At 37.2% G+C, this 138,870-nt stretch overlaps 1 long non-coding RNA gene across 1 annotated transcript; it reads right to left on the bottom strand.

Annotated features, from left to right (window-relative positions):
* Positions 1–17,248: 17,248 nt before the first annotated feature.
* LOC148223582 (uncharacterized) lies at positions 17,249–86,717 on the bottom strand. Its single transcript, XR_015803800.1, has 4 exons — positions 86,651–86,717; positions 23,802–23,826; positions 21,589–21,659; positions 17,249–18,060 (listed from the first exon to the last, which is right to left on the bottom strand). It is a non-coding gene; the product is annotated as an uncharacterized LOC148223582 (long non-coding RNA).
* Between the last annotated feature and the right edge of the window lie 52,153 nt (positions 86,718–138,870).

The following is a 138,870-nucleotide window of genomic DNA, read 5'->3' as shown; positions in this document are numbered from 1 at the left end:
AATCATAAATTGACTGTGCATCTAGCAGGGCCACCATTTTGTATGGGATACTAAACAGGATTTGATATATCTATATTTTGTGTGTGTCACACAGAAAAGACAAAACCAAGTTGGCCAAAGACTAATTATATGGCCTGTCCTATAAGAAAAAACACCCATTACAGAGATTTTGCCCACTATTATGACCTGTATCCTCTGTCATAGTCTGCACTGAGATTATATGACTACAACCTGAAGGATAAAGAAAACAATGGATGGATAGTGGGTCTGGAATATGTACCCTGAAATTCCTACGATTTTATCTGATTTTAGCCTTGGATCTTTAAACTAAATCTCTTAGAAAATTATGCTTCCATATACTTTAATGAAGAAGTGTGATACTAAAGCCAACCTGCAGCTATAGAAAAACCTTTATCTCTCCACCTGACACACATAGAATAGGAATCTAGATGCTTAAAAACGCTTTTGAATTCTCAAAACATTCCATCTGTTAAGTATTTTCAGCTTGTGATGGAAACTAGACTTTTTATTCTGGGAAGCTTAATAAGTAACTCACCCTTAAGAATCAGAGAAGATATCAATAAAATGTATTAACACTTTTTCATTACTAATGTATTATGTACTTGTCTTATAGATTTCATTACTGAATTATGACTGAGATCATAGATTTGTATCAGACCAGCATGGGAAGGTTCTCCTGCTCTGGTAGAGCTGTCAGTATCTTTGACAGTGAGGAATGAATAAGCTCTCTAGGGCAGGCTGTGCTCTCTTGCTCTGTGTTTGCATTCTGCACTGCATTCCCGAAACTCAGCTGAGGACCAAAGGTTCTTTAGTGCACCCCTGGCACAAGCAATGCAGATAATCCCATTATCTTCTACCTCACAGTCTTTTTTGTGTTTCTGTCCTCATGGAGAAGTATTTAACATAAGGTAGAATTTATCTTGCCTAATTTTAGCTCTCTAAATGTCAGGAATCAAGTATAAGCTGATTGCTCAAGGCAACCTGTAGTCAGAGGAGAAAGACAGGCTTCTCCACACAGCAATTCTTCCTACCCTGCTGTAGGAATCTGAGTGAATTGCCATGCTCTGATAATTTCCATCTCTTTCCCTCGTTTGAAATAGGACACCAAAGGCCTAAGATTAAAGTGACTGCTCAAAAAAATCTATGTATTCCCCCAAAACTCTGGTCTTAAACCTTCTAAAATGGTAAAGGAACTGTATTCCTGTATTTTTATCTTCCATACCTACTAGTTTTAGAAATACATTAAATTTCTTAACTTAGATTTCTCTTTCCCTTTGTATGGCTTATGTGTTTGATAATGTAACTCCATCACTATTCTCCATCACTGGAACAGCTGAATAAGAGTTTTTTTTTTCTTTAAATAAAAATCCAAACTCCATTAGGATATTTATTATTGCAAGGCCACATTATTCTAAGTAGCATAATGTTTACATTTTGAATATTATGGCTGGGAATATTATCATAAGTAATTCTACTCTGGTGTCAATGACAATTTATTGTTGGGAGCATTTTCAGTCATAATGACAGAAGAGCAGTAAAATGTTAGAGGACATCATTGATCTTCAAGAGCTAAACCAATACTTTCCAAAAAATTTGGGAGTGCTATGGCCAGCTTTCCTCTAAACTCTGGTAGTTACAGAAGACATAGTGATCTGCTTAATTCAAAAGTGAATCTCTTTGTTTTGAGGGAAGTAATGGATCACAGTAACTGTATGATGATAAGGTCTGTAATAATAGTATAATAATAAAGGCTAGAAGGGGTAAATAAATAAATGCTTTCACACTGGAGTGGGAAACACTGTGATTTTTCTTCTGATTTATGAACTCTAGTGAAAGGCCTGGTCCCATGGAGCTGAGTAAAGAGCCCCCAAGGGTTGTTTTACCTCTCATTGTGTTATTGATGTCATCAGATCTGACCTTGATATTTGACACTTTAAGAAAATTACAGAAAGGTCTTGCACAGACGCTAGTTTCAGTTTGACACCTCACTGTCACCTTGGAGATCTTAAAAATTACATTAGGTGCTTGAGTTTAAATTACAAGAAAAACTGGAATTCCTTGATCCAAACTTCTTGATAAAGGTGTATAGTGGATGAAGACACATACAGTAAAAAAGAAAATATTACATATAAAAGAAGGACACATATTGATTTATATTGTTTAAGGTCAAGAAAAACAGCAACATTTTGAATATATATTAAGTCATTGCATATATTCACAGAATAATACTTGAAACCTGAACAGCATTTGAAGGCTTTAAATTCCTTTTATTTTTAAACTTTCCCCTTTTCAGTGGTAATTTGGGATATGAGTTGCTTCTGTCCTCAACTTTTTTATTTACAGTAGCACAAAAATACTTTTTTTTAAAGTGTGTATTATTCACTCATAATAGTCACTCATATGTTTTTAAAATGTTATGAATAAAACCGGACGTGTAAAGCTCTTGCCAAATTTGCAAACATGGGTAAAGCACAACTCTGAAAAGATATTTATTCTGTTTAATTATTGTGGAAACTGAATCTGGCTCTTGTTTAAGCAATTTTTAAGTATAAGAGTTATTTATAATACCAGAATCTACCTTTTCTCCTTTGATTCTATCTTTCTTGACAGAACATATCTATAGTTTTGAAAGAACAAGACTAAGAACAGGTTCTCTCTCTCAGAGAATATGTGTAAAATTTATATTTCCACTTGGAGTGCTCAGCAATGCTAGCTTGGATCATCACCAGTAAAAGAAAAAGTCTCCATCAATTCTCATGTTTGTTTCAATGTAAATGATGCATTACAAGATTTCATTCAAGAGTATTTGGGAAATGCTTTGAGTTCCCCAGTGGAAGCTATTCTGACCACGTAAATCACTCTTAAGATAGACTAGAAAGCCAGTTATATCAAACTAAAATGCTCCATGATTCTATATTGATTCTCTCAACCTTATCTAAGGAATTAAGTATTTAAGACAAATTGTCTGCTGCTCTGCTTGTTTTCTCACCTGTCTGAATGGTGAGTCAGCTACTGAATTTCCACCTGCCTGTGGAGTCATGTTGCTGGCTTCTCAGGGATTTAGGAAGATGGGATGTCTAGCTAATGAAAAAGATGAAAATGAGATGGTTTTCTGTTTGTTGTTGTTTTTCTTCTTAAATGGATTTTTAAAAATCGTGATTCCTCTTTCACCCAGAACAGAAACTTTAAACCTTTTATTTCCATTCAGGGATATTATTACTTAAAATGAAATGCATCAGATTTCTGGTGGGCTATGGGTAATACTGTATTTTTTATCTTTCTCAGATCCTGATTGTGCAGGATGAATTCATACTATTTTCCAAACTATTCTTCTAGTGGAAATCACATTTTTCAAGACAGGTCCATATTTAACTCCTTTTAAGTTCCCATACATGCAAAATAGATCTATGGCTTAGATGTCCTTGCTTTTCCTGCATCCTCCAAAATTTGAAAACACCTCAGAACTTTGAAAGCCAGCAATAAATCAGCATTAAAGCTAACAGAATGAGTTTTCCAATTTAGGTTCAGTTGTTCCTATACTTTAGCTGGAATGCTGTTTAAATCACTGCAACAGTAATTAACTAAAAAGTGGATTTTAAAATATGATCTTGCACAAGAAAGTGAAAAAGTGGAGAGGATAACTTCTAAAGAAATGGACATCTTTTACAGACTAAGTATTTATGTAATAACAGTAGTAAATAAGACTGTATAAGGAAGACTGTGCAAACAAATGTATGAGAAAAGAGCAGAAAGATAAATATTTCACAGAAAAATGTCACTCACAGCAATACAAATGGTAGTTAACCTACATTTAAAAGCAGATAGGTTCAGAAAAGGAGAATGAATTTGAATATGACACCACTTTTCAAATGCTAACCATAATTATTGACTCTTTTTAACTCATCTATTTTTTTCCTGTGGATGCCTATATTAAAAGCCTATTCTGGGTGCTCCTTATAAAAAAAACCTGAAAATACTGATGACACTAACCCTAAATTGAGGTTGGATGTATCTATATTTGAATGCTAAAAGAAGGAATTCTAAAATAAGGAATTTTTCAAGTGAAAATTGATTGCTTTAGAAAATGCACAGGTAGCAAAATTACACAACATCATTCTATTAGAGTGTCATAATTTCTAGGATACATTTCATGGGGAACACAAAATAATCATGTCAGCACATAAAGACATTATGGTAGAGGTGTAGCTGTACAATGGTGTCAGAAGAAAAGAAAATATGCTGATTCTCTGGCTGTCTTTCCTAAGGAGATTAAGAAGTCAGCTTGCCCGAAACAGTACACAGCTGGCTTTCATTCTCACGTTCTTAAACGTGAGCTAGATATCATCAGGCTATTTTCCTGAACTTTGAAGTTTACTTAACATTCACAAATACAACATACGAAATCCAAACTGGAAGCTCAGATCATGTTAGGAAACATTCTATAATTTTAAAATGTTTTTGACCGTCTCCTAGTCGAAGCTACTTCAGACCCCATCTGAAAACTGATACAAACTTCTGTGCATCTACATCTTCACAAACTGTCCTAAATTTAAAGAGAATGGTTCAAGCAATTTCTTTTCTGAGAAGTATTTTATGGGACAGACCACCAGAGGGAAGTACTGAACACTCTTAAGAGACACAGCATTTGAGCAAGTTTTCATTCTTGAATGAAATGCCATATGGCTGGGGGGTTGGATTTGCATCTCTGAGGAAGCTGTGACAAGTGACAACGTTTATTTTTTGCCTTAATCTTTCTATGGCTTCAATTCTTAAAGCAGACTTTTCTCCTGAAGAATTTTAGATTTCCAATCCCAAGAAGGAGATTAAATGTTGCTTGTGAACACCTCTGCTGCTGTTCACATTTCCTGGACTCCGTGCAACATATTTCTAGATCAACAATAAAATAACCTCTTGGTCTCGATAGGCTAACATTTTGAGGAAATCATCAATATTTTACACACGCCTTCCACAAAAGTAATTTTTCATTTATTGCCGAAAGAATAAAGAGATTGCACAGATAGGTGAATCAGGAGGATTCAGCAATGACATGAATTCAGCATAATGCAGCATAGAGGGGTCCATGTGTGGGTCCATCTGTCAGAGGAGGGGAAGATCATCTTTGGTCATAGGCTTGCCAAGCTGGTGAAGAGAGCTTTAAACTAAAGTTGCTGAGGGAAGGGAACCTTAATCCATCTCACCCTTGCCAGTTTGATGCCAGTGACAGCAAGAGATGCCCAGAACCTGGAAAGGGATTGCAGGTCATCAGGAGAGCACTTAAAGAGAAGCACAAATAAATTCCTGCCACTCCAGACAGCAAATTGACTTCATGAGAGTTCAACTTAATTGCCCCTATCAAACACATATGAAATGTGCAATAAACAAGAAGAATCAGAGATTACACAAACCATCAGGGCTATAATCTTATTATCACAGAGTTGGGGTGGAGTGGTTCCCATGGCTGGAGAGAATGCCATGTAATAAAACCCTGTAGGGAAGAGGGGCCCAAGGAGGCTGTTTAATATTCAAGAACCTCCTCCTCCAAGCTGAGGAGGTCAGACTGGATGGGGATTTGAGCAACCTGGTCTAGTGAAATGTGTCCCTACCCATGGCAGGGAGGGGTTATAACAAGATGATCATCAAGGTCTCATCCAACCCAAAATGTTCTATGCCTCCATGATTTTGTACATCCAAAGGTTGGAAAGAAACACTTTTGTACCTCCAGCAATTTAAAAACTTGTGCTTTGTGTGGTAGTGCAACTTAATCAGAAAACCTTTCAAGGGCACAACAACTTTTTTCATCCTGAAAACTTAGCAGAAACAATAAAATTTAGTCTCATATGACAGCAGATGGCACTATAAAACTGTTGGCATGTACATGTATGACTGCATATATGTATACATACACAATCAAAAAACATATTTCTTTCCAAATAATGAAGCCTTAGGAAAGTCTAGGATCTAAGACTGATGTTATTTTTTCTCAAAAAATATTTGAAACACAAAATCTCTCTATGCAATATTTTAGAAGCATGGTCACATTGGAAGATCTCCAGCAGAAGGGAAACAAAATCTATTTCTAATATTTTACTTTGTTTTTACTGTCTTTCCATGTAAAAAAGTAATCTTCCTTGAAAATAAGGGTATATTTATCTGTAGAAGAAAAAAAAATTATACCTAAATGCAGGGTTTTTTTCAAATACCACAATAGAATATCTGCTCAATATCTACCATGGATTACAAAAAGCATTTAACTTGTTAAGACTGTATTAAGAAGAGGAAAGAGAGGAAATATGGAATTCATTGCAGTCTTCTTTGCATATGTAAGAAATATGATAATAGCATTGTATGAATTCTGTCATCTCATTTTGAAGTTTTGTTTTCTCTTAGATAGAAGAAGAATGAAAAATAATTAGTAGATTTAATAAATTATTAAAGCTGGAGAAATCTGAGAGAAGAACAATAATTATTCAAGCAAGAAGCAACAGTGGTGGTAAGAGAACAATACCACTTGAGCATAGATTGTAACTGGATGCCAAATTGCACTACTATTTTTGAACATAGTAGGTGGTTTTGCTTGAATAAGTGTTAAAGCCAAATATACATGCTATGCATATGTTTGAACAACCAAAATTCTTGAGAGTTTGGAGTACAGATTGTAACTGGAGGATCAGACCTAACTTCCTTTGTAATATAAACAGTCTTGGAAGAGAACTGGCCAGCTCCTATAGTAGTTGTGCTAATGCCAAAAAATAAAGTAACTTCAATGGTGACAAGGAGGAAAGTTTTTTTGGTTGTTCCGGTTTTCAGGAATCTCTGACTAACCAAAGAGGCTCTAGCAGCCTGTCTGGAAGTACTGAAGACCAAATTCACCAAGATAAAACTCCTAAATTTTTCTGCAGTCCCAAACAATGACTCTATATCCATGAGTTTAGTTGCTCTCTAATCCCAGAGTTGCCCACCTGACAGATTTGTATCTCTTCCTCAGTACTGACTAACATAAAAATCTTGATGCATAAGGCACGGCAGGCCCTGGTACTTCTCCCTCTGTATTTCTAGAAGGAAATGGCTTGGCAAGTTTTCTCCTAGCACCTTTAAACACTCCTCAATAAAGACAGCAAAAACACAAGTTTAATTTTTGCTGCTGTCTCATCTTTTATCACTATGTAATTGCTGGAATACCCATACCAAAATGAGAAACTTGGTTTTTGGAGGACTAAAGCACACTAAGAAAATATTTTAATGATCTATGTAGCCTCCTATAAGAGTGTCTGGGTTTATCTGGAAAGACATTTGGGGAGAAATAGAAAAATTCTGGAGAATTTTATGATGAAAACAAGTTGTAGAGTAACAACAAAATGAGGATTAATCAGATTGAAACATCAGAAAAAAAATTAAACAGAAAAATTTGTCTTTGGTTCATAGCTTAATGGCTAAGACACTGGCAATAAGATAGCTGAATCCTAATCCTTTTCCAGTCTTTACACAGTGATTTTTCCTTAAAACTTTATAAAACCTCTGATCAGGACAAGAAATCTATATAATTGCCTCTATGGTAAAACACAGAAAAAGCAGTCCTGCTTTATGTTGCATCTTGCTTTTGTTGTACAACAATAAATCTTGCATTCTTTTTCACAAGTAAGAGTGCTTCAACAGAAAGAGCTGAAAATGTTCCCTCTTTCTCCCATAGAGCATTAAAGTGTCTATAATGGTTGAGAAACAATAGAAAATATCCAGGTGTGTATCCTGTTGGGCAGACAAGAGCCTGAAACAAGATTTTTCCTGCTTCTAGGTGAGAGCTCAGGTTGTATTCTCAGGGGAAATTGTTTATCTAGCTGTCAACTCAGGAAAGTCAACTTTATAATTTTTTTCAGAAGTCTGTGGTGTGCTGGATACAGTCTATGGTGTCTTGTGAAATAGCCACTGAGTTACCCAGGGACACAGGAGGTGGAACATGTCCGGGCAGTCAGGGGCATGGCCCAACTCTCTGGTGAAATCCGAGCTGGGCAGGACTTGATTTCAGCTTTGGACAGAGGCACCAAACGTCATGTTTTACTGCAGTGCACTCTTTCAGGTTTTTCACTAACGTGAGGCCTTGGATGTAGACTGCTGGGGACTGAGGGTCTGATCCAAATCTTTGGTGGTTGAAAGACATTGACAGCAATGAGTTTTTGATACAACTCAAGCCACTGCAATGCTTTTCTAGAAGCATTCCACAGAACATGAAGCATTTGGAAACTGGCTGAGGAAGCCAGAATGGAGAAAATCATGCTTGTGTTCCTCTCCTGCAATTATTCCCAAGTCCTATTTTCAATCTGCATGCTGCTTATTTTCAGCAATTCCCCCTAGTGTGCGATTCATCTGGCTTGGCAGCTGCTCTGTGTGCAGTACATTTCAAGAAGGAAGGGGACAGAAGCACAGGCATGTTTCCAAGAAAACAGATAAACTGCTTTGGTGTCACTGACGTGGAAAGTGGGTTAGTCACACTCTCAGACTGGTCTTCCTGATTGGTTTTGCTTGTCCAGAGCAACACATGGCTGCACTAGCCCACCACCTGGAGTATAATTCAGTGGGTCTTCCCTGAGAGTAGAGCAATGAACTTAGATTTTGAAGTTTACTATTTAAATGATGCAAAGTATTCCACTGTTTTAAGGCAGCATGTAAAGCTGATTTAAGGATTACTGTTGTTGTGTCGCTTCTCTTTTTTTAGATACATTAAGTATTTATCTATACATCTAAACCTTTATCCAGACAGAGAATAGGTAGGCAGATTAGATGATAGAGAACTAACAATTTTCACTCTTTCAAGCACAAAAATAAATATTATTCAACTGACAGTTTCCAGTTAACCTTTCCATACCACAAGCTTGCTAAATTCCTCTTAAATCAAATTTTTTTAGGATTCAGATTTGACTACAAAATCTAACACAATATAATGAAAACAAAAGATAGAAGATTTATAAGATGATGATATGAAATGTGTATAGCTGTGGGTTGCGAAGAAAAGGAGGAACATGAATTATAATATTTGGCGGAACTGAAAATAAAAGGAAGCATTTTCTTTTTCCTTGTTAATATTCAGACATGTGCTTAGCATTTATCTGACAGAAGCTAGTAATTTCTTTGTCCAGAGAAACACAAGAAAAATAAAAAATCCCAGTGTAATAAAATTTGGTAAGGTTTACAGTAATACATGCTTACTAAACTGAGGTGTCTATAATGATTCTATTTAATTACTCATTCTCTCTTCCTCCCACTACTGATTGAGTTGATTGGTACAAGCTTAAACTGAGAAAGTAATGACTCAAGGAATCACAGTACTAGGTCTTGAAGGCATTTCATTTGTGCTTTTTTTATATTGTTGCAACTGCCTCAATTTCAGTGAAGATACTTCTGATTTACTGGTGCAACAAAGCTGATATTTCAGTCCAGGAATCTTTCTATGCAGAAGGCGCACATTCCATTTTCAAATAAATAATAAATACTCCTGGTTGAAGAAATGTTGTTGTCATCATAAAAAAACAAGCCCTGCTTAAGAATGCAAGATTGTCTAGTAAATTTGAGGAAGATCAGCAGACATAAGAAAAGGAAACACCAAGGCAACTCTAAAACAAAGGGAGAAAACTAATTTGTGAATTTATTTTTTCTCTCTCTCTCTAAGAGGTCATTCACCCAGAATGAGCACACATTCAGCTGTACTGGAAGCTGAGACAGGTAGGTCACTGACTGTGGGATATGAGTTATTGCACTGTAAAAAATTAATGGGTGCCATAGCCACTTTGAGCTATGCACAATTATACAACTGTTGGAAATCAGTGGATATACTGAATAAATGTAAAAGGCTCAGTAGCCATATTCACACAGTCCTACACAAATGCTTTAATCTGTCCCCTCAAAGCCAACTTTGTGAAGACCCTGTGTTGTCTAACCATGGAATGAATGTCATGGAGTGTGCCACATGATAAACCCAGGAAGCACCACCGGATTTTCTTCTGATGGGAATGATCCGTGGGACACAAACTGAGGCCTTTGGTGACAACATCCTTTCATCTGCCACTACAACCAAAGCCCAGCACCCTGGCTTGCCCCTACCCCCAAGCCGTGCTGCAGGGTGCTGCTCTGTGTGTTGGTGACAGGTAAAGGCTCTCCCAGCCTCTCCTCCATCAGCCCCACCAACCTGCAGCCTCAGGGGGGTGCAGCCCACCCAGGCATATCTCAGTAGCAGCAGAACACTTCCTTCCCTATGCAGGTAGAAAAGAGTGTATCCTACACCAACATTTTAGAAAGACGACTCTTAACTACAGTCTCTGGTGGTTTTTTTATTATTTCTGTCTCAAGAACAGAATATTGCCACGCAGACACATTGTACCATATCAAGTGTCTTCACTTACTTTGACAGCATTGCTCGGCTTATAGAGGCATCTACCTGCCATGAGCAACCTATTTATTTAGAAATTTGGTAGAAACTTTCCACCCTTCAAGTGTATTCATCCAGCAATGCTCAGGGATCTAAGAATGTGTCCCTGGCCTCTTCAAAAGAGCACCATTTGTATCAAGTAAGAAGAAAAACACTTGTGAAGCTATTTTGAGAGAGTCTGATTACAAGAGCAAGGAGGAAAGGTGGGTGAATCCCTTAACTGGGCTGTAGAACACGTTTGAACCACCAGTTACCTAAGGAGAGGCAACAGAAATAATGCATTCCTGAAATTGTAGGATCCACCTGACCCTGGATTTCACATTAACATTTTTCCTTCTTATTTTGGCCCTGAGAAAATATTCTTTCTCAGAATGGCCTCAAGCATTGCACATGTACCTTGAGCACAGAGATTGTGCTGGATGTGCAGCTGCTCATCTCTGATTAGATGAGCATCTAACCATGTGGCCATGAGGCTAACCTGTGCCATGGACTCAAGGGACCACAGCACTTCAGAAAATAATGACTGTTAAGCAGTGATTTCCTCTATAATGCACTCAAAAAGCAAAGCCTTAAACTCGCATGACATATTCTTATCTTGGCAAGTCTATGACAGAGGATCAAGAAATAGAAACTACAATAAGACTACAAAGGTCCCTGTACAGGGATGCATGAGCCCCAGACAGGACGAATGGGCCCAGCTGAAATGTAGACATGTGTATGTGACAGAAAAACTTGAGAAAAACCACAAAGGCATTCGTATTACTAGGCTTTTAGGAATCGACATTGTCCCAAAAGTCTTGTTGACTGTGATGAATGCAACCATAAAAATTTATCAATGTGAAGGGAAGGGCTGGAAATGAAAAGATTAGCCAAAAGATCACATTTTCTGGGATCAACCTGAAAGTGCATTTGTGATACATTTCACATTGGCTGTAAGCACTTCTTGTTGATCAGCTCGACTCAGTATTGACATAGCAACAGGCAGAGGCTCAAATTTATCCATTGTTTGGCAAAGAAGGTGTGAGAAAAGATAAAGGGCAACAAATTCAAGACAAGGGAGAAGATGAGAGGGAGTTAAAATGTCCCATTTGATTAATACTTATCTTAAAGCGTTTGTTTATACACTAATAAACATATAAAAAACCACAGTACCTAAAGAATGAGAACCACCCAAGTCATGACCTCTGCTCTTGAATGAAGGCTGTAAACTAATGCAAAGCCTTTTTAAAGCATTGTTAAAGAGATGTTGGAGAGACAGAGCTACTAGGATTAGTGGATTATAAATGTAGCTATGCTCTGACCTTAAACTACAATCATGTATTTAATACTGGTATTACTTATGGAAGTGAAAAGATGGTGCTATCTGTGACCACATTCATAGTTTTACCAGCTACTGATTTCTTAGAAATACTTCTTCTGCATAGGATGAACTAATTCTGAAGGGAAAATATTGGTAAGATTTTACGGCAGCCAAGAGACACTACTTACTGCAAAAGTCATTAACTAAAGGTCATAACTGCATTCCCTTTAAATGCCTGATTTTGATATATTTTTTAATTCTGCTTACCTTCTAGAAGAACCTGTGGCTATGCAGTTTCAATAATAAGACATTATGCTTGTCTGACTACCCCTGTACTTATTTGCATTTCAAATTATAGCAACTTTCCCTTCAAAACACTGGAATTTCTCTGTAACTATGCATGTTTTCAACAACAGAATCTAGGCAGGGAAACACAAAAGATGTCTAAAGTCTCCACGATTTTTTTCTCAATCATGGCCATAATCCTAATCCTGAACACAAAAAAAAAATGTAAAACATGAATAGAAAAATAAAGAGAGAACAATGTAATTTATCTTGTATAATGGAGATACTAGACCTGCATAAACACAGTTAGGAGTGGGTTTGATTTGTTTCTAAGAGAATACTACTTCTTATGTTCCTGAAGGAAAGGCAAATCCCCTCTTTTACCTAAAGAAGCAAAGAATTTTCTGAAGATAATGGTTATTTTTAAGAGTAGTTAATTGTTTGTAGCTCTCTTAAAATTTTCTACAAATTCATATTTGAGAGGCTTTGTTAAGCTAGGAAAAAAAAGTTAATGCATACTACCAGGAAATTTGTTTGAAGATTATTTTCAAATGGCTGTTTGAACTTGTCATATATTTATAATTAAAGAGCACACAACCCAATTTTCTTTCCTTCTAACAGGTAATCTTTGTTTCTTTCTACTAAAGTCACTGTGAAAGTCTCTAAAGGCTTTATTCTCTGCTATTGTTAAACCATAACAATATCAGCAATGTCATGCCAGAAAGATTCATTAACAACCTTTTCAGTGAAATTCACATCTCTGCTGATTAAAACTAAAAGAGAGAGAACAAGGGATATCAATAGAAATATTCACACAACCTTTTTTCCCCAAGTATGTATATGTATGTGGGTGCTAAAAGCAAATATTCAAACTTGTTTTCATCAATGCAAAGGAAAATCACACATTTGTCTGTCCTAGACAAACTGACTATTTTTGGAAACTCTGGGAAAAGAAGTATGCAGAAACAAATATGAATTTTTGTTATAGAAAAGCCAAGCACTTTTTGCTGTTCCCACCTTCCCTAAATCTGTTTTATTAACATGTAAGAAAATAATTAGTCTTCTTTTTCCCCATATAATTTTTCAGATTTCTTCTATGTACTACAAAGAAAGCAAAAAATCTCAGACTCCTTCCTTTCAGTCCATTTGTAGCCTGCCAGTAAAAATGTTCATTAGATAAAAGTTATTACACTCTAATATTACAGTATGTTATCACAGTGTTTTACTTTCTTAATAATTCTAAATAAAATGGAATTGATCTTTTTCACCTATCCTTTCTTTCAGACATGTGGTGTGGATGCTGTTTTACTGGTGTGTGTGAAACCCTAACCTGATTTTCACAACCATAGGCTCTGCTGCTTTTCTCAGATTCTAAAGGCAGAAACACGAGGTTTATTATCCCATGGGGATTTAGATGGGAGACAAATCTTTCCTGGGGCACAAATATAGTCATAAAGGGACCCATCTTGAGTCAGCACACCTGGTTTACCTCACCTGCTCTGAAAGATTGGCACTGATTAAGAATTTTAGAATTGGTTTGCAATATCTATTAAAACAAATCAGTAAGACCAGATGACACTCACCTAAGGAGTCCAAAGAAGCCCAGATATAAAATTGTTGAATTACACGTGTTACAATTGCTTTCTCACTCTTATGCCATCTACTGTCAAAGTGAAGGGAACAATGACAACACAATTTTAAAATGAAAATAATAAGACGACTTCAAATAAATAGGATGGCAAGGAATATGACTTTCAGTACAAGTCTATTAGTGTAAATTATATTAATAATTAAAAAATAAACATAATATAATTGAGGAGATTTAACCTCTGAGAGCAAATTTATGCCTCTCAGATTTGAAAGGTGTAAGATCGTCCAAAGAGTCTGCAATCATGTGAAAAGAAGGTTTCCCAAATAACCCATCTTGGATTTTCAAAAACTGTTACAAGGTTTTTCAAAGAAACTCAACTCACATGTGGAAAAGTAATAAGTTGTCTTGTGGATCAGTGCTTGATGGAAATGTAAGTAACAAATTGCAGCAATAAAGGCTCATTTTCCAAAAAGAAAAAGAGAGATGATTCTTAGGGGAGTCCCATACGGAACTGTCTTAGGGACCAAACATTCTCTTAAACAGTTCACAAAAGAGACTGAAATATTACACAAAAATATGCAAATGACACAAAAGCAAAATTAAAATTTTCCATAGTGTTCTGAATAAAAAAAAAAAAGAACCGAATGTTGAACAGCAGATTAATAAAATGGAAAATAAGATTCATTGCCAGTAAAAACATCTTCAACTATACATACAAATGATGAACCGAATGAACTTCTACCACCAAAGGAAGACATCTGTATGTCACAGGTTTTGAAATTTTCATAGCAATGTTTAATCAAAAGGAAAATTGAGTGCCAGGAATTTGTAGAAAGAGAATAGAAAATGAAACAGAACACTGCTATATTGATGTACAAATTCATGATGCAAACACCTTTAATTATCATGCCTTGTTCAGGTCATTCCACCTCAAAAAAATACATTACAATAAGACAAGAAATGCTACAAAAGGCTTCAGGAAAGGTCAAAGAAATTTGAGAGGCTTCTTTCTACACAAGCAGAGCTTAAGCTACTAGAATTTAACCAAAAACCCCAAAGAAACACATGACAGAAACATGGAAAAGAAGGTTAACATTGAATAATTTGTCATTGTTTCTCATAATACTGGAACTGGAGTGAACTAAATGAAATCCTGAGGCATCAAGTTAAAAACAAAGAGTGGAAGTATTTTTTTTATTTCAAAATAAAAACATATATAAGAAAGGTTCACAGATGGGTAATAAATACTCTGATGAATAGGCAGCCTCTGAAAAACTCCTGAGACAGTCTGTACCATGAAGAAAATATCCTATTGAATTTTCCTGCCTTATCCTCTTTTCTAAAATAGCCACTTTGTTCATTTTTACAGAGAAGGGACAGTGGGTTAATTTCTCTATGCTGGCTCTTCTGAAGCTGTCAGCACCCTCAGGTCATGCATAAGAACAGGAGCAATCTCCCAGACTTGTTATAAGCATGGTGAAAGAAATCTGGTTGAGTTTTCCCTTGCAATCCATGCTGCATTCAAGGTTCATCCAGACCTATAAATTCTCCCTAACAATGGTTAATAGGAATAAAACCACCATATTAGGAGTCAAGAGCATCTGGCAGTATTCCCAGTGCCACAGGTCTCACTTTATGACTACTGGACTACAGAATAGATATACAAATACTAACGCTGCAGAAAGCTGTCAGCCTTTCAAAGGGTATTGCCAAAAGCTAACTTAAGTTCAAGTCTGGTTTTATTGGCAATTTCTTTAACTTCAGAAATTCCTTTAGAAAGTAACACTATGTATAGTTCTTTCTAATCTTATTTTTTAAGTAACTGTGTTGAATTCAAGGATTTGTTGAAAAGAAAAACTCTGCTATTGTAAGGAGGTTTTCACTGTCAAGGGATAGGGTCAGCTCTAGCCATTAATCCACATTTCAAAACTCTCACTATCAAGAAGTAGGAGTCCTGAAGACAGAATTAGGTTTGTAAAAAAAAAACATTGCTAGGAATTTTGCAGATTTATCTTGCAACACATCAATATAAAATATAAAAAGAATAAGGTACTATCTTTGAAGATTTGGAGAATTTTACGTCACCTTATCTGAGAGGTTTTATACCATAGTCAAAAAATCATGCAGGGAGTAAAAAAAAAAAAACTCCACTGTGCAACAAGACCAAGATACAAGCAAAGGCAGTGATTCAGGAATGATAACTATAGATACTTAATGGTAACAGTAAAAAATGCCGTCTCTTCATACAGCATCTGAGTACTGACCTAAATGCTATTGGCAATGCTAGGCGCTAATGCACCTGCTAATGCACCTGCACTGCATCTCCACTAATGAATGACATGAACTGGGAAGGCAGACAGTATGTCTACAGCTGCTGTCTTTACCAGTCAGTCAGAAATAATTCCCACAGCTCCTCTGAGCCCTGGAAATGCTGCAGCAGAAAATTCCACCCACGGCTGCAAAAGCACTATTGCATTGGAAAACTAGACAAAAATTGTTTGAAATACTTGTTTGGAAAAAAAAAAAAAATCTCATTTTTACTACTTTCAGTTATTGCAGACACTCAATTTGAGCTTTGCAGACTTAAATGGGGTTATCACTCAGGGCTGACTTTTAGAAATGCTGAACTTCCACATCTATCAATGGAAGTTGGACACTACCAAGAACCAGACACTTATCCAGTTCAGAGTCATCATTTCGGTTACTCTGATAAAATCTGGTTCCAGTTAAGCCAACAAGTGTCAATTTTGACTCAGTAGGACCAGCATTCTTCATAACAGAAGAAAACTCCTTCAGTCCCCTTGTAGATTATTTATCAACTGGCACTACTTTACCTTTTCATTCCTTTGTTCATTCTCACACATTTAGAGGAAAACACATATATTTCCACACATGAGCTTTCATGTAGGTGTCTGCAGTAGACTTCTAGTTTACACTGGTAGATACTTCCCTGGACATCAAGGCCAGGATTTTTCATACCTAACTCTAGCTGTCTCAGAATAGTTGTCTAATTCTAACCATGTAAGTAAGAAGAAAACTTCCAGAATATAACTTGTAACAGTTATATTTAAGGTTTATATACCAGTCCTCTAAAAGCTGCTTTAAATGTCATTTCATACAACTGACCATTATCTCTGAGTCACCGCAGTAGACCTTGAAAATTACTTAAAAATAAATTACATACTGTACAATTTTTATAACCAAAATAACCCGCAAGGTTGATTTCAATGAATCAAATCATAGCAGGTTTCTTCCTGCTAAATAAAAACAGCCAAAGCTTTTTGAAGCTGGAAACAGGTATCAGAACTTAAATGGCCAAAAATCTATTGGAAAGGCTCCTTTGACAATGTTTGGAGACCTCCTAAAAGCATATCATAGGAAGTTTACAGTAAGTCCCTTAGAAGGTGGGTACCATTGATTATTGCTACAGTAGCAATTTGTCCTTTTTTTGATTAGACAAAGACAAAATTTTGCAATTTTGTCCTTACATTTTTGGTTCCAATGTTAAATAATATTAAGTTTTGCTATCTCCATTTAAACACTGATTTCACATGGCATATAAATAAAATTAAGAATATAATTTATTAGTAGAAAAGATGCAAACAAGTAAGAGCACAAAAACACTGCAATTATGAAAAAAAATCAAAATATCCTATTTACTTTTCGTTCTATTTATTTGTTAATATCAATCATTAAAGTCATTCATGGCTGGGACAAATAATAATTGAAAAATCCAGAAATTTCAAATTTCTAGTAAAACAAGACTAAAAGTTTGAAAGACATCACGTACTAAAAATTCTGTGAAATATTTGTGATTCAATACAGTGGAAAATGGTAAAATGGTAGGGAAATTAAACAATAAATTTGGCTGCATTGCTTTTCTACTGAAGGCAAACAAATTCTATGTCTTGGAGACAACAGGCTGTCAGTAGCTGTAGATCAGGTACATTTTCATTCAAATGCAAATTTAAGAGAAAAGAATACTTTGCTAATCTCTATGCAGATGGTCAAGCCTAGCTCTAGCAAAGTTCTCATTGTAAGTTTAAATGTCTTCCATGACAAAAGTGAACAATTGATTTTGAGAAGGAAATAGTTTTGAGCATGGATTAACTAAAAGAAATATGGATAAAACCCAGATCCATTAAACTCGAAGGCAATCAGACATCTGTCTTCACAAGTTGCACCTTCAGTTCCCCTTCCTCTCACCCAATGCACAGGTTACCCATAGATATAGTCACAGAATTCAAAGTCAGTGCTCCCCAGATGATTAAGCCCTTGACTGTTGGCATCAACAGGAACATCACGATCATTACACAGCTGACCACCTAAGCAGATAAATGTGTACCATCCTTCTCCATCAGTCCCTCACGCAGGGGTTGTTTCCAAGCCCATCTACAGTCGTAGGCTCTGCTCAGCAACAGCATTGGAAGCTTTCGTCACATCACTTGCCTGAAAAGCAGAAAAATCTGCTCAATAACCTGTGGGTTTAGCTGTAGTAAAAAGATTTCTGAACCAGCCCCAGATTATGGATAGAGCCTTATTCTTTACTCCTAGAGGGACTATTAAAGTGAAATGCATACACAACCCTGAAATGAAGAATGGGAGGCTTCTGTCTATGAAAGACATTTTCACATACCACATGCATTTCTATGGCTTGGGGTTTGAACTTTCTCACAGAAACATATAGGTACTCTGAGGAGGGGCGGGGGATAGACTTAAGAGCAAGGATAAGGCACAGTGCTCTCTGTGACTTCTGTGCTAGACAGCAGCCCTGAGCACAACTATTACACTGGTCTAGAAGCAGCCACTGTGCAGTATTTGCCACTAACCTACCTGAAGTGTCTCTGAAGCAAGGGGAGCACTGTGAAGAAAGAAGTGCAGAGCATTTCTGACCAGATGGCTGCACGTCCATAAATTTCACCTGTACCCACAAGAGCAGAGCATGACTGACACCTCTGGTCATGCAGCTGACAGTGGGAAGCACCCATGCTGACCGTATCACAAGAAGTCTTGAAATACCAGACATGTTCTGCAAAATCCCTGTGATCAGGATTTATGTTAGAAAGAGGATTCTGTTGGAAATTTAGGTCTACAGTAATCCCATTTTTTAAATGTGTATAAATGACTTACATACTTAAAGTCCACCTTGGTCCTATTAAAAAACTTCTGTATTTGGCTCTGGCCAAATCTTGCTGCTGCATGTGGATGTGTTGGCTCAGCAGTGTTAACAGGAGTAGAAGGCAATAAAAGTTTATTTTTGTTTTAAACAGTGTAAGCCAATCTGCCCTAGAACATGCACAGAGAGTTGTTACATTATTTAACAAGGTGCCACTTTTACTTGGTCACTTTTTTAATAATAACTACATTATGCTGCTAGATGTGCCAAGTAACATAAGTTTTCTTTCCTCCAACTAAAGATCACACTGTGAGGACTTTCTTTGCCAGAACATGGGATTATTTATATCTAGTAAGAACTATGAACTAGTTAGTGTTGCCAAGCACTTACTCTTTTGCTGCAGATGGTTATGCTAGGGCAGAATTACTCTTTTTTAAAGTTACTTCTATACTTTAAAATATACATTAACGAGAGAATACAAATTAGAAATAAACCACAAATGTAGTTCCAATGCTATGGTCGTCCAGTTCAGAAGGGAGCTATAAGGGCTTATTCAGACTTGCTTGAATGCTTCCATGATAAAATGCTCATTTCCTTAAAGGCAAAACCAAACTCATGAAGATTAGTAATTAAGGGATTGGCACTCTAAACCTGAAAGCTCTAAGTCCCATACTAAATGACTAACAGCCTATTCAGTACCTATTCCTCACTCAGCTATATGGGGAAAATTACATTCCTGTTTCATCCAGCATAGAGAAACAAAATATTATCATTGACAAATTTGCTTCTATTGCAAGTGAGAAGCAGCACAAGCATCCAACACATGCCTTTACACATTTTGTCCGAAGTGGCAAATCTGTTTAGTTGGGAAGGGAGCAAACTGGGTTGAAGAACAACTTGGAATGTGACAGTAGGAAGATACACTACCAGCGTTACAGCATTCAAAAGCACTCTTCAAAGGGCAGAGGAAACTTGCATGGCTAAGGAATGCCAGCATCTGTAGCCAACAGCATGTAAGACGAGCAATATATCCAGCTGCTTTCAACTCCCCAGCTCAAACGAGCAAAATCTCATTCATAACAGAGGCAGCCTGAGGCATGAATCTGGGGCAAGGTGTAACCTCAGACCTCTGCTTCTGCACGCAGTGAGGAGTTTTCTCCTCTCTATTCTCAGGTTGAAGCTCTGCTTAGCTCGGCGTCATGGGGGAAAGAGTGATTGCAGGAACCACGTGCTTTTTTGTCATACCATAGACAATGATAAAAAGGAAGCACACTGAATGTAAAACAGTGTAAATACTTAGGCATGTTTGTGTGATTCTCCCTTTAAGTTGTTGACTGGTTTAGTGCTCTGGCTGTTTCTATAACAGCAAAAAGAGTCTATGGGAAATGCAGCTGAATTAACGGAGCTTATCTTGTGGCATTGAAAATGTCTTTTATAAAGGGCCTTTTAACTTCTGCTTTGAATTATGAGAATTGATAGGCATTTCTGAAGGAGAACAACTGGGACTCGAACTGGACATTAGAAAACACCTGTCCTAGGAGCATAAGGTACCAATCACAGAGGTTGTAGGATCACCATCCCTGGAAGTTTGTTGAAAACTTTTGGGGACTTTCAAGGTTCAGCTAGGCAAAGTGAAGGCTGATCTGATCTAGTTGTGGTGATAGCCCTTCTGTGATTAAGCTGTGACTTATTTTTCTGAAGACTTTAATAACCTAATAGCAAATAAATATAATATTTAAGTATTTTTCAGAGACTCTGAAGCATGACTAAGTCTCACCAATTAAGTGGTTGATAAGGGCTGATTTCTCTGCAAGTGAAAGAGTAGCAGCAACTGTTTCCTAATGTTCTTGGCTGTTTCTGGTAAGAGTGCTCAGCACACTGAGTACAGCCTGTAGATGCTATCAAACTGAATTTTGAAAAATAAAAAATATCTTGTCTCCCTGTGTGTTTCTTTGAATCTGTTAGTAATTGTACCCTTTCTTTGTCTGCTTTTTGTACCTTCTCCTTCTTAATTGACATTTTGCAAGCAATACAGTATCATTTCCAATTTGAATCCTTGATGTCTCGGTTTGAAAGACAGGTATGGTCTAAGGAAAGGCAGGAGCCCCTTTTCTGCAATGCAGAGTGCAATCCCCCTCCCTTTTAATTATTTTAGGTCCAATTCAGACACCTTCAGGCAGGAGATATGGGGATGAGAATAACAGTTCTTTACTGGTATTTAACAAAGCAGAAAAAAAACAACAACAGCTATAAAAATTGGCAACAGAAACAGTCTAGCTTCGCTCCAGTCCCTTCTGGCCGCAGGCCGTCTCCCTGTGCTGTTACCGGTGCTGTGGGGGCAGGGCAGGTCCCGCGCAGTTGAAGAGGGCTGGGTGATGGCGGCCGCGGCCCAGGGGAGAGAGGGGATGGGGAAAGTGACTCCCCCCTCACGGTGTCGGTCGTGGTGCTCAGCAGAGTGTCCGGAGGTAGTAGGGTGAGCTGGGAGAGCCGCGGAGCGATGTCCAAAGGCAGGGAGCGTGGATCTCAGCGCTGGGATGACAGGGGAAGATGCCAGAGCAGAGCCCAGGTGGTCTTCCCACTCCAGGAGCCAAGCGAGAGGGCGTCCCCCGCTCCAGACCCCCCGTCCCACCTCTCCTTTTCCGGTTCCCCCCCCCTCCCCCTCCAGCCACCCCCCTACGAGAGAACATTATCTGTCATTTTAAGGTGTAGCCACAATTAATTAGCATAACAATGGGAGAAATTCCACAGAAAGAAAAGCAAAGCATTCAACCCCCAACACTTGATCAGCTCCGTTTGTCTATTGAGATCACATTCAAGCTGCTAACACTCACCCTTACTCACACTTCACTATCCATACCTACCTTTTATTTTCTCCCTTTGTCTTAAAATGCTCTTCACTATCCCGAAGGCATACCTTTTCTTCTTGATATTCCTATCAGTTAACAACAAAAAAGAATGTTCAGTATTTTTTTAGGCTTCTGTTTTCTTTGAGTGCATATTAATTTAATCCCTGTTTTTTTGCTTGGTTGTTTTTTTTCCCTTCTCATTATGTAGTTACATTCTTCAGAGGAGGAGCTATTTTGAAATCAATGCACTTTTTTTTTTTTTCTATTTGTAACTCAGAATTAGCACAGAAGAGGTCAGGACAGAAATAACCCTTAGATTACTCCTTCTTTGTCAGCTATTCTCACTGAAGCATATGCCATTGTCAACTAATACTTTTTCACTATAGGAAAACTTTTCACTATACTCATGTTCCTATATCATCTCTCATAAAATATGTTCAGATAAATCTGACCATCACTTTTATGTTTTCCTTAACAGTTATTTAGTCCATCATGTTTGATAGAAATGGAATTGTTTCAGATTTTAAGTATTTTGGGAAATACATTGTATTGTTATGTTTTAATCAAATGCGGCTCACACTTTTGACACTCTGAAAAATTTTAAAAATTATTTCAGCTTTAATAGGACTTGTTCTTCAATCTCATCTATTCCTGGATTTGAAGGAAGAGAAGCGTGCTGTACACTTAGGCTGCTGGGGTGCCATGCTTGACAAACATAAGCTTTTAAGAACAAAATCCACCTCAGTTTAAGCAGCATTCCTAAACCTGCCAACTGTTTACTTGAATCAAAACCAAATTGTTCAACCAGTCTTCTTTTAGCCAGAAGCTATTAGCTTTCTAAAGACCACCATGGCACTGAAAATTATAAACTCTCTGATCAGCTGTCAGATGCCAGCTGCCAGCTCATTGCATGCTAGAAGATAACTAGAAACTCTATATCTAGTTTAAGGCAGTTTCAAGCCTTCAGAAAGCTGGGTAGCTCCAGCAGGGTTTTCTTCCTCTAAACTCACCTCCTTCACAGGAGACATTTTCCTGGGACTTCATAGCTAGACAGTCTTGAACTGTAGAAAACATTTCTTTTATATGGCAAATCAGTTTAATCTAGATGCAGTTTCTTTGCTGCTAGAATCAGCTATCCACTGACCATTAATTCCATTTTATTAACAGGGAGCTGTTTGGACTCTGACTTATAACACTGTGCTTTAATGTTTCTTCAAGCATAAGGTTTTCCCTTGATCAAAGATAAAGCTTAAGTCAGTGTAGTGTCAGGAGAACATAAGCATCTTTTCCCATTTTCGTTTTACAATACAAATCAAGGAACCCAAATGATTTCTACATCCTTCTCAAACTCTAAATGGAAAAATATATTCAGGGACAGATGGAATTCTCTATCCACACGGACTTTTTGTCTCATCTCAGCTGCAAGCTGTTCAAGCCACTTTCCAGTAAGACCATTAGACCTCTCAGCTGGCACAGCTTTCACTTATCTTGTACATTCTCTAGTCCTGTTCCAATGTCTCTGGTCTATTATTTAATTTGGCAGACAAACACACTCAACTGTCCCAAATATATTTTCTGGCCCCTGTGTTTTATTAGCTGCCAAAATGTCAGTATAACCCACAGCAAAGGAAGTAAGAAGGACTTTTTGTATTAATCTATCTTATTGATTAATCCGCTGGGGAAAGTTTGCTTGTTTCTTTCTTAAAAAGTGAATTGTGACTCATTGACATGGTCAGTGTCCTAATATAACACCCATTTCTTGTTTCAAAAAGCTGATCTAAGAGATTGTGACATACTGCTCTATAGCATCTTTAGGAAGTGGTGGGTCCAGGAAACAAGAGGCATTTCTGGAACACAGAGGCAAGGACTTTATCAAAAACTCCCAGAATGGCATATTACAGTATTCTTGTAATCTTAGTTGTGCTAAGAGATCTGACTACATATTTTCTTGCAGCTGTACAATGACCAAATAACTCCTTCTGCATTTCCCACCAGTCTTCCTTGTAAAGTTGATCCAATATGACAGTATCTCAGTAAAGGGAAGAATTTAGTTGAAAAGATTTCACTGAAAAGCATTCTCAAACAACACTTTTTCCATCAGCCCAAATGATGTGCAATACTAAACTTTTCATCCAAAATTCTTTTTTGCTTCATAAATATAAGGAGGTACATAATGTAAATACTGATTTTCTTTAGAAATTATTAAGGATTTTAAATGCTATACTCACAGCTGTTTTCTCACCCCTTGTGGATCTACAAAATAACAACAAGTTACATTAACAACAACGAACAATAACAACAGCATACATTCATTCATGCATGACATTTTGCACCTGTGGAGACACTTTCTACAGAAATTTTAGTATATCTATTTTGTCTTGAATTTTTAACATTTGGGTTTATTTAAAAAGAAAAAAACATAAAGGCAGACTGTTTCACCTACAATGCTTATTGAATTCATTTTGTTTGCATACAGCAGACTTTTCTGGAAAACAAATGCACTAAAAACACATCAATTTAAATATTGCAGGCTGTTATTCTAGGAGAGCTAGAAGTCTCTATCAGCTTCTCTCAGTATGTTGCCTGAATATGGAATAATATATTTATGAGACAAACATCTTTTGACTCTGAACTGTGGGTTGCTGCTATCCAGCATATTGCTCCATATATATTTTAATATTAGACAGGAGAAGAAAGTATTGTGACATTTGGTAAAATCAAAACACTAGTGAATCTCACTTAGGAAGAGAGGCTCCGTGCTTCTGCCAAGGCAATATCAAAATCTGTTGTGCTATTTCTAAGGATAATAGTCAGAGCACCTGCATGGTGAAAGAAAGGAATGTTTCACATGGCTTAATGGAAGAAATAAATTATGATCAACAAAGTAGCAAAAAAAGCACATTGGTTTTCAAAAGGCGGGTAATGCTAACTTCTTAACTACCTGCGGTTCTTGTTCCAAACCATAATTAGAAAGTCTTATCAGAAGCTCTGTAAATTAGCACTGAAACTAATTTGGTCACATGGCTTATAATGCCTAGTGACTAGTTTAGACTGGTAAGGTAGGTTGGCAGCCAGCAATGTGTCCTCACTATGCTGAGGCACTGCAAGCTCCATTCTTCCCACTCTCACATATGAAGATGAAATCAATTTTCACTGGTTTAATTGCCATTTAATTGTGAAGATTTTTCCCTACAAACTCATTTGCCACTAGATGCCACTAAAGGTCAAACAGGCTGCACAGAAGGCTGGGCATTGACAGAACTGTACTGATAGTGTCTTGCCTTGATGTCTTGAAGATGCACATCTTTTGAGGGAGAGGAAAGAAGTCACACTTCTATTGTATGTGGCTATGAAATGGATGGAGCTGGCCACATACGCTTAATCATAAATGTCATAATGTCTGGAAATTATTTAGGGATTTATTGAATCCCTCCAAGCTATAGGAAAATAAATTAATTCAAACATATCAGGGAATTCCTGTGGATTCACAGTTTCTGAAGGAAATTGTGCCACTGGGATGGAAAGAAGTATAAAAAAGGTGTAAACGAAATCGCAATTAACTTCTCTGAAGCTCGTTTTAGACCTCAAAGGAGTAAAAATATAGGTAAAAGATGGATATGTAGAAATTCCCAGCATAATAAAGTCAAGGGCACTTAAAAGGAAAATGCCTTAAAGTCCATACTGCTGCTGAGAAAAAAATCTCTATTGTTTTTGAGGAGAGGAAGTGTCGACAGGTGGGGAGAATGTAGCATACTTTGTATGCTGTGTTTTCTGTTCCCCAAAGATCCTTCTTCCTCTTTCTACTTTATGGACAATCCTTTACACTGTAGTCAAATTGGACTGTACCTATCTGTCCAAACCATCATGCAGAGAGTGATAGCAAACTGCATTTTCCAAGGAGAGCTCTGAAGTCCTTTATGGTAAGGAGGTAAAATCCTGTCATTGCTATTTCCTTTGAACAAGACATGATGTTCTTAAGAAACACATGGTTTGGTGTTTCTAATATGGTTTACATGACAATAAGAGCTTTGGCTGGGTATGGGCATTTGGTTGCTTCCCAGAGAAGGTTAGAGATGCCCCCAAAGAAAGGAATCTGTGGCCAGCGTTTTCTTCTGTGTGTCAGGACTTCAGTTTTCTTTGACCTATGCATGGGGTAGTCTTCTCAGAAATGTTTTTTGCTGGAATTTAGGATTTAGGAATTGTTTCTGTAGCTCTATGTAACTCAAGGATAAGACAAGCAATGTTAACACCATCACTAATATGTCGCATGTTCAAACTTGTAAATAATTTTCGGATAGTTGCATGAAAATACAATAGACAGTGGAAGTCTGAAAAATGTTTATCAAATTTTTAATTGTACCAACAATTTGAAAAAACTTGTTCTCTATGAATTTTTCACAGCCTGACTGTATAGTGTAAACCTCTGTGTTTGCTAATGAGTCTATGCATGGAGAGTGAAGCACTACAAAGCATCATTCAATATTAGCTACTACCCTTCTGATTGGCTTATATTTCATTATTTAAAAAATACTGTGATTTGTGTCAATCATTGTGGCTTATAGTGGTTGGCCTTGGCAAATTATTTAAATATGGCATAAACAAGCAAATTCATTTTAGCAATGTGGAAGGAAAGTTCTATAGGGACACACTTTGTTATTTGTGCCAGAGACAAATATGCAGATTATTTCTTCAATTTCTTTCATAGGAGTGCTAAAATGTGTCCTACAAAAAAGCATTTAGGACTTGTTTGTCTAAGTCTCTGTACAAGTCAGAAGAGCAACCAGTCGAGTATAATACCAGCAGTTGTGACTTAAATGAGAAGATGGGAATAGAGCTCTCATGGATGCACTCAAATCATCACTTACATGACAGCACATGTAGAAAGGAGAGGAAACAAGTGCCAAACATCCAAATAATGGCACTATTCACACAAGCCAAAGAGGAGGAAAGATTCAGCACATCCAGAACTAGAGAGTGAACTGTGGCAGGGAATGTCTGCAAGGAATAAGTCAATAAGAAGCTGCCTTCCTTACCGTTATGTAAAGGCAAGAGATATTGATAATTCAGAATTGAACTGTATTTGCTGAAAAATCATTTCACTCAACAGTGTTGGCCAGTGGGGAACTGGAAAGGGAAATTATTTGGAAAAATAAAACTAAAAACTAAAAACCAAAATCTAGTTCCTTTGATTAAGGGTCTTTTTATTTATTTATTTGTTTGTTTATTTATTTTGTGTTGTTTCCTTCACTGTTTTTAAGATTTTGCTCTCAAGGTCGGGCAAGTTTATAAAGTACAGAAACCTCTCAAAAGTCATTTTAATTTGGGAAAAAAATGAGGAAAGAAACGATCTTTAGCTTCCGTCCAACCGGGATTAAAGATGCAAAGTGTCCGTATGTACAGCTCAATCTTTCATTACAGTGCTTTGGCACATTATATTTTATGTAATAAGGATTATTTGGAGCTTTTATGGCATTTGGCTTTGTTTCATGTAGCAGAGATATCAAGATTGCACCTGTTTATGTCATTCAACAAATTATTTGGCTTTGGTAAAGAGAAGAGTAATCATAACTAAACAAATTTCATATTCAGCATGTGAAAAACATATTTTTATCTTATTTAGGGAAAAACGGGTAAATACTGCAGTTGCTTCTCATCACGGCTGTCCTGTTAGGACACATGGGTGTGGCAATCCACGGCTGAGAAATGCCTTCTGGCTTGTCTTGGCACTGTGAATCCAAACACTATCTCCTGTCTGCCACTTCCAGTGTGCACTGCAGCCACGTGTGGTCCTTCAGCTGAAGAACTTGTGGTGTTTTGTGCCTTTTCAGTCACTGCTCCAATTGCCACCAGTCAGTCAACTAAAATTGGCTCAAAGAATTCCAACTTAAGGAAGTGTGAGACCAATAACTTGCCACAGACTTTAAACATCAGATCAGGCAAATAAGGGTTCTCAAACAACCTCTGAATTATACAAATGCTTTTCACATTGATCCTTTCAAACACAAAGAAATGCATTTCCTCTGTGTAAAATAGTATCAATGAGATGTTTGTGTCTGTGGCTGGATTAAGGGACCATGTGTTTTCTTTCCTTCCCAGCTTAATGAGATCATACTTTCATTGCAGACAGTTTGGTAGATATCTATTTTTAGATGCATTTCTACAATTGCATGTATGACAATTACAAGCAAAATAGAACCTAAGGTATTGCTACCTTCAAAGCACCTCAACAATTGTCTCAGGTTAGCAGAGGTAAAAGATGTAATAGAAAAATAGGAAAGAAAATACTATTTTACGTCTCTGAAAAGAAATAGCAATTCATCTTCACATTTACATTTTAGATTCTGTGATTTTAGAAGTCATTAGTTTATATTGTTTAAAAGTTGTCTTAACTTTAACTCTCATTTGAAAAGTCCAGAGGTGTGCAATTGGAATGAACTTCAAGCTAAAGAATAAAACTATACAGAAGGATCAGAATTACGTTATTTTTGCTTATAATAGAAATGACTGAGTTGTGGGAGGAAAGATGGGCCAATGGTCTTCATATATTTTAAATGTAACTGTCAGAGAAAAAGAACAAACTGCACTGTTTGTTCTCTGAGAGAAGAACTAGGGGAAATAATCAAAAACTATAGCAAAGAAGATCTATACTAGACATTATAAAAGAGATGTGTAACTGTCTAGTGGTTATTTACTGGAATAGTTTGCTCTGGGACAATGAAATTACTATGACTCTCAGGTTTCAGGAAGCAGTAAGATGGTAATCTTTCAGGAGTGGTTCAGAAATGGCTGCTCTTGTCTTTGTTTTTGACTTGCAATGTCTGGCCTTACTTTCTATAGCTCCAGAGCTGGCCCAGTGAGAAGCTGCAGAAGCTGGCATGGTGTGCCTGCCAGCACAGAGTATCCTATGTAGGAAAGCCACCATTAAGTATATCTGACAAGTACTGCTGGCTCAGTGTATCTGTCAGCTTCCATATGTACTATGGCAAGGATTTAATATTTAATTCATTTGAAGAATTATGCACAAGAGTCAGAGAGAGAGAAGAAAAAACTCCAAGAGGACAGAGGACACATTTATGAAATTTTGGAATCCTACCAATATTTTTTCAGATTGGGAAAGTTTTGATGGCTGATTCTCTGAAGTAATACAATGTCCACTATAAGATACAATCAGCAACATAGATACAGTCAGTCTGTACTGCTTGCATGTGCTTTCATGTGCTTTCATGTGTATTTGGTCTAAACTGGAAACCAGAGTTTTGTTCTGGATATAGATGGATATAGATATTCACTTTAAATGTTTTTGTGCACTAATTTATATACATATATGACAAAATACAAAATTTACTGGTCATTATTAGTACAAAACCACCCATATAACTAACTATATGTATAGTTATGAATATATAAGATCTCTATGTATATATACACAAAAATGTAATGAAATCTTGCAGCTTTGTCTTTCGTGTTACTGTTATTTACAAATGTTGGTCAATGGATCAAGCCTCAGAGCTTGACATACTTTCATGAGACTTTTTGGACCACTCACTGCAGTATACTTTCTGGATTTTCTAAACATTAAGGTCTATACAAGGGTCTGTTCTGTTTTGTTTTTTTCCACTCTGGGCTCTTTTTCAGTGCCCCAAAAATCAGTTTTACCTTCAATTTAAACATTGGAGTATATTTCTCTTTTGTCCATCTTACCACACTGTCAGGGGGACAAGGCAGCTGGATTTTGTTCTAGTACATTTTACATTGAAGACCTCACTTCTGGGACAACCAATAGTCACTGTACATTTAGGTCAGTATCTTCATATCATTTTAACCAAAAGGAAAACTTACAGAATCTTTTTTTTAATAGATTTCGTATTGGGTTGAAAGAAATAGTTTGGAAACATTGAAGCCAACTGTTCCTGCCATTTCCAGAACATTTCATTTTCAGCTACTTGTGATGAAATGAAACACAAAAAGCAGAAAATTAATTATGGGAAGAAAGGAGGACTAATGCTTTTGAGCAATAACTCACTGTTTAGAATAGAGGGGGTGGGGGACAAGTATTCAATTCACTTTTTTCTTCAAATCCCACCTTGCAACGCCTGATAGGACTATGTCATGGGTTGTTTCAGAGGAAAATGTGCTCGAGTTCTTCTATTCATGCTATTCCAATGTGGATAAAATGCTAAAGCATTCATGGAGAACCATACTGGCACCTCTCAGGAGTCATTGTGTGAGCAAGAGATGTGATGTCTCTTGGTGGGTGAGACAGAGGCACAAGAAAGAAAGCAAGAGGCAACACACAGGGTACTGGACCTTGATGAAGGGATACCCACACCTGTGGGTCTGCCTCTTTCCTTGGAGTGGGGCTTGGAGGGGGGCAAGAGGCAGTTCTGGTGGTAGTCCCAGAGCTGATCACCAGCTTTTTCTGTTTATCCAGTATACATGCTGTTTAAGTAGGTGATACAATACTATTGTGCCACCTTCCACATATGCCTTTGGTGCCAGTGGTTGTCTGCAAAATTTCTGAGATCCTTCTAGGGCAGCTCCTGGCATTCTCTTCCAGAAAGGAGCATGGTATCTGCAGGCCAGCAGTGAATCCTAACTGCCTACAAGGACAGTATGAGCAGCCAAGGTGATTTTGTCTGCCCAAATCTGAACACCTGTGATTCAAATATATCTATCTGAGCCATTCATTCTAGGTTTCCATTATAACCAAAAGATATAAATAGGCATACATAGAGCACAGTTCACCTTATTTATTTCATGCTTGAGCGTGTATAAAATAATGAGATTAATTCAGTCTATCTAAAGTTACTTCTCCTGTTGACTATAAAGGGAATTCAAGTGCCTAGTGTAGTACATAAATCTTCTTTATAAAAAGCTGGAGAGATGGCTTTTATTTTACTCCAAATTCAGACTAGTCTATGAGGTTCTAGCAGCACTGATAATAACGACCAACTACTATTTAAAGACCACTCACTGAGACTTTCTCTCTCCTAACCATAGGCTCTGAAGAGTGGACACTGAAAGGCTGAGAACAAAGTCTCAGATTTTTGTGCTAGCATGGTTACCTTTTACAGTGTGATTCAAATTCTGGAGGGCTTGTTTCCATCTGCTGTACTTAACCAACCATGTAGTCCCTAAAAATAATGGTTTTATAGAGCTAGATCAGGGAAGATGGTGGATGATTTTTCAAACTTAATTCTCCCCTGACACTGATGTCAACATGAAAGCTGATATGATCTGCTCATAAAACACTTTTTTCAGGATGTAGATGTTGTATTCAAGCACTCACTCTCTACTATGAGCCTAATATTGCAAAATGTCATAAATGTAGTGTAGTGTAGGTAAAAGCCCAGACAGGGATGGGTAAATGTTTACCTGTACATAACTCTGACCCTGGCTCTACTACTCACCCTGTAGCTATGCATATTCGGCAAAGTGAATGAGGCACACCTCAGGGTAACACCCACACTTCAGTGATTTACCTGAGAAAACAAGTGAGTTTGGGTTGAGAGCAGAGTGAGGCACAGAAATGTTGTGAGAGGCCAATCCAGAGAATGAGAAGGAGCTGACTGGAAAAGGGACCTCTTTGAATCTGGGTTCCAAAGAGCAAGTTGGTAATGGCTAAGTAAGACTGGTAAAGATGTCAATCTTAATAGAAAAAGACCTCAGATGTACCTTTTTATAAAAGGTAGAAACTATCACAATATTTTGTATTTAAATGATCTTGTTGCAGATTCCCAGTGAATTTTGTTTTATCTACAGACAATCTGGGTTTTCTTCTTTTTTCCTAAATTGATTCTTTATAGGATTTGTGTGGGTTTTCTCTTGTTTCCATGGTATTTATTATCCAGCCATTTGCTTTCTATTCTGGGTTGAACACAGAATGAAAAGCTTGAGTTGCTGGGGCTAGATTACTCCTTGCTGTAAATCAGGACAGTAGTATTAACTTCAATGAAGTCATTGCTTATTTATATCATCTGACCTTTGAAATTTTGTGATGTAGAACATTATGAAGAAATCTTGGAAAAGAAGTCCATTTGTTTGTTACCTTTGTGTTTGTTTGTATTGACTTTCAGAATAAATGGATAGAATAAGGCAGTAAATGCACTGCCAGAATTCAGTCACATAATGCATTACAAAAGAGAAGGCAAAATAAGGACAAGCTGGACAGCTCCAGGCTCACTGAACAAATGGTAAATGCAAGAACTTGATGGTGTTTTTGCTTTCACAGAATATAAAGACCTTTTCTCTTTTCAAGGGAAGATGTAGGTCCTGAAGCTTAGGTGCTACAGCACTTAGCACGGGCAGTGTCTTGCATCTTCATTGATCCCTACAACCTGTGAATTCCAACATTCATGGATTTGCACTGCCACAGACTGAATCAGTAGTGATCTTTCTGTTTGGTTGATTTTTTTAAAACCTTCCTGCTCAAAAACTACTCTCTGAGTAATTTCTTCTGTGAGACATGCTCAAATGGACAACTTACCAGTGTGCTTATTTACCACTATGTGAACTGCTTCCCATTTGTGATGTTATAACATCCCTATGGCAACTGCAGCACTTGCTTACTTTGGAAAGTCATTTTAGGAAAGGATTGAATTTATTTTTAGCTTCTTTTAGTGAAATCTAGCAGCTGGAAATGAAGTGAGCCAGCACCATGTTACTAGCCAGAGCTATGCAGAAGAAAGAACTACTGGTTTTAATAATATTATTTTCATAATTACTTAATGATTTCTTTACTCTACAAAATACCTGAGTCCTCTCTCTTCCCTTTCTCTATCAATGTATATTTTGTCAAAGGACTGGCTAAAATTGAAATTGAAATTTAAGATATGGTTACACCACCATAATTATTTTTATTGTGACATGTATTATTGACTTTGATTTCAAAAGGCTTGATCATAACAACAGTTCAAAATCATAATTGAAATTTTGAAACAATAATTAATTGAGGAAAAGTGTGAGGAAAAGTGTAAGGAAAATGGTCCTTTTAAAACAAATGTCTTCAACTAGGGTCTGTGTCACAGATTTGTATGTTTAGGAACAGCAATAACGAAGAAGCAAAAATCAATTCAGATGTCACTTGTCCTTTCCTGCTTGCGGGCAGAAAAAAACCCCACAAAAACAAAAAAAAACCCAAACAAACAAAAACAAAAAAAAAAAAAAAACCCAAGCCAAAAAAAACCAAAAACAAACAAACAAAAAAACAACAACAACAAAAAAAAAACAAACCCCAAAAAAACCCCCAAAAACAACAACAACAAGAAAACAGAAACAAAAAAAAACCCAAAAAAACCCCAAAAAAACCTATATTCCCTCTTCAATGTATATTGTGATAAAGGGAGAAGCATTTAAGAAAGTTAATCAGAAACTTCACATGCCATCAAAAGCAGCAGGCATTAAACTTAGAAGATCATTCTTTCTTAATGGTAGGAGTCCCCATTCAGTCTTGCTATAATCTGATTGTACCATTTCTAAAATTATAAGCTTGCAAATCACATTTTCTAGTTACTTTTTTCTCCTGACACCTGTATTAAGTAACCTATCACGCATGTTTATGATTTACTGCTCTTTCTCATGTGTTGTGACGGTATTTAATCCATCCTGCTTCAAAGGGAAGCTGGAAAATGCTACATAAATTAAACTTGGAAGAGAAATTAATGGTCTTGCTTATCTATCTTCATAGGCAAAAGGGCAGATACTGAAAAAACCTGAGACACTGTGGCAGGTAATGTTGTAGTGCTCCAAATTTAAGAGCACGCTCCTAGTTACTGAATTCATAATGCCAGGCTAGGAGCTGAAGATGTTGTGTAACAATCAGACAGAGGTTAGGCTCCTGCATCACATATCACAAATAGTCTAAGCCCTGAGATGTTTTCACCAGAGCACAAGAAGGAATTAATGAAGAGAACGTGTCTGAAATTCTTTTCCATTGATGAAAAAAAAGTATTTCATGTGGCAGCAAGTTCTAAAAGTTTGATTCCTGCTGTGTAAAGAAGCATTCTTCTACCTATTTTAAGCTCACCTTGTACTGGTGCCATTGAATACTCTCTGGTTCCAGTAGTGCGAGATTTGGGAAATAACAATTCTGCCCACTGCCCACCTTGCCCACTGCCTCCAGGAATTTTAAACCTCAGTCTGTCATCCCTCAGACTTCTCCACTCAGAAGGAGATCCCATCCCTTTAGTCTCTTCTCAGAAGTTGGCAGTTCCATCTCCTATCATCATGCCTTGTCGCTGGCCTTTGGTTTCCAGGTCATCTCCTGGACCTCTCAGTCTTGATTTTTTTGACCCCTCAAAGGAGTACCTTCAAGAGGAAAGTCCCCATAACTTCCTGGCTGTGGTACTGGTTTGGAAATAGCAGACTAGGAGTAGCTCCTAGGAGCCTCTGACTTCTTCATGGAAGTTCTCATTTGAAAGCCACATAGAAGCAATGGCAATTCACTTTTTATTTTTCTCAAGACAATCCCAGGACACCTGCTCTGTGCATTTCAAATCACTTTCATGAGGACCTGAGCTAGCTTAGCATTGCCAGGACTGTTATTAAGCCATTTCAAACAGCACATGGAATCTTTTGTGATATTTTAGATTTTAGCTAGGCTCAAACACTCAAATATCCTTCTTTGAGCCTTTCTCCTGAATTTTAAGACTAAAATGCTTTTTAAGCAACATGATACTTTCTTGAATGCTTGCCAGCATGCTCAGGGCCTTGCTTATTGTGCATGAAATAACCATAATGATTCGATATACTTGAATCCTAAGAATAAATATACTTTTTTTTTTTTCCTCCAAGCCCCCTCTATGTATAGATTTAGTGTGTTTCATAATGCTCTCAGCTCTTTTTTGGCAGCTGTGTTTCAGAACATTTTTGGCATGAACACTTACTTCTTGGCAGTAATACAGGATTTTATTACACTATATATATTATTTCATTTCAATTGTTCTGGTTTACTATATAAATGTGTCCCTTCCAGTTTTCTTTCAGTGGAGTAAGTCAAAATGCTTAGCTTCTGGCATTAACAGGCAGGGAATTTCCATGCACATACTTGTCTGGCATTCAAAGGTCTACAGATTTATCTACTCCAAGTGCTTTTACTCATAAAATGTGAGAAACATAGCCATGAGAACAGTTATTTTTTCTCAAATAAATTAGTTCCATAAGCTTTCTCTCTTTGATTTTTTCAATGTATTTGGGACCATATATTATTGGGGAAAAATAAGTCCTATTTCCTCTCTTCTATGGATGGGCAATGGATTTAGATAATCAAAAAGATGCTCCATAGTGTCAGGTTTGCTAATAGGAGAGGGAAGTAGATCAGTAAATATTAGAAAATGAAGAAACCACTAATTCACATATATAAATACATTGTCACTAAGTGTGTTTCATGTTAATATGCCGTCTTGTCCAATATTTATATTAGATAGTATGTCCAATGTATATATTGTCCATCAATATAGACACAGGACATATATAGTGTGTTTCTGGATGCTGTATATAATATCTGTGAAGTAACAGATTGCAGTAAGTCAAAACTAGTACCTCTCCTTAATAAAACAGTGAGAGTAACATTTTTTGACAAACGCATATTTTATATGTTATTTTATATATTATATAAAAAAATATATAAATATATATAAATATATATAATCTATATAATATATAATATATAATATATAATATATAATATATAATATATAATATATAATGTATAATAATATAGGATAATAAATATATATATATATATATATATATATATAAATATATATATTATATATTTTACTATTTTATAAGTTACCCATCTTCCTTTTAGATTCTGTCTGCTTACATATTCTATTAGTTTATATACCGTTTACTTAATAATTGCTGCAACATTTTCCATTAATTACAGTTTGGCTGACTGTATAATTTTTCCCAGCTCATCCTTAAAAAGAAAAAGATGGATCTGTTTTCTCTATCTTTTGAACTCTCAGTCATGCCTTCTCAAGATCTTAAAAATACCCATCTTCAACCCTGGAATTAAAGTCCAGTTCCTAAAATATAACTTGGAATTATGCTTAATATTATCTCCTTAAGAGATTGTCAGCATTCCTCTCTATGGTTTTTTCTTGGACTTTCTCTGAGGAGAATGTTATTTCTCTGAGGAGAATGATAGTTTATTGAAAACTATCTCAAATCTTCTGGGTTTGTTACACCTTTTTTCTTATTTTTCTTTCTACCACTGTGACTTTGGATCACCATTTCCCAAGTTGAATTCAGTCATTATCAGTTACTCTGTAGTGTGGAAAATAAATCTCTTCTGTTGCATGCTTTATCAAATCCACAACACATTCCATGAATCTACTGAATAGCTTCAAAATTCCTCTCAGCAAAAGTTCATTTAGCGCCCTTGTAAAACCACTCAGTTCCCCAGTTCAGAGAATTTTGTTTCTTCTTTATCAGAAGTTATATCCCCCTTGACTCACTTGGCTGTCCTGGGGTGACTCAATGGCTCACTATAACCCTTAGTCTGATATACTTCCATCTTTTGCTCTCATGCCTCAGACGTCTTTGGGTTCAACAGCATTCTGGAATTTAGAATAGGTATGTCAGCACTCCTTCCGTTTTTAAGTTTCTGACGTCTCACATTAATATAAATATTGATTTTATTGTTTTAAGCTTCTATCGTTCAATATTTTATATTCATATTATCTATTAAAGAAGACGTAGAATAATACATATTTAACATTTATTATTGTATTAAATTTGCTAGTACTAATATCACGACTTGTGTATCATGAACTATATATTTGTATTATATCATGAAATGTGCATTATACCAAATAAGTCATATTGTTGATCAAATAGTAAGGCTTACAGATCTATCTCTTTGTACACCACATTTCTTGTCTTTAGACATCTAAAATAATCAGCAAACTGATTTTTCTATTGTTTGGTGGTTTCAGTTATTTAGTTTTTGCCGTGTCTGGAACAAGTAGGCGCCATTCTTTTTTTTCTCAAGAAACATGGTAGGCTTTTATAAACCTCCTCTTACATTCATAATGGACATATTTCATTCCCAGTTGGCAACTATGCATTAAAACCTGAATTAAAACCACCCTTATTATGAGACAGACACACATTTTAACTATCCTAGTCATCAGTCCAATAGCAAAGGTGAAAAGCCAAAGATAATACAACAAGAAGGCATTTTCAATAATGTAATTTTAAAAAAAAAAATAATCAACTATATTGTCAGAAGCAGAGTTTTACTCTTGAGAAATGAGACATTAATTTATTTAAATTACACATTAATTAAGTAATTTAGAAATTGAAAATATTAGTTTATGCAGACCTCTGTGGAATATGTCTGAAAAATCATGGGGGGAAATGTTAGGGATTTAAATTACAATAGAATATGTATTGAAAAGATTAATTTTAACCATCAAAAAATTCCTGTGTAATAAAATCTATTTGTGTAAACCCCTCTGATAATCAAGAGAGAAAAATAATCACCTCTACAGACTATGTCTTCCCATCCTAAGACATGATTTAGTCTCTCAGACTGCCTTTCTTTCTTAACTTCAGAAGGAAAAAAGTAGGATGAATAGCTCAGGCTGAATCCTAGCTTCTAGACAGCTAAAATTATGTAAGATTACTCTGGCCTAGTTAAGAACAACTTGGAACAAAGGAAATTAAAAGCCTCTAGTGTCCTTCAACAGGAGAAATAATAACTAGGGAGAGAAATTGGAGGTTATACGAAGCAAACGTGATAAACAAAACAGTATAATAAAAATGCTACTTTCCATAGGAGAAAAGAGTAGATTCTGTGCTAGATGAGAAAATTCAGGTCAAAAATCAAGAGCCAAGAAGTGGCAAGAGCAAGGCAGTTTGTACATGTGTGAAATGAAGGATACAGTAAGAAAAGTTGAGGTATCAACATTGGCTAAATCAGTGGCAGGTTGGAGGCAGTAACAGGTTTCTGTGCAAAAATGAGAAACAGGATAGGGACAGGAGTTTGTCTACAAGGGAATCAAGACCTGGTTTAGTTTTAGAGAAGGGACAGAAAGGATGGTAGAAGAAGTAAGGAAGAGAGATAAGAAAGCAGTAGTGAGGAACTACGGAAGAATTGTAAAAGCTTGGGAAAATGAAACCTAAGGGAGGATTAATACCAGAAATTATCAAGTGGCATGCAGTGATTAGAGGCTTTGTATAGATGGACAATGCCATGCACATACAGAGGGACTGAAAAATACTATGAGAAAAGTCTGTGGGATAGACAGAAGCCATTTGGACCTTGGGTAACTGAGAAACATCATCTTAGGGAAAAAAAAGATGTCCATGTTTCAGTATCAAGAGGAGACTCGTAGTTAAAGCCATCAGAAAAGAGCTGCCAGCCTTTTCAGAAAAACAAAATTGCTTATTTTTCAGCTGAAAACGAAGGTGTTGTAGCAAAGATATTTTGTTGTTCAAGACTTCCACAGTCGTCACAAAATAACTGCAAATGATATCATGTTTTGATTATAAAATGCAATTCAGAGTGATTTACTATTGAAAAACAATAATAAAGAGATGGTTGTCAAAACAAACACTCTTTTCTGATCCTATAATTTTTACTCATTATTCTTACAGTACAGTATTAATTAATTAACAATATTTCCCTTCCTTTCCTCTCTTCTGCTAAAAAATTGTAAGATAACTGTGACATAACAGTGATATTTTTCCCTCAATTATCTTTTATTAAATGTTTTAAGATGTGCTACTGCAATTAGGGAAAACTTATCGGAAGCTAAATAACATGAACCTCGGTAATATAAACACTATTGTTACCTCTGGAAAAGATAGAATACAGCAAATGGAATGCAATATGTTTGGTTTCCAATAAGGTGAAGGAGTTTTCTAACGTAAGTGCCAAAGTAGAAGTTAAGCCCTTTTTCTTTCTATTGATGAGGCTACAGGGTTAATCTGTTGAATATTCTGTATAGAGAAGACTTTTCAAAGATACAAATTAGATTTCAGAAGTTTTTATTGATCTTAGTAGAAAGTGAGAAGACAAGCTCTTTACTTTGAGAAATCTTCCCATCTCTGTATTTATATGTCTATATGCAAATGCATGTATTCTAGTGTGTGGATGCATGCATGTATGTATGAATGTGTGTGTGTGTGTATACATATATATTTATATATATATATGCTACCTTCAAATGGCTATGGGAAAATCAATATCTCCATCAATCTGGAAAATTATTGCTAGAATTAGAGTGGAATAGAAGATTCACCATTTCCTTTTAACCTTGAGTTGAAGTAATATAGATCTAAAAGCAAGAACAAGGACATTTTAAGCCATAAACTTCAAAGATTTAATTAATACTAATAAAAGTAATAGGTAAATTACTGCCATCTATCATGAGCAGAAGATCAAGTTTGCACCCTAGATCATATCCATTTGGAAAGCAACTTGGGACAGAATCAGTTTAGGTTACAAGAAATTTAGCCAGACAACTACTTGCATAACTAATTTGGCAGGCTTTGTGTTTGTAATTTTGTACATATTGAGATTGGATTTTCAGTACCTCTTGGCAATATGCCATTGAAGTCTCTATATAATAACTCTTAATACCTGGGCAGGAAATGGAGACAGATATTAACATTTTTCTAGCTAGTACAATGTTGTTTCAGGGTAAAGTTTTCAAAAATCTGTCAGGGTAATTACTCCTGTTCAGAGAGATAGGACGTGAAGATATCTCCTCTCAACTTCAGCATGTAAAAGTTCTTAGTTAACATTTATATCTAGTCTAAAATAACATCTCTTTCTCTGCTTAGCTTGTGGCTCTTTTAACTATTTGGAGGTAGAATGATGTGATTTCACGATTATTGTACTTTAAGAAGTCAATTTAACTAAGAGTACAAACCTTTTGCACAGACACATGTTACTTATACTACTTCTGAGTATTTAATAAAGAGCAAATAAAAAACACTGGATGCAGGAATTAGGAAATTGAGGTTCAGATTGTGTAACAGAAGTAACTTCAGGTCCCTTAGCCAGTGATGTCTTCAAAATGTACTGAGAGTATGGTCCTAAAAGGAAAATGTTTCTATTGTCTGCTGTCCTACTTTTTACGCAGCATAATTGAACAAAATAGTCTAAAATGAAAACCAACTATTCCTAGAGAGCAGAGGGGAAGCGTATCAAACTGTCATCAGGAAAAGACTTTAATGGCTTTAAAAGAACTTTTAATATCACAAGTGGCGATACAGTTGCCATTTAATGTTCCACACCCAACCTCCGTCCAGTGGACTCTCAGGTGTTGGTTGAGATGAATGATGATGTCAAGTTCCTGAAAAATTTGCCATTTCCTAGTTTTTATTGCTATAGCTTAAAAAATAAAGAAAAGTTCAAACTGGGTGAACTCAGTGACTTATTTACCTGAAAAGAATTATATTTTTATGGGATTTGTACGTGTTTTCATAGACACATTTTTAAGCTGCTCTCTTCGGATTTGTTACATATTGTATTTTAGAAAGCCTTGAATAATTTGTTACCATCATACACCAAAGACATTAATCTAAACTGCTTGTGCTATGTTAAATAAACATTTGATAAAATCACTCAGACATTAATAAATTGACCTTCAATGGTCTGTGGTGGGATAAGAGTGAAAATTACACGTTACAAAAATACCTATTTTTCAATAGTGATGAAGGATCTCACTCAATTAATTTTTAGTTGTTTGGAATATTCCTGTCCAAATGGCATGAACAATTTTAGGTAAAGACAAATATACAGGCTTTCAGATGATAAAGTCTGATGAAAATTTTGTTGAGAAAAACAAAAACTTGATATGATCGAAGTGGCATTGTGTAATCCCTGCTTTAAATGTAACCACTTAGCATTGACAGATTTGTGAATTGTAATAGCTGGGGTTAAAATCTACAAAGTAATATCTAGGTTTCTGTTCTTAACAGAGCAATATATATGGACATATCAATACCTGAAAGCCATAAATTTGTTCCATGTTTATCAATCCTATTTCAAGCAATTACATGTGCAAAAAAATCAGAGAATGCAAAAAAGGAATTATTAAGACTGGTAGTTCCTCTGACTTTGAATAACTCAGGTCTCAGGCACAGTCACGAGCTTTTGTTTGTTCACAATAGTATAATGAAATAAATGAACCTGATGCTCATGCTTACAAGGCATTTTATGTTCTAAAAGACGAATATTCCAAAGCAATATTTTAAAACCAAAATTGCCAGTGTAGAAGATGGAAATCCCTGAGGAACATAGTATTGACAAGTAAAAAGACCATTCCTATAATACACATTTTTCTTTAAGCCAAAAACACAGACTCATCAAGATAAGAGAGAAAGAAAACTGCATTGTGAAAACTCAAAGAGCGAGAAATGAGAAAAGACAAGAGAAAGAGATTGCCTGTGTCAGGATTTTACACACCTCAACAGGCTCTGAAGTCTCCTCCAGTGCCAAGGAGGTTGGCTGCCCGTGCCCTGCGGTGGTGCCTCCAAGCAGCCCTGCACACACAGGGATCTCAGCTGGGCTGTGGCTGTTCCCACCACTGCCCCATTCCTGCCCTGCTCACCTTGTGCAGGTGCTGTAGGGCTGCACCCTTGCTGGTGGCAGGGTGGCATTGCCTGCCCTGCCAGCCCCCAGCCCTAGAACTGCCTCCTTCTGCCCAGCTGTTCCCTGACAGCCAGGAATGTGCTAGGAGAGGGTGGGGGGGGAAAGTAACTATTTTAACAACTGCTATTCTTAAAGAATGGCTTAAAATGCAGATGCATTAGTCTGTCTGTCTATCTATAAATAAAGCCTAATATCTGCCACATCGCTCAGAATTGCCTGCAGGGTAAGCACAGTATGCCACAATAAGAAAGTCATTCAACACTTCTGGCAGCAGTTTTTATTTGAAATCTCAGTATTCATTAGAATACATTTCCACATACACTAACATATCAGCACAATCCTGCTCTTTTCACAAAAGAATTACTTCTTTCTCTTCAATCTTATTTCTTTGAAATTCATATTCAGATCTTCTGCTAACATTCTTATTTCCTATGTTATTATATGCTTAATATACTGTAATGGCAGATATGCAAAAATGTATCAATCAGTCATCATACTGTACATATAATTCTTTTAAATTTCCTTTAAAAATAAGTTGTTTGCCTTCAGAAACACATAAAGCACTTTCCATCAATTTATAGATTAAATTGTTGAAATGAGTTATTACAACTGCATTTGTTATAATAAGGCTCTCTGTGGGAAACTAATTCAGATATAGAATTGTGAATTCTAATTTAATTTGTGGAGAAAAAAAATGTATTACTGGGTGAATAAAGTGAGATGAAAAACCTGGTAGCAACTGCCATTTTACAAACCCATAAACTGCACAACTGTGGAAGTTTCAAGATCCTTCTACTTCGGGAAAAAAAAACCTAATGCAAAGGCTACCTTACAACATCATCCTCTAAAAGTAAGAAAGTCAAGTAACTTTTTCAGTTAGTGTTTGAAAACATAAAGCTAATCAAGCTCTTAAAATATTTATCTACGTATGAATGAGTCACAAAATAATACGTTTAACAAGAAGTGTGATTCCAAGCCAGGAACTTGTTTTCATCTCTGTTGCTGACTTTGCTACATTACTTTTCAGTTGAAGTTTCAGTTCTGCTATTTAGTAAGGAGCATTTCTCTGTATCTAGAGAAAAAACCAAAATCTTTCAGTCATTAAACTATCACTTCAGTTGTTCTGATCAGGTAAAAAATTCTATTGAAAACACAAACACTTTAAAAACCTACTATATTACTATAATTTCAAACTCTTAAGCACAAAAGACCATGCTTGGTGAGACATAAGCACTACTGCTAATGAATTTGTAGTCTAGTGATATCTGTGAATTACCTGGTATCTCAACCTACTTTTTGTTCCTCTTATAATTCCTTTTGTACTTGAATTTTATCAAACTACCAAAAGTTGTTTTTTCAGGTAATTAATTCCCAAACCTATCTTTCAAACCTTCAGATATATCTGTGCTTCTTGATTTTTTTTTAAAGTTTGATATAGTATGACTAGTTCTTTCAAAACTGTTGTTCATTCAAACCCACTTTTTTACCTTTCATCCCTTATTCTTTCAATGCATTCTTCAACAAATAATTATTTAAAGCTTTTTTGCTCTTTTCGTCTTTCTTTTCAATGGAGAAATGTGGGCATCCACTTTTATTCTGTCATTTTCTCTGAATGTTTTACTCACAATAGTTATTTGTAGATAATAATCAAGTTTTAAATTTGTTTCTCTGACCAAGATCCCCCTGGAGGCACAAATTCCATTACATAGTCTTGCCAAAAATTAGGAAGTTTTTAATGCTTGCAAAATTACATATAATAACAACAAGTTTTTCAACACTCTCGCATATATTGCTCTTTGCTTTCTGAAAAACATTCACCACAAACACCCTTTCATTTTGAGGTGACAGAATTCAAACAGTTTTTCCACTGTCCCCGGTTTGGGTTCTATTTCTGTTAATTATCTCATTTCCCATCATATGACTCACCTACTTAGACTCTGAAGTGCAGATTTGTTTTTCTGCTAAACACACTCGTTTCTCTTGTTGCCATTTTCACTAACTTTCCTCTTTGTCACCATGTTTCATATATGCTGGGTAGTGACACAGAAGGCCTACGTGCTTCTAAAAAAACAGACTTTCTATTCCTTATTTACAAGGATGTTCTAACTACTGCTAGTGGATCTCTGAGCACCTGGAGCCTTCCTTCAGGTGCTTCATCCAAGCTTTTTTCTGCAAGTTGCTTACAAACCGCTACAAACTGTTTCAACTAACCCAAAGCGAGTCTTTGGAGTTTACTTGGCTCCACCAAAGGTTAATACAAGATGGACAACATAGTTTCCCCTGCAGAAATGGTATAGCCTGAGAAGGAAACAGACAGCTGCTCTTACAACTGTAATACAGCTTCCTACCTGTGTTTTATCATCTAGGAGTATGTGGTAAGATAGTTCACCACCCGAGCTTCAGTTAAAGGCTGCCAAAAGCACTCATTATTGTCATCCTTAATTGAATCTGATATCAGGAAGGAGACAAATTTGGCTAAATCTTCCATGCATCATGAGACTTCTTAGGGCACTTTCCTGGTTTAATTCTTTGGTACCTAATCAGATATAAGTTCATATGGCAATTTTACTTTCATTGAGACACATATTTCTCTACCCAACCAGATTTGAATGATGTACTCATGAATTCTTTATGAAAGTTCCACCTCTTCATCAAATTAGTCTGAAATCAGTTAACAGACTCAAAAGTTATTAGAAGTTCAGGAACACACGTGGCTGACAAACTTGCTATGATGGCATAGAACAAATAGGAAATTCTTCTTAAAGAAACAAAAATTTAAAAGAGAAGAACATCTATGCCTTTATCAAAATTCCAGAGCAAAGTGAATAAGTAAATTTTCATTATCAATATCAAATAATTATCCTTCTTGCCACTGTAATCGGAAAAAAAAATTAACATTAGTCATAACTTAAAGTAGTTGGAATTTTGAGGAAAATTTAATACTAAGATAAGTATTAGAGAGCAAAAGATTAATATTACAGTGATAAGAGCAAATTATACAAATGAAAAATGTAGTTGTCTCATTTCTGCACAGAATACAATGGGAAACTGTAGAAACTGCCCATAGTTTCTTTGGTTCTGTTATACAATTCATGTCTCTGGGGCCACACTAGAGAATTGTCTACTTGGCGTTTTGACTGTATTTATGTATTCCATGTACTACTCAGTAAATGCTGGTGTGGGATTTCTTATTGAATAATTCCATAATAAGCTTTGGAAACGTTACCCCTTGGGTAATGGCAGTAGCTTAGGACAACTATTCATATTGAAGACAACTGCTTAATTAAAAGTGGATTTTTCTCCTGTAAAGATGATGCCTGGCAACCACAAGTTTCTGTATATTAGCATAAGACACTTACTGTTTAATATAATATATCAAGTGTAATGAAGGTACATCCTGTAATTGAAGAAATGAGCCACAGGTAGAGTGAGAATTAGCCTGTACGAATAGTGAGAGGCAGTGAAATGAAAAACATATTTCTTACTGCTTTTATTAAATTGAAAAGTCAGACATTGGCACTTTGAATGTTTGTACAATTCCTTATAAAGATCAGCTAGCAATATCTAATTTTCATTATTTAAATTTTGCACAATTTTCTTGGTGCCACAATTTTATTTTGTAGTATAGAAATAACTCATTACATCTTCCATGATTTTCTAATATATGTTCTCCCACGTCCTGTACTGTTTCTGAGGCCTTCATTTCTTTAAGGCATTTTCTAAGATGTCTGCTCTTAGAAAGGAGGAGCAAAAACATAATTCCAGTTTTATAAAAAAATTTTTAAAAGCATTCCTGACCGAAAAAAATACTTTGAAAGTATGCTATGAGCACACCTGAAGCTTTAAACCCCAAGAGGAAAAACAAAAAAAAGTGTGCTGTTGGCATTTTTTGGTTATTATCTTATATGTACTGAGAATGGACTTTGCCCATAATTTCTGACTGTCTGGAGTTGGGAAACCATAGCATTACTCCCTATCATAAGGGAGCTCCCAAAGAATGACTGGTTGCACCTTCGACCTTATACCTTATGCTGTTAGATAAAGCTTTACTCTAATAGCATGCTGTCTCTAAAAGTCAATTTTATTCTTTTATAAAAAGCAATATAAGATTCAAAAGAGAGAATTGTCCTGTGCTCACGTATTTGGTTTATGCATTGGTGCCCACCAGTTTAGGCAGGGAAGTGTAATGGGAATAACCAAGGCAGATATTTTCAGAATCAGTGTGAAAACCAATGCAGATGAACTCATTCAACAGACAGGAAAATTATTATGAAACATATGTAGATACACCAGACAAATACTAAAAAGTTGTAGTGATTGGCCTAGGAATATATTATTTTTTGTTTTTTGATAATTATATCATCTTGAAATGATGGAAAGACACATCAATGACTTTGTAGCATATTTTTAAGCACTTTATTTTAATGCTTATTTCCCTTGTGTTTTTGCGTAATACTTTTGAAGAGAACTTTTCCTTCTATTGTAGATAAGACTGCTCTATTGTCACCTTGCCAGCTGATGTAAAAGCATTTCTAATAAATGCTTAATATTAGAAGCCAGAGAGCAGTTGCTTGTCAGGTGTGGTACAGCAGGAGAAAAAAGCCTTCTGGACCTCAAGAGAAGTTCATTTTACATAATTCTTATACACAATACCTGAGTAGGAATGGTGCTATCTTATCCAGAGGAAAATAAATAAAATAGACATAAAAACAAAAAGAAGCACTAAGAAATTTGCTAAACGGAAAGTGAATGAAAATCACATGGCTGTCCTGCCATGATTTACCATAGAAAAGACCAAGTACTAATCTTTCTTAAGAAGTGCAAGTTGTCATGTTCAGAAGACTTACTGCAGGACCATGTCCTATATATCTGCTCTGCCAGGACTGTTGTTCCTAAGGGTTGCCAGATGGAGATGGTCAGCTTGTTCTAGGGAAGAAAAAGTATGGGAGATGCCATTTAGTCAAATTTGTCTCTACTTTTCCTTTGATCCAGATTGCAGGTGAAAAGCCAGAAAAGCTTTTACTGTTTTGGAATAGAGGCAGATTTTACATAAATGTCATTCGTTATATCCCCAAGTTTTCAAGCTGAGATTTTTTTAGTCATGTGCAAAAAATCAATCACTGCAAGGTTCTTTTCTTGTGGAGAAATAAAATAAGGAAAAAAGATAGCACATCAATAGAAGTCTTTAATTTATAAAGGTCTTGACATCAGTTGCTGAAGAGACAGTACTGAGCTTTTAAATTTCTCATCTATTCACAAAAGTGTGAACATATGAAGTGAATGATGATACTTAACTTTTTTTACACCCTCATATCCAAGAAGCACTGTTGAAGACAATATAAAATTAATAGCAATATATAGCTATTTTTTTCACATTCTTTTCATAATATGTCTTTTCTGCACAGGTGGCAATATTGGTATAGACTGCTTTACTATAATCATATCAAACATAGACTGAAACTTTTAAATAAAGTTATGCTGTTTCATAATCATTTCTGTTTCAGAAATATAACATTCTCAAGATCAAAGAAAGCTAATTACCAATTTAAAATCAAGGGTTCAAACTCTGAGTCAAGACAATTATCTATTATTGCCTTTGCTCTCAGATGGATGTATTTTTTACAATAATTTCCTTTGCTTTACAAGAAGGTGCTGAAGACCAAATCAATATTTTTTGCAGAAGAGGCGAGCTTCTGAAGTTATAAAAAAATTGCTTGTGTACACCTATTGAAAATGCCAGCCAAATGCTGAAGACATTATTCAAATTTCAGTCAAATATTTAATCTTCATGCCCAGTTTAGATAAATAATTCAGGAAAAGAACTTCACAATGCTTTGTTTTGAAGTTCTGGCATCTTATGAGGATAATATTTGTTGTGGTCTGCATTTACTGCACAACACTAAGTGTCTACATAGAGATAATGAACCTAGATGAGCAGGATTCACCTCATTAATTTTAGTAATCTAAAATGTGAGTCCAGTCAAAATTAGTCTTGTACTTGCATCTGTATTTTATATAAAATTTTGGGTACCTGCTGAGAGATTCTTCTAGTCTTGGAGAGAGATGAAAGCAGAAGGTATCATCTGTCCTCCAGGAATGCCAGTGACCATTATGAGTCTGATCTCAAAATAAATGAAGGATAAGTAGAAACCCAGCTGGAAGGCCTAACTTAGAGTGGGCTTTTAACCTTTCAGATTCACAAAGGACAAGATGACCCTAATACTCGGGGGCTAATTGAATAATATAGGAGCTGCACAGACATGTGACTGAATTTCTTTCCTTTTAAAAGAGCATATATCCATACACATGCATATATATGTGTGAGAGTACATGCCTGCTTCTAAATAGCAAGATAGACTTAGCATTTTAAAATATTATTTGACCATACATTTTTTGTTGTGGTTTTTTTTGGTTTGGTTTGGTTTGATTTTTTCCCCAGTTAACAGTAAAATAAAAGGACTTTAATTTGGATCTTAACTGCAAAGGTAGTCTATAGTTCTTCCGTTTTCTAACTCTGACAATTCTTTCCTATGTCAATTTCTTAGAATTGTGGAGCTGTAATCAATGGACCTCTGCAGGTACAAGAATGACAAAATGAGACTTTAAGCAAGTTGGTGTAACAGCTTCTACTTATGCCATAGTCTGAACTATACCCTTGAGTGAAACCTGTTGTCTTGGCATTGCCTTACAGCATCACCAACACGCTTTCAGACCTCTCAAATATCTAATCAGCTAGAGCAGAGAGGCTATTGTCCTACACCTATCATGGCTACTTATGATCTGTGCTGTCTTGTAATTATCTTAAACTTTTGCTGAATGAGGGTTAATGTTACAATCTTGCCAGAGAAGTATATTCAACCATAAGTAAGGCTTCTGTTAAAATAATTAAGTGACCATTGAACAAAAGGGAAACAGTAATAATCATCATCAGAAAGTTCATATCAAAATTAATGGGAATTCTACAGACAAAATTCCCACGCAGCTTTGGATAATGACATTCTGAGGTAATTCTACTGAATTCAATAGAATTTCTTCTAATTAGAAAACTTTTGGTTTTAATGAATGCACTATTTCTTTTCATATTTACAGAGTCTTTTTCTCCCCCTCATATTTATGAACCATCTTTGTTTAGAAACAAACAGTACAGCCACGTCCACATTGATGAATAGTGATTCTCTGGGTTGCTCACTGATTATGGTGGCACCACATAACCAAATGGCAGTAAGTCCCTGTGTAGCCATAGCTCATTGAACACAAGGAATGTGCTGGAAAAGCTCCAGGCTGGCTTTCCAAGTGTTCACAGGGTTAATTATTTAAAAAGGATGATTGCTCAAGCTAGATAATTTAGTAATGGCACTTGTTTCATGGAAAGTACAAATGCCTCCAAAACTAAATATAGAAGATTGCATCATTTACAATGACTGATATCTTAAACAAAACATTTGGTTTTGAAATGGTGTTGCTCTTCAATCAGTATTACTTACATAAGATTTTCAAATCAGTTTTTCACAATCTCATTTTTGGAGGTGCTGAGGCATAAAATGGCTCTTCCAGAAGCCATTGGATGTTCTGAGTACACAATAACAGCCAAGATCTGGCACAAAAGTAACAAAATGCAGTTTTATATGATTAAGTTCTATTGTTTGATCCAAGCATTAAGGTCTAAGGTTCCAACATCAAAAAGTGATTTCTGATAAAATACTCTTCTGGTCATTAGTGAATGCAGATAACTCATTACAATAGTAGTGTTTCCCCAGTAGCTTCCATCAGCAGAATCATGCATGCACTGATGTGCATCCCACAGCTAGCTGAGAGTTTTTCAAAGGCATTTTCTTAGATTTCTGGTGACAATAAGTTACACAAAGTCCCCAAAGTGCAATAATTTCGTCTGATATTTATATCTGAAGAAAAATTATTACCAACTCCTCTTTCCTATATGCAACTGGATGATCACTGTCCATTAATAAAATGCCATTCTCTCAAGTTATTACAGCTGCTTAAGGATACATAGCATTTCCATGGAAATAATTGCTAAACACAGGAGTCACATGGCTGAAACTATTGTGAAAGTAAGTGCATGGAATGAAACTATTTAAATATGGGGAGTTGGGGTGGGTTAGAACACCATAGAGTTTTATTTTCCTGTTTTCTTTTTACTTTATAAAATGAGTGCTTGTATTTATATGTGGTGGTGTTCAAGAATAACAAGAATGCTTTTGTAACTGAGTTTACCAAATACACTGCGAAAAAATACACAGCAAATTAATGCTGAAATAATTTTCATTAGGAAGCACCATTTTAACAAAATTAGGAAGATAGGGATGAACGAGTTGAGAGACATTTTAAAATAATAGTAGGTGTATTTGTTTTTTTCTTTATTGAACTCATTTTCCCATAATTTATCACCTTTATTGTCCTCCTAATTTGCCCTGTTGTCCTGAACTGTCCTTTGTTCCTTACAGACAACTTTTCTCTTTTATTGCTTCTGTTGCCCATATCCTTAGAAAGGAGGATGGAGGATAGTGTGAATCATTAGTCTAGCTAGGGAACAGAGCAAAGAACGAAAGTTGTTTTCTTCTCTTGAGGAGAATAATTTCTCTGATCATTCAGCCCTCTTTCACTGTTGACTTATTTCACATGAAGTCATATTGCAGAGCAATCTAATAGCAAAAGATTTTGATATCTAATTTATTTTGTATTTCTTCTATATTATAATCAATGTTGGAATTTCTTCTAAATAAAAAGTTCTTAAGTCCATGGTGCGTCGTATCAATTTTTATGTGATTTTATATGCAATTCACCTCATTAAGCTGTAATCATCTAAAAGTTAGATGTGACATTAAATCTAGCATGGTCATCTAGGCACCATCTGTGTTTAATTGAGAGGCAGCATCTTAAGAGGGCCACTCATCCCACCAGGCCAAGACACTTGTATTAAGATGGTATGGAGGTGTTTCAAATGGAGCCTGCTTGATTAGTTTAGATTAAATGCATGCATGGGTAAAAACTGGGGAGTTGAATACTACCCCATGCCAAAGTCTTGAGTTTTTCCTTTATGAGAAAGAAAAAGATTCCATCCATATGCAATGTGGTATATATTAAGAATTCAAAAACTGTACAATTGAATGTGGAAAAAAGTAATGAATGCAAGCAAGAAAAAAACTCTTAATTATGATTTTAGTGTGGCATTCCTTTGTTCTGGTTCAAATGAAAGGTTTAGGGTATGATAATATTTTTTATCTTCCCCTGTTGGAAAACTCCTGTTTCAAAAGACAGTTTTTAAAATGTTAAACAGCATACATGACAACAGGGACATTTCACCCATAGCTGAAAAGAAACTTGTCAACTTATCATTCAGTTACTGCATCTAGGCTATTTCCACTGATATTTTTTAAAATAATATTCGGGGATAAATATATTATTTAACTAAGCCAATACAAGAAAAAAAAAGAAGTTGCTTAAAGAATGTATGTTTAGCATTTCAAAGTGAGTTCAAATGTTAATGGTTTTCTTTATCAAGTAGTGTTCCTAATTAGCAAACTGTTAGTGGTTGGAAACTGTATACTGCACACTACACTACCCCAGAAGCAAAAGGAACGATTTATCAGGAATGATTTGAAGTGAATGAGAATGTCAAGGTTTCATATAGAATATTTCTGTCTTTGAAACATGGACGTCAACCCTCTCATCTCAGTTCTTGCAGTGGTTTCTGCAATTTGCCAGCCACCATTCCTTTCACCTCTCACAATTACAGCCTGACTCAGTAAATCAGTGATACCAAAGAAAACAGAGGAATAAGGAAGTTTGTGCTACATTATTTGGACATATTAGAAAGATACACAACTTTACACTAGGGCTTAATATACTTTAGTCACAGTCTAACATTTAGCCATCTGCCCTCGGAATAGCTCTGCTACCTTGCATGACATTGCAAGATATCTGGCATATCTTCAGTGATACAGTGCACAGGTTTTCATACATAGAGGCAGTAGGAAAAGGTGCTGGAAAGTGCATACAGAAGTAGTACTATAAAATGCTTAAGCTGTCCTGACATATGCCACACAAAATGTAGGTCAGGGAAAAAAAAAAAAAAAAAAAAAAAGTAAACAACAAAAAAGGCCATACATTTTTTCATGTAATCCCCTACATGCATTCTTATGAAATGCTCTCAGTGAGGTAACAGATTAAACATATCTCTATAGTTCTGTTTGCAAAGCAACTTGCACAGAATGGTCACAGTGGTAACTGATACTAAATGAACAATTCATGACTGAGTTCTGCCTTCACTATACAATGATTGGCTAAACCATCCAAACAAACAGCACACACTTTCCTTTTTTACTTAAGTGGTCTTGGAAATTACCACTGTATACATCAACAAAACACAGTATACTAACATACTCTGGGGGAAAAAAAAAAGCCATGCAAAATAATTTCTGAGCAGAAGGGAGAAGAAAAAGATCATATATTCCAAAACTAGAAATATGATATGGCCTGATTTATACAAATTCAGAGAGAAACAATACCATTTTTTTCTGTAAATGGTGCTTATCCAGAAAAAAAAAAAAAAAAGAAGAAGAAGAAAAGTGGTAGTTGCGAGCTGAGAATTGGGATCTTGTATAGAATTATACTGTCATTTTTATCTTATTCTTTCTAAGGACATAGTTTAATGAAGTTATTTCAATACACCCAGCCACCCAGTAGAAAGGCTATGCATGTAGTCTTTCAGGCTGGGGATACTACAGCAGCAGTGTATGAAGAAGGAAGCACTGTAATCACTTCCTTTTAACCAGGTTAAGTCTTCTGATCTAAATTTAAAAAAAACAAAAAAAAAAAACAAAAAAAACCCCACCAAACCACAACTCAAACAAAAACAAACAAACAAACAAACAAAAAAACAAACAAAAAAACAAACAAAAATCAAAAACAATAAACCAAAAGAATCCAAACCAAAAACCCTGAACTCATTTGTGACCAGAGTATTGTGGGTATATTTTAAACAAATAACTCACCTGCATAATAGACAACAGAGAAAAAGGACAATAAGCTGAAACATGACTCATGATGATAAGGTAGGTTTTAGGGAGTGCCAATTTACTGTGTACAGACAGTACACAGAGCTGGTGGTGGGTAAGACAGGGTAGAGAAAGAGAGAGAAAGAGATTTGTATCTTTCTGCCTCCAGACATTTAAAATTAATGACCCATAGTGTGCTGCATGAGTTTATGCAGAGATACCTGAAGGATGTGTCATTTCTATAAAGCTCTGTATCTGTGCAATAATCCTTTATGTGTAGCAGATTGCAGCTAAACCAGTCATAAGCAGCAGCAGAAAATGTGCAAATGAATACATAACGCCCACTTAAAGTTTATGTTAATTCAACTGCTGCTTTGAAGAAGAATTAGCAATGGGTAATATGTGCTCTGTCTTGCTAAACAGCCAGTGTCGTGCTACAGTAGTTTGAAAGCCTAAAAAAAGAAGAAACACCTCGTGCATATTGTGCAGCAGGCTGCAATGTTCGTAATAGAAGAAACATTATGAAGCATAAATTAATTAACTTCTGGAGAAAAAAAAAATAAACTTCATGCAGAAGGAAGGAATCCATATTTTCTACATGAAAAATGCATCACTTCACAAACTCCACTGGCACTGTGATCTGAACAGATGTGTGTCGCAGCTCTGCTCCCTAGGCCTTCTCTGAAGCTCATTTATTCCAAACAGGTGAGTAACCACTGTTAAAATTAATTGGCCAAATGAATTATTGGGAAGTGGAAAGACTCTGTCCCTTTCCCAGCTCAGTTTGGGTCAAGGATTATAAGCACAACAGTGCAGAACTTATATTGAATTCAGTTCTAGGTGATGTTGATATTCAAAACTGTTAGTTTCCTTAGCCAAGAAGCTGAAATCTGAAGGAAGAAATGAGAAATGGCCTGATAACTGGGTTAGTAACTTTGGTTGCTGGATTTCCACTCTGTTCCACAATACACACAACTCACAGGTACAATCCATGCAGTTTTCTGAATTCAAGAAAATACACAGAGCAAAATAAGTAATTTCAGACAGGAGGTGAGCCTGGACACCTGCTTCCTAGGCAAAGATGTTACATTGAACTAAAGTAGCTCTGTTACCTTAGGTGAACTTCCAGTAACTCTCATCATCACCTCTCTTGTTTCAAGCAGCAGAAAACTTGGTTCACTATACTCAAGACTGTAGTACTTCTCCATACAATGAGAGAAGCCTTTTTATCAAGCACAAATATCAGAATTAAACCAGAATGGATTTAAGATAAGGGCAGCTTTATAGCTCAAGTTGCTAGCTGTCAGATGGATATTTCTGTCCCTGCCTTGTGCTGGCACATGATTGCCTATGATTATATACAACAGTATATTGATAATACAGTGTTTTGATTAAGAATCTGGCAACAGGCATACACTTTCCACAGATCATGGCTACAAGGGAGAGCTACAGTCTGCCACTTATATATGAGAACAGAAAAAAAAGTATGAACTTTATCAAAAGTTTTAAAGGCACTATATTGAATATTTTTGACAGTTACATGGCATTTTTATGCTGAACCACTTTATAAAGAAATATATGGATTTATCTTATACAAGCACTTAAAGGCCTGACTTCAGTTCTAGGGAGAGTAGTTACTCTACAGGTACATCACCAAAAAGGTTGCACTATCTGCTTCTTTTTTTTACTGACATTCAAAATTGTAACTTTCAAAGACTCCACAAACAGAATAGATGTCTGAATTTTGCAAATGTATACTCTTCTACTGGAAGTTATACTTCCAGTTTTTAATAGCAGAATTGCATCCAGTTGCCCTTAAAAGTTAATATAATCAAAGCTGTATGTCTAGGTTTCTACTGTGAAGAGAAATAGAAATTTTCAACAACCACTCAGCCTATTATAACATGTGAGCCTAAGGTATGTGGGATGAATGACCCTCTGACAGTGCCTTCATTGCCTAAAGGCAAGAATTCATCAGGATCAGACCCAGTTTGACCTCAAATTTCTACTTATGTGCGTGTGAAAGACCCCTCAGACTATACCTGTATGAATTAAATATCCACTGAACTAAAAATCCAGCTAAATGCTCCCTCAGGGTCTGGGAGTTCTCAGGACACTTCCACTGGACCTGTCATCATACACAAAGAAAAATTGCTGGAAGAGGTGCTTATGCCATCTTCGCCCTTGCCATTAGAGCACTCAGAAAGGTTTTGAAAGTCTTCATCTCTCATTCTTCATCTCCCTCAGAGGTCTTGAACTCACTTTCTGCGATATGGCCTTAGTTTTAACACATTTTGGAACAGAGGATATGGTCTACCTCTCCAGCAGAAACAGATCTATTCATATGCAGTCAATTAAATATTGAGGTAAACACAGAGAATAAAACCATCTTTTAGCTTAATCACTTGTCAGAATATTAAGAGACGTGTATTAAACTTCTTCATCTAATTTGTATTTTTTTATTAAAAGGTAAATAGCTTCAGCTAAAGTGGCCAAGAAGACTCTCCTCCTTCCCACTCCCAGACTATGCTGAAGTGCAGTGATTAGGATAGTCTTAGGGAATCTAAAGGATTGCTGCTCAAGTCTCCTTGGGCAGGAGAAAAATACTCTGTGCAAAAGTGTTAGACTTAATAATTAACTAAGGAAAGTTCCCTCCAATCCCTTAACCATTTCATTTCTCTTTTACAGAAAAGCAGACAATTAACATATGTGAAATCAACGGTCTTCTGTAGAACTATTGGCTGGAGTCACATCCTGTGACAGCAATTAGAAGTGAAGGCACTCCTGGCTGAGAATTAGTGATTTATAAAACAGAACAAAACACAATAAAACAAACAAACAAACAAAACAAAACAAAAGAAAAAAAAACTGAACAAAACAAAAACCAAACCCAAGCCAAACCAGACCAAGAAAAACAAAACCAAAACAAATAGCCCAAGACCAAAGAAAACCCAAACAAACAAACATAACCACAAAAACTCCTGGCACTTACAAAACAAACCTCCACACAGGCTTTAAGGAAGAAATAAAAAAGAAACCTTAATGCATGCTTGGAAATGAACTTACACTGAACCCTTCATGAGCAAAATTAACTTGGCACCTCTGATTTCCACCAGGGACTAGAACTGGAAATGACCATGGTCTAACAGAAAGGCTTTTCTTCTGGTATTTCCAGCTAAGACGCCAAGTGGAAATGCTGGAATCTGATAAGAAATCTTGCTTTCATAGATATTTGTCCAAACACAACTCAGACGGTAAAATTTTTGTTATCTGTCTATCTTTGCAGACTGACACTCAAGTGAGTTAGCAGAACAGTTTTCATTATTTTTACTGAAGCTCACATTTGTTGTTTTAATAGAAAACTTCACTCTGTCCAAAGAAACCAAAGCAACGGAAGTTTAATGAAAGTCCTACAGGTTAATACAATAGTGAAAGACAATACCTAACTAACAGATGCTTAAAATAAAGATACTACATACAAGGCTTTCCAAACAAAAGAAACACACTTTAAAAGTCTATCTTGCCTCCTTACTCTCTTAAGTTACAGTGAGAAAAAATTTTACTCTGAAGATCTGGTGTAAAATCCCAGAAAACACTGAAACCACAGAGGAGTCCACTATTGAATTGGCTCATTTTTGGACAGACATCCTCTGTAAAACCTGTCTTCATTCATCCTGCCATCCACTCTGTTCACCTCTTAAGATGTACTTTAACTGAAATTGTTACAAGAAATGAGATCTTAGACAGTTTCTCAGTGGAACTTTCTGTCCTCATCCTGCCCTAGCAGCACCAGGTGGTAATAGTATGTAAAAACAGACAAACTGTGCTACCTATTTTCTGAATGCATTACTAAAACATTTATGATGGCATGTGCTATGTTCAGGAAAGCTAATAAAGAGATTATAATGCATCCTTAACAGTGAACTAAAAATAAAAACACTCTCTGACCTGTTAAAGCAGCTATGTATGATGCAGTGATAGTGAGGAATTGAACCCAATAAACTATTACAGCTAACTGCTTCTATTTGCATCAACCTGAGAAACAGCTTCATTCTTCAGCTCTGGGAAATGAAGTAATATTATCTTCTCCAATAACACAAATTATTAAAGTGAAACCTTCAGATGACTATGTCTGATAAACCACAATCATGCCTCAGTTTCTGTATTAGAAATTATATGGCATTTTCTAGCAAACTCTTGATTTTAATATCTGCAACAGTTATGCAATTAATGCAATTATCTTATCAATTTATATGATGCATCTATCCCAAATATTCTGGATGAATGTATACATTCCCATACATATACAAAACTTCTCTTTATTGATTAAATCAAGATTACACAATTTAAAATAAATACCTTCCAACCTTCAAAACCTATACAAGTTTCTTCTTAATAAAATCTTACGTCATTATAACTTATATTATATTATATTATATTATATTATATTATATTATATTATATTTCGTTATTATACTAAGTTCTTATATCAGTAATATTCAATGAAAATCAGCACAGTAGACCAAAAAATATAGATAACACTGAGGTAGAAGTTCATCCATCCAGAACTCCAGATGTAAGGGCCATGAGCACATACTCTGCTTGTGATCCTGTCTGCTGCTTTGTAAGTGACTGTCCTCTTCAGATACAATGACCTAAAAAGCCAATAATTAGTGTATGTCCAGAATGAAAATGGTAGTGGAAGTCAGCATAGCTATTAAACAACAATGCACAAAAGACCTGGAGTAGAAAACAAAGTATATTTTGCTCCTGATAAGGTTTGCAGTACTTTTAAAATCTGGAGTGCATAATTCCTTGTTCTGGATAGACAAAACACTGGAAAATCTTAATTTGGACATATGCTTGTAAATAAGAAAATAAAACAGAACAATTCCCTGGCTACTGTTGTTGCCAAAGCATCAAGATGCACCTAAACATCCTAAAAAGTTCTTTCAAGTCCACAAGTTTGGCTAAAAGGAAGGAAATTGCTCCTTTAGACTCAGACAGTACCTCTCTCAGACAGTCTGCCAGCAACTCTCAGACATGCTTCAGGTAATTGCCTCTCACCCAAGCAATGATCTCAACCCAGCATGAAGAAAAATGAGGAACTGTGTCATCTGGACAGTATGCAGCACAGTGCAGCGATGTGACATCACCGATTGCAGTCAGAGGTCACAGTGTTCCCTTTAATGACTACCTATTACCTATATGATTTTAAATAAAATGTATGATGTAAAAGTCTGCCATGCAACAAACTGCTTGTCTTCATTGGTAAAAGAATCATTCTGAGGTTCCTCTTTCTCAGAGGAAAATAATGGCTCCTTGGGCATGTCTGTGCCAGCTTTTGCCAGGAATGGCAAATGTCACATAAATTATGATCCATATAAGAAGTCACTTGTGACAGTTTTGAAATAATTTGTTTGGAGTCAAAATGTACTTGCTAGTGTCTTATGTAGCCAGAAGGTATTGATTTGAAGATCAAGAAAGGCAAATACACCGTTGTTGACATTTTTGAAAGGGTCATATGCAAAACACATCTCTCTCAGAATCAAAGTTTCTAAAACCATTTTCTGATTTCCATCTCTCTTTGTGTTTAAGACTACCAGAAGACTAGGGATGGCTTAGCAGAAGCTTTTGTCACCTCACTTACATATACCATCTACCTGAATTCTCAAAATATCTGCTTTAAATCAAATCTGGTTGATCGTTTCTGTTGGAACCCTGAAGCCTGGGAGTTTTGAACTTTCTGTGCTTTCTGACACTGACCCCCAGGAGAACACTGCTTTTGACCTGAGGCCTTGGAGAAGACTTCCCAATTTGAGTGATAGAGTTGGAATCACTGATGTGTAACTTGAATAGAAGTGTGCAATATCACATGGTGAAGGGTTTGTAATCTGGGGTTTTAGAATAGAGTAATAGGTATGGGACAAGATGGAGGTTCTTGGGCAGTGGCTCTTCTTCCTTCTGTTCCTTCTTCATGGTTTCAGGAAGCAGTTTTTGGTTCCTTAGAAAGTGCTGTGCAGGTCACAGGTGTTTGGTCATTGGGCCAAAAGTATAAATAGGATAGATGTTAGTTCTTAATTGGATAGTTTGCCTTTAAAAGACCTTGTCACTAGCTAGATACACCTACATTTTTCTCGCTTTTAGCTTGTTTTAGCTAGAAGTGCTGTGGAACTCTCTGTACTATAGATAAGAATTAATTAACAACTGAGTCCAAACAAGAAAATCCATCTCTCATGCATTCAATCCTGACTCTGAGTGAAGGCAGAAGAAAAAATAAGCTAGCCACTAATATGTGGAACCACTAATAATTTCTGCAGATCTCATGGGTTTCCCATAAGTGCCATTCCAAACGCGGAGAGTCAGCGGCTCCTGGGAATGAGAGGATATGCAGTGCCTGGGGTTTTTTTTGCTTTTAGTATAAATCCACAGTAGCTTTGATGGATTTAGAGCAGACATAATCCCATGTATGAAAAAAAAAAATTCTAGATATAACTAGGTTTAGAGGTAACTAGAAATAATAAAGTTTGAAGTAGGAACACTTATTAAGTTGTTCCAGAGGGGAACTACTTTTGAACCAGAGAATGCATTTGGATCATCTCTACTATGAAGTGATAAGTTGTGTAAGTTCAAAGTACAATGGAAAGCCCTGACATTATCCATGACTATTAGTAAACAGTGCTGGTATAAATGCTATAGGAAATACCTTTGTGATTGTGGACACAGACCTATTGTGACTGTAAGACTCTGTATGTCTGTTGTTATTCTGTTAGAGGCTATTACTGAATCTCTATGCGTCATAGTCTTTCAATATACTCTGAAGTCCAGTAACTTTTTATATCTTATTATTCAGTGAAGAAAGGAGATCAGCAAATTTTTCTAAAAAGTCACTATAATGATAATAATCTATAACTGTGAGTTAAACTCTAGTCAGCATAAGCCTGAAAATTCTCTAGAATTATCTATCACATCCTTCTAGACAGTAAACCAAGAGTACCAAATCTGAGATAACGTTTCTGTCTTTTCTGGAAAAAAAGATAAAGTGACAGAAACTCCTCTCTCTACAACTTCTTCTACTCCTTCAAAAGAAGAGCCAAAATTTAGGATTATTGGTACATGCTATACACTGCCTGTCTTCAATTTTATACTGTGAATGTTAAGAAGAAACTGCAAGAGACCAGACAGAGCCCAGGAATATCTGCTTGTTATGTCTCCTCAAAGATAATTTCATTCCTAAAAGAAGGAAGTGGGTTGCAGTCCATATCTCTATGTCCATGTAGTAAATATTAATACGGTCTGTGCTTAATATGAGTATAACTCTAGTTTATACACACATATAGACAAAAAAATCTCCAAAACCACAACAGTAGTATATACCTGTGCTTGCTTCAGAAAAATACTAGATTCTTGACTGGAACAGTTTAAGGGTAACTCTAGTCACATTCAGAGAATTATACTGTCTTATGCTTGCTCAGAGTTTGGACATAGATGTAGCTACTAATAGTTCGAAGACTAAGAGCCAGGGTAAAATAGCAAACCAATAGGAATGTGGACTTACCATGCACTTACTGTGTGTTTCTCTGGAGAATTAAATTAATCTATACAGAAGGACATTCTTAAAAGTGCACCCTGTCTGAATTTAGTAAGATGTGGAAGAAAAAGAAATTGCAAGGGCTGTGCTAATTCACTGTTTACTGAAATAAAATATTGTAATGTATCACTGCTGGTGTATTGGTGCTGGTGAGTATTCTCTAGCTAACCAGGTTAAATATTTAACTTTGCATTAAGAACCACTTTCATGAGTTTTCCAGTTCTGGGCCTTAAGTTTGCATTGAATACCTTGTGCAGAGTATCTTCTATATTTGCCTGATTGTAATGATTCTTATTCGTGATTCTTGCATGCAAACAGGCTTTTTGAGAGTTCATCAGTTCCAGATGGCTATTTTCCTCTTGATGTCAATAATTCTTTATTCAGCTATTTATCAGAATTCTTTTCACTGCAACTAATGGGTGATATCACCCAGAAAGAGTTGTAATTGCAGGTGGGAAATGAAAAGGAGATCAAAAGGCTTTCAAGAAACAAAAAAAATCTCTATTTATACAAGTTCTCAGAAACAAAGAATGCAAAAAGAAACAAGCTGACAACAAAATAAAATTCAAATGGGAGCAAAATTATGGCTAAACACACTAATCTTCAAAGTTTAACATGGATTGTCAGCAGTTCTTTGAAAAAATCATGTTTCTGAAATTGCAAATTTCAGAACCATTAGTCAGCTATACATGAATGAATATTTCCCTTTTCCAAATCAGATTTATGGAATATTTTGCCTTCTGTCAGATTATAATATATTTGCATCTAATAGCCTAATTTAGAATGCTTGAGTTATAAATAGATGGGAAATGTGGCATAAATTAACATTGATACCAAAGACTAATGTGTTTTCCTTATAAACTGTAGACTGCTTCCATGTCAAAGGAAAGAGAAACTGCTCTGCACTTGAGGTTTTCTGAGGTAAGAATGCATTGGTATGTTTGAGCAATCACAGCGCTCTTGGATTGTGAGATGTGCTATCCAAATTCCTTCCCATGTTAACTATTACTGACCTTCAGCCATGGAAAGCAGCTAGTAGGGTAACTTAATTTGGCACCTGTTCTGGGGATTTCTGAATAGCTGAAGCCAAAAGCAATCCATATTTAGGTGCCCCAGCCTGTTCTCAGCACATACTGTATTTTACGGTGGATTTCCTTAGGAGATTGTAAGGGCAGCGCCATGCGGGAATTCCTAAGTGTTGCCTTTCACTCCTTCAAATACCAAATGTGAGGCTGTTTTTTACTGACATCTGTTTTTTCTGGTAAGAGTGGCATCCATAGTAGAGATTCCTCCAGTAGAATAACACATTTTTCAAAAACACCTCATGGGAACACACATTTCTTGTGAACTAGAAAGGAAAGAAAACCATTAATCAAGTGAAACTAGCCTTGCAATGCTATTGGGTATGGACATTGTGTGGAATTTTCTTCTTCTTTCTTGAGAATAATCACAGGAAGAGTGTGGGTGGATTGGCTCACATTTGAAAAGTCACCTCTCAGATAAAGGAAAAACAACAATGTTTGGAAACACAGGGTTTCAACACAGCCCTAGTCAGAGGACAAAAGCAAAGAAATAAACTGGAGTCAAGTCTCATCTGTTGTTCTAGTCTATGCTCAAATAATTGTTCCACCTCCAGCAACAAAGGTAGAGAACTTTTTCAGTTTCTGATTCTGGATTTATACTACCCTATATGTATAATCTTAGTAGTTTAGATTTTTTAGAAATAATGTTTATATATACTTCTAAAACTTTTAGTTTTCCAGAATTAAAAAAAGAGCTACAAAGACTTGAAAGATGTAGATTTCAATACTCATTATGAAAGAAAAGAAAAAAATTCCAGAGCTTCGGGTAAAATTCTCTCATGAACAATTTTTTATTAAGGTGCATCACATTCTTACATGAATTTACTATTTTTAATGACTGTCACATTACACAGAGGATGAAAATACCTTTATTTCTTTTCACTTTCACAGGTGTATATAGAGACTATAAAAATATATATTTAAGAAAAGATGGGCATGATTTTCAGAGAGATGAAAGGGGATGTTCTGAAGCTCTTTTCCTCCCCTACTATAGCATTTTTATGCTAGTGCGAAATATTCTTGAGCCAGCTGGTTGTTTTGTTCACACTGGCTTTCACTGCCTAATCTAGTGAATTCATTACAGCTCCCTGCCTGAGGGCTCAATTTTCAGCTGCGCTGAGCATGACCCATATCAGCTGTGGGAAAAGGAAGGCAAAGGCTCCGCGGGCCCCTCACACCTCCCTGCGCTCTCAGGAAGCTCTGGGGTGACCCTGCTGCTGCACCAGCCCAGACAACCACGACTAGGTGACATTGCCTGGCATGGGTCTTGGAAATTACTCTCCTAGCACGAGTTTGCTTGTCAAAATGTGAATTTGGCGTCAGGGACTTGTAGAGTAAGAGAATGCTGGTTCTGTGTCAGAAAAGGACTTTCCAATGGCAGGCGTTCCTTGATTAATTCGCCCTGGGAAATGCTTCAGGCCTGATCTCTTCTCTAAAGAGAACTTTCTGGAGTCAGAATCTAGAATTTAGTGTGTTGTTTCTGAGGTAACCAGACTCTAATATAATCGCAATAAGTAGTATAATTTTGTTTCTTGGTTACATGCTAGAGATGTGATATTACAGAGAAACTCTGTGTCAAATGCATTCTGTTTGCTCATGTTCTACCAAAGGACAAACAGTGCTCTGTTTTTAAAGCATTTTGGCTTAGATTAGTGGTTGCGGAGAGGGAGCTGTGTCCATTTTGTCCTTGCTAGCAAGTGGGTGTTTGCCTCCCACGCTCACGTCACTGCCACATTTGGTAGCAGTGACACTTTGGCAGCAATAATTTATCTAAGAGGTCCCAGTACTGTGAAGTAGTCTCACTACTACCTAAATTTTTTCTGAGTTGAGTAGTTTAGCTCTTTACTTCCAGTTCAATGAGCTGTGGTCAGTTCTTACATGCACACACAAACACAAATGAATGCCCATGTCCAAAGTAGTGCAAGGAACCTAAAACTTACAAATCAGCAAGACAGAATGGTCCTAGCCAAGGAGGAAGAACAAGCAAGATGAAAACATCATAAAGACCCCATGCTGGCACAACATACTGACTCATACTTTCCAGTTACAAATGTCATCCATTAGGTGAAAAAAATAAGAAGAATCAGTCTGCATTCTGGGTTGTGGGTTTTTTTATTGCTTGCTTTAATAGCTCTGCTCTTCATCAGCTCCAGTGTTCGGCAGCTGATCCCTCTTTCCTTCGGTAAGGACATGTGATAGTTTTGCTGAATAGCTGCAAACATGCTCTCTGCTGGGTACTAATAGCTGGCACATTAGGCTGCTTGGTGAGCTGTGGCAGCCAAACAGAAAAGCTTTCAACAGAATGATTTCAGTAAAGAAGTGGAGAGTTGGGATTTTTTTTTTTCCTTTTGCCTTTTTTTTTTTCCCTTTCTCCACTCTGCTTGGTGCCAGAGTTCTTAAAATAGTACTCTCAGAGTTTTCTTGTTACCCATTTTGGAGCCCAGATGTAGGAAGCCAGCCAGCACAGCTGGTGGAGCCTAAGTGTCTCACAGATAGGGAAAGATTATGTGGCCTTCATTTTATTCTTAACTCTTATTTTGCACTTTATTCCTAAGTGTTATTGATGTTATTTCTATCGGATTGTCAGGAAAAAATGCCCAGGCTTGCTGAGTTGGAAGGCCTATGAGCTGAAGACTTTCCTCTCCCTCCTGTTGTTATTGTCTTGCCACTGTACTTTGTTACCTTCCCTGATTCCCTCATCAGGAATGTAGATTTAATTAGTTGTTCCATTCTGAGCTCACACTGATACCTGTGCTGAGCTATTACAAGTGATGTGCTGTGATGCTGTGAAGTGAACTCATTCTCACAGCAGGCTAGATATAAAATCAGCTTTCTTCTTATACTTATGCTGGATGTCTAGCATATTTCTGAGGAGAAGAGAGTGGAATATGTGGAACACCAGTACCAAGCTTCCTGGCAGCAAGCTAAAATGTACACAACAAATTGAAAAGAAGTGATATGACAGCCAGTAGAGCTTCCTTATAGTCACCTAGCAAGTACTGGGCTTGTACAGTCTTAGAGACATGGGAACTTTCTTCTCCTAAGGATGCAAATCAGATTGCTGGAAACCTTCAGGGAAATTTTGCTTCTGTGAATTTTTTTCCTGTTAAAGCTTTGCTATCACCTGAGCACCATCATGGGATCTTTCCTCATGCAACATGTGGTAACTCCTACCAGCCCTGACTTACATATAATTGTATGGTTTCTGAAAGGTGGTTTTTGAAAGCAGCCCAGTCTGGGGTATTACAGTTACAGACCACAGAACTCCATGTTCCTAGTACATCTGTGAAAGCATTTGGGGGAATGGCAGTACGGATGGAAGTAACACTGATTCATTCTATCTTCATACGGAAACAGAGGGAACAGTTGGCCTCTCCAAACTGGAATGATACAGAGATCTGAATATGCAAAAATAGCACAGCAATTTCTAGGCGAAAACTAAATGCTTCTCAGAAATATATTGAAAAACTGCATTGAGGTCCACTGTGAAACACTTGAAAGGTACAGAATGCAACACTTTGTTATGCCAAGCCCTTTGACTTTTGACATAACATAGGTTATGCTGAAAATCAAGGAGTCAGGTATTTAGTCTTTGCTAATACTTTTAGACCTCCTCTAGCACTAAGCATATCCCCTACCATAAACATATCTCTGATTGCAGAACACACCAATGATGGAGATTTTTGGAGGTAGTGGACAATAAATTTCTTTACCAATTTAGGTTCTTGAGAAACCATTTCTGGCGGATATCTGCCTATTAATTTACAGCCTTCTGTTGCTCATCATTTTCTTCTCTCTCCTCATCACAGAATCAGAATAATTTGATTTGTGCCTGTATCTCCCTGATGGGACCATCAGGTCCAGTGTCTTTGTTAATGCTGGTAATAAAAGTGGTCTTGTATGAAGATGCACGTCTGTGAGTGGGAGCCTCTGATTCATACACATTCCTTTCTACCAGCACAGTTGCAGGAACAGTAGCCTCCAGTAAGCAAACAGCTGAGAAGGTATTTCTTTAAACAGCTTCTGCTGTTTGCACAGAGAATATGAATACAAGTCTCTACACTCTCCACTGACTCATGCATGTGACCGTGTTCGAGCTTATGCCTACCTCCATCTCCTTCCCTTGTGTCAGCAACTCACTGCTTCTGCTGCTTCTGAAGTTCACTGTAATTATATATACAAGCAACACATGACTAGAGAGCTTTAAATGAGATCAGGATTTTTGCATGTAGGCTTTTGTTGCCATGTGCCTCCTTTTCTAGGCAAGAGGGGCATCCTAATGCCTGAGACTAGAGTTTTACATGTACCTGCTGATATCTGTACCCAGCTTGCACTAGAACCTTGTAAGACCCGAATGTTTCTTTCTCTTTGGAAGGCTTCTCAGAGGGTTCAACCTGAGCAGAGAGGTTTTTGTTGTATTCCAAAAGTGAGTTTTCTGTTATCAGCCACTGGAAGTGTCTCACCTAAGCTACCGTTCAGGATCTGTATATTAATTACTGAGGGATAAGCAGTTCCACAAGCCAGTTCTCCACATCATAGGACAGGTGTATAAGACAGCAGATGAACTTCCACGCAACATTGATAGAGAGGGTCTTCACATCTGTATGAAATGCTAAGCTAAAGCTTATGTGACTAAATCTGTATAAACGTTTTTTTATAATTCTTCTGTCATGACTGAGTCCACCACAGAGAAACCATGTTGAAATCTCGTGTACTTTCTTTCCAGATGATTTCCTACCAAGATCCTCACTAACCCAATTATCCATAAAGCTACCCATAAGAAATAAGATCTTGAAGTAGATAACAGATGCACTTAGGAGTTACATCTTGTGATGAATGAATACAAAATCTCAGCTTCATTATAGGCAGCCCACACAGTCACATTTTTTATTGCTCATATGTAATGATCAGAAATCATTTGGGACCAAAAAAAGATAAGCTCCAGCCAAAATTCTAACACAATCTCATAAAATAAAATAAAATAAAATAAAATAAAATAAAATAAAATAAAATAAAATAAAATAAAATAGAAATTATTTACAATGTTTAAAACACCTGAGAGAAGCACCCTGACTACTTGCTAATTTCTATCCTTAGGATGCTCTCAGTAAGAGCTCTGATATCTTCCACTCTTTAATACCCTCTCCTATACCTGCCCTGATTGCAACATATCATCCTTAACAATCTGTTCTTTCTATTTACAATATCTTTAACTAGAACTTCACCCATGAAATTTAGCTTCCTGTTTATTCCTAGTTCTGTGTACAAACTGTATGATAGGTAACATTATTTCTGTTCTGTCTGTTTGAATATGCTCATGATTTACAGCAAGTAACTTTTGGCAGGTTGCCTTTAAAAATTTGTAATTGTTTTATAAATCCCCGTGTTAAGGGATACATTCGGAGCAGGTAGCTCAGTGTGCAGGTTCAGTGCCAGCTGCAGGTTGGGTTCTGGGTGCCTGGAGCCTGAGGCAAGGCGCTGTGAACTGTCGAGCCCTTGCATAAGAAAGGGCCTGGGGACTTGTGAGCGAGGGGACCAGACACTCAGAGGCACTCCAGAGCTGAGGGATGAAGAAGAGGAAGAGCGAGATGAGGACTGAAGAAGAAGAAGAGCGAAACTTTTGCGCACTGGGACCGGGGATATAAAAGCCCAGGGGTTCCCTTGCTGGGGGTCCCTCTTTGGAGGCACCACCTCGAGTTCTTTCTGTTTCTCTGCACTGTGAATAAATGGCTTCAAGGAACCAGAACTCAGACTCTTCTATAGAGAATCAGGGGGCAAACTGGTCAGGATCTGGTCTGACTGTGGAATGGGGTGTGCAGGGAGCCAAGCAGGACAGCTGTGGGTTCACTGGAGCTGCCCCCTGTGAAGGGACTTTGGTCCCAGCAGTGTCTGGCATTGGGAGTGTGAATGGTCAGGGAAGTTTGTTTAATAGTTATGTGTCCTTTGTATCTGATCCTTCTTTCCCTCAAAATGGCACTTTCTGTACCTACCTAATCTTTGAAATGAATGCTGCCTAGATTTCACTTGCCTCAGAGCTTGCAAGTAAACACATGTAGGACAGATAGGTTCAGACCCATTCTGCTTGAACTCCAATCTGACTGACTATTGTATAGTACAAACTGTTTTGTCCTGCTAAGATTAAAGTGTTCACTGCATTCTAGGCTTTGGGAATGGAGTGAAGGTGCAACTATCTAGATCCATTCATATGATCACATTATTTGCACGGCCCAAGCCAGAACTGAACTGCAGTTTATGCAGACGTTATATGATATTTGCCTACCCAGAGTACTTCTCAAGATTTACAGGAATGTTTTTCCTGTCCTCTGACTCATTATACCAGTGCTGAAATCATCTGAAGTGAAAGCTTCTTTTGTGAGGAAGTTCAAGGCTTTTAAGGCTTGAGCTGAGCAATCTGTTAGTTTAATTGCAGCGTTTCATTTTCTTGCAGAGGTAACATTCCACCAATGAAGTAATTCTCAGCCAGGTGATGGGAAAGAAAATTATATGCAGTTTTTCTTGGTCTTGCAAGGAACTGTAGTAAAAGACTGATAAGAACCTCTCAGTACTTTTTGGTCAGATAAACTGGCAAAATGTCTTCAACAGCACTGTTGGACTACCGTAGTATTAAAAATTTTATCTGTGTAAAATTAATGCACTATCGTAAAGATATTATCTTCCTTCTCTTTTTTCAGTTTACTATTTCTTGCAATTTCCATATCTTGATATTAAAATTTACTGAGATCACTGAACTCAAAATGTGACCAGATATCACATTTTGATGGTAGTTATAAAATAATAAGGTATTTTAGCTTCCATCTGTTCTAAAGATAACATTGCACAACAGATTCTTACACTAGCAAGGTAAAGGAGGCCCATTTCCTGTTCACTAGTTAAAAGCAACACTTTAAACATGACATGGAAATGAAGAAGAGATGGTGTCGATAGAGCACTGGGGTAAAGCTATCTGCTGCTCTGTAAGAGGTCAGCTATATGCTGCACTAGAACATTTACCAGAACATCTTGGGAGAAGGTTCCCATGCAACATTATGCTAGATTAATTTCAGGCATAAAAGGCATGGAAAATTATTGCAAGTTCTGCATACAACAATATAATAAGAGACACGGGATTCCAGAGAACAGCAAAGAGAAAAATAGTCAGAAGATTAAGCACTTGGCTTCAATAGCTGCTTACTTAATTAGCAATATCCCTAATCTAATAAAATCATCATACTCTGAATCATCTTGCCCAAGTTCATTCACAAGAGGTGTCAAATACTCAATCAGTGGACAGTTGTGCATTTTTTCCCACTGCCTCCTAACTTTGTTTCTTTTTTTTTCTTTCCTTTTGACCTGGTCAGTCACGCTTAGGATGACAAGCTCTCAGTCAAATCCTTGTCTTGCATGGGTTAGAACACAGGATCTTCTTGGTTCCCAGTCAGTTGCATTGTTTTCATCAAATAAAAAACATCAGTGGAAAAAAATCATCACTACAAGAAAAGCAAATAACTTGAAGCATTTTAACAATTGTGTATTAGCGGTGGCATGCTTTAAAAATAAGTGCTGAACATTGCTGAGAGAAATGCAGGACTATATAATTATTTATTACAGGCTTTCATCATATTTTTCTTCTCCTAAATGGCTGGTGTTAGTTGAAAGCCAAAGGAATACTATGAAAACAAAGCAAGGAAAGTGTGGGATGCTTTTATACGGCCACTGCCCTCCATCTTCACTCACACATGAGCAACCATTCTAAGCATCTCCTGCAAGGACCAGTATTCAAAGGTGTTTGGACTTCATAATCTGAAATCCATGGAAAGAATGATGAACCATGACTAGAAATGAGCAGGAAACTGTTTATTCCTATTCCAGGAATATGTTCAATTTGAGAAACAATTTTCCATTCCATATTGGGATGAAATGGAGACCTTTCAGACCTTTCTACTTTTCCATGGAAACAAAAAAGAGCAAGTGAAAGCTTTCTCTACTCCTGCTGCTCACTTTCACATCCTCTAAAAGAGTCAGGCAAATAAGGTGCCAGCATACAAGAAAAAGAAACTAGATCTGAAGCCCAGCTTTGCTAGACTGATGTATTCACATGCCTGTTCTGAGTACTTGGCAAGCCTGTCATGCATTATAAAAGAGTGTCCAACCTGCAGACTAATTCTGAGGTCAGCTACAATTAATTCTTCATACTTAAAATAGCCCACCCTAGAGCTCGGATGCATTTCCAGCCATCACTTTTCTGATGCTGACATATTCCCACTAAATCTCTCAGTTAGAGCACACTGACTCAGCTTCTGGACTCGCCCCCAGCCTCCCTCTGCTGCAGGGTTTAGAAGAGCTTGTTGTTTGTTTGAGCACTCACTGCCACTAGCAGAGCCCCAGTTCACTCCCAATACACACACGACGCACAAATAAAAATAAAAAAGAAAATGTAGAAAAAAGGGAGGCATGAATATCCCACAGAAACATGAATTTTACCTCTTTTCTTGGATTTTTTCCAGGTAACTAAAACATGGCCAGCTTCTGATGTACGCCTAGGATATATGTTCTTACAACAACGTCATTACTAGCCCACATCCCTGGGTAGTAACTCAGAGAGTTGTGTTTATTTTCCTTTTTTAACTCTAAATATCAGCATCGTTTTTTTGCTTTCATATTACTATCCCTGTTGAATTTCACTGGACTTACATATCTAAAAATCAGCATCCCCATACGTTTTTGAAACATTCTGGCCATGATTTGTCATGTCTTTTTAATGCTGGAATACCAGAAAATATTTAGAAATTAGAGTTTGTAATGGTGTGCTACTCCTTGTCTTCCACAATTGAAAGAAAATCTTCCCATCTGTAACATAAACAGAAGAATCAATTCTTTTCCCCAGTGGGGAATTTGCTGCTCCACCTAAACTAAGCAGTCTGATGTCTTCTGAGATGAAGGGCTGTTTGTGAATGATGGTGCTGATATCTGGTCAGTAACAATGAATGATATCAATAATAATAAAAAGATACTTTAGAACCATTTGAAAGATGATCACCCTATATAATCATTAACAATCTGTCACTTGCTCTGTCTTTTTGGGCACAAAGTCATTAACATCAGCACTAACAGCTGCTGCCACCCTGAATGTCAGAGAAAAAAAAGGTTGGAATAAAATTCTATTCCAAGTTTTTTGTTTCTCAGACTGAACCCAGGGATGTAAACACCTTTGACCTCGGTATGAAGGATTTCCTTGATCTTCAATTTACATCTGGACAGCACCCCCTCACTCCCCCCTGCCCTCATAAGAATTTGAACACAATAACAAAAGCTTACAGTGACATAGCCTCAGCTGCATTTGAACATATATGGGTGTTACTGGGGGAAATTAAACCATTTCAATGCCATGAACATTGTAAATCATTACTTTATCCCTATTCCTTTTCAAATTAACTTTCTGGAACATTTTAACCCAGACAGTAGAGACAACTGCATGAATCTGAATTAATGAACTATTTTACTCTGATGGGATGAGTGTGTATGTAACTGAAGTAAAGTGGAATCTGTGAAATGGGACAAAAGAAAGCTGTTGCCTTATTTCCACACCTGACAGATGGAAAAGAAACAGGACATATCCACTGAATGAAGTTCTGGACCTTAAAATATTTCAAGTGTTCAGCACCAAATGGGATTTGTAGATATGCTTTAGTGCCTATTTCCTACTGACTTAGACAGTATAGAATGCCTTTACAAATGTGTTCTATGAGATAGAATTTCTTATTTTGCTGCAAGACAGAACCTGCTCTGTGGAAAGTGTACTGTGGCTCACGCTGCCTGATGCTAGTTTTCCTCTAAAGTGTATTTGAAAAAGGCTGGGAGTGGGTCAAAAGTGTTGCAAATGTGCAGGTCCTTCTTTTAGGTACAATGAATTTTCCCTAGGGAAGAATAAGGGCAAAAATAAGTAACCCGATCTCATTCTACAAGAAGGTGACCTGCTTAGTGGGTGACTATGCTACCCAGATGTTAGTAAAACCTTTGGTACTGCCTCCCTCAACATTCTTCTGGAAAAGCTTAGTGGCTTGGCCACATGCAGTCTTAGTTGGATTAGAAACTGTCTGGGTGGCTGGACCCAGAGGATGGTGGTGAATGGAGCTACATCCAGTTGGTGGCCAGTCACAAATTATGTTCCCATGACTCGGTACTGGGGTCAGCCCTGTTCAATATTTTTATCAATGGTATGGATGATAGGATCAAGGACACCCTTGGTAACTTTGCAGATGACACTAAGCTGGGCAGGAATATTCATCTGCTGGAGGGGAGGAAGGTCCTGCAGGGGAATCTGGGTAGGCTGGATCAATGGGTCAAGGACAATCATATAAGGTTCAAAAAAGCAAAGTGCTGAGTCCTGCCCTTGCATCACAACAACTGCATGCAGCACAACAGGCTGGGGGAAGAGTGGCTGAGAAGCTGGTCAGTGGAAAAGGACCTGCCAGTCCCAGCTGAACATGAGCCAGGAAGGTGCCTAAGAGGCCAAAAAAGCCAATGGCATCCTAATCATATGATTTCCAATTTAAATGACTGTATGATTCTGTGAAATGTTGAGTGGCCATTTTCTATTTAGTTCAATTAGTAGTTTATACCTCATGCAACAATTGTGATGGAGCCAAGAAGTAGTTCTGAGCATGAACATGCAGTTCTTGGTGGCCTCTGGCATGTGGACAGTAGGACCTGGCTTTTTTTGACTGATGAATCTCCCCATGGCTGCAATGGCCATGTAAGGCATGTGACCAGGGCTAGATCTGTCACTAAGAAAAAGCTTGAAATGCTTTCCCCTCATATAAATTAAAATGCAATTATATGTAGTCATAATAACAATCTGGAATGGAGTCACTGACTGCCAAAAGCCTTAGAAGTCCCTTGAGACTTGTAGCAGATGTCCACAGTGAACAAGAACAGTTGTTATTGAGGTTATCCGATTTTCTAGGCCATTTCTGTATCTGGTCTGACGAGAAAGTGAAACGGGAATGCACGAAGGAACATTATCCTACTATGACTCCAAAGAGTATAAACCACAGAGGACTGTGCCCAGCAAAGACATCAGTGGTTATGGTTCTAATATTTCTGGGGTTTCTCACAATGGGACAATAAGTAGAAGAGATGTCAGAGTACATGACCCTTCAAGTAGTCTCCCGAGTAACATAATCCCAACATTCCTCAGATTTTACATCAAATTCCCAGAACTTTAAAAATCATGTTGTTATTCTCTTAGCACAATGACACCAGTGAGATAGTTAATATAGGCCAAAAATGAAAACTGACCATCCTCATCTATGTTGAGGATATCTCTGTCAAATCCTCAGCTGGTTTCTGTTCCAGAAAAGGTGTAGAGAAACAGACACCACTCTATGCTGTCCTGTCACTGCGTTTACCAGCCCCTTTCCTTATTGTCCTTTACTTCCCAGAGTAGGGACCAAGAGTGATAATCAACTCAGATCAAATTAAACTGTTCACCACTTCTCCATGTGACTGTGGTGACTCTGTGTGCATAAGTTCTCTGTTCTGTCCCCTCTTCTGTCCCTGCACAGTAGATGAGCAAAGGAAAGTCGTGGTTATTGCTGACAGGCATTGTGCACAGTAGTGATAGAAGGCAGTGGGGACTGTTCTCGGCTCTCTCTGACCCTAGCTGGACAGCTGGCTATGCAGAAAATACTCTGAATTTCCTAAAAAGGCATCTCAACCAGCACTGTTTGCAAATGGAGGCACTTAGGGAAGAACCTTTACCAGATTCTTCCCTGAGAAGATAGGTCTCTGCACCATTCCCCTTCTGTGCTTTTCCTTAACTTCCATAATAGCCTAGTGTGATTAATAACCCTCGCTTCTACAGCCAAATAGAAAGGGAAGTAGCATTATACTGTTCCCAAACTACACCAAATATCACATTAAGACTGTAGACTGTAGAGGAGTATTTTCGTTTTAAGAACAACAGCTTAATTTTTTTAATGAGGCTTATTAAAGTAGAATCTGGAATTTATTAGTTAATTTTTTGGGGGGTTTTTTTGTTTTTTTTTTTAATTTCTACAAGGTACAGCAGCTGCTTAAAAGAACATTTCACCATAAGGAACAGGCTGATTCACTGCATTTCTCCTGAGTACAGATTGTTGTCTTCTCCCACACAGTCTTCATAAATTAGGAAGAAAACTTGAAAAGCATCACAATGTATGGTTTTGATTGTCCCTGGCTTACAGTAGTTGAACTACACCTCGAATATCCAGTATTCTTCTATTAAAAAAAAAAAGTTTAATGATATATAAAAGATGAATTAAAAGTTACACTTTGAAATGTCTCAAGGTAACCAAGGAGACTTAGCACGATTTAAACAGGAGGTTTGGAGATTTTCATATCAGAGACCCAACCTTCCCTTTGTAAGGTCTGTGCAGAGTGAGTACCTCCAGGTCCTGGCACATGTTCCTCAGCTCTTACATGAAGGCACAGGAGAGTGGGACTCTGCTACACTGCCATGTTACTTCTGTGTTCACATGCACTAAGCTCTGACCTGCTTTAACTCACTACACCAAACTTCATTCAAACAGGAGTTTAAATGTCTGAAACTGAAAGTAAAGCCACCCACAAAACCATCCAGAGTCCTGTGTGCAATCTATGAGAACAAGAAGGAACAGCAGAAAGCTAAGTATTCATACCCAGAGTAGGGTTTGTTTTTCACTCCCCAACATTTTCTTTTTTCATGCAATTTATATTTAGTGCAAAAAAACAATTAGTAAAACCTGAAACAAGATTTGGTTCCATGTTTCAGATTACAAGTGAGATGGTAGAAGTAATGCACTCAGGAAGTGGCAGGATCCCTCCAGGATGGTTCAGTACTCTGTTAGGATCATAAATAAATAAACCCAGAAGTTTTTTGTTGTTTTTGTTTGTTTGTTTTTTAACTATAGGCAACATGAGAAGGTCATCAGAAAGTTGTCACCATAGAACAAAGAGCATCTTTCCCTGGTTAGAAAACTGCAATATATCACATTGTGATTTTCTAAACAATAATTTTCAACCATTTGTTGAGATTCTTAGCCATTGAAGGCTATCTCTCCCCTACAGAAAAATAAAGATAGCTGAAAAAAGTTCATAGCAAAATGCAACTCTATTAGTCACATATGGGAAGGTGGTCTGTACTTGAGTGATGTATAACATTCAATTACAGTAAGATTTTCTTACTAGGCAACAGCTGAAATGTCATAAACTATTCCAATTATAATGGCACACATGTCAGAGCAAGGAATACCATAGACCCTTAAATATTTTTAAACTCTCATGGCAGCATGAGCTGAGAGTGGAACAGCAATGATAAATTATCTCCTGTTTAGCTCTGCTTCTGCCGTGAGCTGAGGACATATGGGCAGTACAGTTTCCAGGCAATAAAGAAACAGAGATTTGAGATTACTGTCTTCAGTCCCAGGAGATGGAGAGGAACATGAATCAATATTTGCTAACTCTCCTTTCCTTTCCTTCCAGATTGTCAGCTCTTCCAGTCCAGCTCCACACATTTTTATTAAACCTCTTCCTCTTCATACTTGACCCAGGGAAACTTTCCTCCTGTAACCTATGTAGGAGGATTGGCACTGAGAGAAGTGTTGGAAAGACAGTCTTTTTGTTTGCAGTTTTAGTGCCAGGGAAGCAACTGAAAGGAAAATTATTTCAAGGATGAGTGTGTTCTTGTTGCTGTGTGAAAGCAGTTCAGTGAGTTTGGGAGCTGGTGGAGAACAGTATAGGCAATAACTAGAGGTCGAAGATACCAAACCATTACAAGTCTGCTGAAATCAACTTTTGACCACATGCTCCCTGATGAGGTAATGCCTTATGACTCAAATGCATTCTAAGTGATGTTAAATATACTTTATCTCTTCCTCTTTCATAGAATCATAGAATATCCCAGGTTGGATGGACCTTGAAAGGTCATGTGGTCCCATCTTGCATGGGAAAGAGAGACAAAACAAGGCTTTGTAGCACCCTGTCCAAGTGTGAATTGAAAACCTGCAAAAATGAGGGCTCTACCACATCCATGGGGAGATTGTTCCAGTCATAAGTTGTTCTCACTGAAAAAAATTGTTTCTGATATGGACATAAAACTTGTCCTTGTGCCACTTGTAATGGTTGCTCCCTGTCTTCTCTACATGTGCCCTCTTTGTAGCTGTCCTTTAACTACTGTAGTACTGTGATTAAGTCCCCTCTAAGCCTTTTCTTCTCTTGGCAAAAAATAACAAATTCGTTCAATCTTTCCTCACAGGGCATGTTCTTCAGCCTTTTGACCAACTCTGTGACCCTCCTTTGGACTCTACCTAGTTTGTCCACATAATTTTCAAGTTGTAGGGACCACAGCTGCACTCTGCATTCCAGGTGTGGCCGGACAAATTCTGAGCAGAGTGGGATGATTTGATCTCTGCTCCTTCTAGCAATGCCCCCGCAGATGCAGCCCAGGATCTGATTTCCCCTTGTTGCTACAGCAGTGCACTGCTGACTCCTGATGGTCCTGCACCAGGTCACTTACAGCAAGCCTGGTCATACACCACACAAATCCTGGCCTGTGCTGGACTCTTTCATTTTTTCATTCCAGCTTCAAGTCTTCACACTTGACTTTGTAAAATTTGGCACAGTTCTTGCCAGCCCACTCTTCCAACCTGTACACAATACTCTGTAAGATGGTTCTTCCTTCTGGTCCACCTTACCACACAGTTTAGTGTCATCAGCAAACTAGGTAAGGGTGCTTTCACTCTCATTGTCCAGACTATTTCAGGAGATGTTGAACAGTGTGTGGGGCCCTGTATTGATCACTGGGGAATCCCGTTTGTGACAGGCTAGTAAAAACCTTTCATCACCACCTTGTGAGTGCAGCCTGTGAGAAAATTTCCTACTCATTTCATAGACTACCCATCCAATTTGTATCTTGCTAGTTTGTCCAAGAGAAGGCATCAGGAAAATGTCAAAGTGTTTTACTGAAGTCAGGTCTTTATTGTATCTCTGCCTTAATCAGGATTCAAACCTTATGGCATCCCAGAAACAATGCAGCTCTTAACATTTTTCATTTTCATCTTTCTGCTCTGCATGGAAAACCTGCAACAGCAAAGACTGCTGTTTTCTCATCTACCTTTAGCTTAAGAGTAAAGCATTAAATCTACTTTGGTGTCTTTTATTTTTTATCATAACTTTAAGTGAATAGTGAATGTCTCAAAGTGGAAAATTAACTTTGATCTGAAGGCAAGAGTTTTTTACCTCTATTTCTTAGAGCTGTTGGGAGAAATAATTTAGAAAAAAAGGTTCTTTGTTCTGTGGTATATTCTGACTGTAGAAATCTGTCTTGCTTTTCACTCTGGTTTTTACCCTGAAGTTGATGGGTTTTGCCTTAGATGTACAATCAATGCCCAACCTTTCTAATCATAGAATAAATGAAGCTGGAAGAGATGTCTAGTGGGCATCTAGTCCCATCTGCTTGAAGTAGGCCAGTTACACCAGGATGGTAAAAGATTTACTGAGTTTTTAATATTTCCATGGTTGGAGATTCTTTGCCCTACTTCTTCAAATATTTTAACATACTCACAGTAAGAAAGTTTTTTCCTTGCTTGTAATTCATGATCAAATATATGTAAGCTGCAGCAGCTGAACAGAGAATCCTGATTTTCACTTATATTTTAGTTTCTTCCTTTGCTACACTCTTTGCTTGGAAAATCAAGTCAAAGGAAAAGATCATATAGCTCACTAGCATCCACTCCATTGAAGCAGCCATTTCAATTCATGTGTGGGCTTTTCCCAGTCCAATATAATGAGATGCTGTAACCGCCTTCAGCAGTATTTCTGTCTTGTGAAATAGCTACTAGCTACTTTTTGTCATGATGGAAAGAACTGGCTTTTTTTAATATTCAGGAATCCATGCATTCACACAGATTCAGCCTGTTCACATCATACATCTCTAACAGTAAAATAATAATCTGCATATATATATATAGCTTTGCAGAACAAAAAAGAGCACTTTTTTATTTCTTATTTTCATGGTTTATGTTAAGGATCAGTAAGATCATGCTGTCCACACAGAGCTGAGGTATTTAGGTTTCTTACTCTTTAGTCATCTTAGTACCTCAAACCCCAAACTGTGTTCCAATATTCTCAGTATTTTTCTTTCACTGGAAGTGGAATTTAACCTGAGATCACCATTGTAAACAAATTTTCAAAAGGAGAGTGTGATCTCATCTTTTTTTCCCTGATATTTGGAAGCCCTAGTTACACTCAAGACACAATAACATAAGCCAGGAAAGCTATTATTCTCCAGAAGCACAAGAGATGAAGTTTTGCTTTGCTTTAATTTGTGCCCTGCTCCATCATGTCACATCACAGCTGAGGTACTGCCTTGGCTCCACTTCTCCCCTTTCCCCTTCCCTCAAATCAGTCTATGATCTCTCTTAACCTTTTCTTAAGCCTCTTAGAAAACCTTTATCAGATTAAATAGGACTCTCTGGAACATAAAGTCAAAAATGTTTCCATCTCTTTTTCTATCCTGTATGCACACGCACAGTCGTTTCTACCACATGTAGATTTGGCATCTACTGTTTTGACAAAAGGAAATGTTCCATTTTTAAAAAAGATATGTCTGGTATATCATTTTATGTCTTAAAAATGAGCTCTACTACAGGAAGATGAACTTTAAAAATAGGTACATCTCTAAAACCACCCAGTAAAATAGTCTTCATTTTTATTGCACTTGTTTTTCAGATAGAATGCTTTCCTGAATCAACTTCAGCAACTACAGATGGACAGTATTTAAAGTAAACTTGACTGCAGTCCTATACTTCTGAACATATTTTAATGCTGAAATTTGGAATTGAAAATTAGCTCATTATCAACTTTGTTTATTTGTAGACTCTTCTATGGATCCCACCATTATATGAATCTGACCACCTCTCAGAAATCATAAATACACTTGAAGTTATGAAACTCTTACAGAGTTTATCAACTATTAAAACAGTTTTGTGGCTGACTTAAGACCTGCATTTTTACCACTTCCTTCTGTAACATATTTCCAGTAACAGATCAGAGTGCTTTTCCAGCCTGGCCACAGAAGAATCATTGCAAATTATGTATTTCAGAAATGCACTCTGTTTTTCAGTAGCACTGAATGTCTGCAGCTTCCATTACCTTCAGCTGACACTGAGGATGATATCTGCCTGAACATCAGGTTTTAAGACTACACTTCCTCCAAACCCATGCAGATACCTGCAAGTTGGATAATCAGTGAACATCCATCTCATACAAAGCCTGTGAGTCTCACCCTACTGTAACTCTGTGTCTGGGGCGACCAGCTTGGTTGCTGGCATCTTCACTGGAGAGGTATAAAGTTAGATGAGATTAATTTCATTTTCTGTCCAAGCTTAGCCCTGAACAAGGAAAATCTGTAGCACATTTTAAGAGCCACAGGTTGCAGAGAAATGGTGGAAGGGTTAGAATATGGCTTTCCTGATTTTTTTGTCCAATGAGAGTTAACATATTGTCCACAACTCCACCTCATTTATAATACAAAATCATCAATTTTAATTCATCTCTGGTCTGTGATTGCTAAGTTCTGTTACCCTTTCATAAGCACATCACATCTGTATTGTCCTATGAGTCAAATAGCAGGTCTTTTCAAGGTCAAACTGATGAGACCCACAGCCGTTAGTTATAAGAAACCAAAAATAAAGATGGGCTGAATATAGCAAATAGGATTTATCTGGGTATCAACTATCACCTCAAAATAGCAGAAGGCATGGTTGCTGAGAGAAAGAGATACAAATATAGTTTAGAAACCTTATATAGTTTTATAAATAACTAGATAAGCTTATATATAGACAGATATTTAAGAGGTTTGTCAGTATAAGGGCCTATCTCTGCCTCTCTCCAAGTAGAGAGGAACATTTGTGAGACAGCACACTAGTAGGGGGTAGTCATAAAATTTTTAGTGTCTTGTATCTGAAGCATTTTTATTGCTCATTAGAGTCCTGGGTATTAGTGATTTAAGAGGCCTTTCCAAATGAGGCACACTAGCTCTCCAAATTTCCACTGTCACAATGTGGTCAAGGAGCACTTTCTATACAATACTTGTAGACTGTGTGTGCATTGTCTCTATTTAGTAGGGCTGCACAGTCTGATAGGTATTCCCATTTTCTAAACACAACTGAAATTTTGTGGTTTCCATAAAAACAATTATTTTCTCTGTCTAGGTCAATGTTTTAAATGTACATTTCAGCTATAGAAGCTGCACCAGGGACAACAACTTGGGTATAACAACAAGATTGTAATTGCATGGTTGACATCAATAGCTGTATTTCTATAAGGGAGTAGTGTGCACCAAAAGGAGAAAATTTAAAGATTAGTTGAAAAATGTTTAAGCAAAATATCTCCTTGTGTATTATGTGCCATCCTACTTTTTCTTAATTTAAGTAAAATTTACATAATTTTATACAGTGTAACAATATAACATGAAAACCCTTAAGGTTAGACCTAAGAGAAATTTGTCTTAATAAAACCTTTTAAAACTCCAATATTTAAAACATACCCTATTTTTCTAGAAATGTATGCAAACTGCCTAAAAACATTGCTAATGCCTGTGGTTTTTTGCCATGGAGTTCCCTTATGGTAACTATTAAGTACTATGTTGAATCTTTCAAACCATATTTGCAAACATAGACACCAATCATTCACTTTCATTCCTTTCATGCTGTGTTTATTAGAAAAAGTTTTTGTGATTTTTGCTTGCTCACTGTTCTTGAGTAATGGTTTCTATTTGTACTAAATTAAGTATAAACACACACCACCATATTTATAAGTGAATAAAAATATTTTGGCCATCTAAGATAAACTCATAAAAGTGTGTTATCCCACTAAAGTGAGTCAAAAATTACACCCCTCAAATACCTTATTTGGGATACCCTTTAGAAAACAAGAGAAACAATAGGCTACAAGGTGGAGGACTGACTAAACAATGTAAATACAGACTCTGAAATTTTTTATTTTGAGGAGAAAACGCATAACCAGGAGGACAAATAAAATATTCACTGAAAAACAAATAATAAAGAAAATAATTTTTAAAAGCATCTCAGAAGCAAAGAGTGATAAACAAGCAGATAATCAAATGTGAATATTAACACCTCCATATATACTGAATGTTCATAATGTACTTTCTATTAGTAAGAATATCACCAGACAAACATTCCTCAAGAAATTTGTCATTTGACTGAAGGCTGAGACCAAAAACGGTTGTATTGCTCCTAGAATTTTTTTACAAACTGTTTAAAATAATAAACAAAATGTGGGAAGAGAGGAAGTGAATGACTCGTTTCCATGCTTGTAAATGCATCTGCTTACAGCGTAAACAACAAAAATAACAGCTAACTTGACTTAGTGAAAACTGAAGGTTTATTTTGAGGAATAAATATTTAGCCATTATTGATGCTTCTGGCAAAAAATGTTTTCTTTTTTTGCTCTGACTCAGAGCAGATCTAACCACCTTTGAGCTCACTAGTACAGCTGGTATCTTAAAGTAAGTGAAACCACCACCAGCCTAAGGCCCAAAAAATTTTGTTGACTAGAGTTCAAAATGATTCTAGAAAGCAAATCTCAGATTAAAGCAAAACACATAAATGGTAGCCTTCCTAGTTTTGTCTAGCTGTGAGAACAGCAATGAGGAGAATATTTTGTAATTTTAAATTACTGGGGATATCATTGTGGATTTGCACAAGTCATGCAAACAGACACGAGTGACTGGAACACTTCCAACAGGTGAATAATATTTTTTTTCAGATTAATTTTTCCGAACATAGATGCAGTGAAGTGGGAGTGGAGTATAAGTAGAGTGTGGTTTCCCAAACCCCACAGGCAACACCAGAAGTCCTGGTGTCTTGGGTAATGTATCCAATGTAAATGCAACACTCTTAAACTGTGATTTCAGTTCTTTTCTAGGCCCCTTTGAGAAACTGGACAGTATCTAAAGGTTGATATCATAAATTTCATTTCCTATTCTCATAAACTATTTAATCATATAGTGCTTTCCATTAAACTTAGGAAAGGAAAAGAGGGAAAAGTCACTGTCCTGGCCCTATGACAGCCGCAGCTGTGAATCTCTCCTTTTGCATTTATTTAGGAAATAAAAAAATCAGGAGAGAATATCCTGACATTTTTAAATGTTAAAATATACTTTCATTTCACTTCCAAAAAGATATGAAATATTTCCATGTGCAGCAAATGTATTTTAAAAGTGAGGCCACAGTCTGAAAGTCAAAGGAATATTACTATGTGGGAAGCCTTATAGAGAGTTTGTCTAGCAAATCTCCATATCCAAAATGGTACTCATCCCATTTTTACTTCTAGAAAAAGGACAGATTATAAAAATAACACATTACAACATGGTACCATCCACGCATGTTAAGAGGAAGTTCAAGAGATACGTTAATTAAGTGGAAGATGATCCCTTGTAATAATTAATATATTATGCTTTCTACAGTTTATTTACATAGCATAGGATCATATTAAATATTTTATAAAAACCAGTACATTTTTAGAGGATGACATAACTCCTTTCATTATACTCCAGTGAAAAAAATATTCAAATTTATGCTGTGAATAACCACTGAAAAAGTAAGAGCATTGCTTTCATTTTGATTATTTTCTTTTGAGTAATTTGTTTTTCAAAAGGCCTGGAGAAACATTCTACATCTCATGTCTGGGAAACTATGTTTCTGAATAGATTGACTCAAAAAATTCCAAGGTTTCTAATACAGTCCAATATTTCTTTTTCTGTGCAATGATTATTCTTTTCTCTTTACCCCAAGAAGAGAGCACTGAAGTGGTTCTTCTAAGTCACTCTATGAAGGGTATGATCTCAATTATGTAAAGTTTACTCTTTTTTCTTGTAGGACAAGGATCTTAGCTTTGGAAGCATAGAGACATGTATGAGGGGAACCTTCTTGCACATAGTGATAAGATAACAGGAATAACAGGGAATTACTTTCATTAAATTATGTGTTTTGTGAAGATATTATTTTCCATATTTAGCTTTTCTCCAGCAGGGTAGGGTACAACCTTTTGGGATTTTTCACTCCTTTATTTTACTGATTATAATGCTGTTGCATTGCATGGAACAGGAACTACACTGAGTTAGAACTGTATCACCTGATGCAGCTACAGGTGACAGAGGAAATGTTAGGCTCAACAAGATATTAAAAGGCAAAAAGCAAAGTAAATAACTGACAGGTACTGAGCCCCATACTGCTGCCATCCCAATGATCTCAGGTTCTATAGCCTAAAATTAGCTTTCCTGTATTTGAAACATATACACATTGCAGTATAAGACTATAGGTGAGTGCTTTTTAGAATTACATTCTGGGCCAAAGAAAAGGAAATTCACTCTTTTAAAATGAAATACCATATGTTCAGAACAGAGATATGTAGGCCACTCCAAAGTTTTTATCCCTTGTCAAGGCAAGAATGGGAAACTGTAATGGATTTCTGTTCAGATGAGAGCTGATTTTACAACCTATCCCATTAAATGGCATTACATTTACATGACCTGACTTTACATAAGAATTATCATAACACAACTGAGTGAACACAGAACCTGCATTTTGCAGTAGCAGATGATATTTAGACCATCATCATTAATTGTTCTGCTCAGAACTTTTTTCCTGCTTCGGTGAAATTAAATATATTCTTTTTCCTTTTAAATCATATTAAAATAACCTGATTTGCATAGTTATACACCAAAATGACCCTTTAATTAAAATCATGCTGATACTGTCACCTAAAGAATACTGTTACAATCCTTCTACTTTCAGCTGGGTTTTTTAGTAAGTAAGGTCTTTGAATTCACCTGTCAGTACCACCTAATAACTGCCTAATGAGTTAGCCTGTTACAACAAGCTAGGACAAACATAGAGGTCTCAGAGATATCATGTTTCTGAATATTTTGTTAAGACTGGCAACTAGAAAGGAGAGAGGGACCCAAATCAGCCAGTGAGACTTGCCCTGTTAAAGCCCCTGTCAGCTTTCCATCACTAGATAAGTCAGCCTGTTCGTGGTGGGTCTAAGCCTGCCATTGCTAGTTGTTCTCTGGCCTAATGTGATTCATGAGCAGCCTGACTTCTTCCATCCTGCTGCTCTAACTGAATGCTCTTTCATATTAAGGTTTCATTTAGGGAGGAATAGATTTTACTACTTTTGCCAAAGAAGTTTTTGTCTAATTTTTTCAAATCTTTTTTCAAAAATTTCTTTTTAGACTTTGAATTGTTCAGAGCTCCCCAGACTCTGCTCCAACTGATGGCAGTGGTAGAATATCTTTTGATGCCCATGGGAGCCGCCCTGGACCAGCCTTGTATGCTTTCCATATGCTTAACAGTTTTGTAGGTTTCTCTGGCCATGAATGTTGAATTACTCTGCATATCTCAGTTCTTTTAATATAGAAAGTAAATATATGCGACTATTTAAAATTAAGAATAAAAGGGATTTTCTCTACCTCACTTTTCTGAGGCAATGCTGAGGGTAATATTTCGTTCTGAATGTCTAAACAGTTATGTGCAGGATCCATACAGTGAGTTGGACAGTACAAGATGTTAATTTCTTATCACTGAGGCATAACATTATTAATATGTGCTGAACATGATGGCTGACAGAGAACACTGGCCATAGTTAGAGAGCATGAAAGTCCTTTCAGAGACAAAATGTTTTAGCAAAGACCCTTAGTAAGCATGAAAGAATACTGACATGAAATAGTGCCTGTGCTGTGCTGTGAAGTCAGTGGGAAAGAGACCTTTTGGTGCAAAAGAGACTAGATCTACTCTTTTCCTCATGTTATATGCCTAAACACATATCAGTTGGAAGGTTTGCTTAATTTATATCAATTGCCAATAGCCACTTGGATCAAGTAAAGTGCTTTTGTTTCTCTTGGTTTTGGATTAACATCCACTGACTTGGAAATGTCCACCTAAAGTCCTGGAAAGAACAAGTCAGATCAAGGGATTGCATTTATGTGCTATTTCTCCCTATTGTTTAAAAAGCCCTACTTAACAACACATTAAAAACAAAACAAAACAAACCCTAAACAAACAAACCAACACAACACCAACTGACAGCCATTGTGAAAGCCAGTCAGGTCATTTGATACTGCATGCTATCATTTCTTTCTTTTCTGGCCAAGCATAAAAAATCTCGTGAATCTGGAGTTTAGACAGCCCAAGTTGTCTAATAAAAGTACAGTTACTAATGAATAATTTGGATTTCAGTGTGTATGTGAAGAAAATGGCTCAACACGAAGCTTTTTGTATCAAGGCCATCTGTGACCCAGTATCGTCCTGCATGATATGAGGTCATTGTGTGAAAGCAGTAGTGCATGAACAACCATGGAAATGGTGTATGAAAAGCCACTTAATGCCATACACAGTTCCTGGAAATGGTAATGATGTGGGGTTTGAGGATGCACTTACAAATCCTGCTGGTTTTAAAATTAGCCGTCTTTTCCATACTTAATATAGTTGTACGTGAAATTTTGATGCATGAAAATGACGTTATTAGCACGAGTTTTTTACTTGGGTATGTGAGTCATGCAGCTTTTCCAAAAGAGAGCAATGAAATGCTGATAACACATTAGTGTGTATTCTGTATGTGTGATAGGTATTCCTGAAAAACATTTCTTTGAGGTATGGTAGAGTGCGCTTAAGAATTATGTTGTATAATTTTTTTCTTAACTGTGTCTACCCATCAGGTTGTTTTAAAATTAATTTTGGAGTCCATTATAATCACATATAAAACTCATTGATTTCAAAAGCTCCACATTTTATACTGCAAATTCCCAAGCATTGCAAAGTGGAGATATAAACACATTTGAAACCTAAAATAGATTTTATGCATGAAAAGAATAATTTACATATAAATAAATATTGTCTTCTTCTCACACAGCCTTTTACACATGAATTTTGAGAACTTTGCAAGTCTGAATAAATGTATTCATGAAAGTTTGACTGCAGATTATATAAAGATTCCTCCATTTTGACATAAATCAAATTAATCCTCTTTGAATCTTCACTGAAATGATGATGCTAGGCTAAATAAATCTCTTTGAATTCTCATTAACTGTTAGTACAGCTGATTCTTTGACTGGTTCATTAGCATGCTTGGTGGCATATGCTCAAAAAGAAGAAGAAGAAAAAAGAACCCTACAATTTAATGCAAAATAGAACAAAGCTGTAGATTTCAGTCTTTGTCTTGTACACACTGTAAGGTACAGGGAGCAATGATCTAACTTAAGCATTGCATGAGATTCTTCTGAATTGCCATTAAAATCTTTTCCTAACTTTGACAAAGTATAAATTAATTACGCAGCTGCATATAGATTTTCATCTGTCAAATTCAGCTAAGACTATGGAGGAAAAAGGTGGTGATATATTCACAGTATCACACTGACAAATAGATATCAGTAACTAAGTTTTCTACTTTGCAATAGAAGAGCATAATCCAGCTTTAATGATTCTTAGAAACAAAAGGAAAAGTCATGTCTTTATCCCATGAACATCTAAGTGAGATAATTTTACATTACAACATTCAAGACTGGGAAATTCTCATCCAACTCCCCGTCAGTCATACAGATAAGCTCAAACTACAATCTACTAAAGAAAACACATAATATGCATAAAATGTTATTGTATGTAATAATCAATTATCCATTGAGAAGCTATGTAATTTAGATGAATTGTCATGGTACTTAGCAGAACTCAGAAGAAAGAAATGCACAAGATCACAATGAAAATGGAGCAATCAGCAGCCATTTTCCACATTACATGTCAGCAGCAGCAGCAGAACTGCACAAAGCTTTCTGCATTCTGTTTCCATGATCTACTATTGCACCACAGAACGAGTTCAGTTCCTTGGCTTGTGGCAAAGGTGGGTGGGATTTCCAAGAGGTCTCGATTTACATAAAGTCCTTGCACAGGCGGACTGAGCATCTGTGATTGAATGTGATGGGGTGCACCACACCAGGCATAGCCACAGGCATCAAACTGCCTGAATAGTCTTTTAGGAGAACTGGATACTGCATTATTTAATCTATCATTAATAAGTTCCACTTTAAGCATAATGCCTGCTGTCATGTTTCTTGACTTTCATGAGCTAATCCAAGTTGCTGCTTCTTATTATATAACTGTACTTCAATGCAATCCTAAAGACTGCTTCAGGATGTCTCTTACAGCTTCCCATTATTTATGTATTGTCACAGCAAACCACTTCAAAGGCATTTCTAGATGTAGGGAAGGCCTAAGATTTATTGGGTCCTCCCAGCTCAAATAGAGGAAAAGCATTCATTGTTGGGATTTCTTCATTGTAAAGCAAAACCCTAAAATCCCCACAGCAAATAACCTTGTGTTATTCCTATTAATAGTGTCTTGGAGAACAGCTATGACTTTATGCTATTTACATTTTGTGATTACCAAAAATCTCCTTGTTCTCCCTGTTCCCAGAGCGATGCCCAGAGTGATCTCTGCCAGTGATGGAGTTCAGCTCCCCTTCCTTGTGGGTGCCCACATTCTTGCCTGGCTCCCTCTGTCCATTCAGATCAGTGCCCATACTTCAAATATTTTTTCATGCAAGCTACAATGCTAACTGAGACAAAAAGCCCAGGATAATGGAATAACAGCTTTATTTCACAGACTTTTCCAGTCTAAACACACTGAAAGTTATGCATTGAGAAGTTGACTTTCTTGTCCTCTTTCCTTCTTATCCTTACCTCAGGGAGAAGTGAAGAACAGCAGCCACACTGAAGAGAAGTGAGAGCAGTGTACCAAGCCCTGTGGAAACAGAAAGGAAGCAGTAGATCATTTCAACAAGAGCAGTATGTCTTGGCGTTGTTCCTTGACACCACCCCCGCCATCCCAGCCTCCTCTGCCCCTCCCACACTCACACATCTAAAAAGCAGATGGAAAATATTCTGCCAGAAGACATTGAAATACAGTGTTAGAAAGTTACTCTCTTAAGGCTGGAGAAAGTGATGGAGAACTCTGGCAGGCAAATTAAATTATTCATAGTCAGTGGCATTTTGGAAGGAAAAGCGGGAAGGGAATAGGAGACTGAAAGAAGTTATAGGGATTGTACAAGAACCATCTGGGATATTGGAAAAAGATGCACTTCATCTTGCTACACTTCAGAGAGAGACCAGTGAGGCTAATTGTGAGTTCAGAAGACATTACCAGTCTTCCCAGTTTGTTTTTAGGACTGAGCATGCTCTAGTGCTGCAGCAATATGATGATTATGACAGAGTCCATGCTACCAAATCTCTCCCTCAAACTTTAACGGCACTGAGCAATGATACTCAGATCCTGAAGTTACTGTAGTTTTCTCATCTGCTGTGTCACTTGGTACACATACTAGTCTCATTTGGATTTTAAAGGAGTGACATGGAGAAAAGATGGTGATTGGAGTCATTCTCAGTGCTTCAATGATTAAACTTTTCTATAAATTTTATTTCCCAATTATAAGTTGTCTTATATCTCTGAAAGACTACAGGGCATGTTCTCACAAGAACTAAGATACTCTACATTCAGATTTAAAAAGTGCCTTTTTTGATACGTCCCACTAAGAAAATATGTATTGAATATTAGAGAACAACAACAATTAGAAAGCAACCCAACTAAGTAACCATCTCTTGCATAGGGATAGAAGGAAGGAGAGGAAGAAAGAACCATGTGTGAGAGAGAGCAGACACTGCAATCAGTGTTTTTATGAACATATTAGGATGCTGTTGTGATGAACACAGGAGGTCAACTTGTAAAAGATATTTTTCCTTTCTGTTACTCCTGAGTTTAAGCATATGATATTGACAAACATCTAATTCATTTTCCTTTAACAGGTCTATCCCATCATGTTTTTGTACCAAAGGTAATAGAAACCAGATGGAATTGCCCACATGAATATATAGATGTGCATAGTACATGCATGCATACACAGACACATGAATTTAACCCAAATAACAATAATCTTATCAATTTCCAGAACTCATCAAGATAATCTTGTATTTATATTTGAATGTATGAAAACTCTTCAGAAATGTTTGCAAGCACTTTGTTCTCTCAGTTCCCCAAAACAATACACTGCAGCCTGCTACAGGTTCTTCACTTGTCCTACCCATGGAAATGAAGAAGCTGACATATATTGCAGAGATATTCCAAGCACTGTAATTTTCATATCCTCACAATCTTATATTGCTGGAAACCGGCTTTTTTTGTTGGAATTTGCAAATAAACAAGCACCTGCCACAGCAAGCTAATGACCTGAAGGAATTCTTACATGATCAATCATTTTGACTTTTATTGTAGCAATCAGTGAAGTGTTTCAGTATCCTGTGGCATATTAGTCTAATGCTGTTTTCAGCAAGCAGATTATTTAGACCAGAGATCATGGTTTTGGTTATAAATCACATAATAAACTTGGGATACAATTTGAAAAATTACAATGAAAAAAACAATAACTAACATGAAGCACCAGGAAGAATCAGTAGGGAAAAGATAAATGGTTGTTAGTAGGAATATTAGGCATGTGTGCCCATGTGTAGATAAACACCAAGTAGAGTGCTTGTTTAAAGTTTATTTTTTTCTGTAAGTTTTGCCTGACTGAATTTCTCTCAAGACGGATTGTAATGAATGTATTTGGCATAGCTGTGTTTGCTACTTGGGGTAGTTCTTTTACAGGAAAACCATTCCAATTATCATTCCAAAATGATGTTCCATTAAAACAAATATGAATAGTATTTTTCTTGTGAATTCAAACAAATATTTGCAAAAAGAGAATCTGAGAAGAATCTCTTAATTAAAAAAAATAAAAACAAAAACAAAAAAACCAAACCAAACCAAACAAAAAACTCCTATTTATTTCACAAGAAAATTTTCACCATGATTTCTTAAAAATATATATATAAAAAATTAAAATATATTGTATTGTATTGTATTAAAGTATTTTTAAATCCCTTTTATTAATCCTAAAACTGTAGTTTCTTGAGGTGGAGAAAAAAACCCCCAAAAATATTTAACATTCAAAAATCACAAAGGACTGCAAGGTTTTCAAGAAAGAATAAGTTTGTGAAGAGAACACATCTAGAAAGTAATACTGGGACCTAAGTTTCCCAATAATCTTTTTGGATGAGTATGTGTGGAACGAAAGTTAGCCATTGCTTAATTTACTACTAAGATATGAAATGCATGCCTGTCCGTTCTACTAAAACAGCTTTAACACTCACAAATATAAAAAGACATGTGTAGCATGCAAACCCCTTTTACAGATGGAATTAAAGATAATATTGTTTGACTGGCAGAATATTTTTATAAACCCTATTAATTCTTAATCTGTGTGCACATCCAGTGTCCTTAACTGGCATTCCATGCTCAGGACCTGCAAAGCAGTCTTCCCATGGTATCTTTGTGCCAGGGCCATTCACCTGCCATTCATTCTCTGCAGAGAACATTGCAGAGTCAATCTTTCAACAAGCTAATTTTATTTTCTTGTCCCCAAAATGTAATTTTCAGATAAATAGCACAAGTTGCTTACTATGTTTGCAGTAGCATTATCTTGCATGGGCTAAATAGAAACTCTGAGGTAGATTACGTAGCTGGAATTCTTACATGCAAGCTAAAAATGTCATTTAAAAGAGCAAAATTGGGCTTTTGCTTTCTGCTTGCCAAATCTAGCTCTTTGCCAAATTTTCTCCAGGTGGAATAAGAAGAGAATATTCTGCCAATTTGTGACAGGGAGACAGGCCTCTGAGGATGAACCCAGGTCAAGACGAATCAAGACCTTGGTGAGGATTGAAGGAAAAAGCTTTCTTGGGGAAAAAAAAAAGACAGGATGTCCACAGCAGGCGTTTGCATTAGATGCTGAGAGAGTGTCCCTGTGTGAACATCTCCTCTCACTCTAAGTGGTCTCACATCCACAAAGCACGGGAAGAGTGTCAGAGGGCAGAGTGGCTTTGTGTCCTGCATGCAGGGTAGCCGTCAGAGCAGCACTATGCTTGGCTGTGTTGCCAAGAGAGCAACCCCAGAGCCAGCCTGACAACCTTCTTTTTGATGATAGCAGGCGTGCTAGAAGGGCAAAAGAGTGAGAACTTTAGGCTCGTCTGGATGTCACTGTGCCTTGTAGGAGTGGAGGGTGAGAGAGATTTTCCAGGTCTTTATACGGATGATTGATTCCTCTCTCATCCAAATGTTCCCTCTGCTGAAAGAACTGGGAGGTGAGAAAGAGTTGAGACCACAGCAGTGTGTGATTCTGGATGCAGAAGGATGTTGGTGCTGCCTCTTTGGTAAAGATTTTGTTTGGGCATTCGAATGATATTGAGGCTTAGTTCCTGCAGCAGGATTTGAGTTTTTCCAGATTGGACACACAGAGTGAAGCTTGTAGGGATTTTTGTCATTGAAGTGAGTGGGACTCAGCAGCTTCCTGATGAAGGAATATAAACCTTCTATTTCTAAAGTCAGAGGAAAGTAATAATATAGAGACAATGCTGAAGAAAGGACCCTAAATCCCAGAACACGATTGGAAAAATGGATTTCAAACTATCACTGTCACATGTAGTTCTGAGATTCATTATGGCACAAAACTCAGCTTTCCCAGGTTAATGCATTTATATGTATAGAGAGAGAGGTTTAAGTAGTTTATTTGTTAAAACTATACACAAACCTTTAAAAATTTCTTCCTAAATATAATGAAAAAAAAAAAAAACCACTGAGTTTGGTTAGGCATTCCTGCCTAAGCCCAGCAGTGCTTAAGATTCTCTATGGATAAAACAAATCACAAAATAATCAAGGCTGGAGAGGACCTCTGGAGAGCTCTAGTTCAAGATCTTACTCAAAGTAGGGTCAGTTCAGAGATCACAACAGGTTGCTGATGTCTTCATTCAAGACGTCTTGAATGATCTTGGATCTTGAAACCTTCAGTGTGAGTGAATGTCTCAGACATGGCCCACCTGGAGAAATAGCTCCTCTTTGAATCCAGCCTGAAACTCTTCTGTTTCAATTTATGCCTCTTCCCCTGCCTTGCAAGCCTGTGAAGGGATCAGCTCTACCTTTTTCATGACCTGCTTATGCAGGCGAGATACTTTTCCTCAGGTTAATCAAGCTCAAATCCTTCAGCTTCCCCTCTTTATTTTTTTCCAGTAAGTAGATATTTCTGAGACTTCCATGCCCTAATAAACAGCATCAAAATTGACCAGTGTGCTCAGAAATCACTAAAGGGAACCAACGAAGAAAACTTCAGATGAGCAGAGTGGGACAAATCCTTTTAGAAATCTAACTTGCAGAATAAAGAGGGAATAAAAAGGATCTTATCTGGCTAACATTGCAAGGCCATTCAAAAGAGATGAATCAGATCAGATTTGAAGCTTCTAAAAATTCTGGGCAGTGCTTAAGAAGCACCATGAAGAGAGAAATAAAGCAAAACAGCATGTCAAAATGCAGCTATGGGAATATAATCTGCTCGACCCTGAAGCAGTCATTTTGATAAAAGCCCAACTAAAAACGTTTTCATGGAAGCTAACTTTAGTGTAGTGAGGATAATCACCTCTGCAGTCACCAGAGAAAAACGGGATCCCATAATGGTCCTGCATGCTTCACTGCTCCTGCCCAGGCTTTAGAGGCAGTCTGGTGACATGAGCATGAGCAGGCTAAGTCAGCCTTCATGAATGCCCTACAAAAAGTCTTCTGCACAGTTACGATGTTAGGTAAGCTGCATCCACTGACAGCAGATTTTCCTGGCAGCCCAGTGGGCTGAAAACCATTGGCAGCAAAAGATTCTGCTTAGCAGAGCTACTTCCTTTCGCAAGTGCTGAGCTCGGGTGCCTGTGACTGCCCCATTTCTTTTCCCCATCTCGAACATATGTGAAGTGGATCGCGGGTAGGAGAAGCTCTGCTGCAGGTATCTCCTCCCACATGCAGCTATTTGGAGCAGACTGTGGAGAGAGCATAGGCACCATTTTGAGACGGGGAAGAAAGCAAATGAAAAGCAGATTGCCCGAATGTGTTATATCACACACCAGGCAAATGAAGCAGTGTCCAGGTATCATTTGAGAAATCCCTGGCTCCTTGTCAGATGTGCTCTTTTTTCATGGCAGTGCAGCTTCATATACAAGCTCTGACAGTACAGGCAAAGGAAAGCAACTTGATGTCAAATAAAAACTAAATGGACTTGCAGCAGCACCAGCAGCAGGTCTTTCATCAGTGTCAGTGTACAAACCATGCTTTAATGAGTTCAGACATGCTTTGGCTTTTCTACAGCAGTATTGACTGAACTTCTCTTTTAATCAAATAAATGCAATATACAGAGAGAATTAGTTTCATGTAAAGCCTTGAACAAACACCAAAAAAAATCCTCCTACCTTAGCCCGCACAATCATTCTGATAAACTGCCTGTTCCTTTCTTATTAAACAGACAAAGTGTTCAGACAGTTCACAATCATTCTTTATTTCGTGGCAAAATTTTTCATGTGCCACCTTTACTTCAACGATGATAATAGTTAGCCTTTCACAAGCTTTGATATTTAGTTACTTTCTCCTGGCTGTCTTTGGAAGTCCTGAGCGCACTTCCAGGGGGTAGGCAGGTACATATAGGTAAGTAGATATATAAAAACAGTGAAAGAGATTAGGCAAAGGATTTCAATTTTTTAGAGTGGAAGGGAATATTATCCACTACAAAAGCAAACACACGCATATACATGAGTGTGGTTTGTGCATCATAGATTTGATTCAGTCACGCCTCCTGTTCTTGAAATAGTTTCCTTCCTGATGGGTCGCTTACAACTGTTTATATGCCTAAAACACTCTTTTGCAAGTTGCTTGTTTTCTTTTAAGTGCAGCTTGGGGCATATTTGGATTTTTTTACGGCATTGAAACAGCATCCATCAGCTGAATCCGTCCGTAGCCGTGGAGGTCTTTGCTGGTTCACTTGTACACTTGTGCACTGTGCTCTTCCTGAGTTGCTTGGTTGTGTGACGTCAACTCCCTGGAGGCTAACAATGTCATTATCATTACCAGACAAAGACAGTTAGGTAATTTTGTCTGATGGGAGTGCAGATATTGACCTGAACTAATGTATTCTTATTTCCCGGAGAGAGATGCTTATTGTAGCAATGTGACATAGTAGAGTTTGCTAATATTAATCTAAAGGCTGTGTTCTTTTTTAGCAGAGAAAAGCTTTTACATTCACATTTAATTTCATCACTTGACATGTCTCTAGTCTACTTGCTAGACTTGAGATTCTTTGGCTGTTTAAAGACAAGTACAAGGTCTTAGTCTGTATGTGCTTGTGAAATATTTTTGGCAACTTCTAATTTGCACATCTCTTGACCCTGCAGAGAAAATTATCAAGCCTGTTCAAAAAGCTTGCTTTCTTCAGGACAGCCTAAGAAAAAATACCTTTAGGGAAAGGAGACTTGTAACAGTGATCACATCTGATGTATCTTGTGACAACACACTATACATATCTTACTCTGTTTTTCATTGTCGGCTGCTGGCAATGCACTTGGAATAAAACGTCTTTGCCTTAAAGAGATTACTATTTGCACATTTTATTGCAATTTCCTTGAAAAGCAGATATATGCTGTGCATATAATAAGCATTACATAAATAGATTGTAGAAACAGGCACATTTAATAGCCCTTCTGGGGCGTTTTGTGATTATTATAACAAATACACATACATGCCAGAAGAACAACTCCTCCTTATGAATGTATGATAAAATTGCTGTCAGTAGAAAACTGGTTAATAAATACTAGAGTGTAACTATTTAATGATGCAGTGAGGGATTTTGTGCAATACCTTAAAATATAAAATTTGGTATATAAATACAAACTACTACTTGCACATTGCAATGATTCTGATTTGTGTTGAAATCCAAATCATATAACACTCCCTCCAGATGTTAAGAAAGCAAAACTAGACAGCCCTGAAAAGGCAATCAGGCTTCTCTGAAACATGCAGCTTTGACAGTGCTATCATCCTCTACTAGCTATGGTGGAAAAATAACCACAGTGACTGCTCCAGACAAGCAGGCATTGCTATAACTGGAAAACACAAGTTTCCAAACACCGATAAACTTGTCAGGATTCCATGACAGCCTTCTATACCAAAACATTTTAGTTGTAATGCCATATTCTCCATTTGCAGTGTGAAGCCTTAAAAAGCCAAGGGTTTAAGATAAAACTCAAACCATTTTATTCTGTTTCAGCCACTACCTATCTGTGTAAGTGTATAGAAGATATAGTCTGACAGTAAGCATTACAGGCAAAAGATAATTTAAAATAAACTATCTGTAAATAGAATATTGCCTCAAGTCATCGAGCTCTATTTCTTTTATTGAAATGCTGTATAATGAAAGGTACATGCAAAGTACATTTTCAAAAGAAGGGTTACTGGGTTTTCCAGAAAACTTCAGAAGTAAAGCTATAAATCAACGAATGACCTAATATTTACAAGGAACTTGGTATATCCCCCAGAGGCTAGACCACAAATGTCTTTTCATCCCAAGCATAGCAATAAAAACCATGAAGCCATAGACACTTTGTCTGACCCTCCCTTTCTGCCCAAAAGCAAGCTTTATCCTAGCAAAAAGGGCTAACAACCTTGCTGAATAACATCAGTTCCTGACAGTTGTGCTACCCTCAAATTTGGGGTCCAAATCTGAGGATTTTTCTTTATAAGTTGCTTCCTCCAACTTAACAAAAAGGATGTTTTACATGGCAAAGTGGACTAACATATTTGTTGAACAAAGAAAGCAAAGCCTGCTGCAGCTGCTGGCAGATAGGTTGCAACAGGTTCACATCTCCAAATCAATGTACCCTCATATAATGTGGACTGTTATGTTTAATTATCAAAGATAAGAACATTACTCTGGGTTTGGAATTTTTAAAAATAAAATTTACAGCCATGATGTTTACATCTTGACTGCATAGCGTAAAGTTCCACTTTTCTGAACAACTGTGTCTTTGAACACGATTGTAAATTCGAATATAGTATTTCATGCTACTTTATTCCACGGTCTTTTGCCTTACTTTTTCCCAGCTGTAACAACACTGTACTTTTTGTAACCAACAATGATGCCAACAGCAATGAATCTTGAGTATATTTATCAGCCTTGTACAGGCTTAACTCGACATTTGAAACTAGGAAAGGTTTTACCATTTTTTTTTTTTTGTAGTTAATACAGAAACTATAATTAATTGTTATGGAGCTGAGTTTCTGTAGCATCTTACAATTGATTCTCTATTACACTGGCAAAATAAGAAGATAATGTCACCAGCATTTACAGAGTTGGCAGCAAAATACTTGGCACTTCATCCCACTTGGGTTTCATCTGACAGAATTTGCTAAAATGGCTTTGTTTAGGGCAGAAGCTGGTAGAGTGATTTAGTTTAACTAAAAAAATTCACACTCTTTTCCTTAGCCTTTAATATGGTTAATGATAATTATATTTCTTCTTTTCTTTTGCTCCGGGATGTCAGGAAACCCTACAAGATAACGTTTTTACCTTTTAATATTTGTACCTAAAGAACAAAGTAATATACGTTGTAGTTAAATTTCCTGTCCTATTAACCAAGTAGACAAAATTGTCATTGAGAAAAAGAAAACTCTTTCAGTGCTGTGAAATTGACAGACTATTCTATTCCATTTTTTTTTTAGTTAGAATAAGAGAAGGTGTCAGCATGTTATTATTTCTTTGGAGGCAGTATTTCAATAATTGTCAATATAAGATTAAAAAATATATCCATACATGTATGTGTACATTCACTCAATAAACCTTGCTGGATTTTGACCAAAAATGCTATCCATACACAATGGGGTCTCACAAAATATGATGTGTGAATATGATTAAACCTCTATAAACCATGCAAAAAAAAAAAAAAAATGAGGCTAGTGTGATCTTACATTTTTGAAATCTACGTATACTAATGCCTCCCTAAAACAGAAATTGTCACCTAGGCCTATAGTCTGGCAGTTAGAAAAGTTCTAACACTGCTCTGCTGGAGTGGCAGACCCTTCCTTGGGGAGCTACCTCCATCTGTTACCTCTCAGCATCATTTGGACTTGTGGAACCCAGCTCGAAACTGCATTTTGAGGTGCATACATTTAGATTCAGGTAGCCCTGTGATAGAAGGATTCAAGAAGCAACAGTGCAGGACTATTATGGGGCAGTGGGGATATAGCTACATGGCCTTTTGTGGCTGAATCTTCCTACACTCATGCTGGCTGAGTGGGTACCAGCTATTTTCCAAAAGCCATGTCCACGATTGTTGCTACAGCTTCTGGAGTCAAGGAGGCACACACCTTTGAGTGATCCTAGTGCAGGGACAAGACATTCTTAAGCACCTCAAGGCTTCAGTGTGTACTTTCTGAAAGAATATAAACAACACCTTTGGAACAGCAAGTCAGTGCCAATTCAACCTTGGAGTACTTAATTTCCTCTTATTTACCAACACAGCATTTTTGAACTTCTTTGTTCCCTACTTGTGTCTGCCAGCCATTCAATTCTCTGGCTCTGAATTAGCCCACTTTTCCTCACTGGCCACCTATATGCAGCTCCCAGTTGCTTTTCCTAAGCTCCTTTCCTTAGCTATCCCCTTTGCTAATGAACAGGTACCACCAATGTGGCACTTACAACAGAATGAGGAGGGGGAGAGGAAGGAAGACCAAAACAACAATTAGATTAAGTAAATGGAAATATTTATTGACAGTGCAAGAATTTAGGGGAGCAATGATAGGGAATCATAAGAAAAAAACAATGGTCTGTGATGCAGGATTAAGACACATCTGTGTTATCTTCTTGTTCAGCTACAGAGCTTCAGAGTGATATCAAAACTTTTTATTCTTAAGTCATCATATTCATTCACTATTTTACAAGGGTTTTCAGATAAATAAATTGTATGGTGATAAAACCCAACAAGGAGTTTACTGTGGTTATTTACTAAGGATGATGATCTAACAGAAACACCCCCAGGTCTGATTCCCTTCCCTCTGTCCTGCATCTGCTTGTACAGTTGAAAACACCCTTTTCACTGTTATCCACCAAACATTGTCTTCTTAGCATTGGCTCCTCCACAAAGCTTTTGGTGGATGAACTAACTCAAACTTTCAAAGAATCATCAAGAAACCATGTCTTGACCTCAACCCAGGCACTTCAGACCCAGCACTGCAGGCTGTACATTGCTGCAGCTGAAGGATGGGCAGAAGACACTTTCCAACAACTCTCTCTAGCACTAGAGTAAAAAAAAATCAGGGAGAACAACTGAGAAAGTCATGGTCTTTTATCACCATGGAAAGATTTGTCAGCTGTAATCCAAAATTCTAAAATCAGTGAGCCTGAAACTTTTTTAGATGTGAACAAGAAATTTCTTTCAAAATTCTTGGCCTGTCCCTTGCTTTTCATTATTACTTTACATTACAGAATTTGTTTGCTCTTCCCAGCTTCTAAAAGCATATATTTCAATTTACATTAATATTTTTATTTTTGGGTTATTTCCTTATCTCCCTAGTTGTTCTACTTTCCTTGTTTCTGTGCAGTGTGATTGCACATAGCTTTATATAATTCATTTTTATTTGCATTCCTTTTCTCTTCTATTTTTTTGTATTCTACGTTTTGCTGCTTCACTGAACTTTTCATCTTTGAGTCTTCTAATTTCTTTCCACTGACATTTTTTTATTATTTCTCTTCATTGTTACTACTTTTAAAATTTTTATTCCTCTTTATTGTGAGTCTTTATGTATGTGTTCATTTTCTGCTTTCTTGCCTTTACTGTCTTCTCTTGTCATGCTTGCAACAGGAATTGTTTGTTCATAGCATACTTCTCTCAAAATATTGTACAAAGTTGCCTGCAACATTTTGTCTGATCAAAGTGTCAAAAAATTAAAAAGAAGCACTCTAGACTGTATTAGGTGCTTAACTAAGATCTACAGCTTTTATACATGAAAGTTGATTTTTTAAAGCCAATGTTCCTTTCCCTGGTTATGGTATCAACTGTGTGGGTAAGAGGGATGTGGAAAGACTTGCTTCATTTAATTTTATATGTTTCAGGACAGTGGTTTAACTTTGGTTCACATTTATTTGTTTCAAGAAGCTGGTACAGGAGAGAGACGGAGTATTCCATGGCTATGAGAACCAGATGAATGAAGAGGGTTTAGTATGTTTGGGGAATCAAAAGCACTGATTCTGGAATTTTGGTTCTGTTTTGAAATACTGCTATAGAGTTGCAGAGGAATCCAAAGAGGAGAGGTCAGATAACTTCACTGTTTGGAATAAACATTTCCATTTGATACTGAAATGACATATTATTTGTTCTTGAGCTCAGCCTGCAAGTTGGATTGCTATTTTTCCAGAATAGAGACTTATTCTTGTGTACAAGAACAGTCAATATTCACTCTGAGTAAATCAACCACAGTATTTACAACATTGTAGGCCTTTGACAAACTCTAATTTTCACACATGAGGTTTTCAGTTATTGCATTGGCTTGAGTACATTGTGATGCTGTCAACTGAAGTTATAAACTAGTTATAAAAGAACTTCTACTTCCTGGGAAACTCATCTTTTCAATATTGGATCATAACTTACCAGAAAGAAAGCAGACCATTTAAAATTTTCTTGAAAGCGTCATTTGTCCTTTTTCCTTGGTTTGTGATTAATTACGATATATTTGTCTCACATGTGATTTTTCCCCTACAGTTGTATACTCTATAAACTGGTTTGCATATAACATTGAGTCCATTTATGAGGAGGAGAATGAAATAAGTTCCTTCCAACATGAATTTTTCTGTGATTCTTTGATTTTATGCATTTTTAAAATGGAAAAGCTATTTAATAATGGAAAAGCAAAACATTACAGACCTGGAAAGAGAATGAAGGTATGAAATTATTTTTCTGAAACTTCAGTGAAATAAGCAAATTCATCTAACCAGCTTTGATTTCATTAAAATCATATTTTCCAATAGGAATATATCATTAGGAGCAAACATATATACTATAAGCCAGAGCATTCCAGTTTTATCCCAGCATAAGTAATCTGAGAACCATTACTTCTTATGGTCCAGGGATTGTTAGTCTTGCTAAAGTTTGTGGTCTCTTCATATTCATCGTTCTTACCAGGGTTGCCTGTGTCTAGCACACCTGCCAGGTAAAGGTACGTGTGTACAATAAATAATGCTCATGTATACCTACCCATTTCAGAATTTCTTCTGTATTTACCAACCTCACTAGAAGCAAAATCAGCCACTTCCATTAGTACTTCATAAACAATGACAGCTGCATATTATGTATGCATAGTTTGATCTAAGTGCAGCTCCCATGGGATTTACCTCACTAGAACAGGATCTAGCTAAGAGGTAACAATATAATGAACCATAGTGCGAAAACCCCAATGAACCAGATTTACAGAATTTTATTGTTTTGCACTTTAAAAGCCAGAACCAATATAATCAGCAATGAAAAAAATTGAAAAAATAAAAGCTTATTCTAATCCAAAGATCAGCTAAGTGTGTCAACAAACGATTTCATAAATATCTCACTCTCATTTTCTTGTGAAATTGCCACATTTCTGCAAAATGGAGATATAGTATTTCTAAAGACTATTTTCTTTATATCAAGATTAATTTAGTTCCTGTTTGGGTGAAAGTTCAGTTCAGTGTTCATCTTATTCAAAATGGCTAACACATATCCTGACAAAGTAAAATGATTTTGCATTAAACAAATCTCTGCTGCGAGGAAAAAGTAATAAAAAAAAGAAAAGAGAGATGCTGCTCAGCATTTGCAGAATCTCTAGGCTTATAATTTATCTGAGTGGCATAGAGGGTGAGCTGAAGATTAGCAAATTCATGACAGATTGAAAAGAAAACTAAACATATCTCAGAATATGATCCTCATTATTGATGAGGAGACCTCAGGTCAAAATGATCTATGGCCAATACTTGTTCCTCTGACAACGCTAAAATGGAAAAGCAAGAAAGAAATTACATCTCTGAAGAGGCTCAACTAAAGTGTCCCACATAATAAAAATAAAGGACAAACTAATATTGAAGATTAAGTGATAAACCCACATTGCCTTTCAATTTCTAGTGCATATAAGCTTTGCAATCGGTTTAATGGAAGGATATTCCGGAGGGCATGGAATTATGCCAGAATAGGGTCTCTAATACGATGTGAAATTTCCATGCACTATTTTTATCTTAATTTTATTTTACACTTAAATCACCAGTGTTCTGCTGCAGTGTCATGCTGATGTTTAAGTTGACAAACATGTCAAACCAGACTGCCACAACATAAGTGAAGCCTTGAGGCTCCATAGAGGACAAACTGAACCATTGGAGCGCTGTTAGGAAAGGCAGAAGTAAAGAAAAAGCTTTTATTTCTTTACTTTTGGTTCAGAGGGAAGAAATCCAAAGTTAAATTTGTAATTCTTCAAAGAATCAGGTAAGTGCCTCTCTAGGAATTGAAACTTCCAATCAAATTAGAAGGCAGCATCCTTCTGTCACCTAAATTTTGAGGCACATAAACTTTGTTAGATGCCTCCTAAATAAGAGTTCTTCTAGGCTCCTGTGTCTTCAGCATATGCTCATTGTATGTAGATTGGTGCCTAGAACACACTCCACACCTGCTGAAGACCCCCCTCTAGCAGAGGTATTCAATGCATTTGCAAAGCAAGAAAGGGAACCATTTCTTTACAGCTGAGGCAGCAGAAGTAGATTTTTTTCACAGAACAGGTAGGAAACATTGCATTAAATGCTACTGACTCTTTAACTTGAGGGAAGTGCAACACACATATCCAAGAGATTAGCATGAACGAGCCTGATAGGATGGACAACTGCCATGGACAAGGCACTGCCTTTCCTGCACTGCATTGCAAGAAACTTGAGTGACGTTATTAAGAGAAAAGAATATCCAGCAAGGAGTATTAGGGGTAATATTTTATGATAATCCTGGGCAGTAATCCTCAATTTCTCACCCTCTTATTAGCAAATGGGTTAAAAACTCTACAGAAGTTTTCACAGCAAGAGTTGGGACCGGAAATCTACTTTTCAAGATGTATACCTTATTTTAGCACCCAAAAACATTTCCTTATACACTCCTCTCTGGTTTATGTTATCTGGTATTTATTCACACTGACTGGCTGAGTTTGCTGTAGCTCAAAGTCTGGTCTTGCCTGAGCACCATGCAGGCTGATGCTCAAGGTAACGTCTAGGAAAAAGGAAGCTGAAGCCAAAGACTTCTCTCAGGGGAAAAGAACAAACAAAAAACAACAAAAACAAACAACAATCTACTTTATCTATAGTTTCAGAACTGACCAAAATATCCTGAAGGCCTGACTATGAGGCCTAAATCACAAGAATAATCAGTATTTCAGATATTTCTCTTAAAAATGTGATGAGTTAACTCTAGGCATTGACAAGTTGCATGTTGCAAAGCAAAGAGAAGGGTGGAGTCTCCCATGAAGTCTGTAGAAACCTCAGATTCCTCCACTAAAATTTAGGACTCTTTTATGGGAATGATAGGTCTGACACATGAAATGTAGGCGATATCACAAGTGATTTTTAGATAATTTGTCGTCTAGTGGATATGCCTCTTTTAGGATTCTGCCAAGCAATTAAAATTTGGTGCCTGCAACATTTAGGTGCTTTGTAAATCCCACTAGGTACATCTATAAGCACCAAAGATGCCTTTGTAACTTTAACCATGTGTCTGAATCAGAGGATGAAAACTTTAGTAATGTCCAGACCCAGTGAAATAGATGAAAAATCAAAATTGTTCATACTAAGTCCCAGTTAAACTCACTGAGGAAGATTCATCCATGTTTACAGTTTTTATTTGGTTGAAAACACAAAGTATCTTTTTGTCCAGAAAAAAGCATGAGACTCTCCATAGAAATAAACGTAGCATCTGGAACACTGTCTTTTCACTGTGCTTTTTCACCACTCTGCAGCAAGCACTGGTGTGGAAAAGGAAGGATGCCTGGGACTTCCTTTACTGAAATTCCTGATTGGCTGTTCCACCTGCCCACCAGCAACTGCCATAATTTAAAGAAGCCTTCAGGGGTTTAAGACTATCCTATTTTCCAGCTGAGCTCAACAGCTTCCTGTGAGGAGACCTAAGGCACCAAAAGAAGGGCAAATGGCACAAAATCATTCCAGCAGCTTGCAGTATGTGCACAATGGGGTATTCTCTCAGGAACTGATAGCTTCTTCATGCCATAAGATGGCATAAAAAGGAAGATAGATGCATCCCCTAGGAGCTGTAAACACTTACACATGAGTCTAAAGAGATGTGTATGTGAATGTGTGTGTCAATAAAGGAGAGCTCTGAAAAATCTACAGAGCGTGAATTTCAAGGCAATGTATGCAGGATCAGATGAACATTTAAATTATGGTAAGCAAGAATATTTGATGTCTCTGTTGTCATCTTTTTACATTGAAAATTTTTCCAACTGAAAGGGAGATTTATCCTAAATCGGTGAAAATACAGAGCTCCACTTTTCTTACCTTATGCCATCCATGCTAGTTCTGAACCCCCATGTGTTTCAGTGGCTGGACTATAACAGAGCTTTGAGTTTTGGGTGTTTTGTTAGAGGGGCTTTATGGGGAGTAAGCAAGAAAGTTGTGAGTTGGGGTTTTTTGCTTTAATGACGAGTTTACCTCTTAGCCTTCTGCACTATCCTCTGCTGGTTTGCTGTTTCAGTAATTTATCTCCTTTGTTGTCTTGCAGGTTCACCATTGCAGGATTGATGTCATAAAATTTAAGGGCACTAGTTCATTTGCTCAGCTGGAGTATGGATTTTACAGGAAGAATAAAGATAGTATAGATATCTAAGAGCTGAATAATAAAATGTCCTTCATCTGTGTATTTAATTAGCTGCTTTCCTCATGATTACAAAGATCAGTACCAGGAAGAGAGGAGCTTTTAGGTCTCAGCAGGTTAACTCCACACCAGAGGATTAGACAGGACCCAAACTGTGATGCTTAGTGTTCTCAATTCCAGGACAGAACTGGCATCCAGTACTCATCTATTCTGCTATGCAGTGAGGTGAGACATTTGTGGAACTGAAAGCTCTGAATAATTAAAAAACAAACAAATAAAAACAAACAAAAAACATAGAATAATTTTGGATGCATTTTCACAGATTGCTGTGTTAAAAAAAGGCAAATATGAATATGTAATAAATTATAAATTCTCTCCTTCTCCTTGTTATCACTGGCAACTATATTGCTTTGTCATACAACTGCTGCAAAGGCTAATCCTCCACACTTGCAAAATCTTCTTATTCTAACTGCCATGGCCCTGCTGAAGCCAGGGCTTATGTCCCTAAAAATAGGAGCAGGATTACTTAGGTTGCAGTTCACTGAAGTAGTTTAAAGGTTTTCAGACGTGGAACGAGGAGAGAAAAAATTGTTATTCTAAACTCTCAGAGCTCAAAATTACCATTTTAATCAACTTTTATTAAAGACTTCATGCAGTCTATCAGGGTCGAGGGTGGCTCCCGACAATACTTTTTAGGGTTCACAGATATTCAAGGCAAAAGTGGCAAAAATAAAAGAGCAGTACAACGACCACGACTTAGTAATATAAAACACTTTAATAATAATGAAAGTAAATGTGGGACAAAGCCCAAAAATCCGAAGACAACAACCAAGGAGACAAGGTTTCTTTAGGAGTCAATAGTCAAAGACAAAGATACAGGAAGGTCCAGTGTATAAATTTGGGGTAAGAGAGGGGGTGGAGTTGAGGTAGGGTCCAATGGGTATAGGGGAAAGTGGTGCAGAGGTGGGGTAAGGGAAAGTAGGGTCCAATGGGGTAGGTTGGGTGGAACTTTGCACCAACTCAGGGCCAATGGGGATACAAGGAAGGGAGAACATTCTAGGAACTGGGAGTGGTGATAATTAATTGGGAAATGAGGGTTAGGAATATGTATGAGGTATTAACATAGGCAATCTCATAACTCTTTGTAACTTTTTTTCTGGGGTCACCACAATTTAAACAAATGCCTCCCAAGGTTTAGGGTTGGAATATAATTCTTTTTTGGCAATGGTTGCTTGATCTGGAATACTGGTCTGGCTGATTTCCCCAACAGTCTCTCTACAAAGGCTTCAAGCATGAATGAGTTCTTAAGCCATTATGAAAAGGAGCCACCAGTAGGCACTTATCTTAACTCTTTACCTCAAAGTTTTCATATCTGCTTCAGAAATTCCTGGCTTCAGTTTATTGATTTCAACCTTACAGTGCTGAGTAGGGGTTTTAAGAAGGATTTAGGCATTTGCACCCACAAGTATAATTCCAGAAATCCCCACTTACATATGGCCTAACTCTGGGAAAACTGGCCTAACCTTTTGGGAAAAATTAGGCCATGGTGATGTTAAGGGCACCCAAAGTCAAAGGCTCGCCTTCCCTCTGAGCAGGCAGTCAGGGAACTGAGTCTCAGCTGTATGCTTGGGACAAATAATAAAGAAAAAACTGGAGGCAGAAGTGAGTCCAAAAGTTCAATAGAAGGTATCTGAACATGAAAACAGCAAAGAATCCAAGCATTTGGAATTGTTTAAGAATTTAAAAGATGTTACTGGGTATACTCTTCTTTGAGAAGTGAAGCGAGAAGAGAATAAAATTTGTATGTGACTAAACCATCATCAGGCTTTAAGTCAGGTCTCTGCAGCACATGCCTAAACCCTGTCTAGATTCAGAAACTGAGCCTTCCTCTACTTAGCATTCTTCCTCTACTTAATATTCACTATTTAACATGAGGTCTATTCTGGGAGGCTTGGCTGGAGTGTTTCTAAAACAATCTAACAGGAAACAATTCCTTCCAAAAAGTAGTAGGAACCACTCTTTCTTACGCAAAGAGTCAGGAGAACAAATCCGCCCCCCCCCCCCCTTTTTTTTTCATAGCCTTACTCTAGGTGGTTTTCACCCAGACAGAAAAATCTGTAGTTCAATTCAGTCTTCAGATCCAGGCAAGATGGATCTGAGAATAATGTCTCAACTGTAGGAGCACAGCCTGGTGCAAAGGGCAAGTCATAATCTTGGCTCTGACCCTTCTCTCCACCTTCTCTCTCCCTTTTCTCTCCATCCAAGCTGTGTCACTCTATAAAGGGGATTGCTGAATCAAAAGAAGACAATAGGACAAAGAAGTGTTCTAGTCCAATGTTAAGACAGCAGTTTAGGATGAAAAAACCTAGAGTTTTGGTGCCTCTGTTCCTGGGACAGTTTTTCTTTAGTATAAAACACAGAAATTGTTCATTGACACAGAATATTGTAGCCCAGGACACCTCCTTTGTAAACTAAGGACCCTGAACCTGGGTGCTCAAATCATGCTCTACCTCTTTGTCTGCTTTATTCCCCCCAGTAAACTTTGATTCATTTTCACTCACCTGTATGTTTCAGCTAAGGATGTGAAAGATATCTCTTCCCATTCTCACATCAATGTTCAGGAAACCTACCTTTGAGATGGAAAATATGATTTTGAATTAAAAGAAGATGCAATAAAAATTTCTCATTCCTCAGAGAATGTCCTGAAAGTCAAACTTTTAAATGAAAGTTTCATTCTGACAAATTTTCTTGGTTTTGGATGTGAATGAGTACCCAACTTTTAGCCCCTTGGGACAGAGTTAGAAAACCCATGCATGCAATCTCATGCTCCCTCCACTGTTTAATGCAGTTAGGGCATGAAAACATGAGAGAGAAATACTTTCTCCTCCTCAAATGTCCCAGCAGCCCTGAGAGGATGTCCTGGCATGGCTAGTGTTCTCTGCTCAGCTGCCCAAACCTACCCACTTCTCTATTTTCTTTTTTCCTTTTTTTTTTCCCTATTTCTCTCAGATATTTCTTACTTACATAATTGCACATAGTTGCTGCACAGTAAAGCAGCTCCCCTGCTCAGAGCAGACTGCACTCCACTGGAAGATAAGTCTCAGCTTTCTCTCAGGGAAGGTTACAGACCTTGGGCATCAAGGAGACAGAACACTCCTCGCTTCTCTGTCCTGTGTGGGAAGCAGTGACTTCTCAGTTTCATTTATTGGCTTGGTGTTTCTCTGCTGCATAGCCCATGGGGTCCCACAGTTGCAATGAAAGTTTTCATGCCAAGGCTTACAACCCCCTGCACATGAAGTTGAGGTACCAAATCCCCTGCTTTTGTCTTCTTTCAGGAGATGAGTGCCACAGGCTACCACAGGCTAGGCACTCTAGTTACTAAATTACAGGTTGTTTCCATTCTGTCACATTCCCTCTCCTTAACCTTCAGCATAGGTAACAGTAGATGAAAATTATACCAATGTGCAATAAAATTACTTTTTTTCCTTTTATATGTTTGGCTGTTTGTTAAGGGTTTTTGCTCAGATACAACTATGAGTAGGACTTCTGAGTGTCCTTTCTGTTTATCTTGATTAAACACCAGTGTAGACTTTATTCAAAAAAAGCCTCTGTTGGCAAGCAGTAGTGGATGGGGATAGCTCTGCTGAGTGAATAGTTGCAAGTAGGCTCATTCAGGGGATTCCTTCCCACTGGCCCAGAAGAGTGAGGGCACTGTAGTCTAGCCATAAAATTCAGTTTTATTGTTCTTCACAAATCTTGCCCGTCATGTCAACCAGACCAAAGAAACCCAACCAACCAACCAAAAAAAAAGAAAAAAAAACAAAAACAAAAACAAACGAGCTCCTCCAGATAAACCTGAGTTCCTCCAGCTGGACAGATGGTGTCCCTTCCAGAGCCAATGTTTCCACGTTCCTCTCTACTGCGCTCCTCCTTTCTGCCATGTTTGCGTAATCTGATTCCCCCCATAACTGACAGGGCAGTAGGGAAGGTCTCAGTCACTGAAGACACTGGCTGGAAAATGTAACCCATGGATTGGCAGCATGGCAGGAATGCTCAACTGGGAACCCAATAGGCACAAAGGTATAAATAGATCCATGCTTCAGTCCAGGTCAGATCTGCTTCAGGAACCCTATCCTTGAGCAGTGAAGAAATACATAACTTTGGTTTCCACAGCTATCTGTGCCTGGCCACTGTCAGGAGCATGGCCTGTAGAACAGACTCAAGTGTATTGTGCCAGAGATTCACCTAACCTGTCTATGGAAGTGCTGTAATGCATTAATATAAATAAAAACTGCTAAGTATTACAGCAAATAATCTCTATCCTATCATTTTAATCAATTCCAGCGACTTCTTTCCTTCAGGTAGAGATTTCTAAAAATTATATTCTTTGTGTTAATTTCCTTAGGTAAGTAATGCTAAGGAACTGAGGACATTTTCTAATAAATCAGTGTCATAATAAAAAAGTAATGATCAGCCAAATTTCTTAAAAAGAAACCTTCCTGTTTGGAATGTATCTCATTTATTTCCAAATAAAATATTTTACAAGTTGGACAAAATATTTCTATTAAAATTAAGGGAGATGTGCCCTCAACATAGGAAAGCTCTATCAGATGAAAAAAATATAGTTTTTAATTTTTTTTATCTACAAATTTAGAGTATATTGTGGATTTTGTGTTTTGATATTTCTAACACTGGAATGGAAATGAAAAATGTTTAATATCTATTTGTTTAATTCAAACCCCATCCTATTCCAGCTGTTTCATATTCTTCTTGTCTTCACCAAACAGATTACTTTGATTTGACTACATGCAGTATTTGTCATACATTTTGTGACTACAGGAAACATCTCAGGTTTTGTTTCTTTTCCCTATTCTCCATGCGGTGTTTCTTTTATTTTGGTCACTTAATATTGTTCCTAGTTTTGCCAACCAAGCTGTCTTCTGGGACCTGTTGATGTCATAGTGATCTGTCACCCTGTAGAACAACAAATTATGGATTCACGTGGGATGTCCAAGTGTTCACAATTTGATCTGATGAAGTTTTTCACTTCAATAATTACCCTCTAAAATGTAGTAGCAGATTTCCCTTTTCATCCAACAAACCTCTCAAGCAGAGAATGCAGTTCCTTCAATATTCTGAAGTGTCTAGGGATTGTACATAAGACATTTGATACAGAAGTCTCCCCTCTATGTTTACTAAGGCATCGTGAGAAGTGCTTTTTTCTCTCTCTAGTAGCCTTCTACTTCAATTACTCAGGTTTTCCTCATTGACAAACTGCATTGCTGATGCTATTCTGACACAGGTACTAGAAAGGCACACATTCATAAGAAGTAGCTCCATTTCAGATGCATAACACAGGCTATGCAAACATATGTACAAATATATGTACAGCCTCTCCTTGTGGTTCCCAAATGGTTTATCAGCAGAGCTCATGGGCCAGCCATTGGATCCCTTCAAGTGATCTCCTGCAACTTTTACATCTGATTGTAAAATACTGTCTGCTTAAAACTAAAATCATTATATGCTTACAGAAGGAGATTTGACAGTGATGGAGTCAGTTCTGATAGGTTTCCTGGGTGATTTTCAAGCAATGTATATACTCTTGCTCTGCATTTTTTCCACAATTTTAACATCAAAACAAACCACAACAAAACCGAACAAAGAAAAAAAAAAAAAAAAAAAACCACCATACCCTACATAAACTAGGAATGCCATTCCTATCTTTTGTGACAGGGATTTGAACTCTGTGAGAAATGCATATCTTCTGAACATACTGGGTGTGTATTTGCCTACAAAAGGCCAAAACTCTTTTATAATCTCCAGACACTGTTGTAGCACAGACAGTAATTTCTGCTGCATAAAAAGGATTTTGAACTTCTAAACTGTTACAGAATTCTCAGCTTTCACAGGCTGAGAGAGAGGGGGTGAAAAACAAATGTTCTAACGAATTTTCAACATCTTTTCTGATAATTGTTATTTTTCATTTCTAAGACTTTAGCACTGTGGTAAATACCATGTGTCTTTTTTGCTGTTCAAACTGCTGATAAGAATGGCAAAAATTATGTTTCTGCATACTTAAAATGTCTTTCATCTCACCCCAAAAGAGCAGATAAAATTTGTTCTTTCACTATTTTTGATCTCTGTGAGCTATCTCAGGCTACATGCTGGGCTAAAGAGTTAATTCTTGGATTCTCAGATGTTAGAATGTCTTACACTCTTCTGCTGTTCGTTGTATTTTCCATACGGTTTTATTCAACATCCACCTATAAACTTACCATTGCCTTTTTTTTCCTTTTCCACACACCCTGCAATTCTGCTGAGAAGTGACCATCTGGTCAACAGGGTCAATCTACAGCCTGATTCAGAACCAGAAATCATATTATATGCTCTTTTTCAGGAAACATGATCTAATCATGGGACAGAAAGTGGTGCTAGGGGCTATGTAATTCATCACTCTGTCCAAAAGTAAGATTAATTGTTTTTATGATGCTTGAAATAGATGTTTGTCTAGCAAGTTCTGAGATGTCTGATGATGAAGCTGCTAGACTTGCCAAGAAATCTATCTTGCTCTTTGAAGGGATACTAATGAAATATGTAAAGCAAAGCTTAATCTGATGATCTATAAGAGAATGATTAGGTTGTCAGATGGTTCTATATAATTTCCAGTCCTCTCTAAAACACAAAAATGTGTTTGTGTTCCACAAGGAGCAGGTGTAGAGGTCCATAACACAACAAAACTGGTGATGCAGAGGCCATGTTTTTACATTCAAGAGACATCTAGGAAAAATTACTAACTATATAAAGTTTTCCTAAAAGAATTATCTCATTCTATTCCACTAGTTAAAATACTAAAACACTTATCAAAATGAGGATGTGTAGATTATGCTTTGGACTTAAAATAGATAGGCAAAGAAAAAAGGTAGAAAATAATCCTTTTCTATCTTTTCACTGTTCCAGAATATCTATTTATCCATTTATTTGGCCTGAAGATCACTTACAGCAAGAAAATTATGTTTTTACACTAAATATATGTATGAAAATTCTTGGCTGGATCTAGTACAGTTTTCATGCTGTTCATGGAGGACAGATCAAGTTATAAAAATGAAACAGCAGTGCAAAGCAATGCTTATCACTCTATAAATTTTGAATAAATCTCAGTAAACCAACAGTGTTGTAAAAGGAATATGCATCTTACATGCACAGAATGCAACAACTTCTGTTATTTTCTTTTGCATGAAACAGCTTTAAACTTGAAAGAAGAAATCAAACAAAGCAAGAAATCACATAGAGTTGTCATATGGTATCCTTACTATTCTGGTAGAGGTTTAACAACAATGAAGCATTTGCTGGTCAGTTCCGTGAACATCTTTTCAGAATGGAAGGACAGACTGAGAAAATTCTCATAATCTCACACATTCAAACAGACCAGGAAACATAAATTTTTCTCTGAGGGTCAATCGACTCTTCATTTGCTTCTCCTACACTCAGTACAGCCATGTGTTGTGGTATGTGTTTACATGAGCATCTCAACATGTCCTCATAGTCACAGTACTATGCAATAGAAACTTACCATTCTTGGGAGAGCAACACAATTTGGCATTGCAAATATTTTGATTTGCATGCTGATATCTGGGCTAACAAATACATGTCATTAAGACAGCAAAAACATTGTGAATGACTTAAGAACATAAACAATTCGGGAAAAACTGTTTATGCAGAAAATCTTTTTCTACTCACATAAAATTCAACATGTACAGTTCCTTTGTTTCTTCTCCTTTTCCTTTTTTCAGAAGATTTCAGATTTTTTCCTTCCCTAATGACAGGCATTTCATTTGAAATGTAACAAGACCTCTTCAAATCTAAAGTCATAAAACTGAAGATAGCATTTGCCCACCTAGGCACATTTTTCTCACATCTTTGGGTGAGATTGACTTTACACAGTACCCTGAAAAGTATATATTTGTCCTAAAAATATTGATTTCAGTGTCCTAAAAATGGTGAGTCATCTAGAAGACTGTTTTTGAGTTTGAAAAAGTTATTTAGAATACTTTTGTGTTCAGAAGTTCAGTAAAAAGCAATAAAGACAACACATTTATTTAACTTTGAAAGCTGTAAAATAAGACTGATGAAGTGTGGAGTAGAGGGGAAAGAAAAGTACAGTGCTCTTTTATGATAGAAATGTAAATTGATTAAGACTTTTGACAGCAGAACATGCAAATAGTAGGGCAGTTAGAAATAGCAGCTCCTTGTAGTAACATTATTTTTTATGTGGTATCCCAAGTACAAGAAAGAATAAACTCACTGAAGAAAAAAATGGTCTTTTATTTCTGGTGTATTTAATAGTTTAGATCCTTTCCTCTTGCATTATGTTATGGTTGAGTGGCTATCATTTAGTTTGCATCAGCTCTTTAAACTTCCCCAACCAAATAACTTGCAATTAAAATTCTAAAACTCAGCTTATAAATCTTGAACATTTTCAAACTGTTTTGGTGGTATGATAAAAACTTAAATGTTTTGGACATTGCAGAAAAAAAAATTGAAATTTGATGCTTTTGGAAAATATTTAGTAAATTGAGTCTTTTTTTTTTTTTTTCCCCGTAGTTGTTAAAAGTATCTGATTAATGTTCATAAACCACATTGTACCTCCTCTCGTGCTCATACAGATGTATGGTTACTTTGGTTACTTTGACAGGTACGTATTTTTAGAAAACATTTCCCAGGCCAAAACTTTTGTCTATTCCTCTCCTTTCTCCTGAGAGCTGTTAGAATTCATTCTGCTTTTCATTGATTGGGACTCAGGAACCTTAACAAAGGCTGGGGAAAATCAGAACTTTTAAATTAACTTAGAATGATCTTGTCCATGGCTTCTCTGTTAATGTAGACCATCTCCAGATCACATTTAACTCTTCCTTATCTTATCTACTGCCTACAGTGTCTTATGGGGTGACTAAACTAGTACACATAGCCTCATCTTTGAAAACTATTCTCTTTCGTGTACCCCGGAGTACTAGTCCAGGGCTCATCACTCCTTGAAGAGCTGATAAATACATAGTTCTGTGACACAATGCAGCAGTGAGAGGTGGATCCTCCTTCAGGAGTAGAACTGTGCAGCTAGTTAGGCAGAGTTCAGAACACCTTGTTGTTCCAGTTCATGGCCATTCACGCCCAGTTGATGTGAGAATGGTTCTTCCTCTCAATATCCTTTTCTTCCTTCTTTTCAAATGCAAAGCAAGAGGTCTTGCTCTGTGTCCATGCTCTAAAGCTCAAACTTAATCCGAGCATTCAGAGGCAGCACATTGAAGAGCTTCGAATGGGCTGGAAATACCTCTAAACAAAGCTTGCTACCATTGTATTTAAGGGTCTAAGAATCTAGGAGCTAAAAATAGATAAATTAAAGAAAACTAGTAGAAATATTTCCCTTGCAAAAAGCTGCAGATTCAGTTTTCTGCAGGAATATGCAGTTCTGTCAGAGTTTTGACCAAAATTAGGCAGCCTAGGAGATTTGATGTATTCACCCACCTCTGCTTCTCCCTGCCTGCTCCACCAAATGCCCCAGCTATATGCCACAGACTTATATCTTCCCCAAAATGCCTGATATCTTCCTGCAAGGGTGAGTCTTCCAAAGTTTCCTGCTCCTCATTCCCCCTCAAAAATGTCTCTGAGAGGTGGCTAAGGCCACAGATCCTCTAGCTAGTCATGCCCCTATCCCACCCCAGTACAGGCTGGAGAGACACCCAGACCTGACAAATGATCTATCTGTGCCAGATAGACTAAAAGTCTGCATTTAGGAGAGCCTGAATTCAACTTTTGGAGGCTTAGTTCCCTTGAAAATATTATCTTAAACAGAATATATTTCCTAATTCAAAATGTGTGGAGAAAAATTATATTCTTTTTCCTGACCAGTTGCAGTTTAGTCTCTGTTGCTAACCTAGAGGGAGGACTGGTTTGGTGATTCATACCAGGAAAATACTCTTTAAAGTACATTTTGTACTGAAAAGAATTAGGATAACCTTTAATTTATAGTATGAATCACCAAAATACATATTTCACAGCTAGTGCATCATACTTGAGCTGTGTGGTCCCCTGGGTGGGAAATGTGCCTTGTGCCTGCCTCTGTCAGTAGATCCATTATCTGTGATGGCACACTGTGATTGCTGTACTTGCACTGGGATTGACCCCCTCCTCTCATCTGAGAGCCACCAAGGCTGTCACACTTGCTCCAGACCACCAGAGAGGAGAACATGCCCTGGTCTTCTGCCACCTTGGGGTGCTTCCATCTGTGTGGTGAGGTGAAACACCTGCCCGGGCCAGGACAGGCAGGAGCCTTACCTGGCTGCTGGCAGCCCTCACCAGGGAGAAGGAAATTTTGGTTCAGGCCTTGTGTTGGCAGCTTCCTCTGCCTTCCTAACTCTGATGGGCTTTACACACATCCAAATATAGGTGACAGCTGAAAGATAAAAGGATGTGAAAATCATGGATCCACAGGCTGGCCCCTAAAACTTGGAGTTCATGGTGGTTTTACTCCCTTGTGGATCTAACCCTGAGGGATCACTGATCAGCACACCTGTTACAACAGCTGCTCTTGGCTATATCCAGTTTCCAGAAGTCCTTGAAAGCCTCTGGAGTGTTTTGAGAAGCATACGATGACATGGGCTCCTTTGGGGAAGTCCCCTCCAGCTGGCAGGTTATGTCATCACCAGGCAAGCCTGCGTGCAGCCTGACAGCACCAGCCCTGGACTTAAAGGACCCCTGCAGGAGGAGACTCATTTCACCAGACAGTCTGGGAAGGGAGGATAATTCTCCCTATGTCTGGTAGGCACACTTGTCAATCTACAAATGTGAATAAATTATTTTTTTTTTCCTCCCAGTTATATCTTCCTCTGGGATTTTTTTTTTTATCTAACAAGCAGGAAGTATCACTGCTCTGCCTTGCTATTCTTTCCATGTAGGGTTACCATGCATCTAAGTACCAGCAACTTTCTTTACTCTTGCCTAGTTTTATCTGCATCAGCACTGCTGAATTTTTAAACAAATTACATCACTGAAGAGCTCATTTTTGTTGATTTTACAATCTTGTAAATGGAGATAAAATACGATAGATAGATAGATAGATAGATAGATAGATAGATAGATAGAGAAAAACCTTAATTAAAAATATTGCAATCTGTTGCAATGCATCCTAAACTCCCTTATAGCACAAAGCAAGAGCTGAGCCAGCATTCTGATTTATAAGGGCATAAAACACTTGCCCAGTTCTACTTGCTTGATGCATTCACTCTTGTACTTACTAGTCCTGTAGTTTTAGCCTACTTGCCTGGCAGCTGCACCACTTGTGGGAAAAAAAACAAGTTAGAATCCTGAGTTCTGCATCCTTTCAGGCTTCAAGGATTTAATTCGTTGCAGGATGCAGACAAGAGGTGAGGATTCTACAGTGTCACTGATGTATTTATTGATTCACCTGTTACTTACTTGTTGCTACAATTCTCAGGCAGTTTTTATTACATTTTTGGGGGTTTATATTTGCTTTTAAAGAGACTAAACAACCAAATTTTAACATTTTCAAAGTCCTACAATCCCCACGCAGCACAGTGGTAGGATGGCCACTGTGTCTCCTGACATAAAGTAAGACAAATGCTGCAGTTATCAAAACCACAGCAAATCAATTGGCTGTTTATGTGTTCCTGTTCCCTCTTCGCAGTAGCCAGACTGGCATCCTGCAGAGAAAACTGCTCTCTGCTCACCGTTGGGAAGTCATTCTTCAGTTATAGTAAGTTAGAAAAGGCCAAAAATGTAAATTAAATTGGCGTTTTATTGCCAGCATTCCAAACTAAGTGAAGTTTAACAGCACTGAGACATACCCGCTGTTATCTGCAATTTCAGCTATAAGACTAACAATTCTGGAACAGAGAAATAATTTACCTCAATCTTCCATGAGTCCTGTATTCTCTCCCAGGAGAAGTGTTTTAGGTAAACCATTTGGGTTCCAGATAAAACCTTGAGATTGTTTTCCCTGTGGACAATGTATCACGCTCCTTGCAAAACATCTGTATACTTCCTTCAAAATATTTTTGTGATGTTTGTTCGTAACAGTCGAGCTGCAGTAGGACTGAACAAACTCGAGGTTATGCAGGAGTCCAAAAGAGCTGAAAAGGCAGAAACATAGTGCATGAATAAGCAACTAGATTGTGATCAACATCTAAGTTTGACACAATTTAGGGACTGCTAATTCAGATGGTATTTATAGGGGTTTTACCTGCAAGAATATGCATATAAAAATATTTAATTACTAAATTTGCTCTTCATAAAAATTCATCAAGCGTGTCACACTGTGGAGCAATTTTGTTCTGTTTAGTTTCTCAGTGAGATATCAAAGGCTTATTTGTGAACAAGATAGGAAACTTAAGTAGCCAGTCTAAGCCGATAATTCTACCATGGATTCGAATAACCTTAAGGTAATTCATCTGTGTCTACTTGACAGCAGTTTTCCCTTGAATCCACTGCAGCAGCAAGAATTAACCATAATGGGCGCCTGCCATGCTGCGAGCTGAGCAGCAGAGCCAGACATGGAGCTGATTCTGAGTAACCCAAATGGCACTTAGCATCCTGTGAATAGGAAAAAATTCACTGACACCAGTTCATAAACCCTTACAAAGGTGTCTATTACTGTCACCAAAACTGCGGCAGAAGCAGAAATTCTCCAACACTAACAATTTTTTAGTGTTAGAGAATCAAGGCATTACGTTGTTTTGACCAGGATGTTATTGTGGCCAGGATGTGCAATAGAAATAATTTCATCCTTGCATGCTTGGACTGTGCAGTGAAAATTATTCCATCACACATAATTCTTTACCAGACTTTTCACATGTTTATACAGACAAAACCCAAAGAAATTCCTGTTGATTGATCTTAAATTAGTATTCTTAGTATTTGATCTCCACTTGGTTATCGAGCCCTTTGCCTTCGATGCTAATTTGGTCTTCATTCTTTGGTTCTCTTATCAGTCTTTTCCCAGACCAGGTGTCTCCGACCGCTCCAGGGGGTGGTGTTCAGGGATAATGCTCATTAATGGTCGTTAACTCCCTTGTGTATCTCCTGGCTGCTCCCAATCTGTTTAGATGTTAAAAGTTTTCAGACCTCGCCCGGTGAAGAGTTTTCGGAAGAGGAACTTCAATTCCCTTCCCCCTGGACGAAGGCAAACAAGACCCCGACTAAAGTTACAAAGAAAATTTTAAAAGTTTTCTCATTTCCAACAGTACTATGAGTAGTAACACATCGGGCTATCCTGCGTGTCCCTAGCAATGCACAACTCCGCTGGCCCTGTCTGATGTCCGTCAGCCTACTGCACACAGGACATTGCAAATAGTAATAAGTGATGAAGGGTGGGCACCAGAACTAAGCCTGAAAGGTCATAAAGCTTCTATGGAACACCAGGGTGTCCCTTTCACAGCGACACCAAATTGAGAAATTTCACTATTAAGGTTACCTAATCAACTTTAATTCAGTTTTTCTTACATGTATATCCATATGTATATGGAGATCTACTCTTAAATTTTGTTATTTCTAGTCCCATTCCTCCTCCATGCTCCCAATTCATCTCTAACTGCTGAATCCTGCTGTTTTCTCTCTCCCCACACTCTTCCTTCTTCCTTATGCCCAGCATCTCACTGAGCTATGGTAGGCATCTGCAGTACCTGCATTTACACAGGCAGCATAATTTTCTGGCAGTTTAGTGAATTTCTAGCATGTTGCTGCAGATGGCATGGGGGAGGAATAGGGGCTTGTTCGTTAAAGTCTCTGTAGTCTCTACTGAGCAGACAAAATTTATTCTGAAACCTTCCAGTTTGGCAAGATAGCTGAAAGCAGATTCCTGATACAAAGGTTCCCTGCTACCCCTTAGCTAGTCCTTGCCTCACGTACAGGAAGCCTAATGCTGCTGGCAATCTTCCTGGCATGGGCTGAAGGACCTGCTTTCCCACAGACATGTCCCTTTGTGGAGGCATCTGAATAGAAATAAAAATAAAACAGCCCATGGCACTTTTGAACATAAATATGACAGGCCATGACTATTCTTAAGTGAGTACCAAAAAATGGGCCTTTCTGGAAGTACCACACTAAATTCAATGGTAATCGTGCTACCAGAAAAGTCTCTGGGAATGCAGAGTAAATGTTTTACACTGAGAACCACAAAACTAAATTGTCTAATATTCTAATATGTCCCATTTGAGTAAATTCCATATTATGCAATCCGAATATTAAAACTCCTTTCTGTTAAGGTCTGAAACGGGTACACAGTAGTGTCTGGGGAGCTAAGCATCCAAGTACTGAATTATCTGCATTATAGCAATGCATATGTGGCTAGAGGGGCTGATCATGAAGGAAATGGCAAGCTAGCTGACTGACATCTTGCATTCAATTCTCTGAGAGCAGGAGAGATAGTAATATAAAAATAAAGGTTCTAGACCTATATACATCCAGGAACTGTTTTGAAACTGGGCTACACAATAGGAGCACACCTGTATATATTCAGAAGTGAAGTTTGGTCCTTTGTATGTAACATGAATAATATCTTTTTCTTGCCAGGTAGTGAATTACTTTAAGTAAAGAAGAGTGTTTTATGTAACATTTGCTGGGAAACAGCCAGTATTTTTGGGGTTCTCTCCCCAAACCCTCAGTCCCATCTCTCTGCCCCAGCAACAAATGCTTATGTCTCAAGTCAACAATCCAGGCATATTTTTCTGCTAATATTTGTCTTTATCTGAGAAAAAGGTTGCACCTTTGCCACTGGATCACCTGTCACATATGGCCTTTTTGTCCAATTAAACACCTACATGTCCCATCCATATGTTCATCCTCTCAGGTCTCAGTTCCTGCTGCCAACTTCTTTCTTGCTAGTCTTTTGCCACAAATATGGTTTGAGTCTACTGTTTTACCATGTCACCTTTCTTTTCTGCATCACCTCCTTTTGCTCAGTCCCAGCAGCTACCACTTACCTGTATTCACTGCTAATGTCCCAGGTAGCTTATCCTACCTTACCTATAGCTGTTCACTCATTATGAGGACATCAACTTTTATCTTCAGCCTGCTCAACTTCCAGCTTCTTAGATGACAGCAATAGTGCAAATATAACTATAGGGAAAATTTTATAAAGGAAAAACAGAAGACATAAGAAAGACAAATAAAAGTAGAAGCTCTTATGGTTCCTTTGATTCCTTATGCTCTTGCAACAGAATCTCAATTCTCAACTATAGATTTTTAATTAACATAGTTGTTCTTTAACTACCTGTTACTTGTTTAACAACCTGTTTAACTACCTGTACTTTGCAGTGTCAGTAAGAGCTTTGATGAGCACACTACTGCAAGATCCTCTTGATGGCTTTCCAGCAATTATACCACAGACTGGAGCAACATAGGGGATCCTTTGTTCCAGACTGAGCGAAACGTACACTTTAAAAGTACAACGATATTCACTATCTTGCCACAATTAATAAATTCAATGAACAAGCATTTAAGAGAATTACAAAACAAATGCTTCTTTCAACATAGTAAAATTTGAATTTAGTTAAAGATTTCTGACAATCTTTACAACACACTGTCTTGCGTCACATAGCCCTGACACCTGATTTTAAGGAATCATTCCAAGCTCTTTCTGAACTTGACTATCTTTCTCTTTGGGGACTGGTATGAATCATGTTCATCATTGTCATTGTTATGGTATTCCTTCTCTGGGATGTGCTTACTGAAATGCTGAGTTAGATTCTCAGCAGCAGTAAATGCACATTGCTTTACTAACTTTCAAGGTGCCAGGCTAATTTATGCAAGATGAGTATAAGGGGCCCAGGTTTCAATTTTATCCCATCATAGGAAAAACATATGTCAACATTTCTCTCCTTGGCACATCTAGGCCATAGTAATGATAATTTTCAACCTCATTTTATTTCCAAAAGCTATTTTTAGCACATAAATATTAATCATCTGTGCAAAAGGAAAATACCTGTTTACACTGAGTACATACTATCACTGAAATACTTCCTAGGCCTGGGTTTTTCCCTCTGAACCAGATGCAATTCCTTTTCAGTGATTTAATTGCTTCCTTTCCATTTAATTACTTTGAAGATTAACTGCAGGCAAGTGTATTCCAATAATAGGCTCATCTACAAAGAACAGGAAGCTTTCCCTGTGGTCGAGGGAATTCACCACTTCCGACTGCAGCTCAGCTCTTTAGCTATCAGGTTTCCCTTTGCCCCTGGGCTTTATGTGTCACCTTGTCTGTTTGAGCATAAGGAAATGTCATGGGATGAACTGCTTATTCTTGAATTCACATGCAGAGCTCCTGGCAGGAAATAGAAAAATCCTTCTTCTCCTGGGAGCAACAGATGTAAATATCTCAGGCCCAAGTATTAAATTATTAATTATATGTCATAAATGTTAATGATATCTAAAAGACTTTCCACCAATAAATTTCTGGGGAGAAAAAAAACAGTTAAAATCAGACAACTTTTCATTTATGCATAATTTTATCTGGGCAAAGATCCTTTCTTGGACCTAACATGCAAATTGTAAAGTGATTGATTCAATCTACCTTTCATTGGAACTACTTTGTTTCAACGACGGGACTGAGATTGTTGTTTTCTGTATGTAAAAATGACATATCATGGGAATTTGTTTTCCTCTTCTTAGGTGAAAACTGAGTATTATTTTGAGACAATTTGTGGTTTGGGGAGTAAGGGAATTAAACTTTTTTTTTTGTTTTTTTGTTGTTTTTTTTTTACTTCAGATTACACCTAAGTCCATCAGAAAATTTAATGCTGAACCAGAGTGTTGTGACTTTGAGCTCACTACTCCTGACTGACCCCTAGCAAGAACAGAATACAACACACACATAGCACATCACCACAACCTCTTGCACATCCATTAATTAGAAGAAGTTCATGGGATCCAGATGGGGAAAAGCTCACAAATATAATAGCAGAAATTTGCATATAAAAGAGGCACTCTAACCCTTCCCTATTCTCTAGCACAATGCTCCCTATTATATGTGCCAAGAGAAGTAAACTGAAAGTGTTCTGTAGCTAATGCTAAAGCAAGTTATACCACCTTGGGTTAGGTAATTTTTTTTCTGACAATGCTTGGGATATATTTTTAGTCAAGAGTGCTTTTCATCCAAAAGTAGTTGTACACAAAATATTTTTCTGCCTCTCAAATTCTAAGAACATTTCTGTTTATAAATGAAAGGCTTATGACTCACTAAAAACATTAAGGGAACAATGAATAAAACACATTTTTGTTTTATTTTCTTTTTTTTTTTTTAATTGAAACTCAACCAAAGTAATTTGGTCTCCAATTTATTCTCTTTGGTAGAGAACTACCCATCTCAAATTCAGTAAAACTGCTAATGGGTTTTCAGATGCTTCCATTTAATCAAATTTTGGAGGTGAATTTTGTTGTCTCTAATCATAGGTTTTATTTCTGTATTTCCTTTTCTGCTGCTTGTGGTAGGTGGAAGGAGACTTCTCTTTGTCCTACCCAGCAGACATGCTGCCTATTTATTAGCATGTACAGCAGTACACTCATGGAAAATACAAATAGGTGTGGGAAATAGGAAGGGTTGCATCTAGGTTCTTTGTGTGTGCTACAGCTGGCAGATTAAACAGTTTTATGTAAGAAGGTGGGAAGGTGGTGGGGGAAAAACTTGGCCTGTTTTCCCCAGCAAAATATTTCTTTTGCAATTAATCCAAATGAGTGGGATGCTTATCTGCCAGTCTCACCCAAAAGCTTCTCAAACCCTGACTTGGGAAAGAAAGGTTTACCCACAAATGTGATTTTACCCACAAATGTGATTTTCAACAGCCAGTGCACACAGATCCTGAGGCAGCTCCCAGGGCTAAATCTGTGTCGTAGATCCGTAATGAAAATGCACCAGGTATTTACCCAAGCAGGGGAAGCACCTGCCAGACCATTCCAGAAGCTCATAGATTTGGGCTGGCCAGAGCAGGTTTCATCTCCTGGAGACCCTCCAGGCTAAACCAATGCCAGGTAGGAAATACAGGAAGAAACAACGAATATTATGATGGGAAATAGAGGAAAAGAGAGAGAACTGAGTTTAATTCATTTAGGAACAGAAGTGAGATGCTGAGTGTATTCTGACAAGGTGGTATAGACAGATTGAGGGTAATTAAATTTATTGTAGTGCAGTTTGCAGTCAGATAATAATCCTGGGAAATTCTTAATGCATTCTGATATATACTTGACTTGCACACCTTCTCCTGTGAGTTTTGAGATAGTAAAAGTCTAAAAGGTCTGACTGAGGAAGAGTTTAGATAAGGACCCGCTGAGGGAAATGCTGCAGCATGAGTTTGCCCTGTGTTAGATACATGGGACCTTAATGAGGAAAGCTTTCTAGACATGCCAGTTTTGGGAAAGACTCAGTCAGGTAGCGTGCCCTGTGGGGCTCTTGAGAACCTGCCTCTTCAGTGAGGATCCTCAGCCAAGTGAAAGATGTGGAAAAATGTTCCACTGCAACCTTAGTATAGGTTTGGTTTGAAAGGTGACCAAGTACAAGGCAGAAGTCCATGATTTAATTCGTGCTTGACCCCATGGAACTAGGTTATTTAGGGAGAGCTACACTGCACACAGAGAGCAGAGTAGGAATATAATGCCTCTAAATGTCTCTAAAGCCATCAGCCACTTGTGCACTTTCTAATCTAATGGAGGTAAAACGCCTGCCAATTCTCAGCCAACAGCTTTGCAGTTACATATAGCTATAAACACTGGTCTTCATACATACTTTTTTTTTACTCCTGTTTTACTCCAGTTATTTTATTCCAGTTCTTTGGCCACCATATTTGGATACTACACAAATAATTAGAATAAATGTAGAAAACAATAGTTCACACACAGCAGTATGTGCAAGTCCTAATAACTGTACTTATGGAAAAACACTTAGAAGAATCAAGAATTAGCAGTGATGGGCTGCTACCATTCTATCTCACTTATACCAAAGGCCAGTTTCTGAATTCAATTGTCTTAACATGTTTCTAGTCTTACAGAAATGATGCACTAATATCCAATACTGATTCATTAAATAAGTAAAATTCAGATTTACGTATCTACTGTAGCCTTAAGATCTTTATAAAGAACTTGCTTTCTGATATTTACCATCATAATTAATTTGTGTAACTGATGTTTTCTATACTTATACTGTCTTGCCTTTCTCTTAATCTTGCCCACATTCCTTTGCTACTTAGAGTTACATACTATGTTTGCAGTCCATATCTCCAGACTTTTATTTTTACTGTTATCCTCTAACACATTTGGGGTCCTTCCTAGCACTGTGTCAAATGCAAAAGTAATGAGCATTTTGACTATTCCACCATCTGCTTTGCTAATGAAAACCTTGAACAGAAGCAGATAACCCTGAGCATAATTAGATATTTATTAATTTTTATATGGTGTGGTTATCTAATCAGTTTTGTGCCCACAGAATAAGGGCTATGTTTTTCTTACTTTGGACATGACAATATCAACAGAAACTGAGTCAAACACTTTGCTCAGGTAAAAGTACATGTGTTCTTCTGCTCCTCATCTGACAACAGGACCTATTACCTATTACCTGGTCATTGAAAGAGTTTGTTCTGATTTATTCTTTACAAATCTGTGTTGGCTTTTGGTTCTCTCCCTGTTGTTGTCTAGGTTCTGAAAACTGCTCCTGGCTTATTCTGTGAATTTAAGTTAAACAGATTGATCTAATTCAGTCATCTTTTCCTCTTTTTTTGACTCTTCAGATGAATAATCACTAAAAAAAGTCACAATAGATAGACTTTAATGTCTTTACAGGCAGAGAAATATGCACTTAGGACAAAAACTAGGTATCTATCACATTAGTATTTAAATTGTGGTAATGTAAAACATTTTATTTCATTTGGTTAAGGAGGAGGTACAATATTGTTATTTCATCTTCTTTACACCTTGAAAATGCTAATAGGAATAAAATCTTTAACTATATTTTGAAAGCTTTGGAGATCATTCTAGAGTAGAAATTTTGATTCTGGCCTTGGATTAGAGTGTCTCGATGTGTCTCAATGTCTTAGGGATATTGTACAGAAATGTTTCATGGATGTAAAGAGTCCAAGATTTCAGGGATGCACGATGAAAACTTTAAACACCAGATTTTCAGCTTTATCTTTACAATAGGAACAGAAGATGAAATCCACACAGTCTAAGTTTGGCAATAGAAGAGTTAGTTGCCTGGACTACAGTAACTATGCAGGCTCTCCTTCTGGGCAATGGAAACAAGCTGACAACTCCTTCCTAAAAGTGGTACAAAGCAGATGAGATCTCTTTTTCACTTTCTCTCATTGGCACTAACATGCATAGTGCAGATAGATTTTGCCAGCTACTTTAGGGAGACGTTGAGAAAAGCAGGTGATGGGTCCCACTGCGAAAATTGGTGCTTCTCAGTGGAATTGCTGCTGTTATCTCAAGTGTGTGAATCTTCAAGTTACACTGACGTCCCTGCTGGATCAGCCTAGGATTCAGTAAACAGGCCAGTAAAATAAGCAATTTTCTTGCTCTTCATGGTAGCCTGACATGTCAGAGTTCAGGCACACTAATAAGTGAATTTCTGTTGCTTTGTTATACTTTAGTTCAGTATATAAGTAAAGAAATTGCATTGTGAAAACTGTTTATTGGGACGAGTGCAATATATCTGTCTTATTCCTTCTGTAGTGAAGATGGTGTACTCCACAAAAAAAAGAACTTTAAAAAGGTGTTTTCTGATATTGATCATATAGATAGAATTTGTTCAGATCAGAAGGGATCCCAGTATATCTCTATACCAATCTCTTGCTCAAAGCAGGTGGGGTCTACAATTAGTTGAAACCCTGAAGATTTAAAAGAGAAAGACACAAAACAGTGGGACAAATTCCTAATATTTCTGGACATAAGATAATATTTAGAAAATGGGAACTAAAAATAAAAGCTTTCTCTCTGGTCAGATACTTCTGTACCTCTTATTTTAGGAATATTAATAAAAACGAGTAAAATCAAATGAAAAATCTACAAAATATGCATGCAAAAAATTACTTCAGAATGATTTTCAGATTTGATAAGCAATTGAATGCATGTTTATTCAAAAAGAACTGTTTAATTGGTCTGAATTCCAATGCCACTAATTGTTTCAGAATTTCCTTTTTTTCAGGAATAAATAAGCTGAAAACAATGCATAACATTTAATTTGACTGGCGTCTTGCATTCAGTTCTCTGAGAGCAGGAGAGATAGTAATATAAAAATTATATTTTAGTATTTTTTATATTTTATTCTTATTTTTTTACATTTTTATATTTTTATTTTTTGAAATATTTCAGGCAAATCCTAAATAAAAGTTACACTTTGTTGGGTTTTTTGTTTGGTTGGTTTTTTGTTTGGTTGGTTTTTTGTTTTTGTTTTTGTTTGGGGGTTTGTTTTGGTTTGGTTTTGTTTTTGTTTTTTCCCACTAATAAGATTGTTTTGGCTTGTTCTGACCTGAATTTTTAGTCTTTTGTGGTTCAAGCATGAACCAAAGCTGCATTGATTAGTCACTTCCAAATAGTGTCATGAGCCAGTCAGAAAAAGGATCTTGGCCTAGATCAGCAATGAGATGTGTATAAATTGGGGGTCCAATCAAAATGGTGTCAGCTCCTCATGATGTTTCAGACTTCCATGAACTCACTGATTGGTTTCATTCCATTATTGGATCCATGGCTTTTTAAGAGATTAGTCAATCAACCAAAATTAATCTTAAAACAACTTTCTACAGCAGAACCACCTTTTTTCTTGACACATAGTATTGTCTGTTCACACAGCACTAAGTTAAACGAAAATCTAGGGTTTTTTCCTAGAAATCAATGCCCTTTTTGCCAGACTTTTACATTCTGACACTGAGAGTCAGCCATGTGTTAAATAAATCCATTGAAACTATTTTGGTGACGTCTGCATCATCAGTTCACTTTTCAGGTCTGTGTTGTGCAAGGTACAGTAAGCTGTTTCTAAACAATTCTCCCTCTAAATTGCAGATATAAATATATATGTGTATATATACATATATATATACTTGACATTTAAGCTACATTGCTTTGAACTAAATTGGCTGACAGGCCTTCTTAATGCTAACAGCTTTAGCACGACTGCTTGACTGATTCATATCCAGTGAAATGGCATCTGTTAGTGGCACAAAGCATCTTCTGCCTTATAAGGTCAAACAGCTACTAAGAGAAAAGAACTTCAGTACTACACAAGATTGGACAAATTCTGTTTTCACCGATGTGAATGTAAATTTTACATCACTGACTGAAAATTATTCAAGCTCTGCATTGAGCTGTTACTACTAATGCTACAGGAGATCACTTTGTGATAGCACTGTGTGTAGCCTCTGGAGAAAAACAAAACTGCTAATGCAGTTCTCATCACAAGAAATAGAAAACTGCAATTTCTTTCTCTCTTTCATATTTTCTACAGAAAATTAGGTAGGAGAATGTCATGATGTTTTTTTGCTTGCAAAACAGCATAAGAGTAGAAGTCATGATTACTCTGGGTAAACAGATATCATATGCTAGATTAATTCCACCATTTTCTGTGGATATATTTTTCTAGGTTTGTATAACCTGATATGCTAGACAGATTTTCGACCACAAAAGAAAAAGTATAATTGCCTTTTGTCACGTCCTTTGGGTTTGAAAAATTTTGATATTAATCTTTCATGTTTCTAACTGCAATTTTATCATTTTCAATATCAGGAAAAGATATAAAATTTTGCTAGGGAAACAAAATATCTCCTTTTGTAAATGGATTTTATTGTCTTTTCATATTGGGTTGAGAATGAATGGAAAAGGATGCTCAAGGTAAGAGATGTGCCACTTCCAAGTACCTGAGGGAGACACGATGTTCTCTATATTTCACGTGCTGGTAGCACTATTCCAACATTGTCTCAACCACTAGACTTCATCTAGGATGATGATGCAGGTGACTAATTTTATAAATAGCAATAAATTTAGTGAAGCTATGGTTTACATCAATTGGGCCATCTTGGCTTGAAATGAACCAGATTGTGCTGTGCTCCACATAGTTTGAAGGGGGCCTATTGTGTCTCCAAGTATTTGATTTCCAGAGCAGCAGGAAAAAATATTGTGTAGAAATCAAATCAGTAGGAAAATGTCTCAGCTGAAGTATATTCTGTCTTCAATCAGAAAAAGAGGACAGAAGTCTTCTAAGGTAAGTATGAATTATTTAAAAATCTGCAAGTTCTACAGCATTTTTCCCATTAGTTATTCAATCATTAATAAAATTCGCAGGTTTCTGCCAGCATCCAATCTGAGACTCTAGCTGTATTGAGCAGTCAGAAGCTTGATAATAAAGCAGTTCTATCTAAAGCTAGAAGCAGAAGTCCACCTTGAGATAGGAAATCCATTAATCTGAAATCCTAATTACTTCCCATTTTTGTGAAATGTTACTGCTCATTGTTGATAGCATAGAGAAAATTACTTGGAAATTAATTTTGCCCACAGCTCCAGGGATGACCCAACATGATTTCAGATGACTATATATTTGATTCATGGAAAAGAAGGAATCAGTCACAGAGGACAGATTTTCCAAGCTGGGGCAGAACATCAGGATGCCTGAGGAGGACTGTGCTTCACTGAGATGTCTGCCCTCATCTGTTGTCTCCATGTGAATGAGAAGCTTAAGAAACTTTTAAGGGGGCCTTTTTAAAAGCAAGATTTGTGATGAGTGAAGCTTTCAGAAAAGCAAAAACATTAAGGAGAACTTTATAGAGAAGAAATAAAAACAAAAAGGTTCAGAATTCTATTTTTTTCTTATTATTGTTTCTCAGTTCTTATTCCTCCCGTTGTCATCACAAGTCAGCATGGAAGTTAATTTTATTGTGATAGCACAAACAGGCAGACTGTCAACACAAATGTGGAAATCATGTAAAAATGAGGTATCTTGAAGCTGCCTGTCACATCCCAACTATATTTCTTACTTGTGTAAATCCTCTAAGTCCTTTATTTTATTAAGGTATTTTAGCATTGCTATGTGTATAAAAAATTATTTTAGCTTTAAAAGCTTATCTAACAAATATCTTTATCTTTTTTAAGGACTCTACTACCTAACGTTCCTATTTTGCAGGGGTCTGAAACATTAATCTTTTAATCTTACTAATTTCAGCTGATCTTTGGAAGAGAATAAGAAATAAAAAGGAGAAGAATCCCACAGACCTGGTTAAGAGAATTTGTTCATATTCTGGGATGATTCCTGTTGCTCTCTTTGTGACATTTAAGTTCATCTGCAGAAAGAAGACAGTAGTTCATGACTTTAGAACTTCACTGGAGAAATATTCATAGATATCCTTTCACCTTGAGGAAATGGGGTAGTAGATGACTCAAATTCCCCAGGAAATTTCCTTGCATGAACTTAAAGGAGGAGAGGGAAGAAGTGAATAACCAGGTAGACTGTCTAGAAGTAAAAGCATATTTGATTTGCCAGCACAGCATTTGGATATTAGCACCAAATGGAGCACCATGTCCTAAAGTAAAACACAAACTGAACTTTAGGAAAATTTGAAAAGTATTTAGTGAGGGGAGGAGGTGGGGAAATCTTCATGTGCCAGAGAGGGAAAAGTTCATAGACTTGCATTAGCTCTGCTTTAGTCTACCTATCCCTATTGCAATGTTTCAAACACAGATTTAAATGCTGCTGCAATTTAATATTTTTGACTATTCTTCTTAGGAAGTTTTCTTTCATTACAATGTGGGTTTCTTCCAAATGGGCGCCAGGAAATCTAGGGTATAAAATTACATGACTATGCCAACAGGCACAATTAGTCACAGTGTATTTGTCAGATCCAAATATATCTATGATATTTTATTTCATTGCTGACTTTTCCTAAAAGTTTCAGATTATCAAGTCAGTTGTGCAGACATGCTAGAGTATGAGACTAGGTGACACAAATTTCTGAAACATTGACAAATACAGATGAAGCAGAGAGAGATTAATGCCAAATCCAAGCATACGTGTTAGGAATGAATGTTGTTTACTGAGGAATGGCACGCTAGATGTAGTTTTATTGAGTCTGCAAGGGCACTGTAATATTTGTGATACACATAAAGCAGAAGAAACAGTCCCAACACTAGATGTTTTCTTACTTTTCATTTAGTTCCTGAAAACATGTGAGTGGGCAAACAAACCAAAACTGTGTCACAGTGTCTTCTTCTCTAACGCATATATGTTAAAGCTCCCTAATAACCAAAAATGAGTCAAAAAATCAGTGTAACTTCTGCAACAGCTTGCAGGTCTGACAAAACAGCAAATGACATGTTGTTCTTATGATGGCTCCAGCTAATGGTATACAAAAGTGTCATAAAGACTTTGTTTTACTGAAATTTCTGAATGTGGTAAAGGAGAACAATATTTAATTTTCAGTGAGTTTTGATGTATTGTTTTCATTCTGATCATTATATTCTTTTCAGCAGAAACAAAACCAAAATACTGCACTGCAGTCCAGGGCTGGTGGATGCATGACCCGAACACCTGAGCTGTAACAGCATTGTAAACCAAGAGTATAGTTGCACTTTCAAACAGATGGAGAGGGTGGTATGAGTCTCCAGTCTTGTTTCTCTTGTTACAGTCTCTAAGAAGCTTGCTCCAACAAAAGCTTGTCCAGCCTCAGCACAGAGTAGCAATGTTATCTTGGAAAGGTACAGCATTCAAAGTGGTACCATGTTGAAGAAAAGGACAATCTTCATGCTCACTTAGCAGATCATACTGAATAAAATGTCAGTGATAAAATTTCTACACTGCCTTGCATGCCCCAGCTGGACTGGCTCGCCCTTGATTTGTGGTACTCCAGGGTACTCTCCAGAGTTAATATGAGACTTTGGCACCTGCTGATTCCTGAGGATCTAAAATGCCTGTGAAATTTTGTCTCATAAGCAAGAGAAAATATGGACACCTGTAAATATTGATCAGAATGAGATTTCAGAAGTAGCTCATTGCAAATCAACATGTCCAGATTTAGCAAAAAGAAAATCACGATCTTTTGCAGTTACAACCCACAGAGGTATAAATACATATTAATATGTATATGCAATATGCATTGCATATAAATGCAATTCGTGTACATGCAAAAAGAAGCTCATTCTATCTAGATATTCATATAGAAGTCTCCTTTTCAAAGGAAACTGGAGGTCTAAATTGTATCTAAATTGGACCTTCAGTGCAGGAAACAGGCACCTTACCAACCCAGGAGAACCTACAGTTTTCAATTAGGAGAGGAGAAGCACAAGTCCCATATAGAATTGTAGTAGCACAATTCCCTTCCTGCATGCAGCCAAGAGTCTTGTGCCAAGGTCTCATCCTGATGCTGTCATTTCTCCTCTGCCCCTTTTGAGGCATTAGCTGGAGAACAATTCCTGTTTCATATTAAGTAGAGAGATTGCAATTCTGCCTATCCTTCACACAGACGTCACAAAATTATAGAGGCATATAGGACCTTATGTTCTTATCCAGGTGCTAGAAAGACTCAATTCACAAAGCAATTTCATTTTGCCTATCTACAATGCTTACATTAAAAAAAAGAAGTTTCTAAAGTGCATATCAGAGTACAGTTTTGTAGTGAATTTATGTTAGAACAAGAAAGATCCAGAGAAGACATTTGCATTTGTAGAGACAAATAGTTGGGATGCCTCTTAATTTTCAAGAAAAAAGATCTTTCTAGGATCACTGAGGCTTTTGGAGACATGGCAAAGGAAGAAACTGAATCTAAACTTTCTGCACCACATGAGGAATATAATCAGGGGCCCTTCTCCCTCCATTGACTGTTTGCAGAATAGCACAACTAGTTTTTCAAACCTGCCCTTGGTATGGCTAAAAATCAGCACCTGAGGACACACGGCAATGTGAGCCTCCATCTAATTTTTCCTGCTTATCATGATGATTTTGTTTCTCTTTCTTTTGATAAATGGACAGATCATGAACATGAATTAGTTCTCTAGGTTTCTAAATTTAGAGCACATGGCTTTGGTTACCCTCAAGGTGTCAGCACAGATATGGAACAAAGACCTTCAGCAGTCCATGAATTTGTTGTAGAAATTGATTTTTTTAAATCTTCTTAATGTAAAATTCTGACAGCCAAGCATCAACAGTGTCATTCCCCAAAGCAGAACTACCAAAAGGAGGAAAATTGATTGAGCTTTTCTCAGGATGTCTCTAATAAAGCAAAACTTCCAGCAAAGAAATGGGGAAACTTGCCTTCTACACAATGACACAAAAGTGATGTCTGGGATCCAACACTGGCATAGTTGAACCTCCAAATGTTATTTAATATAGTAAAATGAGGCTCTAGAGACTGTGAACTTCGATTATTTTAATTAATTTTTAAAAATTCAACACATATTAATGGTCTTTTGCCATAGAATGACGGTATGCACATTTACACTGAGAATCCAATTTACATGAAACTTGGAATCACAATGGGCTGGGGGCCTTATGTAATTTTTATGAGGACATGTGCTACCTCATATAGACAAATCACAGTGCTGTAAGAGGGTTTCAGCTGTAAAAATCCTTCTCGCCTAAAACAAACAGGCCACGAAAGGTGTAGAGGAGAAACTTTACTTGAAAAGATTGGTGCTGTCATGCCATTTATTTCTTTGTTGGTGTGAGCAGATCGTGACAATCTACATAGAATAAAACCAGTATCTTTTCTGAGATCCTTTTTGCAATGCACATTACCCCTTTTCTTGGAATCACTGATGCTCACTGCCTGTGTTGAGTCAAGCTTCTAAAGAAACAAGGACTCTTAAAAACAAATTCTGCATCATCCATAAGAAAAAATCTGTTTCTATTTCATTAGTCATGTTGTCAGCTCCATCCTTGTTTTAGCCTAGACCTTGAAATTTGCAGTGTTCAAGCCACAGAAGTGGAGGTCAAGGAAGCATACTGAGGAAAATGAATGGGCTGAGAGAGGAAAGTGATATTCCTGGAGAAGAGATAATTTTGCAGTAGCAGAGCTAACATTTCTTTCTCTGTTGGAAAGTTTATTGCTGTTGTGTCTTAGGGTGCTTAAAATCTGGAAAGCCTCTTTTTGCCATTAGCAGTTCCCAAAGTGCAGGAATGTGTTTTTCATTCACATGAAATGAAGTAGGAGAGAGTGCAAGTTGTCTACCTAGTTAAGGACTTAACAATAGTTTTCCATGGTTTAGTAGGAATTGTTTTTCAGAGGGAGAAGAAGGGAAGTTGTTTGACTTCAGCTTGAATACAGCACTGTACTTTAAAGGAGAGAGGTCTGAAAAGTTTGTTCGTGGAGTGCAAAACACTTCATGTTTGCATAAAACCTGTTCCCCCAAGAAACCTTCTCTTGTGGACTTTAACATCTTGAATCCCTACACTGGGCATGTATATGGACCACATATTGCCTTCTGATTTAGAAAATGAGAACAGCCACCTTTTGGTATATGCTTTCCAAGAAATCAGTCTCTACTGGTACATCAGACCAGCAAGTGAAATAAGCTAAGACAGACCCAACAAGTCATCACAAATATTCCTTTCTTAAACTTGCTTTCTGCTTTTACCAAGCAGAATCACAATATCTTGAACTCCAGGATCAAGGTGCATACCTCATCCAGTTCTTTTCACTGGAGAGAACACCTACCATGATCATGCTTTTCTCCATAGGGATGGGTTACAAAATATTTTTAAATATTACTTTTTTTCGAACTGTTCTTTTATAGCTTTAAATCAGTCATTCCAAAAAATCATATGAAACAAGCATTAAAAAAGAAAACAAAAGGTAGCTTTGTGCAAATCAGAGGAGTAAGTGTAATAACCATTGAGCACTTCAAGTTAAAACAAACCGAAGAATAAAATGTTAAATGGAAAGCATTCTGGACTTTGCCAGTGTGTCCTAACTTCAATGGCAATATCTGACTCAATAATTCATGGAAAATATCCAAACTGTTTTGATTTGTTTTGTTTTGTTTTTTGTTTAAGGGACACTATCTGGTATGTAGGTCAGCCTCTCCAGTGGCTCTTTTTTCATGACTTTTCAGGAGATGGCTAAGAGGTTTTATCCTTTCACTTTATACCTAAGAGCATCATGTTCTACAGATTCATATTCTGAAAGATGCAGTGATTCACAAATAAGTGGGGAAAAAAAAGAGAATAAAAATATTGCTCTGTGGGATTCAAATATTAAAGCAAGAGCAAAAGCTGGCTTGTCTTTGTTTTTGAAACAAACTGACTACTATAATAAAAAAGAAAAGAAATAATGTCTTAGCAGCAAACTGACTACCACAATAAAAAAGAATAGAAATAATATTGGGATGTCAGGAGGATAAAGAGACTTTTATAGGACTTCAGGAAAATTAATTGTATCAATTTAGCAGTGCTGAATACCTAATAATGGTGAGCAGCTGAGAGTGACTCAGCATTGCATCAAGTATGCCTATTCTCTCAGGAAGTGTTTCAATTCAGCATGAGAAGCAGACAGTAACTTTTTTGTGATTGACAATGACTAAGACGCATGTAAGATGCTGGAGGATTGAGTCATTCTCCTTGCATTTCTCAAAGTGATAGCAGAAGAAATAATTCAAGGAAATAGATTAGCCAGATTCTCAAACTGAAGCAAACCATTTTTAAGACTTGAAGTGTTTTTCTAGGACCCTACTCCCCTTTTGCTGCCCCTTTTTATTTCCAGAAGGCAATGAGTTGTTGCTGGCGTCTATCTCCAGAGCTTGTTCTACAGACCTGCAAGTTGTTGCTGGCTCTGGTGCCATCAGAAAAGCTTTGCCTGGTTTTGTGTTTCTGTAGACAAGGTGCCACAATTCCAGGAACGCTGCTGATTCCCCAGAGTTTGTGTTTGTCCTGATGGCTAATGTCACTTTTACAAAAATGGGCTTTGATTTTCTGACAACTTTTAAGCCTCTACTGTAGCCAGACGCTGCAGACTCCTGATTACCAGGAATTGCTCTTTGTATATATCATTGAAAGCCACAACAGAAGGAATAAAAAGCAAAAATGTTCTGGTGAGAAAAAAAAAAAAAAAAAAGGGCAGAAACAATCCTAGGAGACAGGAACAACTTCTGTTTACTCTGTGAGTTTAGACTGCACACAGAGATGATCCTCCTGAGATGTCCTGGGGAACAATTCCACTCTGAGAAACACAGCAACAGATTTTTTTTAAATTCACAATTAGTTAAGGAAATATTCAAAAGTGCATGGCTGTGGTTCTGTGACCATTTTCAAATGCCATTTCATTCATATTTCTGCAAAGATCACAACAAGATACAGGACACACCACTCACCACTATTTAATCTGAATCAATGGAGCTCTTGTTTGTAAAGAATGTAAAGTCTGTCTTAATATCATACATGCTGATAAAAGTTCTAAAAGCTGAATCCTCATGTAAAGATTTGGAGACAACATTTGAATACACTACACCATTGATTTTCTTTTCCAGAAAAAGCATCAACAGTCACCAAAGTAAGTTTAAGTGAAGAAATACATAACCACTTATATAAATGCACTATTAATGGATCCAGTGTTGTAGCCACATGAACTGTGGCACTATACCATAAAGACAAACGCCAGTAAGAATACTTTAATCCTCATAAACTCTTGAATTTCAAGGAAGAATTTGATTTAAAATGACAACACAAATACTAACACCAGAACACTCAGTCAGAGTTTAAGTCAGACGACAATAAGTGAACATAAAACCATACAAAATATTAGTACTTATTCCTGCTGCCTACATTGAATATTACAACTCCTATCAGTCTAGGCAGCTTTAATAAGCCTCTATAATTCCTTTAACCCCTAGGAATCCACATGTTAATGTCTTTATGTGATGTTCCTAGGTGTGCATGCTCATGTCCGAACTTCAGCCTCAAGGTCACTGCTCAAATGCACATCTGTGTTATCAATAGTCACAGGTGCCTTGTTTACAGTCATACCTACCCGCTGGGCAGATAGATGTGGGAAATAGAAAAGGTAGAAAACTCTCAAAAAGCTGTGTGAAAACAAATCTCAGAGTGGAAGAATACAAGAATGCTAAAGGTGCAAAACCAAAAAACAATCAGGCTATGAGCTGTGGAGAGAAGGAAGATGTTAAGGAAGATGTTAAGAAAAGTAGTAGAAATATGTAAGTTTAATAAAGAACCTTTATCTATTGTTTTTAAGCCATTACAAGCAAGCATTGTTCAAAGCAAAATGTATGTGCAGCTTTAGTAATTGGCTTAAGCAAATTCTTGTCAGCTTTTAACATTATCCTGTTGGATAGAAAGTTGTTAAAAAACCCTGTAATGAAAAAAATTTTGGCTGTTGCTGTTATGGCAAGGGCTTTCACCATCTCCCGTGTCTCACACTATAAAACGAGGCTGATGATGCTGATGGAATAAAAGCTCTAAGACCACCGAACCTTCAGCTCCATCCCGTTATTGCTGTATATCAAATATGTAATATCATCATAACAGATCCAACAGTAGACACTTCACTAAGCTGAGGCTCTGATGGTAAAGCAGCAATTCCTTCTTTGCTGCAAATTGCTCCATTATAAAGAATGCAACAAAACTTATTAAGACATGTAGAACTTACCTGAATATGTGTAGTTCTCTTTCATGTCCCTCCAACCACTGAGTTTTCTTTTTTACTGATGTGTCTCACTGCTAGTTAATCTGCATGCTAGTTCCCAATGTGCTGCAAAGAATAGGCCCTGTTTTTCTGAATCTAAGCTTTAGATTCATAACAACTATGCTAGATATATAAAAGAACAATAAAATTAGTATTCTAGGAAAATTTTCCCTCTGCTTTTCTCTGGCTTCTTAGTCACATCTGTTCTGTGTCCTGGATGTTCACGTGATTATTGTCTTTTCAGCATCAATACAATCTGTCTGTCAGAGGCTCCCCGACTATGTTTCCTCCACTCTACCATCTTTTGAAGTCCAAGGACTTCCAGAGCAGCTGGCTACAGAGATCTAACTAGAGGGAAACAGGTTCCTGTAGTTCTAAAATAACCCAGTGAAGAAAAAAAGAAGCATGGCTGAAGGCCAACAAGAACTAGGTAATGTATGATTAACTGTCAGGAAGTTTTATGTTGTGTGACTGCTCTATCTTAACTTGGGAAGGTTGTCACACGCAGTCAGCACCAGCTGGTCTCCTGTTGGTGTTTCTGAGAGCAGGCTTTTGAAGATATTCCCAGTGAATGCTGAGACAGAGACATTTTCCTTTATGTGGTTACATTCTCCTTTGTCACATTTTCACTTCTGCAGAGGTAAAACAAGGTAAGACTGGTATTCCATGGTGCAGCCACGCTGAACTGAAAATCACTCTTAAAACACCAGGAGGTGTAACAATAAATATTCTCCACTGCTCTGCCCATAAGCTTATTGGCAAACAATTCTGACTCTGTCCTAAGACCAATTGTTATTTAGGTCATTGATAGTCATTCCTGAACTGCCCTGAATTGTATGAGTCACATCTCTATTACCACAGCTACTCTCATAACTGGTAGTGGTGCCTGATCCTGATGCTATGACAAGCCACACAACACAGCTGATTTTCTATCTCTATAGAGATTTTTCTAGTTGATTTTTCTGTGTGGGTTCTCTAAACCACATACCTTGTTTTTCATGCAAAGCAAGTCCATTTTTGTATTCCACAGTAGCAGCCCCAAGCTAATGGGCATAGCAGGGCACTGTTGTGTACATATACACCTGTTTATAGCATGTAAGTGCAGGTAGCAGGGTCTGCAGTCAGGTCTCCAGTTCTTTTATCACATACTTGATTTCATCCAAACTTACCATCTTCAAAAGCCTTGATCTTTCCCAACCAATGTCTTTGGGTTTTCACAATACTGCAAGCAGATCAGATAAATTAATCCCATTCATCACTTCAGAGAATTAGTGTGCACAGACCAAAAGTTCAGTGCAAGTTGTATTTTCCATGTGATTTATATGATTGGAGATTATTGAGAGACAACTAATTTTTTGCACTGTTTGCTCTGCAGCACGGTTGTTTGCTACTCTAAATTTATTCCAGGTCCTGAAGTGGATTATATGGCCTCTAGACTTCCGTGTCTTCATATGTCGAGGAGGGGTCTCTCTGGAGCTCTTTCTATCACTTCAATATGTGAAAGGTGTCTTCATCACATCTAAAACTTCTCATTTCCTTGACAGTGGGTCTGCAAACGGTCTGATGTTCATAAGAATCATTTTGTCATGTTTGATCATGACCTGTATAATAGTAGTTTGAAGCTGTCAGTCACTTCATTAATAAAACTTTCTTGGTATGTTCTATGTCACATGCACTGTACAAAAATATCTGATATATTTGAAAGGACATCAAATTTATATTTATTTATTGTTTTAAATATACATAAAAATAAATCTTACCTAGTCTGATTTTTGCAGGTTTTGACTCTCATATGTTAAACTGCTTGCAAATTCATTCTTTTTCCTGAGGAAGATAAGTCTCCGAAACTTCTTGTGTCTAGATTCAGCACAGCAGGGTTTGAGCTGTATTTTGGCCCTATCAGTAAAGTTCTTTTGAATGTCATTGTGATGCATATACACAGAGATCTATTCATAGAAAATATTCACCATTCACAGCAATTCTGCTTCTTACTAATGTTTTGCAACAAAATGTGTAGGTCTGTTATGATCCCAATATTAAAGGCATTCAGGCTCTGGAAGGTATTATTTAAAATTCTGCTTATTAGAGCTAACATTTCCAGGAGAGAATAGCATAGGCAATCATAGAATCATTTCATTTGAAAATACCTCCAAGATCATCAAGTCTAAATATTACCCAAGCACTGCCAAGTCCATCACTAAACCATAAGCCTTAGCACCACATTGACACGGCTTTCAAATGCCTCCAGGGATGGTGACTCAACCACTTTCCTGGACACTCTGTTCCAGCTGACAACCCTTTTTGGTGAAGAAATTTTCTCTGCTACCCAATCTAAACTTCCCCTCCACAACTTGAAGCCATTTCATCTCATCTTGTCACTTGTTTCCTGGAAGAAGAGCCAACCCCACCTGGCTACAGCCTCCTATCAGGTCACTGTAGAGAGTGGTAAGGTCTCCCCTGAGCCTCCTTTTCCCCAGGCTAAACCCCAGCTCCCTCAGTCACTCCACATCAGACTTCTGTTCCAGACCCTTCACTAGTTTTGTTGCTCTTTTCTGGACACATTTCAGCACCTCAATGTTTTTATTTAATGAGGGGCCCACTCAAGGTGTGGCCTCACCAGTCCCAAGTAGGTTACAGTCCCTTCCCTAGTCCCGCTGGCCACATTATGCTTCATACGAGCCAGAATGCCACTGGTCTTCTTGGCCACGTGGGCACACTACTGGCTCACATTCAGCTGGCTGTCAGCCACCACCCCCAAGTTCTTTTTCCTCTGGGCAGCTTCCAGTCACTTTCCCCAGCCTGGAGTACTGCATGGGATTGTCGTGACCCAAGTGCAGGACTCAGTACTTTGCCTTCTTGAACCTCATACAATTGTCATTGGCCCATTGGTCCAGCCTGTCCAGACCCCTCTGCAGAGCCTTTCTGCCTTCCATGTCCTTCCATCCTGCCAGCTTGGTGTCATCTGCAAACTCTACTGAGGGTGCCCTTGATCCCTCCATCTATGTTGTCAATAAAAGATATTACACAGGATTGACTCCAGTAATTTGGGAGCCTTTTGGAACACCCTTACTGACCAGTCACCAACTGTATTTAACTCCATTTACCACTACTCTCAGGGCTGAGACATCCGGACAGTTTTTCACCCAAGGAAGACTACACCTATCCATGTCATGAATTGCTAATTTCTGCTTGAGACTACTAAAATCTAGGTAGACAACATCCACAGTCTTCCCCTGATCCATTACATGGGTCTCCTTGTCATAGAAAGTGGTCAGATAGGTCAAGAGGCACCTGCTGATGTGTACAGCTGTGCTGGCTAGGATAGTTCAGAGTCTTACATCCCTTTAGATAGGAACACTCTGATAAAGAAGAATCTAAAAAGACTGTTAGGTGGTGTGCCTTCTTTCTTCACATGTGTTCATTTGCAAATGTTTGGAGTATCCATGGGTCCCAGTTTCCACTGTTTGATCTTTTTTTGGGGGGGAATGGGGGGAAGGGGGGGAACAGGGGAAGCAATTTCATATCCTCAGATTCTGCAGTATTGGCTAACAAAAAAAAAAAATCAAATAACTTATTAAGACTTTGGGAATAACTTCTTAAGTTGAAAATAATTTGCATCTTCCTTTATTAAAGACAATAATGTAATGTAGTACTTAAAAATTAGACAAGTATATAATCTGTAATATCACATTTCACAATTATGTCTCTTCTTCATAGGCTCCAAATCAATTACAATGCATAATTAAGGTGCCAGAGAAATGGGAAAATTATCTGCAGGTGGTGGTTAGAAGTTCAAGCAAAGATGTTCTTATGGTGCTGATTCCAAATATGATGCTGCAAATGTCAGCCCTGGGGCTTGTATAACTTCTGGACTAGAGTGAATTGATAGAGGTGTTGAGATTAGTCAGATAACAAGGACAAAATGTACATGGTTTGTGTGGCCATAACAAGTTGATGATAAGGAATAAAAACACATTTTAGGAAAATATTGTGTCATTTCAGCAATGATGCAATACTCATAAACAGTGAAAAACCCATTCGTACAAGTGAGAAAATATTCAGAAAGTGTTTAATGTGAGCCATTTAAACCATAGGCAAATTTGAACCAGCAACAGAAAGAATTCACTGGGCAGTGCAGGAGTTAAAGCATTCACATTGTGAAACAGTGAGTGCAATATTTGGTTAAGAACAAGGACACTAACAGGAAATGGCAGACAAGGAGTACTTGCAAAGAAGTACTGAAATGTCTCAGCCTTGTCTGTTCTTACTGAAGATTGTGTAGCATCGCGGATCGTTATCTGCCCACTTTTCAGCTAAAAAAAAATAAAAAAGAGTAAATACAAATTTTCAATTATGTTCCAAGGTTCCAAGTAGCACTGCACAAGAGAGACAACAGTTAAACAAAAGCCCTGTTCCCTGAGTCAGTGAGGGTGATGCTGGCAGCCTAGAGAAAATAGACAACTACGTGACACTCATGGG

This window comes from Sturnus vulgaris, chromosome 5 (genome assembly GCF_052056855.1).
Source record: "Sturnus vulgaris isolate bStuVul1 chromosome 5, bStuVul1.hap1, whole genome shotgun sequence".
Lineage (NCBI taxonomy): Eukaryota > Metazoa > Chordata > Aves > Passeriformes > Sturnidae > Sturnus > Sturnus vulgaris.
The sequence above is the reverse complement of the archived record's forward strand: the minus strand, read 5'-3'. Positions and strand labels throughout refer to the sequence as shown.